A 144,179-nucleotide genomic window follows, 5' to 3' on the forward strand; every position below is an offset into this window, starting at 1 on the left:
GGCTCAGCGCACGAGCGAGATGCCAACTGCGCATGCGCGGCACGCTGGGGCCATCAGCTTTTTACGGAGCGGACCGCTCAGCCGCTGGTATCCTCTGCTCAGCGGAGCGTTGCCAGCGGACCAGCGTTGTTCCGCGAGACAAGAGGGCTACCCCCAACACAAGCGGCAGCGCATGTTGTCGGCGATACCCGCCAACATAGCGCTCGCTCTGCTCCAGGCGAAAAAGTCCCGGCGCTGATTTTCAACATAAGAAGACCTCTGAAGACGAGGGCATTTGGAGATGACCTAAAGTGGAAATGACCTAAAGCTCGTGTTGATCTTGTATTTCGAAATTGGAGACAAGAAGACACAAGAAACTTGAGAAAGTATAGGTGCTACTTTGACATCTTTTTCGTACAGATTACATTTGATCGCGTGTTCACAGACGTGCAGAGAACTGCATACATTTCGCGTTTTTCACAAGCGCGTCTTGTCGAGACGCAGTCAGCTTGGCTGCAAAACGACGGCGAAACCTAGTGGACGCACCTTCACGCTACGCTCAACTGACTCCACAGCGGAACGCGAGGTGCTTCTACGTTCAACGAGCGGGGCGACGCTAGGCCGCTTAGCTATTACTCTTCTTTCTTCTTCGCGCTCCGCTGATCTCTCCGCTCTTCCGCTGGGACCGCTGGTCCGCTGAGCCGCTTAGCTATTACTCACCAATGACAGCGACCGCAATGCGCAGCTCGCGGAACGCAGAGCGTGGATACAGTTTTAAAGACGATAGTCTTTCTTGGGGAACTTAAACGCAGAAATTTTGGTCTGTCTTGCTGTCTGTTTGTCGGCACGTCCCTCAATTCAGCCACTCGGCCAAAATTGAACCACTTGCCCAAGGGCCAGCCATCGTGAACGGCTCACTAGGTTCATACTTGTGTACATTGTTGATTAAAAAGCAAACATTACGCATATCTGAGGCGCAACATCACTAGGTAAGTATTAGGTGATGTGTTCCTTTAACAGAAAATACATAGATACGTAATTCTAGAGACCCTAGTTTCTTAAGCTGCGCTGAAAACGCGACTGCGCCGAAACTTGGCTTCCTCCGTGCCCTCTGCACGAGCTCATTGTTGTGTTTCAGATTCTGTTCAGTATTGCACTGTACGAATGCCATGGGGCGCCGCTCTGGCATTCCTGCTTTACACGTGAATATAAAAGAGTACTCGTTGAGTGCGGAGGTTTCTTCTGCTTTGGCGCTTCGCGCCAAACCGGGTGTTCGGGCTGGCTGGCGTCCCCGCCGGTCGCGTTGGTCACCGCCGGTCTTCGCCTGCTGCTGCGCCGGGTCTACCAGCCCGCAACACAGCATTCACGTTTCCTGACGTATTGCTAGATGTCGTTCATATCTCACGCAGCGCCTCTTCTATCGTCTTTAGACGACATTTGCAGCGAAGCACGCAGATACGCGGCCAATTTTTTATTGTGCGCGCAGTGTGCGCTTGCATCCAGCGGCCTACCGATGTTCGATTAATTCGCTCAATCAATTAACGATTAATAATTCGCCACCTTAGCAATTAATAAGTGAACCCTTATCGACGAAAGCTTTTACGTCGATTAATCGACATTTTTGTTGGGTGCATTCAAAAATAATCTTTAATTACTGGGGTTTTACATCCCAAAACCAGGATACGGTTAAGAGGCACGCCGTGGTAGAGGTAAGCGGACATTTCGATCACCGGTGGTTTTTTAACGGGCTTCTGACATTTTTTCCATCGAAAACGCGATCGCCGCGGACAGGATCGAACAAACGCTTCCGGGTGAGCATATGAGTACCGTAACCACGGTGGCACTGCGGCGGCTGATACTTCAGAAAGGTTTAGACAGTTTATGCTCATATGCAAGTAAATAGAGTCGGGTCTCTATTTATTTGCATGGAAGATGGAACAAAGATGAATAACGCGATTGCGCAAAAGTTTGAGCAATAATATTTGCTTTGTTATAAACTGAATATAAGTGGCGCTAATAGCGATAAACAACATATGATATAACGCACAACGAGTCACGAATTCAGAGGATGATGGAGACTTTGAGTGGGGGTGTTGCTGGAGTGCAGTGGAAATATGAGTGCCGCTACTAGATGTCGCTTATTGAGCGTATATATCGAGTTTCAAAGCCTGAATCCAAACCCATCAACACCAAGAAAATTTATTTCGTTTTGTACATTCATTTCTTTATAGCGATGATCGTCTTACGTGAAGAACGAACGGACGGACGGGCAGCTTTCTCGTTGAGTCGACATAGAAATGCGAAAGCTCCCTCCAGGACAATTTTTTAGGCTAAAGCCGACGTGGAGGATTGTACAAACGAGGAAATATTATACCCTGCGAAAATTTACTGCCAAAAATTTACGGCCAAACTCGCGATTCAGTGGTCGCGGGATGGGACTACTGTAGGACCGCTTAAGGCGCTCATGAATACTAGGAAGAAGGTGAATGACGAGGCGATGATAGATTGACCAAAATATTCTAACGGGCTGTAGAGGACCACGAAGAAGACAAGAAAGAAGACAACGTCGACAGACCCTGCAAGCTGGGCGCCATCTTGCCAGCCGCTAGATTTATTCTGTATATATATAGTGTAAATACATTCTCCCCGTAACATTATACACGCGCCGCTTAGGAATTCGGGTTACAATGGTAGCCCACCAATCTTGAGAAAGTGACGATGATGGAGGCGGAGGAATAAACTTTATTCAGTGGAGTGAGCTGACACCAGAGTCGTTCAAGGTGCGCGGAGTCCCTACTCTAGGATGCCGTGGGCCTGAGATGACAGCTTGGCTCTGTTCATGAGACGTCGCTGGCCTTCAAGGCTTGAGCTTGTCAGTTGGGTCTCCCACGTCTCGATGTTCGGTCCAGTGATCGGTGGTATGGCTGGATTGCGTCCACACTCCCATACCATGTGGTACGGTGTATTTGTTACAGAGCAGAATTTGCAGTCGTTTCGGCAGTTTGTGGGATACACAGCCTCCAAAAGAGTACCGTGAGGGAATGTGCTTGTCTGAAGTTTGGGTTGTGCTTGGGAGCTTGGGTTGCGGGGGTGGGTCAGTTCTTCTACCCAGCTTGTAGTAGCTAAGAATGTCTCTATATTTTCTTGGGATGCCTGGATAGCCGAGTGGTTACGATGATGAAGGACTCCCGTATGACCAGGTCACGCTTATGAGCCTTCGCTGTTAACTGGTCTGAACATGCACTATTGCAGAATGTGAAGATATTTGAACCATACGAACGCGTTGTATACTGTGCGAAACAAATGTAAAAGAACACTTTCTGTGAAGGCTTCGTTGAATTTAGTGGTAGCGGAATAACAGCCCTTTCGAAGACAAAATATAAAGCAGACACGGAGGATTTTACACAGAAGGAAGATATAGACGTTGCGAAAATTTGATGTCATAGTTGCGACGGTCGCGGGATCCGGCTGCCCATTCCAGACGCTGGCGAACGCTAGAAAGAAGGTGAAGGACGCCATGATGATACTGCCAGTAAAGAACGTTCTAGGGAAAGCTGCAACCTACAATAAAGCTCTGCTCTTGCGCATAGACAACGCCAAGGTGGTTAAATAAGGCTTCTTGAACAGCTCCCAAAAGAGATCCTGCGGGGGGTTTTCATTCATTCATTCATTCATTCATTCATTCATTCATTCATTCATTCATTCATTCATTCATTCATTCATTCATTCATTCATTGCTATGGCTATCGCTATCAGTGCTTCTTTTGGTAAGATCCTGCCAGTTGTTTGGGGACGCATTCGCAACAGACATTTAACGGCACCATTCCAAGCATTTTATTTATCTTGTGGTAGCTCGCTTAAAGGATGAAATGGTTGCTTAACTTATTTTTTTGCAGTAGAGTTTACTGTGCATATTATAAGTAAACATACCTTGGATAAGCAGCCGAACTCTGAAATGTAAGCAGACCTAGCACGAAGGGTTTTCAATGTGACTTAAGCGAGATGTTTCCTTCCTCATTTGGTTCGGTTGACATTCATCATAACAGCGGTTTCCTGTGCTGCCTATTGAAATGTACCCTTACCTGGCCCGTATGAGGAAAGATCATAAGCTATCTTGAAGCCGTGTGTGTACGAACTAGAGCACTGCACGGGCCGTGATTCTCGGCCCGGGCCCGGCCCAGTGACTCAAAGCGAGACCCAGGCCCGGCCCGAACCCGAGAAAATATTTCGCTTACCCGGCCCGGCCCGACCCGACCGCAAATCGGGCCCGACAGGGGCCCGAGCGAATAATCTAGGCGGTGTTGCCCGTACATGGAATCGACAGCGATGTGTTTTAAGGGGCAAATGTCTACGCTTTGTTGGTGCATGCTTCGCTAACAATTATGCTTTAACCTACGGTAACTTCTTGTAAAAAAGGGCTCATGGTGGAAACATGTAGTTGAGCGGGGGTATTCTTTCTGCACATACAATGGGGATCATCAAGAGCATTTTGTAGCAGATATTGTAGTAAGGAAATTGATTTACAGCATGGGTTAAATTTTGATAGGGATGGCAATAAAAACAGTGGAGACAGAGAATGTAGCAGATATTGTAGTAAGGAAAGTAATTTACAGCATGGGTTAAAGTTTGATAGGGATGGCAATAAAAACAGTGGAGACAGAGAACAGTACGCTGTCTTCACTTTGTTTTTATTGAACTCTGCATTGAAATTTAAAGCATACTCTAACGACAAAGTAAATTGTGCACCCTTCTGGATAAGTAGCACCTGTCTTCAGCATAGTAGCGCCTTGCCACAGCAAGAGAATTAGACGAAAAAAAAGCCATATTTATTACCTTTGATGTAAATAGGCTAACCTAGATGAAAATTTTAATGAACCGTTTGCACCGCGTGTACTGTTTGAAATTCGTATATAAGCAGCCCAAACGAAGAAAAAAAATTATTTGTCAAAGCAGATTTTTCATATATATCACGCAACTGCTAGTGCAGTTATCTGTGGCATAGTTTGTAGTTCATTTTTTCATATGTTATTGTCCCAAAAATTATATCAAGAGATTCCGACTTGAAGCACGTCATGCGCTGTTGCATCCCATATCCAGCCGCGCAAAAGTTTCTTGCACTGCTTGCGCTAGCCGCAGTGGCGCACATCTGCCTTGCGGATTGTGAAGGAGTCAGCAGTCGTTGTTCTTATCTTCCACCTCTGGAGCAAATTTAGAATGTATTTGTGGATCTCTGCAGAATGAACTCAGCAGCTGTACCTCATCCCCTCATTTCTCTCATTCCCAGACATCGTGCCACTCTTCAACATCATCTGTAAAACTCCTCTTTCGGGGCTTCTCCTTGCAGTTTTCAGCAGTGTATGTTATGCCCGGTTTGTACCGTGCTCGTTTTTTTTTTTTCATATTATAATGGTGTATGCCTTCCTAACGGTGTTGTACCAGTAGAAGGTGGCCATTGCGCTACGCGGGTACGACTGGCAGGATGTGGACGAAGCGATTTCGGATTAATTTCGGGGTTTGTTCCAGTTTGGTTATGAAGGCGCGAATAAGCTTCTCGACGTTTACTCGTTGTATGCATATGATTCGACGTAAGGGGGACATCACCCGGTACGGTGGACCTATGCTATTCCTGCACATTCAAACCCTGTTGCGGCAGTATCATGTAGCTCTCGCACTATATAGCGCAGGGGTCTCAAACACGTGGCCCTCGGCTGCACGCGGCCCGTGGATCTCTCGCTAGCGGCCCGTGGCCAGCACATCGACGGTCTTCGTCCAATTTTTTTTCTTTATAAGTACGTTCCTGAGCTACATGGACATGACAGGTGAGAAAGCATTGTTTTCGTGAGGCACCCCCTGCAGTCACCATGTAATAATACATAACCGTGAAACAATTTAGGCATTTTGGAGATAGGGATCGATATGTTGTTGGAATCCTGCCGCCAATTAATCCCCTTCAGATATGACCTATATAAGAAGTATGGGAAATGTCCTTTTTCAAATGGCAACGTGAGCTGACATTTGTACAACATACCCTCCCCCCTCCCTCCCGGATCCTCGCTCCTACCTTTGTCACTGTCCTGGCCCTGGAGGGAGTAAATTTTCGTGAATACTGTCCGTTAGCTGAGGTGGGTTCGATAACCCTGATATAGCATAACTAGACGAAAGCTCAGACGTTAACAATGTGGGCACACAAAGCAGGCTGTGCATGTCCATCTCGCGTTACATGAACACTGGTAGCCGTGACGGAAAAAGAATGTGTGTTTATAGGGATTCTATGTAACAATACCCCGCGGAGTTCTTGCATGCGTTTTAGTGACAGGCTGGAACTTTCAAGAACGCTTCCCTGCTTTGGAGCTCTGTGATCGTTCTTGAGATTATAAGTTAGAGGTACAAACTTATTGTTGCGATAGCAGTTATATGGACAGTCTTGGCTGGATTTTGCCGTCGCCGTCGCCATGCACCGTATATATATATATATATATATATATATATATATATATATATATATATATATATATATATATATAAGCCCCAAGGAAAAATAGGTCAGAAAAATGCTTCCGAAGCGCGGAATCGAACCAGGGACATCTTGCTCCGTAGCCAGTGGCGCTAACCACTACGCCACGAAACGCAGATCCTTCACGTAGCTAACGGCGAGCGTTATATACACACCCTTTTCCGCTGGACGGACTCAGAGACGGCAGGCGATAATAAGCGTTTCTTCATTACAAGCGAGATGGCGCTAGGAGCGCGACGGGCGCATTTAAAGTCATCGGCGAGCTCGCTCGCTTCTTCTTATATTTGCGCAGGGAGGACCTTGCCCTTCCGCTGTCTGCTCGCGCTGTTTTCTCGTGGTGAGGGGAAGAGGAATGTTTCAAGTTTTCACCGTGATGTCCGCGCTCATGTTACGGAGCGTACGAAAGTCACTCGAGCTCAAGGGACGCCGCTAAACGAACAGAAGATGAGCGCGAACTATCAAGTGTCACAGCTCGACACTTGAAGCACGCTAGTTTCCTTCGCTGCTTCGGCCGCCTCGCTGTTCACACTGAGAGTATCCATCGGCGAGCCTCACTTCGTATAGCATTAGTTTCTTGCTATCGCATTCATTGCTTCGCCCTTGCGGCGAAACTGTGACTTTTTTATATTACATTTTATTACTTCGATTACAAAATAACAAATGACATATAAAATAATAGCGAATGCAGTTAATAAACCACCGAACAGTGATATGTTCACTATGTCAGCGCCTGGTCTATTTACTCGTTTCAGATAAATGAGGTAGCCTTTATGCAAGAAGCAAAAGTAGTTCAGTATTTGACCCTCATAAAACTTCTCCAAATGGCCTGCCCCAGATGATAAAAGCTTTTCTTTTTCGAGATAAAATGTGGAACATATATATGCACAACGTATGTGTAACGCACTTAAAGGGACACCAGGGATGTAGGCAAAATTTTTTTTTTCGGGTGGCGGCACCTCCTTGATCTGAAGTGGGGGCCGGGCAGGCAGATGTGGTCGAATCTCATTTTCTGTTCTGTATGCCATGGCAAAAAAAATTTCGGGGGGGGGGGGGGGGCTCGGTCCTGGTGTTCCACCTCTTTGCTACACCACTGATGAAGACTAAAGAGAAAAGCGATTTTATTATTATAAGAAAAGTACCCTTTTAAAATTTCAAAATGACCACGCTCGCCGCGACAAGACTGTTGATGAGCGAGAAAACGCGCGAAAAGAAAATGCTGGTAGCGACGCTACCTTGAAATTCGTGCAGCAAGTGCCGTGACGTCACAGATTCCGACGGCGTCCACTGGGGCCTACGTAGTTCCTAATTGGTAAAAATGAAGTACATTGACCTCAGAGGGGGGTCGTAGATTTAATATACTAAGTTTCAGAAAATTTCGTTAAGCGAATGTCGTCAAAATACGACCAATACAGTTTGAAATCCGTGACGTTCCGCCCGGATATTTCGTCGCGAAATTTAAAAACGGAACTTTGACCTAGATTTTCTCCGCTATAAATAAACTTATGATAATGAAATTAATGACATTCGAGTTCTCAGAGTACACTTTATCAGTCTAAACCGATTCAGTGCTTCACTTTAGTGCCCCCTTAAGAACTGAGCAAAGTCCAAGCCCGGCCCGACCCGAGCCCGCCACCTCAAGCCCGGGCCGGCCCTAAGCCCGGAGCTCCAAGCCCGAGCCCGGCCCGGGCCCGCAGTGAAAACTGCTTTACCCGGTCCAGCCCGGCCCGTGGGCCGGGACGGGCTCGGGTTTTCGGGTAGGCCGGAGCCCGTGCAGTGCTCTAAGCGCGACACCGACGATCTCGATGTGCCTTTTCGTGTATTGGCCACATTGGTTACACTGAAGGCTTGGAAAGCTGTGCCTCAAGCCCCTTTATAAGCTAATGTACGTGCTTCATTTTTACCGGTCAAGAATAAAGCGACAGTCGTCAAAATCTCTGACGTCACGGTCGGTTGGTGCGGGAACATTTAAGTGGAGTCGCCACCTGCACGCATAAAATGGAATCAGCTTGCGCAGGACACGCTAACTGGAAGATCACCGGCGGGAAACACCGTTGATGTTGATGAGGGGCGTAGCCAGAAATGCTCTTTTTAGGAAGCGGGAGGGAGGGTTGCCACCCTTATGTATGTTCATGCGTGTGTTGGTATCCGCGCGTGTATATATACACATGCAAAATTGAAAATGTACTAGTAAATTAGTAAAGGAAGTAAACAGCAAGAGTGGGGGACAAGGGGGGCTGCCCCCCTGCCCCCACTCCTTGCGCACGCCTATGGTGATGGCACAATGCATCGCATCAAAACCATTCCCATCGATTCTTTTGGCTAGTCTCTTTTAACTGCTCCGTTGTTCTCGCGCTGCACTGACAGAGTAACAAGTTCGACCCACGGCGACCGATGTTAACGCCCTACTTGCGCCACGCACGTGTTAAATCATTGAAGCCGCATAGAGATGTTGCGTGCGGAGACAAGTGAGGCGAGCACCGACGTTTCTTACATAGCATATCCGTCCGTCCAGTGCACCCTTCGTGGACCGAGAGGCGCGGTCGCCTGCAGCGCGGGTCGGCGGCGCCTGAATCATGAATGAACGGAGGGAAGATCGAGGCGGCGCGACGCTTGTCATCATGTCGGAACGAGAGAGGAAAGGGCCGACTGCCGAGGACATTGCACCCGCCTGCTGCCGCTTGACGGTTGCGCCGTAGCCCTTGCGCTTCTCCGCGGATGCTGCAGCCGCCCGGCTGCGCGGCTGCCCGTATACAGCTGTCGCGGACGTTTACGTCGTGTACAATAGAGGGAGAGTACTGGCAGAACATCTTTACGAGTTACAGATTTCGGCGGCGGCATCACGGCACGTGAAAAAACCCGGCGCCGGCGCATGTGTACGGAAAATGCGGGAGTACAGAAACGCGGTCCTCGGAGGAGCGCCGGTCACATGATGCGTATTTGTGTGCGCCGCGTTTTCCGACAATTGATGCTCTCTCGATTGTGGGCTTGTCGGCGATCAGCCGTGTCCGATAGGGAAAACTGATCTTTTATCAAGGTCACTTATTGTCATTTGACGCTGCCACATTTCATTGCTGCATGGATATATGAAACTAATGAGTGTCTTTCAGGGGCGTAGCCAAGGGGGGGGGGGGGGTTGGGGGGGTTCAACCCCCCCCCCCCCCCCGAAATTTTTCAGTTTTGCTTGCGTATATAGGCACGCACACATACATACACACGCACGAACATACAAAAGTATGGTTGAACCCCCCCCCCCCCCGAAAAAAATTTCTGGCTACGCCCCTGGTGTCTTTGTTGCCTGTAGCAACTGAAGTGTTGCGCTGCTAAGGACGTGGATGACGGTGTAGGAGGGAGCATTGCGCACTGTGAAAGAAAGAAAGAAAGAAAGAAAGAAAGAAAGAAAGAAAGAAAGAAAGAAAGAAAGGTAGTACGTGAGGCATTTGCACGCGCCTTCACTTGTCACCATTTTCCCGATAGTGCGAGGGCTTCTGAATTTTTTTTTAGTTTTTTTATCGCGCACTTTGTTCTACTGGATAACCTATTTGTCAGACGGTATACGGAGGCCAAAATGCCTGGTGGAAAGCGGTTGTTCACAATGACGACTCAAAACACAAACGTGGGAAACACACACACACATGCGCAGCCACATTGTTGTTTTCTGGAGGAGCCCGACATGTATGTTCGTGTGTGTGTTTGTATGCGTGCGCGAGTTTGAACCCCCCAAACCACACCCTGGCTACACCATACACACATGCACACAGAGTTTCAGAAGACGCTTCCTGGCTATTCGCTTAGCAATATGAATAAAATGTCACGGTGAAAAATATAACATTTATTATGACGCTGCGTCGACCGGGGATCGGTCGTTATCAAAGGTGATAAAGGGTAAAGGATGGTTGCCGGTCGAAACGTCAGACTAAATGTTATGCTTTTTGTTTTTGTACGCGCGCCTGCACTTCTTACACACACACACACACACACACACACACACACACACACACACACACACACACACACACACACACACACACACACACGCACACACACACGCACACACACGCACACACACGCGCGCACACACACACACACACACACACACACACACACACACACACACACACACACACACACAGGGGCGTAGCCAAGGGGGGGGTCGAACCCCCCCCCGAAATTTTTCAGTTTTGCTTGCGTATATATACACGCGCACATACAAACGCACGCACGAGCATACATAAAGTATTAGCAAGGACAGTTGGGCGAGTTGGTTGAAGTTCATCTTTAAAAGGCGCGAAAAAAACCACAACGTCCTGTCGTGCTGTCTCCTTCCTACCTGTCCGTTGTGGTTTTTTTCGCGCCTTTTAAAGATACATAAAGTATGGTTGAACCCCCCCCCCCCCGAAAAGAATTTCTGCATGGCTACGCCCCTGCACACACACACACACACACACACACACGTGTGTGTGTGTGTGTGCTTGCTTGTGAGCCTGCTCTAAGGCATCTGATAAGGAGTATTGCGTGAAGTCTGCTTACACAGTATCACCGCGGCAACTCGTGATCCCCACGTCAGAACAGTTCCGTGCAGTGCAAGCCTCAAAATAAGCGTTCTCGGCCAGTATACGCTATCCCTCAGACCATTGGCGTAGCTAGCCAGGAGGGGGTGGGGTGGGGGGGGGGGGTTCGTGGGGTTTTACGAACTTTTTCCATTTTTGCATGGGATTAGCCGACAAGCCAGGGGTCCTCTCTAGGACTGCACTGGCTGGCTCCTCAGGACCTTAATAAAGTTCCTTGTCTGTCTGTCTGACCCTCAACCCGAAAAAAAATTTCTGGCTATGCCCCTGCCTCAGACGTAGCGCGTAGGGCCGAGCGGAGGATGAAAACAAACGTCTCAGACAACGCCAAGGACGCAGAAAGTTCTCTGGTTCCTGCGTGCAAGCCAGCGCGGGCAGACGCTTGGTCGCCAAAGGCGCGTGCAAGCACTATAATTATACGCAATAGGAAAAGCGGCAAAGCGCCTCATCTTGCAACGAGCGGCGCATTGCTTCGCGTTTTCTAAAGGCCAACTACACAAGCTGTTGGGTTTGCCATCTTATTCTGTTTCTTCGTACGGCCATGTAGAGCCTCTAGCCTAATTTGTCTGGAGCCAAGATGGATTTTGTAGGACATACAGAAAGCTAACTGCAAGGTTCACGTAGACGAAGATGAAGGCGGATGTCGCTAATTACGTTGAGACATGCCACGAATGTCAGGTCTTCAAAGCGATGTTTAGGCCACGAGGAAATAAAATGGTAATGCCGGAATACTCTGAAGTACATTTTGAATTACTGCAGTAATACAATCTGGCGGCCTAGTTGGTTCATTGCTGTTAGACGTTTTTCAACTGAGCGAAATGACCAGGACACCAGCAAGAAAACACAAACACGAGCGCAGAACTGCCAACTGTTTATTTCTGGTAAGCATTTCTGGGGTCATTTCGCGCAGTTTGAGAACGTCTAATGCACCTGGAAGAGAGGTGAGGGCATGCGGAAAATGCAAGCGTTTTTGGTTGCTGTCGATGAGTGCACGCGCTTTGTTGTTGCTTGGGCCGGCTGTGAACATGCAAACTCAGTAGTTTCACTCCTCGAGAGGGAGGTGTTTTAGATGTTAAAGTAATAGTTGCCGACAATGGACCAGCTTTCCGAAGTCTTAACCTTCGACGACGGGCAGAAGAAAGAGACATCAAATTGCGTTTCCCAGCACCATATCACTTTGAAGCTAATTCCCTTGCAGAGAGGGCGATGTGAAGATGTTCCTTTCTTTATACCCAGACTTCAAATGCAGGTGGAAGTGCGCTCTGGAGGCGGCCGTATCCCATCACAATCGCTCCTATACTGCAGGTCTTGATTGCAGCCACAACTTTGCCGCTTTCGGAAAATCAAGCTGGTTGCCCGCCGATGTAGAGCTTGGTTTAGTTGACAAGACCATTCTCAAGGAAAAACCTATGGCAGAAGAGCAGAAGCAACGATATCGCCAAACAATGAGAAGGAACTTCATAATCATAAGCGTCATCGATCAGAAACCTGGCAGCATGGTTCTTGTGCGCAAGGCACTCGACTCGAAGTCTCCATTCACGGGTCCCTACTTCGTCACGAAGATCGCGAAACAACAAGGCAAGACAGTATATTAGGGGCGAAGCTCCTTAAAGCGGCACCCGTTCGTCCCCGTCGTAGAGCGCGTATTAAAGGGGTCATGAACCACTTTTCCAAGTAATGATCTAATGGCCTCAGTATCGGAGTGTACTGCCTCCCGAATCGATTGCCGCAAAAATTTCTCGAATCCGTCAAGAATCAGCGGAGTTACGGCGGTTTGGCGCACGCTCCCAGCGCCTTCTCTCTTTTCTCGTGCCGGCGAGCGCACTGGAAGCTAGACAGGGAGGGATGGCATGGGGGAAAGAAGTTACGCCAGCGCGCGTCATGAAACGCGATCGCTCTCTCGCTGTGATTCGCTTGCGCGAGTGCGGCTACCGTGTACTGAGGAGTGCGGCGTCGGCAAGTGGCGGCACCCCGCGGCAAGAAGCGCATCTGATCCGAACGCCGCTCTCGATTTACGTGGGCTATCGGCCAATAAGCATGCTATGTCTCTTGCGACGTACAGCGGACAGACGCCCCGCCCACCGACGAGAGTGAGAACCGGCCTCTGTTTGAAAAGAGGGTGCGTGGGGAAACGGCAACTTCGCGCTCCGCTTGTGGCCATTACGCGGCGCGCACGACTGTAATATTTGGCAGAGCAGTTCATAGCCGTGTCAGCTTTCCGCAGGATGTGTTTTTTCAATCAGCCCAAGGGGTGCTTCATGACCCCTTTAAGCTCCACCTTTCGTGATCCTCCACTAGCGCAGCACAGACCTGCGCAGCACAGAAATCTGTGGAGGGCATGCGTCGCTGAAGGCAGATAGTTGACTACTCAAAAACTACAGTAAAACAATGCGAACTTGTAATTTTGCGACGGCAGCTGATCGCGACACGATCACGAGGATCATGCAGAAACAACCTCCGGATGAGAATAGCGATGCGGGCAAGTTCATGCTGATGATGAGGAGCGCGAAGCACTGAAGGGCGGAAATGCAGGACTTAGATACAGATATAGCGCCAAAAGAAAGCACACTGTCACACGTGATGTGTGGGTGCACGTCTCCTCGGTTATTTTGTCCGCGCGCCTTTTTAGCGTCGTAAATTATATTCCAAGTTAGGTTCATGTGTTGGTACTGGAATAACACATTCATATGCTTCAATGACATACCCGATTTTTCAATATAACCAGACCAGATTATGCAGGCTCGAAATCAAAAAGTTTGGTGCACCAGAATCGAGCATTCAACGAGCGCACCGTTTTTGACAAGTAGCATGCCCCAGTTCTTTGCATCCACGGCAAAGAAAACAAACGGTCGTGCGTTACCTTCGCAGTACGGAAATTATTCACGAAGTACGTCCACCACTGACACCACAACACCGTCGATGCACTTACGTCTTTGTCCGTACGTACGACCACTGGTACGACGCGTCCATTGCGTGCGTTTGACATACGGCAACTGTCGCGACCGCGGTTGCCACTCACGCTTAAAATTATCGCGTCGCAGATTAGTCCAGCGACGCATGCACATCTTCGGAATGTACTAACGTCAAAACATAACGGACATTATGTCATTGAGCGAGCTCGTAAATGAAAGTGGCGCGCCCGCGTACACATCGAGACCGCGCCAGGCTAGTGAAAGAAACCCTCGTGACCGGTATGGCAAATTGAGGCGCCATCCATTGACTGGGATCAGAGTTAAAATCTGCGTTCCGTCTCTTTCCTCCCAACTCTCTTCAACTCTTCAACCCCCTCTCTGGTGGGATCAACTCCCTTTCCTGCGGGAGGCGCGCTTTCCGCCACTTTCCGCCGCCTTGCTGGCGCCGCCGACTTTGAAATCCGTTAGAGAGTTTCGTGTCTGGCGTTGGTAAGGCATACGCTCCCAGCGCTTTCTCTCTTTTCTCGTGCCGGCGAGCGCACTGGAAGCCAGACTGGCCAGACAGGGACGGATGGCATGGGGGAAAGAAGTTACGCCAGCGCGCGTCATGAAACGCGATCGCTCTCCCGCTGTGATTCGCTTGCGCGAGTGCGGCTACCGTGTACTGAGGAGTGCGGCGCCGGCAAGTGGCGGCACGCCGCGGCAAGAAGCGCATCTGATCCGAACGCCGCCATGGCCTCCACGCCGCTCTCGATTTACGTCGGCTATCGGCCAATAAGCACGCTATGTCTCTTGCGACGTACAGCGGACAGACGCCCCGCCCACCGACGAGAGTGAGAACCGGCCATTCTCTGACCGGCCTCTGTTTGAAAAGAGGGTGCCTGGGGAAACGGCAACTTCGCGCTCCGCTTGTGGCCATTACGCGGCGCGCACGACTGTAATATTTGGCAGAGCAGTTCATAGCCGTGTCAGCTTTCCGCAGGATGTGTTTTTTCAATCAGCCCAAGGGGTGCTTCATGACCCCTTTAACGCTAGTACCAGATCTTGACCTCCAAGGTGGTGCCGGTGGGATATTTCTCCTGTGCGTTGTTGAACAATAAAAAATTCGCAGCGTGCGCGTTAACTAAGAGCCGACTTCTTCTGTCTCTCATTCCCCATTAGCAGCCATTGTTTACCTCCAAGGTAGTGGCTGGTGAGATTTCTCCTGTGCGTGATTGAACAATAAATTCACAGCGTACATGTAAAATTAAAGTGAGCTGCAGGTCGCCATGACTCTCATCGACCCTTTAGTATAAACCGGCCCGATCTCCCGTCGTTGATGATGTACTGGGCGTGAAGCTGCGCGACGCCGCCGCCAAGATCCTGCCGTACGAGAGCTTCGCCCCACTCATCATCATTCATACCGTGGATATGCTGTGGAATTTTTTACCAGGGACCTCGCGGCAAGGTGGAAGAGGCGTCTCTCTGTTCTCTCAAATACACTTCCATACCATCTCCGGAGAGATGGAAACAGGAGCCCGGGAGGCAGGGGCGTAGCCAGAAATTTTTTTCGGGGGGGGGGGGGGGGGGTTCAACCATACTTTATGTATGTTCGTGCGTGCGTTTTTAGATGTGAAGCATCTTATAGCGGAGTTCAATCCGGTGGTGGTGGTGGTGGTGGTGTGCGGCGTGACCACCCTTACTGCGCATGCGCATACCCTCTCCACTCCGCCTCTACACTCCCCCTTACCCTTCCCCTCTCCAATCCCCCTTACCCTTCCCCTCTCCACTCCCCCTCTCCACTTTCCCTCTCCACTCCTTCTCTCCCCACCTCCACTCCCCCTCTCCCGTTTCCCCTCTCCCCTCTTACTCTGAAACGCAGGCTAGACATGCCGAAATTCTCTCCCGCGCAACGCCGCGATGAGCACCAAGGCATGCGCGTCCCCTCCCTCTCTCTCTCCTCTCCTACGCTGCCGCCCTCTAGCGCGCCTGTCGACCGCGTTCCCCGCTCGCCCTGTGAGAATTAATGGCCAGGCTAGAGAGAAGACAAGACGCGCGTAGCGTTCCTCTTCGCGTTGCACGACGCGAGGTCGGTAGCATGCCCAACGAACGCCAACGGAACGCGATCGTGCAAGTGCTCCGGCTTCGCATCGTCTCATGGTCCCCGTTAGCGGGAAACGGTGCAATTTTTTATGTGCGTGCTTGAAATTTTCGGGGGGGGGGGGGTGGACCCCCCCCTTGTCTATGCCCCTGCCGGGAGGATATAGCTCGATTGCTGACGCGAAGGTTGCGGGATCGAATCTCGGCCGCGTTTAATTTCGATGGAGGCGAAAATGCTTGAGGACCGTGTACCTAGATTTAGGAGCACGCTGAAGAACCCCAGGGGATCAAAATTCCCGGAGGCCTCCACTACTACGTCCCTCATGATCATATCGTGGTTTTTGGACGTTAAACCCCAACAATTATTATTATTCATTCATTCAGAACGTTTTATATGCGGATAAAAATACACAAAGGGTAAGCTTCAAATTTTATCTACTTAATTCCTCTAGGGGACCCTGAAGTGAAACAGAGAAATTAGTTTGCATTGATGACGCAATCTTTGAGCACTTTAAATATTGCAGTTAATTCCGCGATTCATTATTAAAAGACAAAATAAAGATCAATGTTTCATCCTTAAATTTCGCGCCGAAATCTCTGCCCATGAAAAAGGGACCCCATCCCCGAAACTGTTCATTTTTGCAAGCGTATACATACATTACATACACGCACACACACAAACGCACGTAAGAACATACAACAATATGTTAAAAGAATATCAACCTGAACTTGTTGGCATGGATTCGGAGGGGAGGGTAACCATACTTTTGTAAACTATACAAAATCCCCCCCCGGAAAAATTGTCTGGCTACGCCCCAGCCTCCCCTCCCCCCAACCCTCAGTTCGCACACGTATTAGAGAGTATCGTATTTACACGATTGTAAGTCGACTCGAATGTAGGTCGACCACCTTAACATAACATGTGAAAAAAAGAAAAGCGCATTTTATAAACAAAATTTATTTACGATGTCGTTGAAAAAAAACTTGAATTCCGGTGTGCAAAGGTATCTTCACGACAGTGCTTCGAAGCTATGCAGAAAAGCTAGCTTCACGGCAATCAATTTTAGATAATTTTTGCGAACCGTTGCTGAGGGTCATGGGCGTAGGTAGAAATTTTTTTCGGGGGGGGGGGTGACGACCTTGATCTGAAGGGGGGGCTGGGCAGGCCGACGTGGTCGAGTGTCATTTTGTGTTATGTGTGCCACGGCAAAAAAAAGGGGGGGGAGGGGGAGGGGCAAGGGCCTGGTGTGCCCCCCTGGCTGCGCCACTGCTGAGGATGCGGGTCATACACGAGAAAATACGGTATATGTTGCAGGCAGAGCCGGAACGTAAATATACTATCTTAACCATGCCACAGCGTGCCTGATTTTTCGTTTCGGTTGTAAGTCGACCTTTCACATTTAGATCACATGGGTCGACCTACAATCGTTTAAATACGGTACCTTTGAATGTTCTTTAGCTGGCATACAACTTTTTCTCCTATCAATTCGAATGCCTTTTTTCTTTTGGCAAACAAAACAAACAACCCAAAAACCCACTACATAAACGGTTAAATGCGAAACGACCGCGGTCCAGACCCTGCAGGAACAATGCGCGTCGCGCTGTCGTGACCACCGGCCACCGATCGGTCGCGGCTGTGGTCATCGCGTGATAGCACCATATGCTAGGGTTTTCGAGGACAGTGGCCGAAAGTACCGAGAGGCTAGCCAGTGCGGAGACGCCAACAAATAAAAACAAAAGGAGATGCCATAGCGTGACCCGTTTGAAGGTTCTCCGCGCTGCGGGGTCTTGCCCATGCAAAAGAGAAAGTGCCTCCAAGCACGCCTTTCGGCGTTACCGCTTCTTCACGAGATATCTATCTATCTATCTATCTATCTATCTATCTATCTATCTATCTATCTATCTATCTATCTATCTATCTATCTATCTATCTATCTACATAATAGTGTTTTAATTTTTGCTCGACCAGAAAGTACACCTGACAAGTGAAAGCTTAATTACTGCGTCCTTCGCTCATTCAAGCATATAAAACAAAGCTTTTGTCAACCCTGTGTTTATAATTTCGCACTATTTATTGCTGTACAAATGCACGACTTCGACAATGCTTCTCGCAAAGAATCTGTCGCCTCCGTGGATTCAATTATGCATCGGACTCCCCACCCGCCGGAATAAAATTCCGAAATCCTGGCATCGCCTCTGCTCACAAATGAGAGGGGCGTGGATTGAAACTTTTTGGCGATATTTTACGAACACATTTTAGCTTGTAGCGTGAGTTAATTCCTTCGGGAGTTCAGATCATTAACAGGCTCATTTAATTAAGCAGTCCAAGTGAAGGATTTAAACATGCGCACCGCGCACCGATTTTAGGGGCGTAGCTCCTCTTAGTCTAACCTTGTCTCGTCTCCGTTGTCCGGCGTATCTCCCGGCAGCCGGCAGTATCTGCCCGGTGGTGGTGGTGTGCGGCGTGACCACCCTTACTGCGCATACCCTCTCCACACACCTCCTCTCCATTCCCCATGTCCTCTACCCCTCTCCACTCACTCTCTCCCATAACCAGTCTTAAAAACGGAGGGGGCGTGCACACATGAAGGCTCCCTAAGGACAATGCGCTGAGACAGTACGTGATATGTATCGCACTCTCCTCTCCTACGCTTCCCGCTCTTTCTCCTCTCCTACGCCCCCCACCCTATCTTGCCTCGCGGCGCCGACGCAGGCAGCGTCTTGATTGAAAAACCGACCGCTCGCGCTGCACAACCGTTCACTAACCACCCCGTATATATAGGCACTGGATTTTGACCTCCAAGGTAGTGCGTGTGTGCGATTTCTCCTGTGCGTGATTAAACAATGAAAATTCACAGCGTACATGTAAAATTAAAGCGAGCTGCAAGACGTCATAACTCTCATCGAACCTTTAGTATAAACGCGCCCGATCTCACGTCGGTGATGATGTACTGGGCAGAATTCACGGAAGATTCACGGTTTACCGATGAACCTCCGCAGCTTCGCCCACTCATCATCATTCACTCCGTGGATATGCTGTGATTTTTTTCAGGCGCCCCTGTTTTGAGAGGTCACTCTTGTAATCGACTGCTTGTAGCGGACGGCCTAGGGAGCCGGCATGTGCGCGCCTCCGCCTAACCGAGGCGCGCACATGCAGACTCCCTAGCACGGCCTAAGCACGGCCGCGTTTGTGGCGGCATCTGGTTGTGCAGCGATCGAACAGACAAACACGGAGCGTGGCTTCCGAGGTCTACGGCGCACCAATGGACAATCGCACTCCTTCAAACAACATTTGGAATCGCCCGTTGCTGAGTAGCTAAACGTACCTCTTTTGCTACAGGATGCCATGCGGCCTTCTGTTGCACGAAAGCGTTTCTTATGACTAGGTTGTTGTTACGGAGGGTTGCTGCAGCATACTGCAGCGATTCCTTTCTTCTAAGCAGCGACTGCATCTCAGTGTGCGCTTTCGCCAACCTAGCCAACGCCGCCGCGGCTGCAAGAGGTTGCTGCGGCAGTTGTTTGCGCCGCCGTCACTTCCGGCGAGAGGTCACGTGCTTTCGGGACGCGGCTTTTGCGAACGCCAGCTAGGTCACGCTTCCGCAAACCTTGCCAAGAAACGCTTTCGCGCCGAGTACAAATTGGTCACGATTCATTACTGCAGCCAATTAGACACATATCACGCCCCTTTCGATACACAACAGTTGAATCACCGGCGCGTTTTGTTCCCATTTTGGACAGAAGCATCGTGTGCTGCCACGGTAGGCTGCGTTTCCTTTGTCAGTGCATCCAATATTGTCAAATTGTTGACGTACCGCGAAAATTTTTCACGTGTAAATCGCCCTCTTCCCTCCCGTGGTCAAAAGATGTCGACATCACCTCACAATTTTCTGGCGAGAGCTGCACTAAAGCCAAAGTGAAGTATTCAAGTTATGCAGCTGGCCATCCGAGACACGTGATCTCTAGAAAGCTCCTTGTGTGAGAAATGAGCAGAAAAAAAAAAAAACTATTCGCTTAAAACCACATTTCGACTAATTTGCAAATGGCTATTACTAATGGCATTCTTTGCAAAAGCAGTGATTTCTCGCCACTGCTGTTCTTTTCAAATAAGACTCTCAAGAGGAGGAACACAAATGAAACCTTGTTTTTATTGTACATTAGAGAAGTCAACTTGCGATCGCACATAGCAACGAGTTTAGAAACATGTAGAAACGCGACCTTTATTAAAGCAACCTAAAGTGAGTGGCTGCATGGGCCACACTTTCAATCTTTGTTGTTTTCCTTGTGGCCACCATGTGGCGACCCGAGGCCTAGCTGTACATCTGATTGCATCGGCGGCACCGGACTGGGGCGTCACTTCAAGCGCTGCACGATGACTGCGTTCAGCAGGTTTGCGTCTTTCAGCGTTGCATTCTCGTCCATTAGCTCCTTGTGCGGAAACGTTGTCAACAGCATGAAGGTTGCTGCCTCGTACTCGGGCCGAGCGCTGGGTTGCAATCGCTTGGTCAAGGAGAAATGGCTCGTGACATAACGGCACCCCTTTAAAAAAAAAAAAAAAAACCTACCAATCCAATGTGAAACCTGTACAAAGAGCGGAGCTGCAGTTCTGTTTCCCTGGCGATTTTGTGTGGGTGTCTGTGATTACATTTATTTGTAGAGTAGAGATGCACGGGAAAGGACGTGCGGCAGCCCCTGCCACACACTCTCTGCTACGGCAACTTTAGGCACTATTCACACTCGAGCCGCCCTTCGACGTTTTACCGTGCAGCTACCACTTTGTCTGCAACCGAGGTAGTTATGCCATCTTTGGGTGTATCTGGGGACCGGAGCGTGACACGTGGTGTGGACACTTATGTGTCGTCAGGCCTAGCCCTAGAGCAGCTGTGCTGTTAAAAGAATGTGGAAGCAATCTATGGCATGGTGTCCAGGGAAAAGCCTAGTTGGGTACATGTCACTGCGACAGTGTGACAACCTAAGAAAAAAAAAACACAGGTCAATGCATTCCCTTGGCTGGAAGCATCCTTTACAATAAATAAAATATTAAAAGACACAGTAACAGTGCATCTACGAACAGAAAAGCTGGTTTACTTGCAAAGGCAATGGTTTTGCTGTTTCAAAGATTCAATCTTTTTCTGCACCATAGTGACCTGAAGCCGTGTGTCTTCCATCAGTTTTTGCTTCTTACAATTCAAGCTCTTTCACAAGAGCCAGTTATCTTCTTTCTTTCAACATCCGATAAGTCCAACCGTCCCTTCTATTTCCTCTCCAACGTGCACAAATTTAATTGGCGTGAGTAATGTCGTGCTTGGGATTTGAGATATGCCGTGTGATCTGTGGAAGCCACAGTTATGCACTGATGCTTCTGCTTAGGCGTTCACTGTCATTGCAGCCAAAGGAGAGACTTCTCAAGCTCTGATCAAAGGTAAAGATTATATCTGTGACGGTCGCACAGACTGCTGTCAGTTTCCATGACCTGGCCAGGTTTTTTCAGAAATTCCATGACTATTCCCAGACTTTTCCAGACGTGTCCGAATTCCCCGACTTTTCCAGGTTTTACAGGCTGGTAAACACCCTGTATAATAATGTATGGCTTACCGTATTTACTCGATTCTACCGCGCCCTCGATTGTAACGCGCACCCGTTTTCCGCGACCAAAAAAAAAAAAAAAAGTAATACATCGATTGTAACGCGCACCCATTTTTCGTGAGAGAAAAGAACAAAAAAAGACCGTAGGAGTCAAACTTCGCACATTCAGAAGAACAAGTATTTGGGTTTTAAAGAACTGAAGTTTCAAAAAAGTAAAACACAAAGTCAAAAAGCGGGCCTTGCCGCTAAAACTGTCACCACTACGGCGGCGATACGAGTCGCGTAATGGATCAGTCCTCGTCGCTGTCGGACAACTCCTTGTCGCTGTCAACACTCTTCGACTTCGGGAAACCGGCCCTGCTTTGGTCCACTGAAACCTTTTCGTGAAGCTTTGCTGTAAAAAATCTGCTGCTTCTGTTTGCGCCAGTCTCGCACACACGTTTCGGGAACTCCGAACTATATCCGAACGACCGCGATGCGGCCCGATTTCCGTCCGTCTCTCTGCACATGTAATAACTATTCTTTTAAATGCGGCATCGTGGTACACTCGTCGAGTATTTGGAGTCGGCACTTCGATGCCGTCGATGCGAACGCAGAACGGGATGACAATCTCCTCGGCACACGTACGAACTGAAAAAATGGCAGAAATGACCAAGGCGCGTAGAGGCGGCCATTTTGAAATGTCGATGGCAATACGATAACCGAGTTTCTTTTTTTTTTCGGTACTCGATTCTAACGCGCATGCGATTTTTGGACTCGTTTTTCCGGAAAAAAGGTGCGCGTTAGATTCAAGTAAATACGGTAAGATGGTAACACCATGATACTGGAGTGCTACCATCACTGGCAGCACTGGCACTAGAACATTACAAAACGGTTGAAGTAACATGTGCTATACAAGCTTCCAATCCACAACTTTCTACAGTGCAGACCACTCATAACGTAACCGCATATAGTGCAGGACTGGTTATAATGCGGTCTTTTTCGACTCCCGTTTACCCTCCCATAGAACCGCATGTACCGTATAAACGCGTGTAAGGGCCGCACCCGTGTAAGGGCCGCACCCAGTCTTTCTGAAGTGCATATTCTAAAAAAAAAAAAAAATCCGCGTAAGGGCCGCACCCACACTTTCCTCAACCAATACGTATTCAAAATACGCGCGCGCGTAAGCTTCTAGGCGTAGTCAATAGATGGCGCAAGGAAGCGCAACCATCATCATCGTCACCAGAGTAAATATATACATTTTTGGATTTTATTCGTGTTAAGATGTTCGTGAAGTGGGCTAAAAATGTTAACTTTTTTATTAGTATTCATAAACCCGCCAACTAAAGGTTAAAGCAGGATTTTATCTTTAGCTTCTCACATCTCTTACAAACGCGCTATCGGCACTATCCATATCGGCATTAGCATCACCAACTTTGGCATGGCGTTCGCGTTGTTCGGTTTGTGCAGTTCAGCTATGGTCCCTTGAATACTGGCTAGTCTACCGTCCGCATGGCGCACCGTATGGGGAGAGGTTGACGCTTTCTAAATGACCCCGCAGGGGGCGCTGCGCGCTTTCGGAATGTCACCCGCTCATTGCTCTCGCCTGCTTGTTCGTTGTGTTGTGTTGTAGTGCTGCGGATTGTCCGTTGTGTCACTACGACCACAACTGCAACGGCGTGTTTGCTGGACTACGTGGACCTCACCTGATCAATCTGGGGCCGGGAACGAATGACAATCCGACTGCAGCAGCATTTTTAGTGATAGTTCGCTAGCATTTTATAACATTGCAAAACCACATAAATCAGGAAATTGTGCCCCAGAAGTTATCACTGCTCCGGCTTCTCTTCCTGAGGTACAAACGGAAAGCAAGATTGCTGTACTGGATTGATGGAGGAATGTTTGGTGATGCTCAACATGCACTGCAAGCGCTTTGCGCAATATCAGTTCGTCGGACCACGCGTCTTCTGTGACGGCAAAAAGCCATGAAATGCTTATTTATGGTGTGGCAGGGTACACAGTAAGAAAGATCCTGAGGAAGACTTCCTGTAATGAGTGTACATTGCTGCTCTCTGTGGAAAAGCGCGGTGCTGTGGATCATTCTTCTGAATCCACACCAAATTTCCACAATTGAGGTTTGATGTACCCTTCGGGCTCTCTTAAGGATATTATAACCGCCCTTGAGAACAGCTTCACGACATTTTTCAGCGTAAATAAGCTACACGAGCAAAGAAGATGACTCGATCTTAGGGGCTCGTTTTTTTTTGTGTGTGTGTGAAACACACTATTTAATGAGAATTCTAACAGACAATAATGCCATGGAAAGTGTGCGGGATGTTATTTGTAGTAATTAGGATATAAATGTGAAGAAAGTAAAGTGGACGAAAAGATAACTTGCCGCCGGCAGGGACTTTTCTTCACATTTATATCCTAATTACTGCAAATAACATCCCGTATAGTTTCCCCGGCATTATTGTCTGCTAGTTCTCATTAAATAGTGTGCTAGACGAGCAAAGCATTCTCGACTTTGCCGATTTCATTACGTGGGTACAACTGCCTGCACTAACATGCACAGAGCATGCACAGCAAACTACTTGCCAAATAGTGAAGTTTTACATTCTTCTACGGCTGCGGTTTTTTGTGAAGGCCCACTAACAATGAGAGAACAAAAAAAGAGCAGCTGAATCATTTGAAAATGAGAAGATGTAAATAATTTCCCTACCTGTGCAACTCTTCATATTTATTTGCTTTCATTACCACTTTCGTTTCCCTGTTTTAGTTTTGTTTTTTTGATGCTCATGCCAATAAAATATTTGAAAAAAAAGTAAACTGGTTCTTTCAATGTCAGTTGGTGCCGTTCCACCTGAGAAACAACCTACACACGTACTACCATGCATTCCATTGATACATGTGCCTCGGCAAAGCAAGCCTTTGCGCACGAAGGCACGTGAGAACTTGTTAATCGAACCGGTTAGTATTTGCCATGGGCACAATTACGCTGCAGCAAAAAAAAATATTGCAAGAAATGGTCTAGCTGAACTATGCTGAACGTGCGCCCGCGCTTCGGCGACACGCAGCTGGTCGGCGGAGCGCCGCTCCCCAGCATGAGGACTGCTCGAAGCGCCACCACCCGCATCATTCGGTAAGCGTGCTCGCTCTCCTCCGCGGACGGCAGACTAGCCAATATTCTAGGGACCCTAGTTCAGCCAGCCATTTGCTGTAGTTCTCTGCACTGTTCGATGACCTTCGTGCTAGCTTGTTTTCTACACGGCGTTCACGTTTCGGCAAGATGGGCAAGTACCTGAATAGCTACACTGCTGGCTATAAGTTGAAGGTGATCGAGTATGCTCTCGAGCATGGGAAACGTGCCGCCGGCAGAAAATTCAACGTTGACGAGAAGTATGTTCGACGTTGGTGTGCTCAAAAAGAAGCCTTGCGAAACACCAACAGCACTAAGCGCGCTTTCCGAGGAGAGCAGTGCAAGTTTCCCGATTTGGAAGACTTGCTCCGCTATGTGACTGAAGTGTGGAATGATGGTCTTGCACTCACAACGGACATGCTGCGTGTGAAGGGACTAGCCTTGGTGACTGTACTTGGGTGGATCCTATATGCGTGGAGCTCGGTGTCGACGGACATTGTGTCCCGAAGTTTTAAAGTCGCCGGGATATCTAACAGCTTGGATGGAACGGAAGATGACTGCTTGTAGGGTGACGGCGCTTCGCAGCACACCATCTCATCTCGGACTCCAAGTCTGAGGACTCGCGGAGTGACGACGATTGAGCACGTATGTCGCAAGAAATGTTGTATATACTGCAATAAACGCTCTTCGTTCACTAACTGGTGCGTTTTTACTTAAAAAAAAAATGTCGCGTGTATGGGCCGCACCCTGAAAATTGGCCCTCATTTCTTAAAAAAAAAGGTGCGGCCCTTACACGCGTTTATACGGTATACGCATACCGCTTATTGTGCAGTCCCCCAAGATGAAATACCGTTTATAATGCTGTTGCGGGAAAATATTTCTGACAAACGCGGTAGCGAGTGCCGTTCTCAAAGGAGGTATGCCGCTGGGGAGGGAGCGACGAGGTCGTTATGAAGGGCAAGGGCACGCACAGTGAACGAACGAGGGGCGGAGGGAGGAAAAAGACTGCGGCAGCGCTGTGCGGGCTCGCCGAGTGGGGAAGGATGGTGGTTGCCTAGGCGACAGAGTAGTCTTTGCACCGGCGGCGGCAAAGCTACGCGGCCGCTTGCCGGCAGCGCGTTCCGTGTGGAATGTACGATCGCGTCCTCATCATGTGCGCTTTAAAGTAAGTTTCCTGTCGGGAAAAGCGTCGTCATTATCACACTTGCTACAGAGATCGCGTTTGCTACCTTGTCCGCAAATTGAAAAGTTTTGCGGCTTCATTACGCGAGCTGTCGCCTTTTCCGCCAGTGCGCGGACTTAAACGAGTCCTGACACAAAAATTTTCGCCCCGCGTTTTTTTTTTTGCTGCAATGTGTTGCTGGGGGCCTGTTAGTCATAACACGGCACATCGTTTGCTGCAGCGCGCGACAGATAATTAATTACAAGCTCCTCATTACCGACACAGCCTCAGTTTCGGTTTGACAGAGCTCCAAAAATGACGAGCCGCCGGGTGCAACTATCGCCACCTAGCGAGTGAAACGCTCGGTCACGTGAGCACACAGAACAGTGACGCATTTCCGCGCGGTCTGTCGTCGTCGGGCTCATCGTCGTCTGATGGCGACGATTTTCTTGCGGCGGGGATGGAAGGAATTTTCTACGTCGCGAATCACTTCAGGTTTGACCCGCTAGCGAGGAGCGATTCGTCGGGAAGCGCGTCAAAACAGAAATGGCGGCTACGACGTCATCATAACTTGTATCGGCTGCAACAATTACGTAGGGGAAGTAGTGGGGTCACCTCGGGTCACCTCCGAGGGTGTCAATGCACCAGGTGCGGCCTATAATGCTGGATCGCGCTTGCGAACTTCAAAATTCATATAAAATACCTTCCAAGCTTTATTCGCTGTCAATACTTTGCAGATGGTACACGCACGTACACGGGAATCGATCCAGCAGGCTATCTCGGCCGCGAAATTTTGTCAGTACCCCTTTAAACGAGCTTGGCGGCTTTTGTCGCCGTTGATCTCCCGGCCGCGAACACAAGCTTCGTTTCACACGCGCTGTTCTTGGGTTAGTGCTTGAGTGCAATCTTTTCGACGTCCGACCTTCATGTTATCTTGGACAAACTTCCCGCGACAACATGCTAAACCGCAGGCTAGGCCTAATCAGCGTCGGTTGCTTTTCGGTAGCGGTCGCGGGCGATAAAAGTTGCAGTTTGGTGCGGAATTAACGAAACTTTTTGCGATAGCTGCACTTGAAGGGAAGGGAATCATATCGTTAATGAAAACGAGGGCATGGTTGCCACAAGCAACTCTCGAATGGTGGTTTCGGATTCGATTGCAATGTCTTGGACATCGCGTGTGCGCCCGTGAAATCGAACGATCGGTACCGCGCTCAGCACGTGAAATTTCGGTCGCGATTCGGCATGGTTTCTGTGTAATCAGTGATGCTACCGAGGACTTCTGATTTGGAGCAATTTTTGGAGCAGCAATATTTCCGTTTTGGAGCACTTTGGAGCAGCAAAATTTTCATCTTAAAGCACTTTGGAGCAGATAATTTTGCATCTCGGAGCACACTGGAGCAGCGAATTTTACATCCTGGCCTGAGTGCACTACAGAAGCATATTGCAATAACATTCAAGCACCGGAATATTACTATGGGGCTCTTATGAAGGCTAGAAATATTTCGATTCATTGCAAATCTCATGGAAAAAATCATCTCAGGAGTACTCCATATTTCACTCGCTAATGAAAAATAAAGGCTCATGCAGTTGAGTGTTCTGGATTAACCTCTTCGGCGATTATTTTCGACACTAGCAAATAAACAGAATACCAGATCAATAAAATTGCACTTTATGAAATAACTCTAAATGCATCTATGTGGTTATCAGCAGACATTGTAGACAAACACCGTGATGTACAACAGTGCCTCAATGCCAAAGAGCCAAACTATCCCTAATGCATTCCCCTAAGAAAACTCCAAGGCGAAAGCCTGATTATTTTTCTTCTCGATCGACGGGTTGATCCTCCCCCTCCTTCTTTGCATGCTTTCTGCACCTCACCTGGTTTTGCGCTAGCTCCATGATCGGCGCACCGATTACGGAAGCATTGTAAAGCGACGATGTCATGTGATGGCCTCATCACGTGACATCACGATATATGACGCCATGATGACGTCACAAGTTTTGACGATCTACGACGTGATGATGACGGCATCACATGATGATTATTTTTTGCATCAATCGATTCACGCCGCCGACGGTCAATTTTCGTGTTTGATAAAGCATCTGAGGCTTTCGCATTAATATTGCGTATTGAACGTTAACAACCTGGCCTTACATACCAAACTGTCCTCCACCATGTCACCTCTTTGCCATGCGCGAAACAGCTTCGCTTATCATCCACTTCACAGAGTGAAATGGCTCCTCAACTTTTTTAAAATGTTTATTGTGATAATTATATGGACACTCGCCGCGGATTTTCGCCGTCGCTATTGCCGTAATTTTCTGTATAAAGACCAAATTAATAACATCACCACGCGCATTCTAGCCGCGGGTAAAAGCTCGCGAGCGGTGGCGACGAACGCGGCTGAAGCGGAGATTAAACTAGCCGGCCGTCTGTCTCCGTCGCACGGACAGCGCATGAGATAACATCTTCCCGTGTGCGGGCCTGCCGTCGATTGCTCATCAAACAGAGAGGAAACGCCCCACCCGTCTTTCGTAAGGAGCATGAAAGGACGCCAGGGGAGCGGAGGGGGGGGGGGGGGGGGGAGGGAGGGGACCGCATCGTTCGAAGGGCGCAGTCGCTTGCGCGCGCGCTATCTCGAGGCGTGAGGAGACGGCTCGTAAATTTGCTGTGCTCTCAACGCTTACTTCGTGTTTAGAGAACTCAGAGCAAGAAAATGCTTCGGTTCCTGGAGCGGCCATATTCCCTTAAACCAGTGTTTTGTTGAGCTACGCGAGATCGGATCCAAAATAGTTAGCTGCTAGCCTTACTTCATTTAACAATACAATTTGTTGGTATCGCATTCATTGCTTCGCCCTTAAGCGAAACTGAGTTTTTTTAACCGTCAGCTATTCGCCCTCGAAAGCGAGGGGCGGACGTGTAACATGGGGTAGCCGCTTCAGTGTGGGCCGTCAGCAACGGGCCCGCTACTGACAGCTACGCACTTGCGGCTGCTCCGACCAGGAGATATGCTTTTATTAATGAGACGACATTTTTAAAAAGCAAGCACAAAATTCGAATTGGAACCCTAGCACGTGAGCTCGAAAGGGCAGGGCCTTTTAGGGGGTATTTACCGTAGAGTGATTACAAACTCGGACGTGCTGGTATAAGCAATTACGAAAAAGCTCTTCCGAATAAAGATCCATGGATGAAGTATATCTGAGGAAAAGTGTGAACGCGTTTCCACCGTTCGCGTACTCTTCCATAAACGCGAAGCAAGGAAAATTCGATATTGTCCCATATATCTACTGCTAGCGATCCCAGATTTCATTCCGCGATGTCCGGAAACAGAATTGACAGACATTTTAGCAGCACACATGTAGTTATAACTGAACATTGCGTTCCTTACGTGCCGTACGACGCTTGAAACGAGCTATCAGCAGCGTTTCTAGAACAGACGACGTCCGCCGATGAACCGCCGTCGCACTTTCCCGCTACCGATAGGCCTAGACGTCACGAGCCTGTGCGGAGAGCGCGTTTTGCTGTCGAGCCGACTTGCAGAACAGAAGCTGCGTCGGCACCGTGCATGGCATCGTGGCTTACTCGGGACGCACGCGCGAGCGCTATTTATTCAGCGGAATAATTCTTGGTCCATGGTTGCGACTTTGGCAGCCCCAAGATCAAACTGCACATGTTCTGACGCGCCGGCCGTGCGATTGCCGGTGATAGACGCCCCCAAACCCGAGACTTTGGGGGGGGATCGGAGATCTCTGTTCGTTCCGCGTTCGTTCTGGCGGTGTTACGTCACAAAAGTGGGCGGTCCGCAGCTCTCTTCCGCCAAGAGGAAGAGGACAGCCAATCGTCAAGCGGTGAGCGGCGAGCTTTCCGGAAGTAGACGCGCATCGTTTGTCCTCGGCAAGGGGACCGTATATTTCGAAACGAAGTGTTTCTCGCCTTCTAATAAATACAGTTGTTATACGAAAAGATATTGTTTTTCTTTTCAAGCTCAAACAGTTTCTGAAACAGCAATAGGTTTGAGCGCTGATATTTATTGGTGTTAGTTTTTCCAACGTGTTCGCTATGTGAAGTCGCGCACGCGGAAAAAAAAAAAGAGAAAAGTAGCGGTTGGCGCAGTTTTTCAAGATGTCGTCCCACCGGATTGTCTGGCTTAGCTCCCGGGTGTCGAATCGTCAAAAGGAGCTTCTCCTGGCTTTTATAAAAGAGCACCCACAGATACCTACGCCGTCGTGCCCACTGGGGCCGTCGTTCACGAGTGAGGACAGGGATGACACGTGGCAGTAGCTGGTAGCGCTTTTGAACTAAGAAGTCCCTGCGCGTAAGACCACAGCCCAGTGGCAGGCCCGTTCATTTTGTTCGCACTGTTCGTTTCGAGAACAGAAAGCGACGCCGCACTCGCATGTCTTCAAACGCATCTCGCAGCTCCAGCCGCAAGAGAAGCACACGTCGCAAGCGCCATTTTCTCAAAATCAGCTGTTGCGGCAGCCGCAACCGCCGCATCATGCCGTGCGAAGCCGTTTGTTTGTTCTAGAGAGCGCGTGCGAACGGTCTCGCGCTCCGTTCGTTTGTAGCAGACGACATGCTCGTTATGACGCGGTATGACGTCACCAAAAAATTAAAGATCAAGCAAAAAGAAAAATGGCTATGCCCCTCAGAGACGTGGTTTTTTTCGGCTTCGGCCAATCGCGTACGCCGCCAGAATGGGTACAGAACGAACGGCGGAGAACAGAGATCTCCGATCACTCCACTCGTTATGCCGCGATATGACGACACCAAAAAATAAAAGATCAAGCAAAAAAAAAAAAGAATTGGCGACACCCCCCGGCCTTGAGTGGCATCTCCTGCTTCAGCCAATCAGCGCGCTTGTTCTTCCCCAGGAGAACGAACAAGCGGAACGAACAGATCTCCGATCGCCCCCTTTGGCGCAGTTTGGCGCAATTTTCGTCGATATCATCAGGATGGCGTAGTAAATACAATTTGGCGCACTTTGGCGCAGTTGGCGCAGGAGTGGAATCACTGTGTGTAATGCGCATACCTCGAGGTGGCCTGAAACGTAGTCGGCGAATTTCCACGATGGCACTTTGTTTTCTTCGCTTTTTTCCCCTGTGTTCATTTTTGTTGGCAATGCGGGTCTTTGGCGGTTAATTTTTGAACATTCGGAGATTTAAGTGGTTGTAAGCGCCCCAAATCGCATATGTCGATTATCGGACACGCGAGGCTACATGCTCAACACGTTTTGCGCAAGTGCAGCCTTTGAAGAAGGTTGTTTTGGTTACAGTGCGGTACCGCTTATAGTGTGGATATTCGCGACTCCGGCGACTTACGTTGTAGGCGGTCTATACTGTATTCTGTCCAGCTACCATCACAACGAATGTTAAAAGCTTCTTTTTTTCTGCACTGATCGAAGCTTGTTACATCCGGTACCATTACAAGTAAGCCTGAATGTGTACTGCTCACATATTGTATAAGTGTTAGGTACAAATCATGAAATTTTTTTTATTTGCTTATGTAAGGTGCTGAAAGGCTTTGTATTTACCCTTTAGCATTTCAGCATCCCCATGCTTACTGCCGATATTCAATACAACCTTACATGAACTATGGCAAATGACTGCTTGTATAGTGAACCCAAAATGTCTTTGCACCGACTCAACAAATAGCCTCAGGTCTGCCATTTTGGTTTCAAGGCAAAACTAGGTTTACCGAGGCTCCACACACTATCTATTCAAAGCGCACGTCAATCATCGAGTGCTTCTGGTCTAGACAAGGCCAGTTAACGAGGAAGGATACACCACAATGTATTTGTAGATGTCCCCAACAGTGTTGGTGTGGTTCATCTGGGCCACCAACCTGCAAGGATGATAAGGCAAAAGCAACGACTGAGATTTACACATCACAATGTAGACCACTCAGCCATCAACGAGAACAGTAAAAAAGGTTGAAACAGCACCCCGTCGTAGTTTCTGTACCAGAGGGCGCTGAAAAAGGCGGGACTACAAATGTTTCATCAAGCACAGCTTGCCACGAGACCACATAAAACACTGATGCGCATGCCATGTGTGGCACGTTGATGTCGACGTTACGAGGTGCTCCATTTTGTGCTTACCTGTGCAGCATGCACTTAAATAAAATTGATCTGAAATATGTTCTAGGCTATATTTGCTTTTCATATTTTGTAGATTACGAGTGCATGTCCACACACATCTAGCTCACACGTTATCTTGTCTTTGACATTATGAGTCAGCACCCCTTCAATTTATCCTTGCCCCCACAATAGCAAGGACAACATGATCGCTGCAACGACAACACCAGAAGGCATGTGACAAGGCAGACTCGACCAGGAAGCAAGCACTGAAGGAGTCATGAAAAAACAGAAGAGTGTGTCTTAACCTCCTCACAAGCTGCGTCCATGTTCGTGGACACGACTTCTTGAGCAAACTACACAACAGCAAACTGCTCAGTGTCGCTCATAGCAAGCTCGCCTCTTTGTCGCCCAGCGTGTCCTCTGCCCAAACTCCAAGAATGAGCAGTAGAAGTCAACCTTAGCGGATGGTGTGCAAACAAAACAAAGACAAAACAGCATTGGGAAGGCCGCACAGTGTGTGGCTGTTTAGGCCTAACTGCTCCAAGTATTGCAATTCATCTTTTTTATTTTCGCATACAAAGTACGATGACCAAAAGTTATGCTTTTGGTCTTAGGAAGCAATTAAAAAAATATCTGAAGCACTGAGAGCCAGAATTCGCGCTTACGAGCAGTGTTTTTGCCATATTTGTAACTGAAGTCCCCATTTGCGGACACCCATTTTTACCCTTGCAAAACCACGTGAAATAATATTTTGCAAGCTGCATCTCTTTTTTTTTTGCCTACAACTCTGTTCAATAATGAAGAGGCTAATGTCTTAAAGAACTTAGCCTAGAAGTGAAGTGACCTGAGCTTCCACTTGCCAGCTGAAAGCCTCAGCATTGCTAATTAAGAAAAAATTGTCAATGATGCTGACGCCAACATCCCGATCAACTACGGGAGTGCTTCTGCTTCTGGCAGCCCAACATGTAAATACTACAATGCTGTAACAATGCAACGCAAGTTGAGGAACATCTGCTGTCAGTCTAGTTGAAACATGAATAGGAACAGTTCAAGTGCAAAATACCAACAGCAAGCACCCATGTAAAGTACTCAAGGGTTGAAACGGGACATCATTTTTCTTTATCATGATGACTGCTATTTATTTATTTTGTAGAGAAGCCTTGGGACATGGTAATGGGTTACCTTTCCAGCGCCTTCTAGTGGGTCGTCTTCTTTGGTTGCTTGAAAAAGAACGCCGCTCACGCAGGGAGTTCGTGCCTTGCCGTGACTGTCGCCATTACTCATTGTCGTTGAGTGCTGTCTATTAAACACCTTAACAATTTGGTGGAGAGTGCTCTGCTCCCATTCAATGCCCCTGGAGCTCCGATCCCGTACCTTGCCATCTACCATGCCTCAAGACGCCGCCCAGCAAATGCCTCCTCTCGCAACGAGCACATGTCCCGGTGTCCCCCGTATACGCGACCCACCTATCTTCACTGGCGCCGATAGCACCGACGTGGAGGACTGGCTCGCAATTTACGAGCGCGTCAGCATCCCCAACAAATGGGATGAAGAAGGCAAGTTAAGCAACTTGGTGTTCTACCTCGCGGGCGTAGCAAGCTTGTGGTACAACAACCACGCGTCCGATTTTGCGACTTGGGCCGATTTCAGACTTGGGCCGATTTCAAGAGCGCCGTCATCAGCGTTTTTGGCCGCCCAGCAGTTCGTAAACGGGACCATGTCTGAGTCTGACAAGATCCGGAACGTAATGAAAAGCATTGACGACGATGCCTTCACCATGCTGCTTGCCAAAAACCCTGGCACAGTGGCCGAGGTCATAACGCTGTGCCAGAGCTACGAGGAGCTCCGCCGGCAGCGTTCGATGACCCGTTGATCCCCATCACGCGACGCAGAGCTTGCTGGCTTGGCGGCAATAGCTGACCAGGCCGCGTTGCTGGCAGAAGTCAAGTCATTCGTGCGCGAGGAAATTGCACGCCAGGTCTCCCTCCTCGCCTTTGCCCACCCGCAGCACGTTCAACAGTCGTCGACCACCCTTCTTCCTCCACTCCGCCGAGCGACTGAGCAGGAAATTGCGGAGGTCATGCCTGAGTACCACCCGCAACCTCCGGCTCCTGCGCCCCAGAGTTACGCTCAAGTTGTCGCCAGGACGCCCCAAGTAATTCCTGCGGCTGCCCCAATGAGTTACGCCGAAGCCGCCGCTAGACCTCCGTTCTTTGAGGCGGGTGGCCCGGCTACATATGCTGACGCCATCCCTCGGCCCCGACGGCAGTCCACCATACAGTCATTTCAGCAGCCGACCAGTCAATAGCGTCCTGCGACATGGGCGGGACCTACCCCGGCGAACCGATGGCGCACCCCCGACAACCGGCCCATCTGCTTTGCTTGCGGTTACGCCGGTCACATGGCACGTTACTGTCAACGTGTGCAGCCGCCTCGAGTCGCGTCACCTGTCACCAGCCAGTCAAGCCGTGCATTCTACGACCCACCTCCACCTATGTCGCCGACGTCACGCCCACCTCCCGCTACTCGCCGCTCTCCGTCTCCCCGACGTCGGTCACTGTCACCCATGCGGCCTCGTTCGGTCGCACGAGAGCAGGAAAACTAGTCGTCGCAGTCCAGGAGGCAAGGGCTGTGACGCTATCGAACTGTGAAAGCCCTCAGCGAAGTCCATCTAATGTAATCGACGTGCTTGTGGACGGTGTTCGCGCATCGGCCCTTATCGATACTGGAGCCGCTGTATCCGTTATGGACGCAAAACTTTGCCGCTTACTTCGAAAAGTGATGACGCCACTTTCTGGGATGTCCCTCCGTACCGCCAGCTCCCAGAGTATTCATCCTACAGCAGTATGCACTGCTCGCGTCGTCATTCAGGACGTTCTGTACGACGTCGAGTTCATCATAATTGCGGCATGCTCTCACGACGTCATCCTGGGATGGGATTTCCTCTCCCGCCACGACGCCGTAATTCGTTGCGCACCAGCCGAAATCGAACTCTCACCGTTCTCACATTTGACGCCGACAGACAGTCCATCGGCAGTGAGCAAGATCCTCGTCCAAGACGATACGAAAGTGCCTCCAAACTCGTCAATGGCTGTGTCGGTCTACTGCGCCGGTCTCTCCGACACCATTGCACTCCTTTTGCCATCTGCCCGCATCTGCACTAGGAAAGGGTTGCTGGTACCTTTTGCGACCGTGCGAGTCACTCAGGGCAGCACCGCTATTTCTGTTACCAACCCATCCCCACGCATTGTTACGTTGGTTCGAGGGGAATGTCTCGGCAAAGTGGAACCCGTTGAAGACGCACAAGTTCTGGACGCACCCGATGACTCGCACTGTACCAGTTCCCGCAACATCAGTGCTGTTTCCACGTCTGATTCGTCACCTACTGATGTATTTGGTCCCTCCATTGCTGACAACCTTACGTCGGTCCAGCGTTCGCAGCTTCTGTGCTTGTTGGATGAATTTCGTCATTCTTTCGATGTCGGGCAAACATCCCTCGGCCGCACGTCCGCTGTTACGCATCGCATCGACACTGGCGCCCATCCACCACTGCGGCAACGTCCATATCGCGTGTCTCCCACAGAACGCCGGGTAATTAACGAGCAAGTGGACGATATGCTTCGACGCGATGTAATTCGGCCCTCCGACAGCCCATGGGCGTCTCCTGTTGTTCTCGTTGCGAAGAAGGATGGTTCTGTGCGGTTCTGTGTGGACTATCGACGGCTCAACAAGGTCACCCGCAAGGATGTTTATCCACTGCCGCGAATCGACGACGCGATTGACAGCCTCCAAGGAGCAGAATTCTTTTCATCTCTCGATTTACGCTCGGGGTACTGGCAAGTACCCATGGCCGATGACGCTCGACCAAAGACAGCCTTTGTCACGCCCGACGGCTTGTACGAGTTCAACGTCATGCCGTTCAGTCTGTGTAATGCGCCCGCGACCTTCGAGCGCATGATGGACACCGTTCTGCGTAACTTGAAATGGCACACGTGCCTGTGTTACCTGGACGACGTCGTCGTCTTCGCTCCGGACTTCTCCATGCATCTCCAACGTCTGCAGCATGTCTTGACACGTTTGAGCAACGCCGGCCTCCAACTGAATCTGAAGAAGTGCCGAATTGCGGCACGGCAGCTGACAATCCTCGGCTACGTCGTGTCCAAAGACGGAATCCTTCCCAATCCGGCCAAGCTTCGGGCCGTGGCCGAATTTCCCAAACCTACGTCCGTCAAAGAACTGCGCAGTTTCGTCGGACTGTGTTCATACTTTCGACGCTTCATATGAAACTTTGCCACCATCACATCGCCGCTGACGAAGCTCCCTGGAAGTAACGGACCCCTAAATTCGTGGTCGTCCGAGTGTGACGACGCGTTCGCAAAGCTCCGTCGTTTGTTGACGTCTCCTCCCATACTACGCCACTACGACCCTACGGTCCCAACGGAGGTACACACGGACGCCAGCGGTGTAGGCCTCGGCGCTGTCCTTGCGCAACGCAAACCAGGGTTCCCCTAATATGTCGTGGCATACGCAAGCCGTACGCTTACCAGAGCCGAGACCAATTACTCAGTCACGGAAAAAGAGTGCCTAGCGATCATATGGGCCCTTACAAAGTTTCGACCTTATTTGTATGGTCGCCCATTTGATGTCATCACCGACCATCATGCACTATGCTGGCTGTCGTCATTGAAGGATCCCTCAGGCCGTCTCGCCCGCTGCGCACTTCGCCTGCAGGACTACGACATCCGCGTGCTGTACCGCGACGGACGCCAGCATGCTGACGCCGACGCCCTCTCGCGCTCTCCCTTGCCTGACGACAATGCCCCCTGCTCAGTATCTCACATAGCTGTTGCTTCAATCAGCGTTCACACCATCGCTACCGAACAGCGCAAGGATAAATGGATCACCTCGCTGATCGACTTGCTCACTGATCCGACGGCAACACCATCCACTCGCGCGTTGCGTCGTCAAGCCCACCATTTCGCCGTTCGTGACGACCTCCTGCACCGACGCAATTACAACGCCGACGGCCGCCAGTGGCTACTAGTGATACCCCGCACTCCGCGTTCTGAAATATGCGAGGCCTTTCACTCTGACCCGCAATGTGCGCACTCTGGGGCATCCAAAACTTACCACCGCATTCGACAACGATACTTCTGGCGTGGGATGTATCGCTACGTGCAGAAGTTCGTTCGCTCCTGCCTCGATTGCCAACGCCGAAAACCTGCAACGCACGTGTCGCCAGCAGGTCTACAACCATTACCTTGCCCTAACCGTCCGTTCGGGCGCGTGGGCATCGATTTGTATGGACCACTTCCTCTGACTTCGGCTGGTAACCGCTGGGCCATCGTCGCTGTTGACCATCTAACGCGATACGCCGAAACCGCCGCCCTCCCAGCGGCTACAGCGCGCGATGTTGCCTCCTTCCTACTACACCGATTCATACTGCGTCACGGTCCACCCCAGGAGCTTCTCAGCGATCGAGGCCGTGTCTTCTTATCGGAAGTCGTGGAAGCCATTCTGAAAGAGTGCCATGCTGTTCACCGCAAAACTACTGCTTACCACCCGCAGACGAATGGCCTAAGGGACTATACACGCGCTATCCGCACACACGCTCCGCACGTGGCGGGTCACCTGCCGCCCGCAAACGGAGGAGGAAAAACCGGTACCCCGTGTGCGACGATTGGCGTCGTTCCGGTTTTTCCTCCTCCGTTTGCGGGCGGCAGGTGACCCGCCACATGCGGAGCGGGTGTGCGGATAGTGCGTGTATAGTCCCTAACCGAACGCTTTAACCGAACGCTCGGCGACATGCTGTCAATGTACGTCGCCGCCGATCACACCAATTGGGATGCCATTCTGCCCTTTGTCACCTACGCCTATAACACCGCCCCTCAGAGCACTACTTGTTTTTCACCGTTCTTCTTACTGTACGGAAGGCACCCGTCGCACACCATCGACACGATACTTCCATACAAGCCGGATCCATCTGAGTGCGCGCCTATTTCTGACACAACCAGGCTCGCTGAAGAGTGTCGCGAGCTTGCCAAGACATTTACGACGCAAGAACAAGAGCTGCAGAAGAGCATTCGCGATGGCACCACTACTTCTGAACCCACGTTCCTCCCTGGAGCACTCGTATGGCTCTCGGTCCCTACCGCTGCAAGTGGCCTTTCTTCAAAACTGCTGCCGAAATACGAAGGCCCATACCGGGTCGTCGAGCGCACATCCCCGGTCAACTACTTGATTGAACCCATCGAACCAGCTTCGGACATGCGCCGTCGAGGGCGCGACATTGTCAACGTGGAGCGCCTCAAGGCCTACTATGACCCACTCATAGTGACGAGCTGTTAGGTCGCCGGACGGCTCCCTTTTCGTACCCGGGGTAATTGTAGAGAAGCCTTGGGACATGGTAATGGGTTACCCTCTCCAGCGCCTTCTAGTGGGTCGTCTTCTTTGGTTGCTTGAAAAAGAACGCCGCTCGCGCAGGGAGTTCGTGCCTTGCCGTGACTGTCGCCATTACTCATTGTCGTTGAGTGCTGTCTATTAAACACCTTAACAATTTATTCAAAATACCCCTAAAGGCCCTCAACGAGGGTATTACATAGGGGGACATTTTACAATAAATTGTGAAAAATAACAGAGTGAGAAAAACGGTAAAAAGTACAATCTTGACAATTGGCTGGTATACATTCAGTCAGAAAACAACAACAACGACAAAGATATAAATGCAAATTACAACATACTGAAATAACTAATGAAATAAATGAGGAAATGTTCATGATAACCACATCATGTCGCTACAAATCTGGCCACTAAAGGTAATGTTGGCTCAGAATAAAGTGCTTGAGTCACAATTACGCCAATATGACACAAACAGTAGATGCTGGAAATGAAAGTATGTGCATTATTCGGCCCTAAATTTTCACGTTTCAATCCATGAGTACTGTTCGTAAATATATGCGCTTGTTCATGTCAACCTTTTATGCAAGATTTACTGTGCACATGAACCCCTTCAACTCACACATGCTATGGAAGAGGACCATGTGCGAAACTCCCTATCTATGAACGGGAATGCCTGTCAACGAGCTTGAACAAACTAAGGCTTCGCAGTGTGCCCAGCACGGCTTGAGCAAAATGGAAACAAAGACTTCCTGTGCAACGTACCTTGAGCCGTCTGAGAGACGAATCTGGATGTTGGTAGTGGGCTTGGATTCATCCAGATTGATCGCCGCCTTTGCATTTGCCTCTGCGCGTTCTGGCGGCAGGTCTGAATTTGCCGGACGGGTCAACGTTGGTGTCACACTGCATGAAAGCGCGCAAAATCGTTGTGCCTTAAAGGATTGCTGATGCATTCGGAGCTTGTGCTTCTCACACATGAAAGGATGACACTTAGGTGGTGTTAAGGTTGGGAAGTAAAAACACTCGCATTTTCTGCCATATAACCTGCGCCCTCAACAATGATTCGTGCAAAATTATCTAAAAATGATCTCCCCCATATTGCCGCAAGCTAGCTTCTTTGCATGGCTGTCAAGCACTGCTGTGAAGCCACCATAGCAAACCAAAAGCTGCGTTTTAGAGTGCAGGTCTTAGGCACCCGTTCCTGCGTTGAGCGGCTTCGCCGTTGCCGTCAGTGGCGTAACCGATAGACACGAAAAAATAAAATGACAAAAAAATACCCAGGATCGAATGGGATTTGAATGCGGGCCCTCTGCATGGTGGTCGAGTATTCTACCACAGAGCCACGATGGTGCTTGAAACACATTTGCAAAAAAGACCCTATACAGGCGTCATATCGGGCAAGGAATCGCGTTAACATACGTGATCTAGCGTGGCAGGAGAGTGAAATAACAACCAGTCATCACACAACGTTAATTGCATGAGTGTGTGGTTTCATGCTTCCCACCCATTGCAAAGTGCTCAGCCATAATTCTTCATTGTCACAGCCACATGCAGCGCCAACAAAGTGCCTACCTTACAGATGCGCAGTGGGTACCTCGCTTATCTGCAGAAAGACAAATAATGGCATAGTGGGTGCTGTCCTACTTCACAAAAATTATGATTTACGGCGTAGTCGATACCTTGCGGAAAGCCAAAACTTCAAACGCAGTTGGCCTTGCCCCAACACAAAGCTGCGCTCAGCATTTGCATTAGGAAGTGTCGTAATCGTTGGTGAATATTTTTTTTTTGTCTTGACTTTAGCTAAAAATTTTTTAAATTTTTAGTGTGGGTTATGTGCAAGCAAATACAGATTCTGCTTAAGTTCACCTAGAAATCTGAGACTTGGTGTCAAAGATGCCATCCTGATGACAAGACACAGAGCAAGATATGCTAACATCGTTTTGCGATAAGGCTCCCTATGCAATAGTTCTCGCAAAAAAGTATATATGAAATACTGCATGTAATCATTCCTGGTGGTCTCGCATTTTTTTGATCATATTGATTCACAGGAACAATGTAATGTGAAACCACGATGTACATAGCTCCCAGGAAACCAAATTAGAGCTGCTTTGCAGGAGCACGCATTAACAAGTTATCTACAGCAGACGGGCACCTAATATAATAACGCCACCCATGGTCGTCTAGTATCTTGACTGTCACCATGCATGGTTGTTACAGACAGGCAAAAGTATCGCTGATACATGCACTGAATCACAATCCCCTGGTAACCTAAAATGCAATGACCAAGTCAATCAATCAATCAATCAATCAATCAATCAATCAATCAATCAATCAATCAATCAATCAATCAATCAAAACGTCTATTTCACCAGAAAATTCGGAATGAGCCCTGCCTCCTTCGAGATGACCATCATTATCGGCGCACATATTAGGGGTGGATTGGCTCTGTTTCAAGCTGGTCCCTGATATCGAGTGACAAGAGCTACTGTAATTACTGTAATTTTTCTTTTTGAAGGAAACTGATGCAAATTTAGAGATTCATCAATAAAAATAATTTTTACATTATGTGGGTGCTACACGAATTACACACTGCCCTTTAATTTTCTCTCAATCTACGGCCCCTCACTTTTAATCAGAGTCCGAGTCTTCACTGCCATCACCGTAAGAGTCGTTTTCGGGACCGGCAGTGTCGTCGCTGGGGACACCATTGCAGTCCCACAGAAACTTGAGGGAAAACCGTGCAGCATTGCCTGGTGCATTTTAGGCACACCTGATCAGCACGAATGCATTTTTTGAGCACCTGCAGTGCCATAACTTCTTTATATAGTGCTGCTACGATTGATGAGGGCGTTGGCTATCACGCCTAGCAAGCCTTTGCCGATATTTTCGCGAGATTGTCACCGGATGCGTCGGCATCACCAGGCGATAACGCTAAGCGCTTGTTCTACGTGTATGTCTGCTTCATCCCCATGTTTCTTGCGCTTCGTAAGTATGAATGCTCCCCGCCTGCTGTGTAAGCACGGTTGGCAAAATGTGAGACCACCGTGGCCCGTAGACAGCCGAACACCTGGCAAAAGTGCCTCCAAAAACGACTGTCCGAAAATGCGGCCCTTGCTTCCCCTGCTCCTAAACTGCACACTGCAACATACTCGGCCATGATCTCGTTGCACCAACAGTACAAAACATGCGATGCACACTTGCATGATGATTCACAAACACAAGAAACCCAAAGGAAACTCCAGTAACATGCTCCGCATCAGACCGCGGAAAGCGTGGAAGCACAACCTCCAATGATGAGCCCAGGCTGACGCGACAGATCTAGTAGAGAAACACATATCTCGAAGGCCTTACTTTTGCTAACTGCGTGCACCAAAATTGATTTCGAAGGTACTTCATAAATACAATTTTTGATACAGATCACGGAGGCCATGCTTTCGCTCACAGGAATATGGAAGCTTCAGGGATGTTCCATGCCAAGTTTGGAGTGCTATCTTGTATGGCAAAAAAAAAATAATAATAAAAAAACGGATAAAAAAAATGTGACAACAAATGATCATTATGCACGTAAGTATGGCAGCAATAGCGACAAATGAATTAGAGATTATGTCGCTAATTGAAAGGAAATGAACGAATACCAGATGCGCAGAACTCACAATCAGCAAGACATAATGTGAATGCAACTACTAATGGCTTGGCTTTTTCTGCACTTTGGGCATTGCCAGCGACAAGTGGGTTGACTGAGCTTCGTTAAAGACCTTTTCGACATCGAAAGTAGTCGAATGACGTTATGCTTCTGGCCTGTGCCATTGTCTAGTCATTGGCAATTTGTAGTTACTTAGTGTGAATGTTAATGAGATGGCTGTAGGTTTCGTGCGGCCCCACATGTGAGTAATTAGATTTCTCCATTTGCAGGTGCTGAAGTTTAGTGTTGGGAAACGACGCGGGATGACAGAAGCTGCAAGGACACAATACAGTCGAACCCGACTATATCGAACCCGTTTACATCGAATTATCCTGTATATCGAACAACGTCTGAACACGGTATAGTTACAGTGAGAATTTATAGCGAAAATTACGGTTACACCAAAAAAGAATAGCAGCGACTCCAGATATATCGAATGTCAAGCGGGGCAAAAGTGCCTCCGGAAGTTGGCTTTCCCTCGTAGCGGTGGGGAAACTGGCGCTTTTCCCCACCGCTCACTCCAAAAGTGGTTTAACCCGGTGGTGCGTGACCCGCTCTCCCTACTGTGACCGCACCGCGTCAGTCGAGCCGCCATCACCCCCCCTGCAAGAAATGATCCTGACCCGCCCGCAGCGCTTGCTGAGACAGCCAATCAAGGCCTCTTGTACTCTCGTCGTGAGGGCGCGCGGGGTCGTGCGAGTTATCTTCCTGCATTTCTCGTTCGTTGTGCTTCGCACCATGCGCCTGTGCCGTGATGGCTAGCGTGAAGCGGCAGAATTTGCCTTTCGCTGTGAAGCTCCAAATTATAAATTGAGTCGAACGTGGTGAGAAGAAGTCTGACGTCGCGGCAGCGTGCAAGATTCCGAGGAGCACTCTCAGCATGATATTGAAGAATAAGGCGGAGATTAGGGATAAAGCGGACAAAAGACCCGGTGCCCATGGCGCCTGACGCGTACGCATGGCCGTGTATGAAGACGTCGAGGCAGCCGTGTACAAGTGGTTCGTCGACGTTCGGCTTGCGCAACCTCCCCGTGTCCGGCCCCATGATCGAACAAAAAGCAAAGGATATGGCTTTTCTCCTTGGCAGGGAGGATTTTCAAGGTGGCTCCGGTTGGCTACAGCGGTTCAAAGAAAGGCACGAGAAACGACGATCCTTTGCCCACATCCTCAGAGGTGATTGGTGCTCTCGCACCAGTCCACCGCTTCGGCGCCAATGTGGAAAGTTGCAGCCTCGCCTGCTCCAACTCTTTAGACCATGCTGAGAAATGTGTGCTGTTGCAGGCAGCGAAGTTGCTCAAACAGAAAAAAATGGAAGACTATTTCAAGCGCAACTAAGCTAGCTTCGTCAATAAAGTGCTTTTATGAATGGTGTGTGAATTTATGACGTCCAATTCTTTAGCAGGATAAAGAGTGCTTAACAGCGCAAATGACAGGAGGGGATAGGAGAGAGGAAACAGAGCATCCCCTCTTGTAGTTTGCGCTGTTAAGCACTCTTTATCATGTTGTACCAACACTCCCAATCCTACTGTCTCTCTAGCAGGCTTATATTGAATTATGCCCTATATCGAACTGACAGGTGTCTTTTTGTGAGTTCGATATATCCGGGCTTAACTGTATTGCTAACAACCGATAGCTCATTGCACGTGGCCACAGCATAAGCACTACAGTGCAGCAGCAGCAAGGAAACGAGATGTCGAACTCACTATCGCAACATTCTCGGTGCCAAACCTCAAGACGTGCGGCCCGCTAAGTACCGTATAAACTCGCATAATGATCGCACTTTTTTTTTCAAAAAAAAAAAAATTCACGCCAACTTCGGGGTGCGATCATTACGCGGGGTAAATTTTCCGTGAAACAATATTCTGAGCACCGAAAACGCAAAGAAGTCGTCGCTAATCTGAATTCTTACGATAGCTATCATGAACATAACCAAAAATAAAAGTAGAGTAAGGCTTACCTTTGTAATAAAATGCACGCATTACGCAGGAGCTACATGCATGGAACACTGCCCTTTTATTTTTGAACTCTCTGACCCCCTAACGTTCATTCTGAGTCCGAAGCGTCACTGGCGTCAGTGTCGTCGCCGCACGATTCCCTGTCGGAATCGGCAGTGTCTTCACTGTCCAACAGACGGTCATCTTCTGTCCCGTCGAGTGCATTGGAAATGCCAGTTTTCTTAAAGCTCTTGACGACCACCTCGTCGGAAATGGTACTCCACGCTTTGAGAATCCATGAGCAGAGGACTTCCACGGAGGGTCTCCTGATTTTGCCACTTGGCGTGAAATCGTGGTCGCCCGCCGCCATCCACTCTGCATACAGCCTCCGGACGTTGTTCTTGAACGGTTTGTTCAGTGACACATCCAGAGGCTGTAGCAGCAAAGTTAGACCCCCAGGGATCACTGCGATTTCCGTGCGCCGCTCCTTCAGCTCGGTACGGACACTGTCAACGAGATGGCCCTGAAAGCTGTCCAGCACAAGAAGTGAAGGAAGCAGAAGCGCTCCTGCTCTTCGCCCCCAAACCGTCTTGATCCAATCGACCATGAGGTCTGCCGTCATCCACCCTTTTGCTTGAGCGCGGATGTGGATGCCACGGGGAAAGTTTCCCTTCGGAATTGTTTTCCGCTTCAGAATCACGTACGGCGGCAGCTTCCGCCCGTCTGCCGTCACTGCGAGCATCACGGTGCACCGCTGCTTCTCCGCACCACACGTTTTCACGAGCACACTTCGAGCGCCTTTCTCGTTCACAGTAGTGCTTCGAGGCATGTCAAACGTCAACGGCGTTTGGTCGGCGTTGCCTATCTGTGACAGCAGGAAACCGTTCTTCTGGCGTATCCTCGTGACGAACCTGTGAAAATCGATCACTTTGTCTTCGTACGCGGATGGAAGTCACTGGCACAATGACGTCCGCCGCCTCAGCGACAGTCCATTCCGCCGCATGAAGCGTGTCGTCCAGCCGGAACTGGTGCGGAAGTCCTTTGTGGCTATTCCCAGCCTCCGGGAAACTGTGCGCGCCTGCGTCCGTACCCTGTCTAACGACACGGCACAACCGTCTTTGCGCATGTCCCTCACGTATTCGAGGACTGCCTTTTCGATGTCAGGGAACTTGCCCGTTTTGGGTCCGCGGAAAGCCCGGCGCGTGCTGTTCGTAGCCATGAGCTCCTCGCGCTGTTTTTTCCAATATCGGATCCGGATTTCGTCGACGCTGAAATGTCTGCCGGCAGCGCGGTTTCCGTGCTCTAGCGCGTAATCAAGCGCCTTCAGCTTGAACGCGGCAGTAAAGCTCGCATATCACCCCATGGTGAAACGGCGCTTCAACAGACGATCACAAAGCACAGCCAAAAAAACGTGGTGTCAGGTGACGCCGTGACGGGCGGCTGGGATTGCGGCGACACGGCTTTTTCAGGAATTATGGGAATGCGTCGGCAGCTTGTTGCTGCGGGATGACAACAGGTCGACCAACAGGCGGCCGCCGCTGTAACACTGCGGGATAGCAAAACAAACATGGCGGCCCACAGAGCGAAGCGACCGCATTTTTTTTTCTTCTTTTCGTCAGTCACGGTGGTTGTGAGTACGTCACGCGCGTCAAAACAGTCTCTTCTGTCTAAATAAGGTATGCTTTCATTTAAATCAGTAAATTTACGGCATTAGCGTAGTGATGCCTGCTTTCAGATCACAGAAACAAAGATGGGTGCGTTCAGCTGCCACAGACATAAAACACATGGCGGGCATTCAGTGAAAACTGCGGCATTTGCCTTTACTGCAATCCTAAATGGCACGTTTCCGCCAACGGTGGGCAAAAATTACGAATATGTTTGGTGCGTGCAGTTCACTTGGCGAGTTTGGAAGAGTTATTAACGCAACATTCGACAGATGATAAACGCGATGATCATCGGCTAGACTTGGCACACGACATATCGATGCGGCAAGTTCGGGGTGCGATCATTACGCGGGGAAAAAGAAAAATCGAATTTAGACGACAAAATTTAGGGGTGCGTTCATTACGCGAGTGCGATCATTACGCGAGTAAATACGGTATGTTTTGTAGATTTTCAGTCGCTTTCTGTTTCCACATTATGTCAGATTCATGATCGACAGTCAACATCTACAGCGCAACCTTGCACACGTTCTGTCACAGACTGTTATATCGCGGCGCACGGGATCGGTCGAGGCTCGTCTGATGGTCAGACGTGAGGACAGCAACCAGAAAAGGCAGTGCTGTCAATCATTTTGTCATCTGCTAGGCAAAGAATGAGCACAGAACGGACGCAGACAGCATTCCGTCCGATAGAACAGATATAGAACAGTCTCCGGACGGACTTGGCTTGGATGGCTTAATCCTGTCCCATGCCGATAGTTTGCAAAAAATTGGGGAACGCTTAAGCTTCGTCTTTTAAGAGTTGAACAGGACATCCTGCCCTTAGTGCGTACTTCAGCCACTTAGTGCATACTTCTTATGGTATGTTGTTACTCGAGAAATTATAATTGTGCATTACTGCAATGTAATTGACAAAGTACAAAGCGGTCGCATAGCCGCAGCACACCGAGCTTTGGTGCCCGCCTTCTCTTAAAGTCATTGCGCGCTTTCAAGCTTTGAAAAACAGCGCCTGCCAATATTGATTGATGTTCAGTTATATGAATTCTATATTTCTTTATGCGTCGAAAACATTTCTGAATTCCCTTGGCTTGCCCATTGGCTGTTTGCTCCCTCTCATTTTCCTGTGATGTCGCATTCCTTTCTGTCTCAGAACATGCACAAGATTGCACCCCTAAGCTACCATTTACGTGATCTACACGCAACATACTGTTCTTGCAAGACTCACGTGCCAAGACGGTGTCCCGTGCCCTCGAAGGCCGTCACCTTGGGGCGAGGAGGCCCCACATACTGTTCGAGCCGGTGGTCCTCCATGTTCAGGTTCACCTCGGCACCATTGGCTTCCTGCAGCAGCTCCCTCGGGATCTCTCTGCGTTCAAAGTTTGGAAAATGTCTACAAGCCTTCGAGCGCTGGTGGATCGAAAGCTCCTCCGAAGCAAAGGTCATGACCATGGCAGGTGTGGTACCATGACATAGCACACGAGGGTTCATTGGTCAGGTGCCAGCTCACGAAAGAGATCATGCGCAACGTGACAACATCTGGCAAGAAAGGACGTTCCCCACTCGCTTCGGTGGCCACAAGTGGTGCTCGAGGGTTAGCATTCCCGGAATCACTCGTGCAAAAAATACCGTGTCTAATGACCATCGTAACAAAGCCCTGCCTTTCCATAACTGATGCCTCTAAACTGCAGCGAATCACGGAAATTCCTAATGACAATTATGCTAGCTTGTCACTTTTGCACTGGCATCTTGCCAGAGATGGCAATATTACTCTGAAAAAAGTAATTAAATTACATTACAAATTACAGCTGGCCGGAAGTAATGACACAGCATTACTATAACTTCTGAGAAGTAATTAGTTCATTCGGTTTTTTATAGCGCAAAAGCAGATGAGGCTATGCTGCGTGATTACATCTGTTTCAGTGTGGCGCTAAATTACACAAATGACGCCGCCGTGATTGTGTTTCCCGTTTTGGGAACTTAGAAAAACTAACCCCTTCTCGTTTTCGATAAAACGAACGATTACTATAGCTTTTTCACTCGTTTTGCTTCCCAGACAGGCGCACAACCATAGAGATTTCTTCTGTGTGCTCACTCACGCAGTTCGCTTATGCTATGGAAGCACGCGCCAGTTGCTTTGCTGCCGCTGAGTCGAGCGGCGATTCTTCTGATGCAGACTATTCCCCAAGTTCAGAATCTGAATCTGATTCATTGGATTTCAGTTCGTCAGACGAGGATTTTCTGACGAGTTCAGACTCCAATGATGATCACTTTGTGTGGAGCGATGCTTCAAAGACTATCACACGCTGAAAAGTTTTTGTGTCAGAGCACGAACATGTTTTACCGGAAAAGTACTCTGGTGCACTTTTTTTTGTATGTTGTGAGCTATGTTTAATAGAATGCATAATTTTTATTTAAAGAAAATCGTATAAGTGTTTTCCTTTGGATTATGCATGATGTTACTACTAATAAACCATGTGTATGTAACAACAACAATGATTTTTTTGTCACTTCACGGCCAGGCAAAAAATTTTAGATGATTTTTTTCTTAGACAGAATCGTCTGAAGAATTTATTTCAGCAATAAAATATTCCAAATTTTTTAATGCATTTTACAAAAAAATTCTACCCTAAAGGGTTAAGGCCGATACCGAAACTGACCGTGCCCGGAAGCACAAAAAACGCAACCCCTCTTATGTCAGACCGGAAGTACATGTGACAAGAAAGTGATGAAATTTTAATGAAGGTGCGTCGCGGCTGTATCTTTTCGTGAAAAGCGGCAAGTCATCTCACTTGTGCCAGTTGGTCACCTTACCTTTGTGTGTAGTTTGGTGCTTATCTGTTTCTTTCGAGCAGCACGCAAGAAAACCGCAATATCAACAGGCGAAATAGTTTTTTGCGCCTGTTTATAGTTTACAAAAGAAACAGACAAGCACTACACATCACACACAAACAATAAACTGTCTACTCATGTACAGTCGCCAACCATTTATTCGGACATGCTCGTTTATTCGGACACCTTCACGGCACCACCATTTGTCCCATTGCAGTAATGTAAACTCACGACCAAAAATTTGGATGCCCCAGACAGCGCCGTTCGATTTTTCGGAATCCGGCTGGCTGATCGAGTGCAATGCTGAATGAACACCATGACAAGCTGTCAGCAATGTTTACAATATTTTTGCTAGGTTACCAGCACTGAAATGTTGCACTGGCTGCAGCTGTAGATTGTGCCAGTGTCAGAAATCCACATAGAATTTACCGATCTCAAAGGCTGTGTTTGTTGGCTACATGTAACGGTTGCCTTTTGGCTTTAGCCAGACAAGTATCCACTGAACAGCTACCACGGCCAAGCAGTAGGCCAAGCCAAGCAAAGATGGGAATCAGCTTGGTGCGGTGTTTGAGGTGAATGACAGTGCGTACGAGTACGATGCGGATCCCAACTCGGAAAAAGAGAGTACAACAGCAACACAAGCGCTGCAACATCAACTAGCCCAACGTCGTTCCCTTTTGGCATTTGAGGGTTTGCGTTGTCGGATGTCTCTTGTCGCTAGGCGTGATCTCTGTCTCGAGCTTTGTGTCTCGCTCCCTTGTTTGTTTCTTAGCGTGCGAGGCCTGATCTGCTGAAATTGGTATGACGGCGCACATGGAACGGGTGCCGTCGGAAATAAAGAAACGCGGCAACCACAAGGCCCTGACGATGGCGAAAAAAGCCGCGATTATTTGCCAGGTGGAAGGTGGTCGACCTCAATCTGAAGTTGCTTGGGAGTTTTCACTGAGTTGGCCAATGAGATCATCCATCAGCTACCCGAACCAGCGCATGCGGACAGTGACTGCTGTGATGACACGCATCCGACACCACAGCCATCAAATGCAGATTTAGCTTAGGCCGTTGCAGTGCTATTGCAGACCCACAGGGATGGCCAAACATTGTCTGAAATACAAGCCAACTTGGTCGCGCGTAAGCGTGCAGGTGTACAGACACGCACTGACAAGTTTTTTCCGGCCGCTGGGCCAATAAAGGTGCTTTTTTCTGGTGAATCCTTTTTTTCAGACTCCTGATTATCCATTTACCAGCAGCTGCCTGCTAGTAAATGGATCACATGCTACGTGATCCAATGAACTGTTAGTTCTCATTAATATCATGCTTCAAGTTTGGCACTCAGATTAAATTGTCTTTGTAATTTGTCTTTCCATTTCCGGTAAACTCGTTATGCCATAAGGAATGCAGACATGCTATATTTTAGTCAAAAGTAATTGGGAAAATTATCCCTAGTAGCGCGCAATATTGCCACAACGTTGAAGCAACTTTCTAATGTTGGGGCAACGTTGTATCAACGTTTGGTGCTACTAGGGTACTGAATTGCAAGCCCACGAAATTAATCCATTACGTTACTCATTTAGAGCAAAAATAATTTAATTACTGCAATTCCATTACTTGCAAGTCTGGATCTTATCACGCATCATTTTCTAGAAAATGTTTTGTGAATGGAACGTGGAAAGAACTAATTTAAAGAAACGAGGCAGCTTTGCACTAGTGGTGCCAAGCCTGAAGGAACAGCGTACCTGGGCGGCTTTCATTACTTTTCATTTTTCTCTTTCTCTCTTTTCTGTCTCTGGTTATTTCTATTCCTTTCCTCTCTCTTTCTGTCTTGCTCTTTGTTTCTTTCCATCTTTCTTTTTGTGTTCATTTCTATCTCCTTCTCTCTGTGTCTTTCTCCGTCTTTCTTGCCTTTCTTTCTCTCTCGCTCTCTCTGTCTTTCTATCACTTTGTAGCTCATTCTCTTTCCCATACGAGAATAATTGTTTTTTGCTTTAGTGTCCCTTCAATACAGAATCACCCAACACATCCAGACTATCTGAACAAGCAAAACATGCACCCCTCGCAGACAGATCATTTATGCGACATTTTGCTCCGTAGTGAACTTCAGTAACTGCGCCTCCTGAATTCTCACCCTTGGCGAATTGCCTGTAGAAACGCCTGGCTGCCCGGGTCGTCGTAAGCGTGCAGCGGCCCATCGTCGATGCTGAAGCCGTCCTGCCACATCTTCAGTACCCGCGAGACGGACGGCCGGCGGCGCAGCATCCCCGTCGGGCCCACGGGCTCACTGGCCGTCGAGGTATCACCCAACCGGTGGCCGATGCCCTGGAATACACTGGCGCCTGCGCCCCGATCCTGACGTGCCCCGTCGTCCATTGCCGGATCCATCACCTGGGCACCGTGCCTACAGAACGCCGACAAGAGCATGTTTAGCGCAGCGCAGAACGATGAGGACAGAGGAAAACAGAAGGCTAGTTAGTTATGTTCGGTATTGTGGCGCGAAAGCAATGAAGACTATGCTGTGCCAGACACAAGGTAAAAAAGAATTTATAAAGTGAACTACACTACTGCCACGACCATAAAGGTTCCTACTATTGCCGAGAGGCAATACTGGCGCTGCGACGCTGTTGTATGCAGGAGAATGCTGGCATTTCCGATTCCGATTGGCATCGTTCACAAAGAGCACGGACACCTCTGGCTACATGGCATTTTTTGCATCAAAATGGTTAATTTCATACTAAAGCAGCACGTAGTAAGCCATTTCTTTTTTAGCATTACAGAGAAACGAGTTTCATTTACCTTTGGAAACTTCTGCGTCGAAGAACAATTTAACGAAACGTAAAAAGTGATGAGCGCCCGCTAAAGTTGGAAGGCGGACGACAAGGTCAGCGTTCACCCTGTGACCGTTCGTCGTCTGTTTCTTTCTTTCACCGTTCGTTTATGCCGTACAGGTGTGTGGACTTTTATTCTAGAATATAATACACGTGAATGAGATTCGTTTATAAAAGTTTTGTTTTAGAGAAGCCTTATTTGAGCTGTATGTACGCTTGAAGCCAAGCCTCACTCAACCAGCCAACACAAGCCTCGCAGACACATATCTCGTCATTCCCTTGACGGCACAGTGCCCCTTAAGAAATTCGCGTAGATGGTGGAGCCAGATTTCCCTCTAAGTATTATTGTGAAAAGCTATATGGCCACAACTATGAAATGTGTGGTCGGCGATGGCAAATGGGATAAAATGAATGGTGTAGCGTGGCTGTAGAGAGGCCTGAACAGAACGCACACAGATGAGCGCTGACTCACAACTGAGCATTTTATTTGAAAAATTACGTGGAGGCAAAAAAAAAAAGCACTCCGAAACTGCACAGATGAACCTATGCTGTTCTTTCACTCTGCACTAAACATGCTATCTTGCCAACTAGCCCAACTTTCGATCCTATTACAGACAAGAGTGCCCGGAGTGTGCAGGTACCCCGTGCTGCCAGCCGTCGAAGCCAATTTTTCCCCTGCTGTAGGCAGCTTCACTAAGAACACGTTGCACGATTGGAACCACCTTCCTGTTAATCTTGTTTGTACTATGGATCATGCTTTACTCAGACAACATCTACTTCTTTTTATGCATGTTAACCAATTGTACCATATGAGCAGGTCCTCAAATTGGACAACGTGACTGGAGAAGCGGGCTTTTCTTCATTTTTCTAAAGCTCATGTCTTTATTTACCAGTGTGCAAGCTTGAATACCATGAAAAAGGCCCAAGAACACGTTACACGGCCACTGCTGTGCAGATTCTGCAGCAGCAGTGTGCAGAAATCTTGTGGCGTGAAGCATGTGGGACTGCATGCGCATCCAATTATTTCAATCGGGCGCACCTTGGCTCCAGGAAATGTTTGCATGCGCAGCAGCGAGAGGGCTTGCGCGGGTGAGGGCACTGTGTCGCTCCCGTAGCCCTTTGCATCCTGCTCCCTGGTTGAACCTGAGACGCCCCATTTATTTATCCTTATGCTTTTCTGGAGATGCTATGAGAGTCATGCGACCATTTTGTACGCTTCATGCTTTTTAAGTGACAAGCTCTTCTTGCACAGGGCAACCACATGCATCTTACAACTGGCAAGTCCTTAGCAAACCGCATGCAGCTCAGAGGGGCGCACACCGAGGCAAGCGTGCCATACTAACATCTTCGCCGCCTTGAACATCTCGGCCACAAAGTTCTCCTTGTTGTCCGGTTTCTTGCCAGGCCCCAGCACCTGCTGGCCACTGTGGGCGAGAAGAACAAGACAGTCAGTTGCACTAGTTGGTTGGTGCTCACGTTCAAGGATTCTTGGAGCACACTAGCATGTAGATTAGAGAATGAACGCCCCATAAAGCTGATGTCATCAGATGCATTAAGAACTGCAAAAGTACGCAAAACACGTTATCAAGGTCGAGGGATAGTAGCTTGGTGACATCTCGTGCAGTACAACTACCCTACTAATTCCCATGGGACAGTTCTTCCGCTACCTATACTATTTGCCTGGTCAGCATGTTTGAACGAATGGTGATGTTTTAATATTGTTTAAGCTTAAATGTGTTAATGCTAAAATGACAACATAGCATATTTTTATGCTGACAAAAGTAGTGTTCAGGAAGACGAAGCAGTTTTGCCACGCGTGTGGAACGGTCGTGAATATGGAGAAAACTAAGATTTAGTTAATGGGGAACAAAACCCTCTAGACCTACTTGTATTAGTTGGAACAGTGCACAGCTCGGGCACCTTGTGCCTTTGCATCAAATACGGGACACTGGGCCACACTGCTCGTCACCACTCATGCTTGTCAAGCGTGCCTCTCTCTCTCTGTATGGAGGGGGAGGGCACACAGTTCATCGTGTACGACTGTGTGCTGTGCTGACCTACAGGCCTTCGCCAACAGAGTTTCGGGCAAAGGCGCTGTGTCTAGACAGGGGGGACAGTATTGTAAAACGTTGGGGGGTGGGAGCATGAGGTGAGATGGCGCACAAGCTGGCATACGAAAGCTTGCAGTGAACACAAGCATTGCGCCAGCGTCAATACGCATCACAACTTAGAGAAGCGCTTTTTCGAATATGCATTCGAGTCGCCAATGGCGACAGAAGCAAAAACAAAGAAGTGAAGGTTGGGGAGACAGCAGGCGCCGAGGGGAAAAAAATCACAAAGCGCAAGGGGGGGGGGGGGTATATGCCGCCGCCGTAGTTCCGCACGACGGATACCAACGGCATAGAAATGCAGTTACACGAAGAATAGACAAACTCTTCGGAGCAACACAGTCTATATAAGGACACAATTCTAGTAGGCGCGTTGCTCATAAATGTACCGTGCTTGTAATTAGCAAATACATTTTAAAAATACTGCTTTATTGCTGAATTCGAGGCTCTGACTTACTAATGTTTGAAGTTTGAAAAACAGCGCATAGATGAAAACAGGCTCTATTTTTGGAAAAAGACGTAATTCCATTCCCATTCCAGTCCGGGCAAAAGGCGCTTAATTCCATTCCCATTTCATTCCTCCAAGCGTTGTCCTCATCCCATTCCGGGGTCGCAAAAATGTGGAATAATTCCGGAGTCATTCCAATTCCGGAGTGGCAACTCTGCAACACTGGACTATATCGTCAACGGTCACGAAAGGGTTAACATGTCAGAAGCGCCAACTGCTTTAAGCTTTCAAATAAAAGTGGTGCATTATATTGCCTGAAGCGCAAATACGTGTGTATGATTTTCCATCAAACTTACAGCAATGATGATCTATATTTTGTGTTTAGATGTGATAGTGTTTAAAATTTCCTAGTTTCTGTGCTGGCACATCAAAGCAGTTCGCAGGGGCACAGCCAGATTTTTATTTTGGGAGGTGTCTGACCCCCATATATTTGCACATGTGTGTGTGTATATGTGCACACATATATATGTATGCATACAAAGAAAGTCTTGAGGAGGAGGTTTTAACCCCCCCCCCCCCGCCCATGCACGCACAAGGCAATTCGCCACTGTCTTTCTCAGCAGAGACATTTCTGAGGTTACTTCCGGAAGCGCATTAAAGTTCATGTTTACTTTGTAGATGAAGATACTAGCCAGTTTCCCTCTTCTATGACACAAGCATTCGATGCAATCGTACAGTGGCTGCAACTTTGACTACTGCCACTAGCGATGTAGCTTTTCTTTTCTTCTTTACAGAGCCAAGAGCCAGAAGAGCTAGGCTGCCCACCCACCTGTGCTCCGAACCCCCTGCATAGAACGCCTGGCCCTCTTCTTCATTCGCGCTGTCATCGTTGGCAAGGTCCGCTAAGCCCCGAATCCTGCAAAGATGGCGCACAAAAAAAAAAGAGATGACGAAGCACAACCCGCTACTGAGGGCGTCTACCACAATGGCACTGTGAAACTGCCAGGATTTTCGTAGGCTTTACTGCGACCATATTCATAAAAATTCCCCTCACAGTTTACAGCAATGAAAATTCATGTGTTAACGACAACTTCATGGTTCCTAGCTTGCTTAGGTAGCGCACTGGCCCTCAGTATGCAACAACCGCAAGTACCAGTAAGCTGTTATAGAGGCAAATGCACCCACCAGATTTTCACCAAATCCCATATTTGGCAATGATCCCAACTGCCAATTACTGCCCTCCTGGCTTGGGCAAACAAAGTGGCTTGGACGAACCTTCATTCCCGACACGGCACTCAGAAGTGAAGGCCCCAAAGTGCATCTAAATGAGCAAATAATGTCGCGATACTGTTGCATAGCAAGTTGAACACCACCATTTTCGTGCCTTGCTGAGAACTAATTCTCACGTGGGCTTCAGGTAGCTGGCATTGTTTCTGCGCTCGCGGTGCATATTTCCAGCAAATATGGCATCTTCTGATTTGCAAGGTAACATCTAAACATTGTAACGAACCGTCGGAAGAGATCTCGTGTGTAAATTTCAAACCTTTCCCATGAAGCCTAAAAAAGGTTTAGAATATTGCTGACTGAATCTGTGTAAGTCCGGGCACTCTGTCATGATAAAAGTATCAGTTGATAGTTTGCACTCCTTCTGTCTGCACCGTTTTTCCTGTGTTCGTCCGAGCTTTGCGCACATGTCCTACAATAAAACCGAAGGCGAGTGTCACGACCACTCGGCTATCCAGGCACGTTAGCAGAGCATAGCATAGTCCTGTATACTACAGTATAGCAATGTGGGAAAGGGAGAGGAGGAGGGAAATGAGGGGAGAAGGGGAGGAGAGAAAGAGAAAGGAGTAAATAGAGAGAGAAAGATAAAGAAAGAGGGAAAGAAAGACAGAAAAAGATAGAAAGACAGAGAGAAATAAACACAAAAAATAGAGATAGAGAAAACAGACAGCAAGATAGAAAGAGAAAGAAAGAGTGGAGAGAGAATCAAAGAAAGAGAAAGATATAGCGAGAAAGGGAAACAAATAGAGAGCGAAAAAAATAGAAATAGACAGAGACAAAAAGAATATAGCAAGAAGAGACAGAAAAACAAAGAGAATGAAACAGGGGAAGAAAGATAGAAAGAAGTAAAGAGAAGCAAGGTAGGCTGCCCAGCTCTGCACTTCCATCAGGCTTGGCACCACTAATGCGAAGCTACCTTAAAGTAATTTTTTTTTGTAACTGTTCCCGCAGGTACTTATATGACGCAGATGATTCATGTCAGTAAAATTCAGCTGGAAGTCTGTGCGTGTCCTGTGTGCTTACTTTTCTTAGCCGTGCTTTACTGTGCTGTTTATCTTCAGGAAGTACTAAGGAATTAAATGCTTCTTACCTAATAGAATCCAGCATGTAACAGCTAACGTTCCTAACTCGCGCAATTGTTCTGTCACATCAGGTGTACCACAAGGCTCCATTCTTGGACCCTTACTCTTTCTAATTTACGTTATTGTCCTTCCAGCCTGCATTACGTCAACAATCGGGTTATTTGCTGATGATTACATTGCCTACCACGTAATGACTAACCTTCATGATTCATCTCAACCTCAATCTGCTAGCACTACTTCTTGGTGTTCGCTCTTGTCCATGAAATTTAATGTCAACAAATGCAAAATAACGAGGATCTCCCAAGGAAGTACTGAATGTACCAGCCCTGCTTATTCAACTACTAATTTTCAGTTTTCATCTGTCAATCCTTATAATTACTTAGGTGTTCATATGAATAATTTATTATGGAATACTCTTATTAACTATGTGATTAACAATGCAAACCACACTCTCAGTTACTTGTGTTGTAACTTTGGTTCCTGTCTCCTTAAAGCTTCTTTATTAAAACATTAGTCAGGCCTAAACTCGAGTACGCCTCTTCAATCTGGGATACTCACTCAGTACACTTATAAACCATTTAAAATCGTCCAAATCGGTTCATTGTTGCTAATTATTCTTGTACTGCCAGTACCACTTCAATAAAAACTTCTCTAGAGCTCTAACCTTTCTAATCGAAGGAAGCAGGCCCGTCTGTGCCTCTCTTACAACATCTTTACGAATCCTGCACTAAAACACACTGTTCTTGCCACCTTCTTCCAGGCCAACATATACTTCTACTCCTACGGGCTGAAGACATATTCTGAATGGAATCACCTCCCTGCCACTATCGCCAGAAACCCTGATCATGCATCGTTCAAGACCGTCATTTTGGATTTGTCACACTACCGTATTGCCACGTCCGCTTCTTGTTTAATTTTTATGTATTCGAGTTTCACCCACAAAAGCTGTCAGCACTGCTCGGCACAGACCGTGTGACAATGTTCGTGAAGCTTCACGATTGCCTGAGATCATTCTGTCAAGATTACGGGCAGGACGCGAACAGCCAATAAATTTTCATGAATTGCTGAGCCACTCACGCACCTCATGAAGGCCGACGTGCCATTTAAGTGGGAAACGGCACAAATCGAAGCATTTCAAGAACTGAAAAGACGCCTTCAGATGCCTCCGATACTAGCGCATTTCGGCGAATACGCCGATGTGGAAATCCACACCGACGCAAAGCAGCGTAGGACTAGGCGCCGCCCTTGTGCAGAAGACTGAAGAGCTGGAAAGGGTCATCAGTTATGCTGGCCGGTCGCTACTGAAGGCAGAAACCAACTACAGTAAAACCTCGGTGATACGAATCTCGCGGGGTTACAAAAATATACGTATCATCCGAAATTCGTATCACCAGAAAACAGGGAAATTTAATATGCAACAAAAGAATGCTTGCAGGTGTTTTCATTTATTGTTTCTCAGGGACGCAGCAACGTCATGAACAGTTCTGAATGATTGCCAGTATTGTTTTTAGATGTCAACGATCATACTTGTACTTGTAAATATGCGGCGCGTGCGCGCGTGTGTAAGTAATTAACCAGGTGTGCTGTGACCCATGACAGCTAGTATAGCCCCTTCCAAATCTTAGTACGCTTTTTCGCATGACATCAAAGTGCTGCGTCGAAAATGACTTATGGATCGCTTTACACGCTGATTGAACGGCAGAAAATTTTAGGACCGCTGTCCTCTGTTGTAATTGATTTCTTATGGCAGCGCTGTTTTGGATGTTTTTCGAGAGAGTTACGGCCGTGCCCGCACAATCGGGAGGTTCGCTCAAAATTCGTGAATCTCCTGTGGAAATCGGAGTGTTGGCAGGTGTGTTGCTAGGCCTAGCTCCTTCGCGAAGACATGGCTTGCATCCACGTGGCAGGCACGTGTAAACAAAGTACAGCGACGCCACCTTGAGCACAACAGCACGCGTCGACACGTTAAAAAAAGAAAGAGAGAGACAGCGCGCTACTTTAGCGTCATCTGTAATCTGAACGTGAAGGTACATGAAGGAGGATTGAGGCTTCCAATATTCGCGCGCAGTCTCGGAGGTTACGACGCGCCGCTCATGGCCTGTTCTGACAAATTGGCGGCGCAGCGCGCATGACTGCACATGATTGCCTTGCCTCCCGCGACAGCACGGGGAGCACCCGTTCGTACCTGCGCGGTAGCGTACGTTCGTATCAAACGGCACCGGGTGAAAATTGGTTCGTAACAACCGTACTTCATTACATTGCAGGCTAATGGCCTTGGCCGGGACCACAGAAAAATTCGTATCACCCCGAAATTCGTACGAGCCGTGATCGTATCACCGAGGTTTTACTGTATTCCACAATAGAAAAGGAGTGCCTGGCCATTATCTGGGCTACATTTAAGTTTCGCCCCTACCTTTACGGTAGGCCCTTCAAAGTTGTGAGCGACCACCACTCCTTGTGTTGGCTAGAAGAACCCTTCATGTCGCCTTGCACGGTGGAGCCTAAGACTTCAAGAATTCGACATTACCGTCGTTTACAAGTCCGGAAGAAAACACTCCGACGCTGACTGCCTGTCTCGTGCCCCGTCGACCCATCGCCGCAGGACTGACCAGGACGATGACTGCTTTTTGGGAACCGTAAGTGGGTCATTCCAAGTGAAACGTCCCAGCCCAAAATTCGACCACCAGTGATTCTATCTGTGCGAGAGTGATTTTAGTAAAGTATTTTCGTTCAGAAAAATTATCTGGTCACGTGACGGCCCTTTGAATATTCTGGCGAGAAGGAAAAGTTGGGTGGGAATATATTATGTGTATTCACCCTTGAAACTGGGTACAATGACACATTGTGTTTTAAACCATTCTATTGTCATTGTTCTTTCACGTGACGTCACAAGTAAAACTATATATTAATTTTCTGGCTTAAATAGGCTAAGCAAAGAAGCAAGAAAACGTGCAAATTCAGACAATTTTCGTAAAACCAGTGGCAACGTTTCAGCGACAAAAATTTTTTAGCGATTTTACAAGTCAACGTAGTATCTGCTAAAAATATTTTCAACCTTTGTAAACAAGTGTTTACTGAGAAATGTGCTTGCAAAGTTGACAAAAAATGACTTTTCGGGGAGATTCACTCGTAAATTAAGCATTGAGGCCCTCGCGATAAAAATATGTGAGAGGATTGTTTATATGCTCCAACGTCTTCTCTTGTGATGTGTAAATTTTTGTTCCTGCAAATTTTGTTTACAGGAACAAAAACACTCTGCAGTCGCTAGTTCATGCTTGTAACACTCTGCAGTAACACTCTGCAGACGCTAGTTCATGCTTTGCGGTATCGCAAGGATTTCCAAATCGCCAACACTTCGCGAGATAGTGTCGCTAAAATTCTGCATTCACACCTTGACATTTAGTACCTTTTTTTTTCGTTTAGGACGACGCCGAATGCACTATGTGATGTGCTTGAACGACAAAGTGGTACCCACATTGAAATGATTTTGGCGAATGGACGGTACGATGGTTAGACCTAGCGCCATACCAACACAGGCGTGTACTCACTTATTAGAGTGCATACAAGTCTCGTAAGGCAAAATACTTATGTATATCGTATAGGCATACGTACAAGCATTTGATACTGTGCTAGCACAACGGAATAAGCCGTAATCTGAGGACGTGCATGACGTACGCACACATGCGAACACGTTGTGGCTAGCAGACGACGCAAGGAGCCATCCACACCACGGGGTTTCGTCTGTTCGCCGCTAGGTGCCGACTCTGCTCGATCTCGCAGCCAATACAAGTGCACTTGTGGGGAACCCACTACGCTATAAATCAACGTGATTTTTGTGAAGTCGTGAAGCAGCCACTATGTCATGTTTCGTCATTCAACGGAGAACCGTGGCGCCCACTAAACCCCTGTAAGGCATTATATGCACTTTGTTGATGCTGTGCCTGATGACGAAGAATTGTGGCATAGCGCTTTGTAATGGCTTGGAAGCATTCAACAACCCACGCGTTGCGCAATTCGCATCGTGTGACACCTGGTTGTTATTTTACTCTTCTACCACGCTATATTACGTATGCTAATGCGGTTAACATGAAGCCTGTATAGTGTCTCTTTGCAAAGGAGTTTCAAGCACCGGCGGTAGAATACTGGGCTCCCATGTAGAAAGCCCAGGTTCAAACCCCGTTCCATCCTGGATAGTTTTTCTTATTTTGCGCGATAGCGATTATGGACACCGGAGGTGGCAGCGGCGGACAAACACGGCTCCAAAAACAGCTCTTGTGATTTCATAACAGCTTTCGTTGTAAAAAAATCCACGATCGAGCAGGATTCGAACCCGGACCTCTGCATGGCAGTTGAGCATTCTACCACAGAGCCACGCCGGTGCTTGAAACTCCTTCACAAGAGAGCCTATACATGCGTCATATCGAGCAAGGAATCTTATTAACAGATGTAACAAAGCGTTGTAGACAAGTAAACTAACATCAGACGTCGCACTATGCAAAGTGCTTAACGAGTAGATGGTTTAAAGCTTCCTGCCCATTACAAAAGGTTCAGTCATAATTCATCATCATCAGCCACAGCATCAACAAAGCGCACATAATGTCTTACAGACGCGTAGTGGGTATCTTGATTCTTTGCAGAATGATGAATAATGCCATAATGGGTACTTTCCTACTTCGCAATATTATGATGATATAAGGCATAAGTGGTACCTTGCAACCATACTTGAAGTAGTCGCCCCAAGAGAGTTCACAAGGGGCTCTAGAAATCCTCCAGCTTTTGCTGTGCGTTCCATGCAAGCCTGGTGTTTTATGCACACCCTTGAGGTCCTCTGAGGTGCTCACAATAAAAGAGCGAGACCTTTAACTAAGTTGGACACTTCAGCAATGCGTCCAAATTAGCGGTGTGCTCACCTGGCAGATGGCCTCGTTGGTGGCTTGCTGGCTGGGACGGGACTTTTGGGCTGCTCAGGTGGCAGCTCTGGGGAGCTCTGCTGGTCCCTGCCATCGTCGGGATCTTCGTAGAACGATGCAAGCGCCAGCTGCAGGGGTAGCATTATGGTTCTTTGGTAAGTAATTGATTAATTTGGCAATTAAATGGTCATTTCAGACCCACCATGGTAGCTTAGCTGCTAAATTGCTGTGCTGCTGACCTCAAGCATGCGGGTTCTCAACTCCCCATCACATTTCTGTGGCAATCAAAACACGAATATATGTGTATTACATAGATTTAGGAGCACATCAAAGAACCCCAGGTGGTTCAAATTAAACTGGAGTGCCCATTATGGCTTGCCTCATAATCAAATCATGTTTCTGGCACGTAAAACGCCAACATTTTTTTTTTTACATATATTAAGAAGCTGAGATAAGTTCAGTTTTTTTTTTTTTTTGGCAAGCCTTGGCAGTCTGCATACTTTTGCTCATGAACGTAAACTCAGTTTGCGATATATACGTTCTGTTGATTAGAACCTGTTTGGAGAAAACCACTACAACCACATACTTACCTGCTTTTGTGCTACACTAATGTAACTGAAATGAGAGCACCAGCATTCCCCTGTCACTCAGTGGTAGCAAAGCACCAACATTACAGGCTGGCGTGTTTTGCTGTTTCAGTAGATTGCATCATAAATAAATTAAGCAAATTGCAACCACAGAGTTTGACTTTTTCCTTTTTGACCTATACATCATTTTAAAATCAGAACAATGGATCCAGGTACATGAACGAACAAAATGAACCGCTGCTAGCAACTGCTTATTTTCGCGTACACCATTTATACCTGTAAAGGGCTGGACGTTACAAACGTGATAAAGCCATAGCGACATCGTACTGTAGAAGGGTACGCATTTGGGCTGGTTGGTTCATGATTACGGGTGAAAAACAGCGCTAAAAAGACGGGACAAGAAAGGACAAGAAAGCGCCGTGGTCTCGTGTCCTTTCTTGTCCCGTCTTTTTAGCGCTGTTTTTCATCCGACATCGTACTTTCGAGCGCCGGCAACCAAATCAATTTCTCGGGACAACAAACTGATGATGTTTCGACCTCAGTTCTTCCGGTGATGATGTCAAAGCGGCGCGTACTCAAAAATCAAGAATAACCAACTAGTCCGATTTATTGGTCTACTTTACTGATCCCTGCTTCACATAAATCGCGAAGCACTCGTGATGGCTAGAATTTCTTTTAGTTGCCGGCTGGCGGCAAAACCAGCCCACGTCTAGCAGCCCGACTATTCTCATACATCGGCTAATTAGATGGTGGCCCTTTTTCTTTTTTTTTACTGGCCGAGACAGTCAAAGTCAGTTATGCTGATATAGGCGGGCAAAAATGAAAAAAAAAAAGTGCGGCCGCAAAGCACAGTGAATTAATTATCAGGGCGTACAAAACAACAGCAAGCGGCGGCTAATATCAAGACGTCAGCTTCGCTGCTCCAAAATATCTACGCTTTCTGCCAGCCCCACAACGAACGCGTAAAAAAGCACGCAAAAACAAAACCAAGCACTGGACGGAACGGTGGCTTCGCGCGATAGAAAACGCAAAGTCACTGTTAATACTTCCGTAAACAAAATGAATGACACTAGGCAGAGGCTACCAGTGACGCAAAATGCACCCGTCATGTCAGCAACGTAGTGTTTTTATTCTTTTCTGAACGTAGTATTAGGGCAGCGGCGGCAAACCTACCTCTCGAAATCGGAGGACATTTAAGCCAGAATCAGCCCTCGATTGGCAGTCAGCGAAAGTTTAATTCCTGTGTTATCCAAAACTGTCACGAAATGGCTGGGTTGCACCGGCGTACGAATGCAACGCGAAACCACAAGCCGTGTAGGACTGCGAGAACGGCAAGATCGCGACGTTTCGTCTTCGCTTTTGAGGGAACTGTGTTCTCACCTGAAGATTCCACGATGCTGACTCCAGGAAAAGCTTGGCCCGAGAGCTGTCGGCGCCGGTGACGCCACAAAATTGGGCGATTAGATCCGAATGCTCATTGCTGTCCGCCATGCCGATGCCAATTTTGACGATGACGAGAATACGCAACTAACCAAACACAGTTTGTTTATTTACGAAACTATCTCGAGCGGTAGTGCAAATTAAGCGCTCGCGTCGCTAGAGATGCTGCGGTGCGACTTGAAAATTAAAAATGCGTGTGAAAATGAAACTATTCTACCTAGGTGTTCTACAGATGCCCTTTATTACCTCGTGTTAGACAATTTATTTGACTTAGTGGTAGATAACTGAAACTGCAGAGTGGGAAAATGCAAATTCCGCAGTGTAGCCGAAAGCTCCTGCGCGAGCCTGCGATGAACTCTGCATTATTTAATAAAGAGAATAATTTGTCACTGATAAACATAGAATCAGTAGGGCGCTATGTTATTACTGCATGCCGCTTGGTTCGGGTGGCTCAACTGAAAAAAAAAGGGGGGGGGGGGTGCTTTCAGTTCTATTTTCGAACATGTAAGCACGTGGTCGTAGTGACAGGCTGAGGTCATCCTTCATCCATGGTGCACATAACCACGGAGGTTCAACAGTTCAAATTGAAACAGCCAGCGTGCGCACGAGCAAGATTTTTAGAACAATCAAACGACTCCATTCGATGCCCTGTACAGAACATTGCAGTATCAGACCCGCGAAGGTAACTCGTTCTTGCCAAGTAAAGGCGCTGAAAAAGAACTTTCCGAGGGCTCGAGTTCTTTAGGCTCGTTTGCCAGCAAGAATCTGTAGGTGTTCTGTGGCAAGAATGTCACGCGATAACCCGGATCAAATGAAACCCGCGCGCTCCCAATTGCACACCCATATCGTACACCAACCTTCGCTCTCTCTCTTTCCACCACGCCTGTTTCCTCCTCGCCCACTCGTCACTCCGACGACGTCGTCGGTGTGGCGGGCGTCGCGGTGGGTTACAGCACGCGGTCTCTGGGTTTTGCGCTACGGAAGGTCAGCGCTGAAAATCTCCCGATGTCGTAAAACTGCGACGTTACACTTGTGACGCACCCAACAATTGTGAACGGGCCTCTTCTCGTGTGAAGAACAACCAACAAACACCGTCGTAGGCTCACCGCGAACGACGACCGGCCGTCAACCTATCGTCAAAGGAGAAAACGTCCCACGGGCTAACCTCGAAGAAATCTGATAGAATGGCCGTGGCAGCGGTGTCTTGGGAACTTTACGAAATGTTCGAAGCGTTCCTACGGGTAAGTGAAAACCGCAAGACCAGCGCCAGTGTTTTTGCATGCTGTTGTCCCGTCTCTTGCGCTCGCATCAACGAAAAACGTGCTCGTCTCTGCATCGCTACCTCGCGATCTCTGACGTCGTCTTATGTGCGATCAAGGTGTCGGTGGTGAGGGGAAAAGAATTATAATGAATCGGCGGCGCTCGTGTTTAAAAACACGTGCGGCTCACGCATTCAGCGTGGTAAGCGCAGATAAGACGTGATGTGTGTGATCCGTGGTTAAAACGATCCCTAAAACGAAAGCCGTGATCATCCGTCAATCTCTATTTGAGCAGTGAATCACTTCGTATGAGCGACAGTCCATGTATAGTGCGGCTAGTAGGCGATGTTTGTAACAATTGTTGGAATTTAACGTCCCAAAACCAGGATACGATTATCGCCGTAGTGGAGGGTTCCGGAAATTTTCGACCACACGGGGTTCTCTAAGTACACGAGCCTCGCCTTCATCGAAAATGCGTGCGGGATTCGGTCCCGGTACCTGCGGGGCAGCATGCGATGTTTGTGGAAAACGAAAGCTACAGAGTTTTACGTTGATTCAGCGGATGTTACGGCGCGTGACTACTTGCTCCGTGGATCTCTGATCGGTGAATCACTCTGTTGATAGTCGACACTGTTTGTGGTTTGGGATTGAAACCTTGCGTGTTTCTTTCCTTTTTTTTTTTTTTTTTGTTCTCAGGCTCCCGCATATCATCTGGCGCTGGAAGCTCTCTTGTTCGTGTGGGTCCTCTGGTTGCTGCTTCGTAAAAGTACGCCCGCTGATGCCGGCAAATCGAAACTCACTGAAAAGGTAAGCGTACTCGCGATATGCCGGCACTGAACCACGAGGCAGCAACTATCTTACGTACTGGACCGTCTGTTCGACGTACACCCCCGATAGGGACCCCCGATCGGCTTTACAAAACGGGAACGCGCTACAGCGAATGTTCCAGCGAAGCTGCATTCTACACCATGATCGGACGCGTGCGGCCGTGGCCGCATCGCTGCGCACTTCGTGCGTGACCCGATTATGTTTGTTTTTTTCTCTTTCGTGGCGTACGTAACGCGACAGAAAGTTAAAGGTCACTGCCTTCAAAATGTCCGAGCGAACAGCGCCGCTCCACATTGCAAAGTGTGTTGCCGGCCCAGATCTGTCACGGCCGAGCAATGTGATTTGTGGGCCGCAGATTCTACGTGGTGATGTCGAGACTTATCTGGCCTTTGTTTTAGGTAGCACACCGAAGTGTCGAAGCTGTGTGATAGTCTAGCAGTTGTCGAAAAGCATTGCAGAAAAACAGATAGGTGGGCAGGTTGGTTTGGTTTCCTAATGATGTAAAAGGCAGCACTGGAACGAACACAGAAGACTAGAAGAAGACAGGGCAACGCATGTCCTGTCTTCTTCTAGTCTTTTGTATTTGTTCTAGCGCTGCCTTTTACGTCATTATGAAAGTTGTAGAAAACATGGGTATGTAGTTGGTTAGCAATCTCCAGGAATTCGAGGCAGGAATACTCATGATACGTGAAAAGTTGAATTAAATGTGGGGGTGCTGGGTTGGATGTCCACGAAGGCACAGATTTTTTAGGCTGCGGAAACTTTCTGAGGACACGGTGCGGCTTTCTTTGTAGGTTTGTGCCAGGTTCAGGTCGATCCCAAGCTTTTGAGCTGTTCGCTTTCTCTCTGTGTCATTTTTGTCACGCTGTGCTTTAGTAACAACAATTTGAGAGATACAATAAGTTCATTTCAGTGCAGTGAAATCAAAAGTAGACAACTGTGTTTTTGTACTCAGTGTCACGGAATAGTGGGTTTACTTTTATTCTTTCTAGCATTGTTTTACGACGAGCATACCATTCATTGTGATGGACAGGTGCTTTAAAAGTACACTAGACATGACATACTTTGCGTTCTCATATCCAACATTCCTGTGAGCAGTCGTCGTATATGAAGCCTTCAAATGTTTTGAAATCCGTGACAGAATTGAAAATTCTTAATCCAATCTGCAAAGAGACACTTCAGGGTCATAACGGTGCGAGAAATTTTATTTAAGTGAATACCTAGCGCAGAAGCAACACAAAGGATGACAAGATGTACTTTTCGGCTCGTTGGTTCATATTCACAGTAAAACAACGCCGGCGAAAACAACAGACCAGACAAGGAGAACGACACGTAACACTAGGCACACTAACACCTGAAAGTTTATTCAGTATCTGCACAGAATAAATACCGCCTTCACATGAATAAACGGAAGAAAGAAGGTTACAAGAGATATGACAGTGCATCACGTGGTCACTCCTACTGCGCGTACAACACGATTCCTGCAAGAAATCTGACATCCTTCTTCAAAAGCAAAACAGAAGGCATGTTGACACAAGATTCTCCGAGTTTCTTCATCTCCAGGGCTTCAATAACCTCCCTTGTTAATCTGTCAGCTGATTTGTACATGACGGCAGTGCTTTCAAATCGAGGTGCGCAACCGTAGTCTCTGCAATGGATACCTAGATGTCCTGATACCACTTTCATTGTGTTGTACTTGTGCTCTTTTAATCTATCATTTAGGCATCCTCCTGTTTGGCCTATGTTGATGCACTGCTTCAGACAATCCCTTTGTCTTGCAGTGCGTCAAAAATACCTCTCGCCTTCCTAACATTTAGTGGAGATGCAAGGCAAGATACCTCCATCAGCACTCCTTTGACAGAATCCGCCCCTTTCATTTTCCTGTGCTGCCCTCTGCTGTTTCGGTAGGGGTTTCGTAGGGGCCGGTAGGGGCTTTGTAGGCCTTCGATATGAAGAGACATTTTGTGACTTTTCCACTAGGGGAAGGGTGCATGCGCCGGGGCATCGTGAAAAAGGCGAATTGTGTGTCCAACTGTGTTTTTAAATTGAAGTGGTGCATAAAACATTGCAGTCATATTTCTAGTCATGCACTCAAGTATTCATGGAACTTTTTTCAGTTATTTATAATGATGCAGGTCGTGACATCAATGAGTATATGAGTCTTTAGTTTAAAGAGTTTTTTGCAAATGAAGGACAGCTTGATGTTTTTATTTCTTAGCTCCAACCATAGACTTCTACATCCACAGCTTGAAGGAGTGTCTTGCAAAACTTCAAGGGTGACTGTAATGAGATTTCACATGAACTAACTTTGTTTTAATTTCGTTCTTTGTATGTACACCTAAACTGACAAATATGCATGGCTTGGTGATGGCGTAGTTTACTTGTTAGCAGCGTTTAAATAGTCCTTATGTAGATGATGCATGGTATTGGTGTTTAGCGGATACAGACTTAGTAGCCGAGTTTTTACAATGTACTGTGACCACAGCCTTTTCTGCACTTTCATGCCAAGAAACTGCACATTCTCAATCATGTTTCACTTCCAAAAATTCCAGAAACCAAAACAGTGGATTTATTAATTTATTTTATTGGCATCAGAAGCACTTGTTTCCGCCAGCTTTTAGGGGCAAAGCACCTTAGGGTCTTGGCGTGTCGGCGTGCATCGTCGTCTGCTGTCATGACAGTATATTTGCTTGAGCGCAAGGGAGGGTGCCACCGCCTCAGTGCTCGCCGTGTGGCAAGAGAGAGCAAACGGCGCGTTGACTGTGGGAACGCTCTTTCTGTGATGAACGCTGAACTACCAGCTCGCAAGGAATGAGAACATGCCCTCACCCTCAAGAGACAACGCCGACGCAGTCAGCGTCTGCTAGCGAGTTTCTTGATTGAAAAAAACGACTGCTCGCGCTGCACTGCTGTTCACTGGCCACCCGATATATATTGGCACTGGATCTTCACCTGCATGTAGTGCCGGTGGGAGATTTCTCTTGTGCGTAGTTGAACAATAGATTCACAGCGTGCACGTTAACTAAAAACGGACTGTGGGTCTCTGTGTTTAATCTTTCTTCTGTCTCTCATGGCCCATTAGAAGTGATTTTGCTGTGGGAAACACCAGCTCACACTGCATGCTTCGCCCTTCCACAGGTTTCACGTTAGTGGAGCTGAAACACCCTTCCCTACTTGCTTTTTATTGTGCATTCATTTGTAAAACGGAAAACCTTATGCAGAGGCTACCGTTTCTCTGCAATACATCAAGAGCGGCATTTCACACAGCTCAACATCTATTTTTCCTTTTCCTTTGGGTCCTCACATCTGTGCAAATTTAAGAAAAAAAAACACTTTGTTGGAAATGCCTAAAGACTAACTGCACAACATCATTTTCCGAACAGCTTTAATTGAGTTCTCGATTCTGTTGCATGAACACTTCTGTGTGTAACATATAAACGGTTGAAACATGTGAAAATTTAAGAATTCAGGCACACAAACCCAGGGTTCCTGGAAATTAAACTTTTTCTGCAAGTTTTGCGTTCCGTAAGCTTTTTGGCCAACTGTGTTCAACTTCTGAGGGGCACAGAAGTACACAACAGCTACACAAAATTATATTTGAGCAGTGATGCCAGCAGATGATGCTACGGTTAGGTGCACTAATTAGTTCTTGCACAAAGGAATGCGGCATGTCTACCAGTGACTCGTGCACCTGCTGCAAATAAGTGACAAGCGAAGTCAGTCATACAGTGTAATTGGTATTTCTCCTTTCAATGTTGCGCAAAAGTTCAGGGAACTTAGGAATAGCTAGTAACATTATGTCTATCCTACCAGGAATTGCAGCTTCTTTCTGGAACACATAAACAAGTACAGTAAACGCTCGTTATTTCGAATTCGAAGGGGACTATAAAATTGTTCGAATTAAGTGGAGTTCGAATTGGAGGGCGGTCACTAGAATGAACAGACATCGCACCACACTGTGCGGGCAGAGCCCAGAGAAGCCACCTCTGGACTCGTTATCGCGAATTAGGCGCTACTACATGTTTATGGCAGGTCATTTCATAAACTAGGTTCGTGAAGCTCTCACAGCAAACAGAAATTAATTGATAAGTCAGTGATGTGCCAGAAAGAAGTACTGACAAGCACTCATGTGGAGCTGTGAGCCTTAATGTCGAAATATATGATGCTATTTATGCTCCAAAACACGCTTATTTGAATACATGGCAGAGATAATGCAATCAAAATTAAAAGTAATCAGTAATTTGCATTTGCTTGCGTTTCTTTTGTCGCGACTCCATGAGCATCGTTTGCAGATTGTGCAAGAGCTCCAGCACATCGTCCGAATTCTTATCTGCTAAAAAATGCTGCTGTTTCTTTGTTTTGCATCTCTAGTAAATTTGGTTTCTTTTGGTTTTGCAAGACATTGTGATCACTCAGGCTGACTTCTGCAAGGAGCGATGAAAACCCAGTTTGAATTAACTGTTGAGAATACTGACGCATTCGAATTATCAGGAGTTACACAAGGCGGTGCCGGGACCAGTGCGTCAGTTCGAATTAATGAGCTTTTGCTGTATTATAATTGCTCTATATTTTTTACAGCAAAATTTATCCGGCGAAGTTATTAGTTATTTGAAATGTTTCTTGAAGATGCAGCCAAGTTTCTCACATTCTCCAATCTAAACCTCTCTGACTTCTTGGCCAGCATGCGGGCCCATGTACGCCAGCTGTTAGGCTGTTTTTCATGGCCACGAGAGCTCCCGAGTGATAGCTTCTGCACATGTGCACAGCCTTTCAATTTCGGTACACAATAGAGAGTGGTGGTGGTTAATGAATCTCGACGCTTGTTCTTTGAACACTCCTTTGTTGCAATAGGGCAACTTTGATAGATGCAACTAACAAAGGTTCATTGTCCCAATGTGCTGTGGAGTGAAGAACATAAAGAGGGAACGAGTTTATTGAGAAAAGGTGAAGAGTTTGGCCTTATCTGCTGTACTCTTCAGGGAAAAAAGGAAAGGGAGGGAAAGAGTGTTGAAGGACTGTGATGAAGACAAAAGAAGTGGTACATATACGGTGTGTCCCAGCTAACTCGGGCCAAGCTAATTAAAAAAATTACACCATTTCCCGCTAAAGGGGACCATGAGGCGATGCGAAGCTGGAGCACTTGCACGATTGCGTTCCGTTAGCGTTTGTTGGGCATGCTACCGATCTCGCGTCGTGGAACACTAAGAGGAACGCTACGAGCATCGTGTCTTCCCTCTAGCCTGGCCGTTAATTCTCACAGGGCGTACGGGGAACGCGGTCGACAGGCGCGCGAGGCCGGAGTATAGGAGAGGAGAGAGAGGGGGAGGGGACACGCATGCGCTGGAGCTTATCGAGGTGTGCGCAGCGGACGGGGAGTGGAGAGGAGGTGTGTGGAGAGGGTTTGCGCATGCGCAGTAAGGGTGGTCACGGCGCACACCACCACCGGATTGAACTCCGCTTACTACCCAATGTTTGTACAGCTTCCCGTTTACCACTCTCCTCTGTAATGCCCTCGGATCTTGAGGGCGCAATAAATAAATAAATAAATAAATAAGATGCTTCGCATCTAAAATAATTTGGCAATGCTTGCGCTAAGTCACGCAAGACTTGAAACAGTGAAACTGGACGATTCTGAAGGCTAATCTGGTGGCTTCTAGGTTGTTGGTAGGCTTTAGCTAGGTTAGTCACTACACAAGTGTGCAAACTCCAGAACCAACAGTGCCTTGGAAGGATTGAATGGGTGAGAGTGCTTGATTTGTAACAGATTGTGAACTAGAGCTTGCCTCTTCCAAGCAGCAACCTGCGCTTGTTGTTCTTGTCATGTCAACAGGAAAAGGAGGAGCTCATTGCTGAATGGCGGCCAGAGCCACTGGTATCAAGCACCCCGCCCAGCGATTATGTGGTTAATCCGAGGATAATTTCCAGGTAAGTCGCACAGTGACTCCTCAAGAGGATGTGGTGCCACATTTTCTCGTTTCAATCGTGCACATTGTGTGTTGAAAACGTGTGCATCCAACGGCTTTGAAAGCACTCAACCTGTCGGAAAATTTGTGCCTGATTATTTTTATGTCGTACTTTAATTGTACAGCAGTCTGGCTACCAGGTGTTGGAAATGTGCAGTTCAGATCGTGGACCCTTCACTTGAAATCTTTTTACATCATTTGTGTGCATATACGTGTTGTTTCAAATAAAGTCCCTAGATTTTGAATTTTTGCTTAAGTAGCGACATCTGCCTCTTGGTGGTAATCGCGTTTTTTTAACATACAAGAACTGACTGAATACACTACATACACACGCGCTCTGTGACTGAATACACCACAAACACAGGCACCCCAAGATGTACAACCAACTAGCCCCTATAGCTGCTCTTGTGACGTCTGCCTCTTCTGCTGACCCCTTCTCACAAGCAGCCGGCATCTGCTTGCACGTTCTTCCTCAGCTAGAACATTTACAAAGCCACGCATGGTTAAGTACATTCGCCACATACCTTTTATCAAACAAGATGTGAATGCCATGTGCCGTCATTAGCGAGTGGGGAACGTGTTTCATGACGGTGCATCTGCGACTCTACGGGCTGATCAGCTAAAACAGGAAGCACCTCTAGCATGGTGGCCTCTAGAGGAGGTGCAGGAAAAGCATTAGGAATAACTTGGCTACCAGAAACGAGCGTCTCCTAATGAGATTCAGCGGTGGTGCCTCAATGGTTGTCGCCACCTAAAGAAAAGCAGAAAGAAATCTGGGGACTTTAGTTTCAAATAACACATGGGCAGGCTCACATGTTCGACGCTGATAACTAGAGCTGTGCGGATAGCAAAATTTTGGGTGCGAAGCGAATTCGAACAATAAAGATTGAGTGCGAATCGTATAATTTTGGAATAATTTTCTAATATTTCTCAAATATTTACTTCGAAGTGAAATTACAGAAAAAAGTTGCGGAGAATCCCTAAGTATGTTCTTACGAGACAGGAACAGTTACAAGTCACAAGCGTGGTTAAAGAACAATTTATTCCTTAGAGAGGATGCGGCTTTTGTATCGCAAAAAATTTAAAAAAGCGATTTTCGAAAAGTGCATTTTCAGTTTCTGTAGACCTTTTTCTGATTCCAAGATATCGTCACTGAAAACTACGTACAGGTGCGGTAAAAATTTGTTGTGCTTGTCGAGGTGGCAAGAATTGTTGTGAAAATCGCAAAAAAAATTTCGTTTCAAAGAAAATTATAGCTCCGCAATGGCGCAACTGGGCGCCGCCATCTTGGGCTCGTCGGAAAGAGCATTTCTCCGTCTTCAAATTTCCCGCTTCAACTAGGTCTTCCATTAAGAAAGAAGCATACGAAAAGCAAATGTTTGAAGTTCGTTCCGAGGCCTTCGATTGGCTGTGTCCGCCATGTTGCTCCAGCATGCCTCGCCATTGGTCCGATCCTCGCTCCAGGAGAACGTCGTCTGCTGCTGGCACGTCGCGAGGTCATGGCTGTCTAAAATCGCGCTACTTAGCGATGCGTTCGCACACATTCTATGTTCACAGGTCGACGATCATTTAGAATATAATTACGTGTTAGTCTGGCAGCTGCAAGCTGAAGCTCAAGCATCAGATTACGATAGTGTGCCGCGCTCGTCGCGAACATTGAAGACGTGCATTTCGGACTGACTGTTCTGCTTATCAGCATTTCGCACCTCATGACGAAGACCATGCATCGCGAGACGACTCTTCGTACTCACGATCGAGCATGACGTACTTTGAAACATCGGGCACCGCAGCCACGCACATCGCAACTGAGCTTACTGCTCGGATTCGTGGCTAGGCCTAACTCCGCTCACGGCGCCGATGTATGAGACGAATCTGAACTTCGCAGGCAAGAACATCGCGGTAGCGGACAAGCGAAAGCGAAGAAGCCGCAATGTGTTTCGTCGCAAACAACGAATTGAATCGCCTGCTGGCTCCTCGGAACAGTGGATGGGCATTTTACGCATCGGTAGCGGATCCCCCGGCAATCTCGTCGCGCATCGACCGCTCGGAGCACCGGCGGAAGCAGCTAGCAGTTTCGCATGTCGGTGCCCCAAAACTCAAGACCAAGCACACTGCACGCCGATTTATCGTCCTTATATTTATTTTCCGTTATTATAAACCGTTATATTTATTTTCTGGAAGTTCGAATACTTCGAATAGTAAAGTTTCAATGCGGATCGAATCGAATAGCAAATGCTATTCGCAGAATATTCAGAAGTTTGAATATTCGCACACCCCTACCGATAACACCTTCCTCACTCTTCCTTTTCCTCCTGTAATCCCTTTCTGTGAGGGCAGGGTGGCAAACCAGACGTAATATAATAATAATTGTGGGTGTTTTACATCCCGAAACCACGATATGATTAGTAGAGACACCGCAGTGGAGGGCTCCGGAAATTTCGACCACCTGAGGTTCTTTAACGTGCACCTTAATCTAAGTACACGGGCCTCACGCATTTTGCCTCTATCGAAATGGGGCTGCTGCAACCAGGATTCAATCCCGCGACCTCCGGGTCAGCAGTCAAGCACCATAGCCACTAGACCACCGCAGGTGGTGCTGACCAGACGTGTCAGGTTCATTCATGGGCATGTTACCAGTAAAAAGTAACAGTGTTACAGTTACAGTTACTATGAAAAAGTAACGTCATTACTTTTGCATTACTGTATAAAATAAGTAATAGATCACAAACCAAATGATAGCATTTATTTAATAAAAACATACGAAGGCATGTGGGTAGTGGAAATTGCTCGTGGTAGGATCTTAGAGAAGAAAAACTAAATTGGGGGCCCAACACAAGCATTTGTTGTGTAAGCCTCATTTTGTATCACCAATTTTTAAAGGCGAAGACGTTTAAGCCAGCCATAAAAACTTTGGGGTGTAGAAATGTGTACAAAAAGCTGTCATCATGAACGGGTATGTACCACCAAATTGGGCAAATCCCATTACTCATCGCTGGTTTACTAAAAATGAAGAAGGCAACAGACGGGTGGCAAACACCACTTAAGATTTCTAGACATACGTAACCAGTAATTGAGAAAAGCTCCAATAAACCGTCAGGATTAACACAATGATAAACACCGTGGCCGCACGTTTCAGCTTCTCTCAAGCATCTGTACTGAGTCCTTCAGCGGTACATATCAATGAGAGAATACTAGGGAACGATAAAGGCAGCGGCGGTTGCGAGAAGGAAACCCGTTGATGGTGCCTGTAGATCTATGGGAGATGTGAACGCTCGGTTTCAGCGCAAGTTTCTTTCTCTGGAGTTTGGACGTCCATGTAATGTCATGACTGTCTGTGGTTTAATTCAAACCTCACTGCGCTGAAAAGCAACCTAGAAACAACCTAGCATGACCTAGCTAAAGCCTAGCAACAACCTAGAATCAACCAGATTAGACTTCAGCATCGTCCAGCTTCGCTGTTTCAAGCCTTGCACGGCTTAGAGCAAGCTTCGCAATATTTCTTTTGTTGATGTACCGTTGGTGAAAACGGAATTTATTTGCAAAACACGTTACACATTAGAATTAGTTGTTTCTCAAAGTTGGCATCTGAGAACTTCCCTCTCTTGATGAAGAGTACATCGCGTCCTTTACTGAACAAACGTTCAGCCAGCGCGCTGGACAGAATTCCCGAATTTCATTGGATAACAAAAATCTTCTTGATCTTGGGGTACTTCACCAGCTCGATGTCATTTTGTTAATAATTGTTGTGTTAAGTCAGGGACAATCAGTTTCAAAGTGATTGTAAAAAATCGCTTCGCCAGTTCACAGTATTTCTAGCTCTCAACTGTTTCGCGCTCTGCTGCTTTCTAGCCGCCTGTCAAGGACAATTAGCTCGGAGCCTCGAACAGAGGAGACTGTAAACTTCACGTCCTATAGCTCCACCACTACACCAAGAACCGAGCTAGAAGCTCAAGTGACAAAAAGGATATATATGCAAAAAAAAAAATAATGATAAATGGATGTGAACTGAGCAAGCTGTTCTCTGGAAACATGATTGATTTACGACATGTAGTTTGCAAGTAAACTTGAAGTCGTGTTAAAGACCAACCACCAACCTCGGTCTTCTGCGGGGAAGATAATCCTCTTAGCGACCTCTTCTCCTGTATTTCCCATGACAGTTACTGTGTAAAAAGTAACAGTGTTACAGTTACAGGTTCCCCTAACTTAAAAGTAACTAGTTACAGTACTGTGTAAAAAGTAACAGTGTTACAGTTACAGGTTCCTCTAACTTAAAAGTAACTAGTTACAGTACTGTGCAAAAAGTAACAGTGTTACAGTTACAGGTTCTCCTAAGTTAAAAGTAACTAGTTACAGTACTGTGCAAAAAGCAACAGTGTTACAGTTACAGGTTCTCCTAACTTAAAAGTAACTAGTTACAGCTACTGTGTAGAAAGTAACAGTGTTAGTTACAGGTTCCTCTAACTTAAAAGTAACTAGTTACAGTTAATGTGTAAAAAGTAACAGTGTTGCAGTTACAGGTCCCTCTAACTTAAAAGTAACTAGTTACAGTTACTGTGTAAAAAGTAACAGTGTTGCAGTTACAGGTTCCTCTAACTTAAAAGTAACTAGTTACAGTTACAAGTTACCGGTAACACATTACTAGTAACTAGTTACTGCCCAAGACTGGTCGGGTTGACCTCCTGGCCAGTCCTTCCTTTCGTCCTCCCTTTCCTCTCCTTGGCAGAATTCTTGAACAGGGTTTGTGAAGAAAAAAAGAAAAACTGCCAGGTGAATGGATCTCCATAAATGTTAGAATCACCGTGATTCATAGTTAATAAAGTAGAAATCTGTAATTAACTAATTGAATTATGAATCTTGATTAATCAACAGTAAGTTAGCCTAATATTAACATTTATATGTGTCCATTGCACCTGACTGTTTGCCTTAAAGAAATTTCTTTCTTTGCTCGGGAACCTTACATTTAAGAAATTTTTTTTGAAGTTTTATGCGAAACACCCAGCCTTAGCTAAAAGGGGCATTAGCACGAAAATTTTCAGTTGTTTTTTTGCATCAAATGAAAGGCCAAGCCCTCAAGAGCCCCAGTAAATGTACTGGTAAGCATGAGTGCACCCTGAAATGTTAATTACAACATGTTTTTAAAACCTAGTTTCGGTTCCTACTGCACCTCGCCATCACGACTTGGTCTGAGCTTCTAGTCATGTGCTCACGCAAGATATCGTGATGTTTTCACATCCACTTCACTGCGTCGGTGATGAGCAAGCGGTTATTATGCATGTTTTGGTACCTGATGTCATCTGAACTAGCCGTACTGGCGCTTGAAGTCGCCAGAATTGATACTAAAAAAAAAAGACGGCAGGAAGGAAGCTTGCGATGAAAAAAATCCATGGTCAGGGGTTGTGTGCTCGAGCTGACGTGTCGACAAGTGGACTTAGCTTCCTCAAGGCTGAAGACAGCCACCTTGGTGATTTCAATGAGTAGTCGAAATCTGAGTTCACAGTCAAGTTCTTCAGCTATTTATCAGCGTACACGCTAGACTAATTTTTTATTTTTTTATTGCTGGTGCTTGCGCATGCATTCGAGAATGCACAACACTGTTTGCATGGTGCACATAAAAATATGATTGCACAAAATTCCTTTTTATCAAAGAATTGGCCACCACCTTGAAAAAATCTCAGTGGTGTGTGTCTTGAGCTGAGTGGTTGAGTGGTTCCCTTATTTGCTTTGTCACAGTACATTGCAACAGCAGACAGAGAAAAAATGTAGTTCAGTGACAGTTCCAGGGGTCTTTCTGGCCCCTTTGTGAACAGAGACAGCAACGGAAAGACAACACAATACCACAGCGTTCGATCGTCTCAAACTCTGTATTGTCTTGAACAATGGTCAAGCCGGAAAAAGAAAGCAGGAAAACTCGGCTTGTGCGACAAAGGAAGCTGCTGCAATCTGTTATACTAATTGTGAGAGCCGAGATATTCAGTGAAAATCAGCCACGAGCCAGTCAAGTAAAATGACGTATGCACTGCAATATTTACATGTTGTCAACTGATGTCTTGGATACACGCATCCATACATACTTCTGTTCACAATTTTCGAAACAGATATTAAACCACAAAAAAAAAGGGTGTCATCAAGGCTTGGTCCTGCTGGTGTTTGTAAAATCAAACCGTGCTTGTTGTTGTGACTAGACATTTGGAGTGTTTATAAGAAAGTGTATGTCTATAACTGTTAACTGTTGCAATTTTATCAGAAAATGCTCGCTCGCTTTTGAGATAATGTTTTTGATTGTTGCATCGACACTTATTGAGCCCATAGAAAAATTTGCATGGTGCAGCCCCAGCTACGAAAGCCAGTTAGCGAATTTTGCAGGTGACATAACCCCCGATCCCTTATTGTGTTGTAGTTTCCGCATGACTTTTACGAACAGTGTTCAGGGGTTAGCAGTTTTACTGTTCGCCAAGTGGATGACGTAGAAGCGTCTTGGCACAGTTTGGATACACTTTTGGGTGCTGATGTTGTTTGTGCGATCACACGTTCTGCAGCAAAGTTGGCCGGACTGTGGTCGTGGATGGCCGGTCGTGCCTGAACCTGGCCAGTCACAACTACCTGGGCCTAACTGAGCTGGAGGGAACCCAGGAGGCTGCCATTGGAGGCCTGCGGCGTTACGGTGTTGGCTCGTGTGGGCCCCGGGGATTCTTTGGAACCGTTGGTGAGTTGACAGTGCTTTGGTACACAGCAAAGTCCCCAGCAAAAAGCTGACAGCCATGATTGTGAGCCGCAATTTCTTGGGGTGTCGAATACTAAAAAAGTATGCCTCATAGTACATTCGGCTCATTTTCGAGTGCTACAGCTAAATCATGATGTGAGCTGGTTCAAATGGAGGGCTCGGAACACATTTGGCCAAGCCATTCCGAACACCATGCTCCAGCTCAGGGCGTTCTGAGGTGCCCTCACTTTCAACCTCGAGTCATGACTGTGATCTCGTGAAGGTGTGGTTATGTGACTCCCGCAGTTACTGTTGTTGGCGAAACGTCGGCCATGACGGCAGGCACCATGGTTCGGTGGCATATGCATTTGTTGGCACCGTTTGTTTCCAGCGCTTTGTTGCCACACAAAGAGGCTGTGGCACTGCTTTGCCCTATGAGTGGGCAGACAATGCATTCAAGTATTTGTTGTCTGATTTGCAGCAACCAGATAATATAGTGACTAACAGTTCAGGAAATTTTGTTCGTGTGGAATTTTAGTGCCATGATGTTTCTTTGTTGAGAGATACGAAATTCATTGGATTCTATCATGAATGTCAGCAGGATATTGTCTTGGGGGGTGCAAACCCACATTGCATCGCGGCTGGGGGAGCGGGAGAGCGCTGGAGTAGCTTGGGTGTGGCTTGAGGGGGGCAAGTGCCCCTTTTGCACCCCCTCCCCCTGCCGACGCCTTTGGATTCTATTTGTGTTTGCAGGGAGTAAGAAAATATTTAGCTGTGAGAATTTCGTACCAAGCTTCTGTTGTTGTGGTGGGGCAGAAGTGTATTACATTTCAACCTCTCATTTCTTTTTAGCGCCTGTTTAAAAGTTAGGTGCTCTCGGGATTTGGTGAGTGCACATCCTGCTTGATCGTCAAGGTTTAGGCTCTGTCTTTGCTGTGCAGACATTCACCTGGAGCTCGAGAGCCGCTTGGCCGAGTTCATGGGTGTCGAGGAGGCGTGCCTCTACTCGTACGGCTTTTCAACCATCTCGAGTGCCATTCCCTCCTACGCCAAGCAGGGAGACGTCATATTTGCGTGAGTCTCATTTCGTGGAAATACCATGTTTGCCCCCCTATTACGCGTTAACTTTTTGACTTTGTGCACGATTCGTGGGATGTATGACGACCACATTGATTGCCGTGCATCGTTAACGCAGGTTGGTGCATTGAGGTTGTGTGACGCTAGATGGGGTACACGTGCTGTGGCTCATATGCCATGCTTTTATTCCATTGCACTTTTTCCTCGTTGGCTTCTACCGGCCATCCCTGCATGCCTGATTACGTCACATGCTCATTCACCAATACGTTTTTTGGGCATAAATGTTCCTTATTTTGTAATTTAGATGTATATGTGAACAATAATAAAAAGGGAAATGAAAGTGTATGAAGAACAGACAACAGACGGGAACAGAACCTGTGTATTCAATGCTGTACCACTGATCATAGAGGCACGGTCATGGAGTAACACGCTGTGCGCATGCCTGTGCCAAAATCTCTACCATGAAATATCTAGCACAAATCAACACTTCACAAAACCCACACAGCCAGCCCCCCGCGACATGGTCAAAGGCATGCCCCGTCCTAAAGAGCCACTGACTGACTGATTGTAGCAGCTATCATACCCTGCACTTTCTTGGTACGTGCACTAGGCATAACCTTGGGAAAATTGATGCTGTTTTAGTGCAGGCTACGCTTGACAAACAGAGCGTCATGAAGAACACCTGATGGGGCTTCATGGTGACCTAGCTCTCTGTGAACAATGTTTCTTTAACCCTTTCTCTACCAAAGACGAGCCGAGCTGGGCTCGTCCACCCTGGAACAAGCATTCGAGGGTGCCACATTAAGCAACCCTGATTCATTTTGCTGTCTTCTCCTAGGCTTTAACAGATGGCACAGTAAAAAAAATTTTAAAAACTCGCTCAAAGCAGGCATTTTGATCTAGAAAGGACTTGATTCTGGTAACTGGGATTAGAAAATGGCGTCTTCCTCTGTTTGCGAGCAGCGCATGGATGCCGGCAACAGCTCCATTCAGAATAAAAAGAACAAAAATGCGCTTGTTTGTCGAAGTTTTGTGAAATGAAGAAGAATTTCAGTTCTCCTGCAAGTGCGGCAGTGACTACACATAGCAGCATAGTTTCTCTAAATCATCGGATTCGTATGACGACCGTGTCTTGACATGTCTGCAGTGGACGCCACTAGATGTCAGCAAACCCCACCCGCACGTCCAAGGTTTGTTTTCACGGACTTGCTTGTCCCCGCACATTATTTTTTAAAATTCAAGGAGTCATTTTCTGCACCGAAGACTGGAGAGGTTAGGGCACTTTCTGTGGTGCAGTTCAGTGAAGCCATTCCTCTGCATATTTTCAAATTTAGGTGTATCTCGGGAATAAAGTGCCTTTGTATATTGTTTTAGTTGTTTCAAGACGTGCAAACAAATAGGCAAATAAAGAAATTCAGTATTTTTGTATCATTTTCAGCCAAAACTCTCGGTAGGGAAAGGGTTAAAGAATGCTACCCCGCGATCTTCTATCTTCGGCATTCCCGAGCATACATATTATAGCTCCACAGAGCCACTTTTTCTCTCTAGATAATTGTTAGGAGCTCTGTGGATGCACAAACGTGGGTTTTGCCTGCCACAGGGACGAGGAGGTGAACTACGCCATCCAGATGGGCCTTCTGGCGTCACGCAGCAAGATCTACTACTTCCGGCACAACGACATGGGCGACCTGGAGCGTCTGCTTCTGGAGCAGCAGGAGCGGGATGTGGCCGACCCCAAGAAGTGAGTGGGGATTGGTGTGCTTGCTGCGAGACGCTTTGTTGCAAACCCCATCTTGAGAGGCTGTTTTCATTGTCCACTGGAGGGTGTCAATGCAGGGGGTCTCAAACTGTTTTCCTCTATTGGTAGTGCATGTCGAATACAACTTTAAAGTTTGCAGCATTTTCTCCTCAAAGGCGGATGCACACACACCTGCACCAAGGGGCACGCACTCCAGACTGACGTCATGACTCCACCTTCAGAGAACATTGCCAAGTGCATGAGCGGGACTTTTTCTTTAGTCGCAGAGGTAATCGGCTACCACGCTTCGGTCATCTGGGCGGGGCCTCTCCTGACCTCTTAAAGGGACACTAAAGGCAAATAACAATTTATGTCAGAGTGAAAGCCCAATGTATGACAACTTCTAAAACGGCAATATTATCAACAGCAGTGCCCTACTTACCGAGAAATTAAGCTAAATGTATCACATGATGAGCGCCACGAGTGGGACATTTTCGAAGTGATCCCGATGACGTAGGGAAGTCGGCCTACAATAAATCACTAGTAATCAAACTAGCAGCAGTAAAAAAAGAACATTCCGAGCATCAAAAGACGTAATAAAATGCTGTTTGTTCATTTCCGCTTGATTCATGGAAAACAAAACCTCTGTGGCGTTGCCATGGGGAACGGCGCGCGTGGTTCAAAGGTTCCGTTTTCGCCGAACTGTGCCTCGCCCGTGTCAGTGGTAGTTTCGGGATCGCGTACTACCGTGCATGTTTTGCGCGCTCGTGAAAGTCGCTCTGACAGAAAGTTCGACAAAATGCCGCATGCGTGTGATATTGCCGGATGCCCGAATGGTGCACAACGCCAGTGCTGCAGCAAGGAAACCGGTGTGTCTTTTCACTGGGTGCCGCGGAATGAACCCTTACGCTCGAAGTGGCGTAGTGTCATGCCATTGCGCCCGTGTGCTAAACAGTCTGCGTGTGTGCTCGCTGCACTTTCGTACTGAGGATTACGAGACCAACCGCAACTTGGTGACGGCTTTGAATGTGCCCATCCGAGCAAGTCTTTGCCGCAGCGCCGTTGTTGCTACTGTGGGTCCCGCTACTTCCGCTCGGCTGCTACTAGTGTCGGCGGCCGCACAGTAAAAGCGGGCAACGTTGGGCACGGCAGCAGTGACGCATGAGAGTCGTATTTTCAGGCGGGAGGTTTGAAGCGCGCTAACGCGATGCGGACCACTAAAAACGTGATTTTATTTCAAAATAAGCACTTCCTTGGCACAAAAGCAGCGCTACGAGGTTTCTGGACCGCTATTTCAGCAATCAACGTCGACTTAATATTTGCCTTTAGTGTCCCTTTAAGTGGTGTCAGACAATAATTGGCTGCTCATCTTCAGTTCAACAATGGTGTTCTTGTCATGACTGTGGGGTCTGGAGAGCGCTGCTCTTGGAACAGAGAGACACAGTCACACCATGGTACATTGAACACGTGGACATTTATTAACAGCGTTTACAACGGTGAGCTCGCCAGCTGAATCTTATAAATATTAGTAACATGACCAATAATCCGATATAATGCCAATGAATCACACAGAGAACATAACACACAACACTTACAATGTACCGTGAATGCAAATGTGGTGTTGCCGATGTCCGGCTTGCCATGGGAGTCTGTGAGCCTGAGCCGTGGTATCTCACCCACGGACCTCCCCGAGGGCAGTCCATCGCCGACCATGCCAAGCCACAAAAGAGAGCGAGCGCTCATCCTCAAGCTCCTGCAGGGTAAGCTCGCTCCCGCAAGGTGGGGCTACTGGCGTCACCGTGCTAACCCCACACTGCGCGGGCATGCGCCACCTCTTGCTCGGCAGCTGTTTAAGGGGGGATGCGGGGCTGAATGTCAACTTTTGAACTGCTGCACTAGTATTGATGAAAGTTTCAGGGATGGCTCATCTTCTTGATATTAGGGCACATTCCAATTTTCAGCACATTAGCATGAATACAAAAAAACTCTACAGCTGTTATAATGATCAATCATGTACGCTAACTGAGGAAAAGCATCATTTTGGAAATAATTAAAATGTACGAGTTATTTATCACTTTAAGTCCTCCAGAAGGTTTGTAGTGCAGGAAATAGGTCGGCAAAAAAATTGGAGCTCACTCAGATTCACTCCTGATATATAGGGATGGGCGAATATTCGGGCGTTTCGAATATTTGAACGAATATTAAAGTATTCGAATTCGCTTCGATACGAATTTATATTATTCGCAATTTCGAAGCATTCGAAATGAACGAATATATGTATGTTTGGCTGCACATAACCCCCTGTAAAGGTGGTTTCACTGCGGCGTCGGGTTGCTGTGCCGTGAAACTACCCATCTAGGAGAAATCTGCACTGCCGTGAAGCCACACTTCAAGGTTAAGTGTACATATTTTTTTTAAGTTTAAAAGCGTATTATATGGGCTTATATGCTCTAAGGATAGTAATTTTTAAATTGCAACGTATTGCACCACTTATAACTTGCACCCTACTGCTTTTCAAATCTTGATACTATTCAAGGCTGCTTCCACTTCATTTCAAACCAAAAAAGTGACATTCACTCACACCTAGTTCCAATCCTTAAAAATATTGTGCAAGGGTCACGACAAAAATGCTCATTTCTCATAATAACATGCAGTACATGCTATTCGAACTATTCGATTCGAAATTATACGACCAAATCACTACAGTCGACGTCCGATTTCCCGGACCCTCAAGGGACCGCAAAAACGTCCGGAAAATTGGGCAGTCCAATTTTCCGGATGCACCTTTTTGGTAGGGTTTTTTCGCTGATGGAGTGGGTCACGGCCGGAGTACAAGATTCCCATTGCAATTCAGCCAATGCATCGTTTAGGTGGCTCTGAAAAGAGCAGTATATATAAAAAAAAGTACGACGTGACCGGCGCTACCTCATAGGTCAGCACTTGGGCGCAAAGAAGTCGCTTATTTTCTTTTGCGCGGTCCGCTTGCCCGCGATCTTGTCTGCCTCAATTTCAGTCAACGTCATGTTGCCGCTGTACACCGATGACAGTGTCATCAGTGCTCGCGTCAACTCCGAGCTCGTTGGCTGTGTAGGAGCTGGCTCTTCGTTCTCGGTGTCGGAGTCGTCGGAATCCTCCTTAACTTGACGAATGATTTCGTCATCGGTCAACTCCGCACATAGCTCGAGGTCTTTGTCAGCATCGGCGAAGCCCTCAGAGGTTATCCCGGCTGGAATCGACACGCCGGCAGCGCACAGATCGACGAAGGCAACGTCCGCGGATGGCAGTTCGTCACACACGCTGTCCACTTGGGGCGAGATGGCCGTCACGGCGTCTAGTATGAAGCCCGCGTGGCGAAAATAGTTCCGCAGAGTCTCTTGCGTAACCGCCTTCCACGATTCCGCTAGCATGCCGACGGCAGACCTGAGGTCAACAGCGTAGCTTTTCCCGCTGTCGGAGCAGAGCACCATGCGGCTGAGCACGCGTGATTTGTAATGATGCTTCAAGTTACGAATCACGCCTTGGTCCATCGGCTGCAGGATTGCTGTGGTGTTCGGCAGCAGAAATTCAATCTGTACAGCCTTTACGTCCTTGATGTGGCCATGCGCGGCGCAGTTATTCACAAACAGCAGAACTCTTCGATTTTGCTGCTCGAACCTTCTGTCCAGCTTGCGCACGTACGCTTCGAATAGCTGCTGCATTACCCACGCCTTCTCGTTAGCTTCATAGAGAACAGGCAGAGTTACTGCCCCCTTGAAACATCTTGGATGCTTCGACTTGCCTATTACAAGTAACGGAAGCTTCTCGCTGCCCGACACGTTGCTGCCAACGAGGACAGTGAGCCGCTCCTTGCTGTGCTTGCCGCCGTGGCAGGGGTCACCAGCAAATGCAAGCGTTTTCTCTGGCAGCAGCTTGTAAAACAGTCCAGTTTCGTCGCAGTTGAAAATATCATTAGGTGGAAACTGCTGAAGCAAGGACTGCAGCTTTCCATCCCGATATTCGGTGACAACGGAATCGTCGACGGCGCCGCTTTCTCCGCACATCTTCTTGAACTTCAAGTCATTGCAGCTCTTGAAATTGCGAAGCCATCCATCACTGAACTGGAAGTCCTTCACGTTCATCTGAAGCGCGAAAGCCTCCGCCTTCTGCTTCAGGATGTCGCCTGACACCGGGATTTTCTTAGCGATCATGGCGCTGAGCCACACGAGGAGCGCTTCCTCGAGCTGCGGGTAAACACCCTGACTCGCATTCTTCTTTTCAGCCCCGGTTGATTTGGCAGCCACTTCCAAGATCTTCGCCTTGTTTTTGATGAAGTCCGAAACAGTTTGCTTCGAAATTTCGAACTCCCTCCCCACCTCTGTCTGCAACCGACCACTTTGGACTTGTTCAATGATGGCAGCTTTCTTCTCCATCGTGAGCCTACGAGGGGGCTTTGTGCACTTCGAAGGCGCGGACGAAGACGAAGGAGCAGTCGGTGCCATCGCTGTAAACGGCGAATCCGCTCGACGAAAAGCGCAGCACGAAACAGCTAGGAACTCGGTGGATGCTGAAGGTCGGGAAACGTGATCACTGATGATAGCGCGGACACGACCGCAGAGCTCAACTGCAGACATGACCGCAGAGCTGGCAGAGCTGACAAAACAACACGTGAACGAACACAGTGAGGTTTGGCTTGGCTAAGCTACGGCTGGCAACGGATTGACACGTGCGGTTTCGAGGTTACAGCAGCCGTGGCGCGGTGCGGCGGTGCTGCTGGCCACACCTGCGATGCAAGTGTGGTGGGTTCGAGGATATCAAAACAACCAAAATGGTGGTGTCGGTGGTGACTTTGGGTCGGCGGTTAACAGTAAAAAGTCCGGGAAATCGGATGGCGAAGGCTATAAGCGTCCGGAATTTCGGACTTTTTAATACATTGACTCTATGGGGAACTTGACGGTGCCACAGATGAGTCCGGGAAATCGGGCATGTCCGGAATTTCGGGCGTCCGGAAAATCGGACGTCAACTGTATTCGCTTCGGATTCGCTTTGAACCTCAAATTCACTATTTGCCCATCCCTACAGATATATGTTTTGCTATGCGGGCACGAGAGATGGCAAAGGTCCGCGGCTACCTGGAATAAGGAGGCTGCCCACCTTGGGCGCACAGTGCGCTTGCTCAAAATAAACGTTTATTCTCTCTCTCTCTCTCTGAAGGCTCATTTGGACTCCGACTCACCAAAATTTTCCTCAAGCGCACTCACTCAGACTCAGACTCAGTAAACTTTTTCTCAACCGGGCTCACTCGAACTCAAGCTCATCAACATATTGCTCAGCCGGACTCACTCAGACTCAGACTCAGCTTGATCAGAGTCTGACTGAGCCTGAGTGAGTCGACTCATGAGTCCGTCATAGTAAAATCGGCTTTTTCATCATGGTGTAAATGCTTTTTAACGCCAATATCTCACATAATCGGTGCTCTATGATATGCCCTTTGATCTTGTACCTTCAAGTACGAGTTATCAGAGTTTCAATGTAGTCGGGACATTTTTATGAAGCACGCGACTCACACGAGATATTTTTATCAAGAACTTGCCGTGAAAGAGTTTATGGGAGGAGGCCATGGCAAACCCCTGCCCTAACTCATGCCTCAGATCAGTAAATATCAAGGTGGCACATGACTGCCAGTGCATTGAGACATCTGTGAATACACTTGACTGCACGTAAGCCAATATAAGGCTAATAATAATGCTGAAGGTGAGTAGATAGGACCATAGGTCGGCAATAAAAGGTGGAGCTCACTCAGACTCGCTCAAGAAATATATTTCGCGCTTAGGGCTCACTCGGACTCATTCACCAAAATATTACTCACTTGGACTCGCTCATACTCAGACTCGCAGCCTGATCTGAGTCTGAGTGAGTCTGGCTGAGTTGACTCATGAGTGAGTTTGCCAACCTATGGTGCAGGATAAGGCCAGTCGCATATTTATATGACGTTTCTGTAAAAATTCCATCGCTCTAAAAGCGAAGATTATTTTTTTCTTTGTCACTGCATTTCAGACTAGTGAATTTTTTTTGGTGTTAGAAACTACTTAGGGATCAGAAAAGTACCTTATCTTGTTCCCGATGAAATTTCAGTCAAGAAAAAAACCTTGTAAGCAGCTTTTGGCAAAGCAGTTCGGAAATGATAGTTTTCCTAAGAGGCTCGTTTCATCCAAAAATACGAACTGAGAAAAATTATAAAAAAAAGTTTATCAAAGTGACCTCCTGCATAAATACGGCCTTCCTCAACAACATAACACTATTCTGTGACAATTTCATGCAGTCGTCTTCAATTTTTCGCAGCTTTCGAGCTGTGAATGTCGCTCACAACATGTGTTGGTCACAAAACGGACCACGTGCTGATCGCAATGAACTCCCAGGAAAACGACCCTATAGGCCGAGTGGCATACAAACACAGCAGGAGGGAAGGAAGTGTTGATTTTAAGGGCTCGTTTTCTTTGTTATACACAATATTAATGAGCACTAACAGACAATCAAGCCAAGGAAAGTATAGGGGATGTTTTTTCTAGTAAATGTAAGGTAAATGTGAAGAAAGAAAAGTGGACGAAAAGATAGCTTGCCGCGGGCAGGGACCGAACCTGCGACCTTCGAATAGAGCATCGGACGCGTTATTCGAAGGTCGCAGGTTCATTCCCTACCCGCGGCAAGCTATCTTTTCGTCCACTTTTCTTTCTTCACATTTACCTTACATTTACTATTAAAAACATCCCCTATACTTTCCTTGGCATGATTGCCTGTTAGTGCTCATTAAACACAGCAGGAGTAACTCAGAATTGGTGCGAAAGCAGCTGCGGATGGTCACGTGATACGTTTCTGCCAATTTGAGCCTCAATTCCAGTTTTCCAGCGACTCTGCTGTCGGCACGTGGCTCAGAATGAGCCTTTTCAATTTATTTGTTTGTCCTCTGATGAACTTTCGACCGAAAGTCTTCTGTGACAAAAAAGCGCGAAGAACAAAACAATCTAACACGGCCATTCGCTTTGCGTCCGGGTTCTTGCCCACTTTGCAGCCACGTCTTGAAAGGGGCGTTTCACAGACTCTCTCCCCAGCAAATTCGCGCCACCCTCTCGTGACAAAAATTTTTAAATTCTTTTCTGCTGTACAGATGACCCCCAAACTTGGTGAGCATGGTCTTTAATGAACCATCTACCCAAAACAACTCACATTTGAAAATGCATATTTTTTTCAAAAATCGTGTTTTTAGCCCCACATCCCCCCTTAGTTACAACCAGTGTTGTAGGTGTTACTGAAAAAAAGTAACTAAATACGTTACTCGTTACACTATAAAAAAAGGAACGCGTTACCGCCCTACGTTACCTACAAAAAAATGTAACGCGTTACCGTTACCGAAAAAAAGTAACGGACGTTACCTCTGCCGTTACTCCGTCGTAATCATAAATTTTAATCAATGTGTCTTTGCTGCAGGAACCCGCAATAAGGATTTTTTTTAAATCTCAAATTTACGTTTCACGTAAAAAGTTGGTGAGCGCGGCTTCCGCATCGTCGTCATCCTTTACTATAATACGTACCGACTCCACATCAGCCATAAAGGAGCTCCGCAAGGTATATAACGCGCACACTTTCGCAGGCGATATACAGCGTATAACTGCACAGATGCCTGGCCAGATAAGGATACAGTGGATACCACGGGACGCAATTTCTGCTCACATACAAGCTGACACCGCCACCCACAGTGAGCTGCCACGTACTCTAGAAGTGCCTTTCCCGAGTGATCCCCGGTGTGAGTTACTCCACCGCAGGGAGATTCTCCGCCGCAGGGAGATTCTCCGCCGCACCACACGAGATTTAATTCCACCGTGTGGTTCAAACCTCCCAGGCGGGCTTACCCACCAGGAGGAGGTGGTGTTGCGGAGACTTCGTGTGGGGGCGGCACTTACTCCGTCGGTCACATATGCCTGGCCACAACATCTGCATGGACCATTTGGGGATACTTGCCCATTCTGTACCACTGAAGCGTCCGCGGTTACAATCAAGCACCTGTTGTAGACATGCCCTGGCCTCAATCAGACACGGCGGCGCTACCTGAGAACAGTGGGCCTATATCCGACAAGACCACCGGATTATGATTTGTGGCTCTATGGGCCCCACCATAGAGCATTGTTGATGTATATAGCGGAAGCTGGCCTCTACCTGTATATTTAACTACTATGTATGCCGTTGGGCAAACTCTCGAAATTAAAAAAAAGTAAAAAAAAAGAACCCAAACAACGATTATACCCAAAATGCTGCTTTAACGAGAATTATTTGCACAAATCTAAATTGCATGTGATGGCTTCTGACTCTGGCACATGGTGAAGCCATTTTTCTCAATGTGACATTATACACACTATAAGATTCAATTATTAAAGCTATCCGCAAAGAAAGCATCACTGCACTTTGAATAAGTTTACAGTAATTCTGACGGCGTGCTTCTACTAGCAAAATAGATGCGCAAATTTTGTAGTAATAAAGGAATGATTTAATGGCCTAGTCACGGAAAAAAAATATCTGTGAATATACATTTTTTTGTTCACTTTAACCTATATAACCTGTTAACCTGTATAGAGTGTTCAAGATCAGCCTCGTTCGCTCAGGAGTTCAATAACCAGAAACTTAACTGTAGTTGCAGATAGAAAGAAGCAATATTCATTTTCAAAACAAAATTGATAAGCCTTATCAACGTTGTAGCAACTATTATGTAGCAACTATAAAAAATGTCACATATTTAGACACTTTTCAAAAATAGTTTCCTTCACTCTACAAGTCCCAAACAATGTTACTTTACTCTTTGTTGCGCATACATGTCATACACAAAATGTCTTTGTAACGGTAATATTTGCGTTTTTCATCACTGTGAACGTTCGAGAACGACAGGTAATAAAATCGGTCCCTATGTATTGAATATGTTCGCTATTTTTTGCTCGTAAATTATGCAGCAAATAATAAAACTAGGTTCCTCTTCAGGCTACTGGGTGGCATGTGCATAAAATACAAAATACTCAATTAAATCTAAAACATCCATTTTCGGATCCGTGACGATCTCTCGTGGAATCACCCGTTTGCGATAAACACCTGCCGTGTAGCTATCTGTAACCGTGGTTAGCCGTAACCGTAGTTAGCTTAACCGCGATTAAAGCTGTTCGTGTGACAGTGGTATTCATGGGTTTTGGTTGAAACAGAGCGACGCCAACCAAGGTAGTGAGTAAGTTTTTTTTTTCGTTACAAGAAAAAGTAAGACGTTTCGCGTCCCACTCGTTTTCTTTTTGAGGGTCTTCTTCCTGCCGTGGGGTCACGCCTATTCTCCATGATGCGCAGAATTCCGTTGAGGCAGACTCGATCGGCAGAGCACCTGTAGAGTGGTTGACATTACCGGCTGTCGCCTGGATGGGTCAGGATTCCACAAAAAGCCGCTTATAGTAATTGGCTTCTAATTCAACGAAGCGGGACTTGTTAAATTTGATGCGCTGGTCTTTCAACACGTTGTGCCCAGCGAGAGTACTACTTTGTCACCCGGACTTGCGGACGTCCTATTTATGTTGCCTCTCGGGGAAGTTCTTTGTTTCCCCCGCGTACGAAGCCTCACGATCAGCACACGGTATGGAGTAAACTAGCCCTCGCGCTTTTTTCTTCGGGCGGCCTGTCTCTTGGGCACGAAAAGGCGCAGGTGCCCGCAATCCACCTGCTACAATCCACTTCCACGAAAAACATGTCCGTACAGTTTCTCATGGCGGATTCCGCGGCGTTTTTTCAAGCTTTGTGTGGCGATGGCCCAACTTTTTCCAAAGGTAGTCGGCGCGTCTTAGGAATTGGTCCCCGCATTTTCCTATTAACAAAAGTGATTCCGCCCGCACTTTCTTTGTTAATGCCTGGCAGGCCGACAGCATTCCGAGGCTGCGACAAAAGAATTCGTCGTGGCGAGCTCTGGGAAAAAGGCACCTACAGGATGAAAAAGTAACGAGTAACGTGACACCTCACGTTACCGAAAAATGTTAACGTAAGTACGTTACCCGTTACAGTTCCGAAATAGTAACGAGTACGTTACTAAGTTACCGAAAAAAGTAACGCGTTACCGGTAACGCCGTTACTTGTAACGCGTTACCGACAACACTGGTTAAAACTAATGCGTAGGAGGCGCGTGCACCATGAGGTGGAAACAACTTCACAGGGGCGATTGCACCCTCGACATGACATAGACTAACATGAAATAGCACAAACCACAAACACATGAGAGCGGCCCTTGTTTGGGATTTGTATTACCGTGCTTGCTCAAGTACTGAATGCACATTTTTTATGAGAGTGTATGTTAAAGGTTATGGCAAGGGAAGGAAGATGCATTAATTGAGTGTGGTAATATTTTGTGTGATTTTTCTTTCATGATGCTGTCGTGGCCAGCAGCAGCAGCAGTTTATAAAAGGGGACCCTGCTTTAGAAACATATTTCTTTATTCTTGATCAGATTTTTACGAAACTTTCCCAGGTTATATGTGTTTGTGTGCTGATTTCATATATGGAATTATTTTTCTAGTATAGCGTGCAGTTTTTAATGTACAGGTAAAACTCGATCTAACGAAACCCGATTTTATGAAGTTCCCAATCTAACGAAATTTTCGTTCCCTGGCAGTGACCCATTGGTTTCAATGTCGTATCATCCCGAATTAATGAATGAACTTGACCACCAAACCTGATTTAATGAAGTTTTTTCCTCAAATAAGGCGGTAAAAAAGTGGCGATTTCTTTCTAGTTTTGGCCAGACAGGTTTTTCTTCGAGCTTCCGCTCTAACCATAGGCATGCGCAGGGTTCCCCTTCAGGGCGGGGGGGGGGGGGGGGTTGTCGCAGTGCCCCCCCCCCTCCCAATTATGTTAATGTATGGCGCTGACATTGCCCCCCCCCCTCCCGCCCTTGTGCACACGCCTATGGCTCTAACGCTTATGCACGCTCTGCATGTGCACACACGGAGCATACATATCAACGTATGGCAGCTGATAAAAATTGATCAAATATGTCACCTTGCAAAAATTTACCTTCAGAGGTGATCAAGGCAACAATTTAGGGGTCTGGCAGTCCTTATGTGAGAAAAAGGAAAAAGGCAGAAACGTGAATTAGAGGGGTGCGTTTCTTACACAAGTGCATTGAATGTGGGTATAAACATGGTGTTTCCATGTTTGTCTGTTCGTTAAAAAGAGAGCTGTCACTGAAGGGGCTTGTAATTTCAGCCCCTGGTCTGAGGCATGCTCGTTTTTTGTCTTTGTCAGGGCAAGTGTGACACGCCGCTTCCTCGTTGCCGAGGGCATCTACGCCAGCACGGGTGACATCTGCCCTCTGCCAGAACTGGTGAAGCTGCGCAGGCGCTTCGAGCTGCGGCTATTCCTCGACGAGACCTGCTCGTTTGCCGTGCTGGGCCGTACGGGGCGCGGCCTACGCGAGCACTTTGACATTCCCGTGAGTAGGCGCCACTGCATGGTGTGTTGTTCTCATTTGTATTTTTCCCTGCCCTCGTCTGTGCATACGGGACCAAAATTGTGAGGCATATAAAGGAAACTCTCAGACTTATTCATTCGTGCAAAAATGTGCAGTCCATTGAAAAGCCGAGGAAGTGGGTGAAAGTTTTTATCCCTACATGCGGCAGAAGACTGCAACTAGAAAACTGGCACGTTTCACTGTCGATGCAAGGGCACTGTTGGAGAAGTACGCATGCCCCGGTGCGACTGTTCCAGAGCATGTTCATCACCAAACATCAGTCACTGTATCTCCTTAAGGTGCATGTGTAAATGTCACTTGAGAGCTTTGGCAGCATCTGGAGGTTTAGACACTTTTGTGGAGCACTCTGAAAGGACAGCCCTCATGTTCTACCACTGCCCTTTTTTTCCTCTGGCAGCTGCAGAAATAGTCTGTAGCAAGCTGCATGTACATTGGTGTGCATGAACTGCCATGTTCTCGCTAACTCTGATTAAGATAGTATTGTCACTGGTTGATGTTCACGTGTCATTATCTTTGACTGGTTACAGAGCAACGAGGTCGACCTGATGTGCGCCACCCTTGAGCATGCCGTGGGCTCGTATGGGGGCTTCTGCTGCGGCACTAGCTTTGTTGTCGATCATCAGGTGAGAAATTTGCCAGTGCTTGGCTTGTCTGCCAAACCTCCTTAATTAGCTTACACTGCATGGATTTTGACTGTTTATGTGTGGCTGTACGGGTGAAGAAAGTATACATCTCCTGGATATTACAATCATCAACCTGACTATGCCTACCGTAGGGCAAAAGCCTGTCCCATGTTTGGCTATTTAAACCGGTCTTGTGCTTGCTGGGGCCACATTATCCTGGCAAACTTCTTGATCTGATCTGCCCACCTAACATTCTGCCTCCTCCTTGCATGCTTGCCTTCTCTTGGAATCCAGTCTGTTACTTCAATAACCAGTGGTTATCCTGCCTATGCGCTACATGCCCTGGGGCTCATGCCCACTTCTTGATTTTGGCTGAGATGCCCTTAACACACATTCGTTTCTTGACCCACTCTGCTCTCTTCTTGTGCCTTAATCCTTTTCATGACTCGCTGCATCATCCTAAATTTAAGTTTAATCTTTTTCGCAAGCCTCCAGGTTTCTGTCTGGATATCGAACATTCTAATTTTTATGTGCAAATACTGGCATTGGGGGGGGGGGGGGGGGAGCTCAGAATCAATTCGTCTGACATTTTCCTCTTACATGAGCAGTTGAAATTTAGTGCCAGATGCGTTGCTTCCTGCTTGCTCTCTTCTTTCTATATCCTTGTTTTCATGCCATGCTTGCCTTGAATCCCTTAGTCTTCGACCAATTAAACCACCAAATAATCTTCCACTTTTATTTTTTGTTTTGGCAATTAAGAAAACTGCACACATTGCAGGATGAACTGGCTAAATTATCTGCCAAGGTGCGAGCCACCGTACCACGTTCCATTGTTGTGGAGTCATTTGATGAATGCAGAAATATTGAATATGCACTAGACTGTACAGAGGATGATGCCACATTCCATGCCTTACCTTTCTCTATCCAATGCACTAGCGACTGTCTGGCCTGGGCTACTGTTTCTCAGCATCTCTGCCGCCCCTGCAAGCGTCTGTGTCTCTACAGGCCATCAACCACCTGGCATCCCATCCAGGTGAGAGCCCCAGTGGGGCATTTGTGACGGTTTTTAAGAACACCTCTGTGGGGCATCTTATCGGGCCCCCAATTTACACACTTGGCGACTCCCTGATGGGTCACTTGTAGGGATGGGCGAGTAGCAAATTTTAGGTTCGTAGCGAATAGTGATTTTGTCGAATAATTTTGAATCAACTAGTTCAAATACTCATATATATCACATATTTTAAAGGAAAATGAGCATATTTGTCGTGACCCAGCTAACTAACCTGCACAATATTTCTTTAAAAATTGGAACAATGCATGTGTGAATGTCATTCTGTTTGGTCTGAAGTGAAGTGGAAGCAACTTTGAATAGTAACAGGATTTGAATTTCAGTTGGATGCAAGTGATAACCGGTATAATATGTTAAATTTTAAAATTTGCTCTACTTAAAGCATATAAGCCCGTATAACAAGCTTCTAAACTTAAAAACATTATTAATCGATGTGAGGGTAATATGTTTATTTAACCTTACAGTGGGGCTTCGTGGCAGTGCAGATTTTTCCTGCATAGGTGTTTTCACAGCACAGCACTCCTAATCTGAAGTGAAACCACCTTTACAGAGTGGTTACATGCAGCCTAATATACACCTTTTCTATTCATTTTAAATACTTCGAAATTTCGAATAATTTAAATTCGTTTTGAAGCGAATCCGAATACTGTAACATTCGTTCGAATATTCGGAGTGCTCGAATATTTCCACATGCCTGGTCACTTGCATGCAGACCATGACCCACCGGTGGTTGACACACTGGACCCATTTTTTTGGTAACTGTATGCTTCTTTGTTTTGCGTTCCACAGAGCTGTTGAGCCAGCTGAGGCAGAACTGCCTCCGAGTTCACGAAAAACTGCAAAGGTGAGTGAGTGTTTGCATACGAAGTGTCCGCATTTGTACTGCTGCTTGCACATTCGTCCATGTTCATTGACGGCAATGCTGCCAGCGTTCAACTTGGATTTTGTGTCTACAGAACCCTTCTTGTACCAAACACATAGTGTACAGTGGGGTTGCCATAGTGGCTTGCTCTTCAAGGTGCCTTCACATCATGCCATTGTTGGCATCATGAGGCATTGCCAGATCAAGCTGCTTGACTGGCACAAACTTTACTGCTATTCCATGTGGTTTGCTGCTATTCCATGTAATTCAATTTTGAAAGAGCTGCAAGCTCAGGTAAGTTTTCGAATTTCATGTTGTTAATTCTGTTAAGAGAAAAACATCCTTATTGTTTTACACTTTTTCACACTGTATGTGTGGATCATAATGGATCTGTAAGGATCCAAGCACATACAGATTCATGCGTGTGGATCGTTATAACTAGAGACCGGAACTTCAGGCAAAATGCCTATTTTTTCGTGGAGTTCGGTTCGAGCCTATTTCACATATAAGCAGGAGCTAAGTGAAGGGAAACGTTTTAATCAAACATTTATTGTGCCTATAAGTGCCTATTTCGAGGTTCATGCCTATATCAGCTTGTCAGTGCCTAAAGATGCCTTTTCGCGTTCGTCGAGTAAACGTTTTGCTTAAAGGGCCCCTCACCAGGTTTGACAATTTTGAGCTGACGAGCACAATGCATGCACTGGGCGTTCACGATTACGTCTGCCAAAATTTGCAACACTGCGCGCCGCGTAAATGGGTTAAATTTCAAGCTGAACGCTGCTTGCCCTTCTTCTCGCGTCCGCGCACCCAGAGAATGAGGGGATGACGTACATGAGAAAGTGGCCCTACGTGGATGGTAGTGCTGTGACGTCGCTCCTCTACGTAGACGACTGTGCTCTGACGTCGCCAACAGTAGCACGTGACATTGCGATAATTATTTGACACGACGTGTAGTTTGTGTAATTTGTTGCTTGAATGAATGAATAAAACTTGAGAGCAATAATAAAACACACAAACGAAATGTGAGCGTTTTCTTTTTTTTAATTTTTACTGCGAATCGCAGCGAGATTCGAGACTAATCTACCTCCGTTTCGCATGCGTTCGTGTTCTCGCGCTTTGCGCATCGTGCAGACGCCACCCTTTGCAAAGAAACTAATTTTCTACCGCGTTCCAGTGCTCATTAGGCTCATTTATCCTCCCGCGTCTAAGTAGATGTTCATGTGGCACACCGCTATCTCGCGTCCGTACAAATGTTGCAACTTTCGTGCTCAGTAATAGGTTAAAAGCCAAGTGATGTGCGAGGGCGCATTCGGCATAACTTGCAGAGATGAAGCGCAAAGAACGCCGCCACAACACCGCTCGCGTCTCGGGGGCTCGGGCTGGTTCGGGCACGTCATGCGCTCGTGACATTTTGTGCGCATGACGTGTTCATGCGTATGCGTTATGTGATCCTTCTGCTCGCGTGCCAAAGAGGGCAGGGAAGGGATTTGGCTTGCGAAGGCTACACGGAGCGAGCGGCAAGGGTTTGCAGCTCGCCTCCTCGCATCATGGTTTCGCGCCGCTACAAATTATTGTTTTTCTCAGCTTCTAACCGACCGATTAGAAAAATTCTTGTCGGCAAAATGCTCTTTATTGGGCTCGCAACAACTTGCAATGTCTAACTAAAATTCGTTAGGTCACCTGGTGAGGGGCCCTTTAAATGAGCTGTTCATATGGAGGAAAAGAAGAAGCACTTAGTGTGGCGGTATTAACTAGAACACGCCCTAGTTATGTTTATTTCGTTCACGTTTTTAGCTCCTGTTAAGGCGCGATTAGAGTTCGACATAGGGTAGACGCGCGCATGCGCTGCGCCACGTCGGCGAAAACAGACCATAGTTCGACGCAGTGCCACAGCCAACGTATAACTGGACTCGGCCGATGTGCTCCACGCATGTGACGCTCGCCAACGCGCCAATAACGTCGGACTATAAACGCGCTTTTACGTGAGTAAGGCTAGGGCGTACCTCAGGGAGGCAAAGCGAGGCTAGCCTAGCGCTAGTGGGCCCCCCTGAAAGATTTCCGTCGCTTGGTTCGACAGTAGTGCAGCACGGCGGTTGCGTGAGCGAGGCTAGGCTGTACTCTAGCGAGGGGAAGCGAGGCTAGGCTAGCGCTAGTACCATCAGAGTCCACTGTTCCCAAGTAGTACCTGCGGCCCATGTACGTGAACACGTTAGCAAAAATCAGACGAGAACTCGGTGAATCATACATATGGTTTTCAGTGGGCGAGACAACAGATGCGACCGGACGATTACTTGGACATTTTGTAGCTGGAAAGCTGGATGCAAAAGAGAAAACAACGCCTTTCTTGGTATGCTCGAAACAACTAGAAAAAAACGGGCGGTGATACCATCGCCTACTTTGTGAACTCGTCCTTGAGGGTACTGTACCCCTCCGGATCCCACGACGACCGAGTACTGCTGCTCTACACAGATGCAGCAGCTTATATGCACAAGGCTGATGCACTTCTCAATGTCTTTTGTCCAGAATTATTGCATGTCACTTGTCTGCCCCATGGTATTCATCGGGTCTGTGAAGAGCTGAGAAAGTCGTTCAGTTCTGTTAACGAACTTTAAGGCGCCTTCGCACGTTCATGCCTTTAAAGAGCAGTTGCCGGATGTGCCTCTTCCACCAGAGCCCGTTGTTACCCGCTGGGGAACTTGGCTAAAGGCTGTGGTCTACTACAACAGACACTTTGCTGCTGTTAAGGCTGTTATTAACAGCTTTGCAGCGGACGAGAGCATTACACCACGATACACTTAAATCTGACTTGGCATATTTGTGTGCTCATTTTACTTTCCTTGCAGAAAGCGTACAGAAACTTGAAAGTTCGGGCACCACTCTGACTCGGAGTGTTGAGATAATTTTGGACGCGCAAGAAAGGTTCACCACCGTCCCCAATGAACCTGTCGCTGACAGGGTCACCATGAAGCTTTAATCTGTCTTGGACAGGAATCCCGGATTTTGTGTGCTAAAACGAGTGTCTAAAGTTCTGAGCGGTGCAGATTCGGATATTCCAGATGCAATTAGAGCATCGAAAGTGTCGGACTACAAGTACGTTCCACTAACTTCAGTGAATATCGGGCGTTCTTTTTCCGCATACAAACAAATACGGACCGAAAGAAGGCACAACCGAAAACCTTGAGATGGTGCTGGTTTGCCACTGCTTTCGTAGCCTTTCTCACAGTGTTCAATCACCCTAGCTTTGACCTAAATCTGTTCAAATGGTTATTCTTCTCCTAATCATTTTTATGAAAAAAAAATAAAATTGACTTCCTCAGAGCACAGGATTTGTCTGCTGTATTTGTTAGAAGTCGAAGATTTGTCCTGAAACACGCTGCTGAAGTCATTATGAATTGTGCCTATATATGCCTAAACGATAGTCTTTAACGCCTATATATGCCTAAATAACAGTTTTTAGGACCTATTATAGGTGCCTAAAACATTGTTTTTGCGTGCCTGAACTTCCGGTCTCTAGTTATAACATCCTGATAATTGAACTTCAAAAGAGCTGTAAGCTCAGGTAGGTTTTCTGATTTCATATGCTGTCAGGTCTGTTGTAGAAAAACATGCTTGTTGTTCTACACCTTTCACACAGAATGTGTGGTCTGTAAGGATCCTTGCATATATGGATCCATGCGCGTGGATCTGCATGGGTACGGATTTGTACAGATACGAGTCCATACAGAGAGAAAGATCCGTAGTTGACAAAAAATTCGTTCTGGTCCGAAATTTGAACTCGGGTCCATTGCCTTTACGAGAAGGCCACTCTGCCTCATATGAGCTGATCGGGAGTCCAGCAGAAACAAGAGAGAAGTTTAAAGTTATCGATGAAGTTCCTGAAAGCAGAGTTTACTCAGCTAGAAAGATGTACAGGGCATTTGGTGCCATGTCTGGTGCTACCAATCTGCGATCTAATACATTGGCACCATTTCACAATAGATACCGACCATGCAACTCAACACTGTGCACTCAACGCCGCGAATGGTACGACCACCAGTAGGTGGTGATGGCAGCAATCCATGGTACTAGTATTTAGTTCCAGAACCCTTGCCTCCGTATTTCGACCTAGTCGATATTGCTTGTTTATATTTTCGCCTGTCTTTTTTTTTTTCTTTGCAAACAGGATCGCGCAGTTGCGTGTAGGTGGTGATGCTGAGTCACCTGTCAAGCACCTGTACGTTGCTGGCAGTCGCCCAAAGGACGAATGTGCGAAGCTTCTCGATGATATCGTTCATAAGGTGAGTGTTGAGAGTCGCCCTGTTCACCTGTCTGACCTTTTGTGTCCATGTCTTTACCCTTATGCTCAGATACTTAGATGCAACAAGTTGCATGTAGTTGAAAATACACGTCTCTATATCCTTGTAAATGCCTATATTGAAAAGTTGTAACTATAAATAACGAGGACCCGTGGTCGTAGATGTCGTTACTGTGCAAGGGCTAGCTCCGAATCCCACTTCGTTCTCTTCCCTCCTTTTTGTCTCTCGCGCCTCTCCCCGAGCCCATGCCCCACTTCTTTATTTTCAACATCCTCCGAGGGGGACTGGACGAACGTGACATAGGTCGTTTCGTTTCTGTCAACATGCAGAACCTATGTACAGCGCTTCAGAACGTGGTCCGGTTCAACACGATCAAAAAGAGCTCTGTCCATTGTGTCTCACCTGGAACTTAGCGATGCCACTCAAAGATATGTTTTCTTCTTGCACCATTCCGGCGTATCCAACATGAATCTGCGTTGAAGCCTGGTCCGGGTGGTATAGCACGCTGATGTAGCATGAATATGATGATGTGTGCGTTTCCATCTCCGCCGTTTCCATCCTGGCACGGCACTGATGGTGTGCTCCACATTCAGGTACTCCTGCCCACGCGTTACCGCAGCGTAATGGCGTTGTGTCCTCCATGAAGAGCCTAGACATCTGCAGCGATCTTTGTTTCTGTGGCACGAACTGTGCGGCATCCCGAATTCAGAGATGGATGCCATGGACGCATATCCTTCCGATAGGCTCATCACATCAGTGGCGAGTTTCTGTGCCTGGCTCTCCTTCTGCTGCCTGGAAACAAGCCGGTTGATGTGCTTGCACACTTGGCTCGCGCGGTGATGGATTTGCTTCGGCGACGTCCGCAGGGCGTTGCACTTCACTTCCGGAGGCAGAAGCAGCGCATTCACTTCTTTTTCTAGGCAAACATCCTCTTGTTTGGTCACAACCTTGTGCTGTACCTCGAAGTTGAGCGAAACAATTTCCTGACGTCCAGGCTGTGCATCCAACGACGAAGACACCACAGGAAACGCAGTAGGACTGCTAGCTTCCTTGCCAAGGAGATCGAAGGAGCCATCATTGCTGGTGGGAAGGCGGTCGGCAGGTTCTTCATTTGCAAGCTTCCTGAGGTGGTCGCTGACAGAATCCTGTTCATCTTCGTCCTTGACCTTCACGGCACTGCTTCCAGCATTTGTTTGATTTACCACTGGGCTGCCTTCGACATTAGTCATCGGTTGATCTTCTCGTGGTTCTACAATGCACTTCAAGATGCTGCCAAAATGTTCAACTTCTTCGGACACATCTGTCCAGTAGTCTAACAGCTGTGCTGGATCAACAGAGCCAAGTGATTGTTCAAGAAGTTCATCTTTCACGCACGTCGTCGCTGCTTCACCACCGCCAAAAGAGACCTCTATCATTAGATCCTGGTTCGATTGCTCAATGTTTCTGCACGGCATCACCACCGATTCGGTGTTATTCGCTTCCACTTCGAGCGAAATGCTCTCACCTGTTTCTGGACTCGCAGACATAATAATAATAATAATATCTGGGGCTTAACGTCCCAAAACCACGATATGATTATGAGAGACCCCGTAGTGGAGGGCTCCGGAAATTTCGACCACCTGGGGTTCTTTAACGTGCACCTAAATCTAAGTACACGGGCCTCAAACATTTTCGCCTCCATCGAAAATGCAGCCGCCGCGGCCGGGATTTGATCCCGCGACCTTCAGGTCAGCAGTCGAGCGCCATAACCACTAGACCACCGTGGCGGGGCGACTCGCAGACAATCCGCTTTCGTGGTTGGACTCCGAGCCTTTGCAACTTGTCATGTCTCTTTCCATGCTTTCGGAGATACTGTCACAGTCGTCGACGATTCTACACAAACCAGCTCTGTTGTAGTTTCCGCTGTCATGTCTGATGTTAGCAAAAGGCAGATAACACGTGCCACGCAGGTGAACATCCTGTTCGCGTTTAGACAGGAAATGCTGCCCATCAGCAATTGCGTACAAGACCTTCTCATGGTAGTCTGCAGCATCTTATTAGAGTTCTTTTTCAACTGCCTCGTCAAGAATAACGTCGATGGTCTTATGTAACTGGCGGAGCTCAGCTTCCTTGCTCTTCAAAACGGCGACTTGCCTGTTGACTACGCGCGCCTCGGTGTCGGAGTCCTGCAGTAGTCCTGTCAGGAGCGTAACGTTTCATGAGACGCTGGCCCTGACAGTCCCACGCACCTTCCGAAGACGCTCAGCCGAAGTCATGGTAGTCCCGAAATGACCACTCCCGGGTTTCACGGCACCAAATATAAATAACGAGGACGCGTGGTCGTAGATGTCTTTACTGTGTAAGGGCTAGCTCCGAATCCCACTTCGTTCTCTTCCCTCCTTTTTGTCTCTCGCGTCTCTCCCCGAGCTCATGCCCCACTTCTTTATTTTCAACACTAACATCCCCTTCGAAATCCCATGCAGAAGTATAACAGTGGTCGATCATCAAAATCTGGTCTATGGGTGAAATGCATTGGCTTTTTATACATGAGCAAACCGACATTCCAACGTAATTGCTGGTTGTCATGTCAGTTTGAGAATGTACATTGCTATTTGTCTCATGCATGCAAATAGGTTGGAATTCGCGATAACATTCGAGGAGCTTCTGATACATGATGATGTGCGTCTCACATAAAGCAATAGCTCTGTAACAATTGTTAGCAGGTGAAAAATTGTCACTTGAAGAACATAAGCAAGCACGCATGTCAATACGGCGGGGACATTTCGTGCTGCTAGCGCAATACTGACAAGATGGAAAATGGTGACGTTAAAAGTATAAAAACATGCAGTAATCCCTCGTTATAATGAAATGGCTTGACTCGAAATATCGCTTTATTCAAAATTTCTTCCGGTCCCGACCCAAATGCATGCATATTAAGCCACGTTACTCAAAGCGCACGAAGAGCTCGACCTGCTTAGAATGAAGTGGCAAGCAGAGGCGTCATTGAGCAGCGACAACCCCTTCGCACATGCAGTGTCAAATTAATGACGCCAATGAACTAGTCTCATGCAGGCACAGAACAGGCCACAAAAGTACCAAACCCACGACCAATGACCGCCTAGTAACAGGTGCCTATCAATTGCCAAGTGCTCCCAGCTGTTTACTGTGGAGTGAACGGGAGCTGTGAAATGCCATGGTGCAGCGCACCCGGAATGTTAATCTTGGTCGTAATCACATCACTGGTGTCCCCCGTGATTTAATATACAAAAAAATAAGGTTTTCCCTGACGCTTTACGACACCAGAAAACCGCGGTCACTTGGATGCCGAAAAGTGGCCAAAAGACCGTGGGCTGACTTGTGCCGTAGCATTCCATGGGGTGCGCTCGAGCAAAATTTTAGCTCCTTAAAGAGCACTTCTGGTGCCGAAACGCACCATCCGACTTCAGACAAACGGTCCAAATGTGTGCTAGGATCATTGAAATTTGTTCCTAGACATTTGTCAATGGCGTGGATGCGACGGTGCGTGAACACTGAAACTCGAACCATAGAATTAAGTTTTGTTGACAACGTTGTTCTAAAGAACTCTTGTTTTGCAAACTTCATGGCTGGACGCCTCGGGAAAAAATCACCCAGTAATCATGCAAAGCCCCTACTGCAAAATGGGTTTGTTTTCACGATTTCACTGTGTACCACAACGAGTGGTGCATTGTTTTTTGAGCACTACAAACACCACTTCAGACTCGAGCCACGGCATTTGCAGTGCTTTCCAGTGCGAAACTCTTGTAGCATTTCGCGGCGTCCAACCACCCCCCCTATAAAAGCTGCTGCCAGTTTCGACGTCACCGCTCCTCCAAAGCTGCCCTCCTGAGCACAAGCTTCCGTCAGCGGGTGCCCTTCTCTACAACACGTGAAGCTGAAGCCAAGCGTGCCATTGCACTCGTCACCATCACCAGTGCGCACGAGGAAAGCAGGATGCCTTGACGACATTTTGAAGCTTCTGCATCGCCTGCCACGTTCAGTCACTTTGGTGCCAATGGTGCATGCTTTTGGATCCGTGCTGCAGGCCACGTGGTTGTGTTATACAGAGTGCTTCATTAGGCATGCTTCGCATGTGTGTTTTTGTGGTCTACGGTGATAAATGACTCCACCAGGCTCTGGGCGAAAAATCAGACTTCGGAGCAGAAAGTTCTGCTGATAAAAGAAGTGGAAAAAGGGAGGCAGCAGAAAACTGACATCACGAAGTAATTTGGTGTACTGTCGTCTACTTTGTGAGCTGTACTGAAAAACAACAAAGTTGTGCTAGATGACTTTGAAAAGAGCTTCTCCGCGAAGAGAAAGAGTCACGATTCAAAATACCCCGAAGTGGAAGGTGCACCTTTACAGTGACTGAAGAACGCCAGGAGTGCAAATCTCTCTGTGCATGGACCTGAACTTACTGCAAAAGCCAAAGCTGTTGCCTTCCAAATGGGGCCATAAAGATTTCTAGTGCAGTAATGGCTGGCTTGAGGGGTTCAACAAATGACACGGCATGATCTTGAAGTCTATCGTTGACGAAAGCGCAGCTGTGAATGCGACACTGTAGACGTATGGTGCCAACATCGACTCCAAGCTCTACTTCAAGAGCATGCAGACAAAGACATCTACAACCTAGATGAGGCTGCATTTTTCTACAAGATGCTACCGAATTGCACATTCGCTACTGCTGGCAGATCCTCGGCAAGGAGCATGTCACGGTGCTGTTTGGTGCCAATGCAACAAGCGAGGGCATGCTTCCCTGGTTGATAAAGGGGAAGGCGGAGAAGCCGCAGTGTTTCCGAAATGCAACTATTCCCAAAGAATGCATCTACAGAAGTAACAAGCGAGCATGGTTGACTGCTGCTATTTTGGAAGCCTATGTGTGCCTTATGGATAGACGGTTTGACACAAAGAGTCGGCAAGTGCTTTTCATAATTGACAGTTGTCCGAGCCATGGGAAGATCGACAACATCAAGGCGATCGCTTTGGAATTTTTGCCTGAAAACACAACCGTGGATTAGGGCATCGTTGAGACCACCTGGAAGCTGTATTGCAAGGCTCTTTTGCAGCGCATGCTCACAGCATATGACGCCAGCAAGAGGTACAGCATTGATTTGCTTGGTGCGATCCATTTGCTGAACTTTTCATGGAAAGAACTCGCACCTTCGAAGGTCGCTCTGCGCACCACTGGCTTTTTCCGAGCTGTCGTCGGCGACCCTGACGATGACTGGGCTTGCAGCACTCTGTGCGAGGCTGTTCATAAAATTGCTGGCAAAGAGGTGGAAGGCGACTTCGAGACGTCCACGTTGGCTGATGCTGCTGCTCCCGTGGTCACCCCAGCGACGGATGTGGAAATAATTGACACTGTTGATGGCCCCGACAAGGACGAAGAGCCACTTGAAGTGCCAACTATGGCGCAGACATGGGAGCACCTACGTCTGCTGCGAAATAAAGTTGAATGCATGGGCAGGGACCACGGCCTCATGCAATGCTTGGTCCAATAGGAGCAGGGGTTGCTCGCACCTGGCAAGAACTTGAAACAGCCAGAGCTTACTACTGCCTTTTTTGCACCTTAATAAAGCTTAGCTTCACTGAATACATTGTATTTTGACTTTCTCACAGTTGTGGCACAATTAAAGCTCGGCTGCTTTAGCTTTTCTCGAATGGTCACTTGTATCGAAATACCGCTAATAACGAATTTTTTTGCCTTCCCGCTGACTTTGTTATAACGAGGAATTACTGTACCTCGTCATCCGTATCTGTGTTGTGTTCGTGTTACTCGTCTTGTCTGTACAGTTCTGGCTGAACACGCAGGTTTGCTTTCAAAATGGTCAGTTGTTGGACTAGTTGGTTCGACATCTTGCATAGGGGAGCGCGGATTTGGTTAGAAAGAAAGACACGACAGAAAGGTCGCTTGAGCGTCCTTTCTGTCGTGTTGTCTTTCTTTCTAACCAAATCCGCGCTCCCCTATGCAAGAAGTTCGCTTTACCCACTTCATCAAAGCGAAATATTGTCTTTAACTCGTTGCGTCGCCTCTGTTCTCTCGACCTGTCTGCAGGCATGGGAGGCAGGTGTAGCACTGACCCGTGCCCGGTACCTCGAAGACCGCGAGCACAACCCCAAAGAAGCGAGCATTCGCATTGCAGTTTCGGCCTCTCTGACCGAAGAGGACATCGAGCATGCCTACACCGTCATCCGACAAGCGGCCGAAGCTGTGCTGGTGTGACGACAAAAAGGGCCGAAGCTAATTGTTTCTTCGTTAGCTCTGGTTTCCGTTTCCTTCTTCGAGGTTTACGTTTCCCCATTCTGTATCAGACTGGCCAGCTTCCAGTACTGCTGCCACCGTGCGACCCAGTCTGCAGGTTCGGCAACTGCGAATTCGAAGCACGTATGGCGACGACATTTTGTGCGTGCTGGAGCCAGTGGCTTACTGAATGAATTCCGTCACATGGACATTGTGCAATGTTCTGCTGTTTTGAGGACAGTTGCGTGACTGCTATTTTTTTTAATGACGTGGCCAGTCATATAGTGTTTGAATTGCGGGACCTTGCTTGTGGCAGCCCTGCGTTACGGTATGTAGAGAGAGCTTTGCCGCGAAGCTGCCACCTCGTGGGGTAGAAGTGTTGGAGCACTCATGCCTTGCATCTGCTGCGCTGTTGTTTCGCTAAATTGATATAAATTGACGCAAGTAATAATGTTCTTGAAACGTTCAGAAGACCTTCAAGGTATTTTCTTTGACAAGCTCGTTAAAAGTGGCGAGACAGCACAAGATTAAACATTTTCTGATATCGTCGTTAGAGTTTTGTATTGCTGTGGCATGAATGCTTTTTATTCTCTTCGTTTCTTCATTTTCTTTTTAATCCGAGACGTAGTTTCTGCAAAAGAAGTATCAGTGTCTTTGGCATAGTGCGTATGGGTGTCATTTAACCTCATCAGGCATGAGTATGTTTGGAAGGTGGTCTTCCATTTAGGTTGCTGTTGGCACGGTCAAGATGACTGACATTGCGTATTCAGCACAGGCAGCTGCTTGGCATGTGGGCTGGTGCAACCGTTTCTTTTTTTTCTGTTGTGCTTGTTGCTGGGCCTTTAGCTGCAACAGTGCCTTGAGGAGAAGCTTGTTATATTATCTGTTCTTATGCTAGCGCACGACGATACATGTCTTGTAGGATGCCTCTCGGTGCCCCTTTGTACACTAGAAGGCATGGGCCTGCTTTTTTGTTTCCTATCCCAGACATTTTGCTTCCCATCAGCCCGAGAGTGCTTGCTGATGGAGCACTACAGTCTTTGCATATGTAAATAGGAGCATGAAATGTGTGAACGTCTCGCACCCGATGCTAATGGCACTCAGTTGGTGTAGACGGTTTTTATTCTTTCGTGGCAGTTTGCGACGGTTGACGGTGCATTAATGCTAGCACAATGGCTGAGCCAGCATTGAAAAGGTGGTGATACGAGAGCTCTCGTTTGGGCACGTCTCCAAAGAACGGTCAGTGCGGAAAAAGCGCCTAAAAAGACATCAGTGCGAGTTCGGACATAACCCCTGTTGACGCGAAATTCGCATAGTCAGAAATTCCTTGCATGGAATGTGTCTGTTTTTATGTCCGACGGTTCACAGAGTGCCTAGGACACAAACTTTGGGAAAGTTGGCATGACCGCCATTATCACAACCAGTAAATAATGAGATTTATGAACTTTATTTTCAACTAACCCTAGCAACTTAATTGGTGCAGGCATAGCCATGTGCATTTAGTAATAAAACGATGGCTTTATCATATATAAGCCAAGCTAGTTAATATCGATACGTTTTCTTGCCAGACTCGTAGTTGCTGTTGTGACTCCATGATGACCTCCAGACATGTTTGTTTCAAGTTATGTGCAGCATGGTAAATGAATGAAACAAAAGGGGGGTTTTGAGGGCTTGTTTCTTTGTTTGACACAGCTGGTCATGGTTTGTCAGTGGTTTTCATTAAGGTTGTGCAGCACGGTACTAACTGTCATCTGAGGAAGGGGCCACTTGGTGTTGCTCCTTCATTCTTGCAGATAAAGTCAGCAAGCATAAAGAGAGACCCAACCAACTCTTCAATAACCATGGGACTAATTGTTGTGGTTCCATGCATTTTTCTCGTGTTAGTATGGATCCTCTGAAGGGACAAAAGAAGGGGGATTTTAAGGGCTTGTTTTCCTTTGCTAGACACAACATCAATCAGAACTAACAGACAACAAAGCCAAGGAAAGTATAGTGGATGTTATTTGTAGTAATTATGATGTAAATGTGAAGAAAGTAATGAGGACGAATAACTTACTGCCGGCAGGGACCGGATCCTCTTAGGTAGAGAGAAGCTCGTATCACAGTACACTCAGACCTCATTATAACAAAGTCACATCTGCCACGAAAATAACTTTGTTATATCCGAAAATTCGTTATAAACGATTATTTGTAACATTGTATCTATGACAAGACTATTCTTCATTTACTTCGTTATAACCGATAATTCGTTATTTCCATGTTCGTTATATCGAGGTTTGAGTGTAGTAGGTGTAGTCCGTTTTACATTTCAACGGCCTTGGCTTTATTGTTCTGAAACAAAAGAAAGAAAAAAAGTGCTGCACAGAACAGACTACAAAGAATTGCTGGGATGAAATCTTCAAGAATGAAAGAACATAAAGGAGTCAACGTCAAACAATTCTAACAGATATGGGTGTGTAAGGAACATATAGTTGCAACAGGCATCACTTGTGACAGAGGTAGTTGTATATCGTACGCAACTTCCTTCGGAAAAGGTACAACAGTGGCTACAGGTTTGCAACGCTATAGCCATAAAAAGACTTCTTTAAAAAAAGAACTATTAGTCTAATCTTAACAAGTGTATTTTCGCCGTCATCTATCTAAACTTGCCTTCCATATAATTTTCCACAATTTCGGGACGTATTTGATTCTTGTTAATGTTGTGCTTCATTTTGTGGCCAAGTGATTGTCCACTACTTCTTGCTTTCAGCTTGCTCTTGCAATCGACCAATTGTTTTGCTGGCTAAGTCCATTTATTGCTTAAATCCTTTCCTATTTTTTGGTTACTTCGCCAGCGTATTGAGGCGCCACAGTGAATGCGTACTTTCACTTCAGCATTCCTTACAGCACTCTTACTTTTCTTTCTGTCTCTCTTTTCGGGAGTTCATTGTTTAGTTCAAAGTTGCAGATGTGGTTGGGGCTTTGTCCGACCAGACGTTGCATTAATTTCTCGACCGTGTTTTTACTTACAGCGGTGTGGGAACTGTTTGAATGCTGTGTGACGTAGCACCATCTGTTTTCAAGGAAACCCACGTCAGCCATTGTTTAGCGTAAAAGAACAATACACCGTGTCTGTGAGTGTATAGGGCAAAATTGTGTGTCTCTGTGTGTGAAAGCGCTCGGTCAACCAATTGTGTAACGACATTTTAGGAACAGTGCTATGAATATGAAGAAATTTCTGCTTTTTTGCAATTCAATAAAAAGCAAGCGTGACCGCCGCATGACATCACTGCGCAGGAAAGCAAGCCTTAGTGTCATAGTTTCAGTTTAGACAAGAATCCACAGAAATGGAGCTAGCTTAGTAGGAGTTATGAAATTCTAAGAAGTGCATCGCTTAACACATTACAAGCAATGAACGCATTGCTTGAGTGGCTCATGCCCTGTTAATATGTTCCACCTGGTGATTGTGATTTATATACACCAGTTGTTTTTTTTTTTCTGTGAGACTAAAAAGTTTTCAAAAAGTCGCCCGTACAGACGGCACAATCCTGATTGTTAGAGCTGATTGCTTGAAAGAGCGAGCGCACAAAGTAAGCTGAAACCCATAATTATGCTAATTACATTTCGACTAATTAGTGCGGCATGTATAGCCACTGAGTTTGCAAGTCACATCCACTTGAAATAGATGCCAGGGGTTACATCAGTTTCGAGATACATGCTGTCAAACAGCAGGAACGCATGGTTACACTAAATTTCTTAGTACACGTCAGTGATAATCCCGACACTGAGGACCTCTGCAGATTTCGGTCCAACAGAGTATGACTTGGCTAGTGTTCCCAGTTTGGAGCATTCACTTTAAAGTACTTACAAGTGTAATCAGTGAAGATTCGTTCATTAGTGACTTATGCATTTCCATTTCTCAAGCAAGCAGTTTTCGCCTCTAAGTGCTACAGCTGAAGGAGCAAAATTTTGCCACCTGTTGCAGCCAACATGCAAGTCTCTGTTCCACCTAATAAAAGGAAAAGTGTCGACTATAGTCCCAGGGTCAAAAGTCTGACCTCGTAGCTGCATTGTATCTGGCTGAAACATTGTATAAACATTATATCTGGCGCATATATTCCCGACGTACATTGTGAGGAGCTGAACAGTAACATGTTTCGCACATTTTCAGATATCGCTGTCAGCCATGTTGATGTGTGTGCTCATAATAGTAGGCACTCTTAGAAACAGGCGTGGCTTACGTCTTGCGTTTGTCTCATTAGCAGATGGTGCAACTTTTTTCTCCGACCAAAAATGTTTTTACTAGTCCTCTGCATAGGACGGACACGTATGTTGATTAAAGGGCACAGCAGTGTTAAAGTGACATTGTGGAGTGAAGATTGTTTGAGCTCTGCTAGTAAGTTAGCCTTGTACATAGTCAGAAAAAGGCCACTTGCATCTTGAAAAGAGGCTCGTTAAGCCATAAGCCATAAAAGACGCAGAGGTGAAAAGTGGATGGCCCTGCTGCCTTGAAGCTACTGCACCGTGACGTCATGAATTTTGGAGACATGAGGGGGCACCCACGACAAGTGAGTTCCTTCTGGGGGGCAGGGAGGATGGGCGCTTTATGCACTGTGTCTTGAACATCTTTGCTCTTAAGGGGCAGGCAGAAATTTTAGGAGGGCAGCTACCGCTCTGCGCTGCCCCTGTAACCAAGAGATTGGTTCCTTTAGTAGTACGTGGATCATATCGACTTTAGTGCACATTTGTGACAGGAAAGCGAAGTAGTGTTGAGCACACTGCAAAAGGAAGCATGAAACATCTTTGAAAAAAAAAAGAAAAATTCGTCACAGCTTGATTTTTAGCTATGTGTCCGTCTGTTCTGTGTCCCGCCTTGATCTGTCGCCGTCCGTGTTCTTCTTTGCGCTACCGTTCAGAATTGGCTGTAAAAGCTTTCTTAGTGGGTTAGCGTCGTTAATTTTGATGTAGACAGGAGGAGCTATAGTGTTCTGGTTTCTTTTTCTTTTTCTAAGATTTTCATGAATCTAAGGCTTTTGTAATTCAAGGTGGTCACATTTTACCGTTTGAAGAAAAAAAAAACAATATAGGGCTAGGATAACTCATGAAAAAACGGTGGACGTCCTGTCACAAGATGTAAAGCAGATGGTGTTTTGTTTGTTTCCTTCTTACCTGTGTTTAAAGAGCGTTAACTGGCTGTCTCACAGGTGAAAGAGTTTAGGTAGAACGAGTGAAAGTTTTATGCCTGCTAGACAAAAATTGAGTGTCCTCGGCGAATACATTTGGTAGCGTACATTTCTGTTTGTGATTGGTCACATTTTCGGCAAGTTGTCATATCTGCTGGACTTTGCTGGGCTACCACACGCAAACCTCATCATAACGATGTCACGTCTGACGCAAAATTAACTTCATTATAACCGAAAATTCGTTATAATCATATATTCATACCAATGTATCTATGACAAGACTATTCTTCATTTACATCATTATAACCGACAATTCGTTACATTTATGTTTGTTATATTGAGGTTTGAGCATACTCTTGAACTTAAGTGTGGTAGCTTTCTATGAGAAACTCAGCGAAACAGTGTTCCTCTGCATTGTAGTTTAATGCCGACATGTATTCACTTGTTGCGTGTGTCTGACTTGAGTGGTTTTCCTTTTGCGGCAACAGCCAAAGGATTGTTCGACTTGTGCGACATTGTAACGAGGACCTTCGCAAGTTTTCGAGTTGCTTCCACTTGGGATCATTCCTGGCACCTTTGTTTGAGAACATTCGCATTTTATTCTGCAGGCTCATCAGGTGCACGGGGACCACGCTTTTATTTTTTTCTGTCTTTGATGAAACGTTTTTCTTGCAGTACATCCTTCTACTTTTAAAGGAGGAAGTACTAACAAATGTTCCAACAGCAGGAGAAAACATTGTCATGGCCATCGACATAAAAGGCGCATTTGACAACGTAAGCCATAAGGCCATACTAGATGGGCTAGCAGAAACGAACTGCGGTCAAAGGACGTACCAATACGTCCAAAACTTCCTTACTAAAAGAACCGCTGTCATCAAAGTAGGAGAAGACGAATCTAAAGTCTTCCACCCACCGAGCAAAGGCACACCTCAAGGCGCTGTGATCTCGCCTACGCTTTTCAATATAGCTATGATTGGTCTAGCCAGAAAACTCGAAGATATTCCAGACATCCGACACTCCTTCTATGCGGATGACATCACTATATGGACAACCAAGGGTAGCCTGGCAGAAAAAGAAGAACGGCTCCAATTTGCAGCTAAAACAATCGAAGAGTACACTAGAGAAAGGGGACTTCAGTGCTCAGCAGACAAATCGGAACTCATTCGATTCTCCAAAAGTAAAAAACAAAGGACAGACCCGAGCCTTCGCCTTGAGGTCAAGTTAGAAGGCAATATTATTCCAGAGAAAACGACCGTTCGAATCCTAGGGATGTGGCTACAGTCCAATCAGCGATGTCTCCACACACTGAACATGATTAAACGAACAGCTCAACAAATTGTTCGTATGATAGTCCGAATAACGAACAATCGTGCTGGACTGAAAGAGCAAGACGCGCTTCGTTTGGTAAAGAGCTTAGTCATCAGCAGACTAACGTACAGTCAACTGCCGATTTTTCGGACTCCCTAGGGACCGCGAAATCGTCCGAAAAATCGGGCAGTCCGAAAAAACAAATTCATGCTTTTTTATTCTGCTCAAGTGGTCAAATCGCCACAGCCACGTCCGAAATAGCTTTAATGCCTCCCAGTGCAATTATCAGGCATTTTGGTGCGCGCCCAGGCTCTCGCAAATACATTCGGTACCTGCCGCGAACCCCGCTTAACTACGTACGTGCCAACCGCCGCTTTTGCACCTCGTGATGAGCGCCGCTGATAACAGCAAAGCGCGGAATAGATTACGGCTATCTCGCATGAAGCGTTTGTAAACGATGACGCGGAACACAATGACTAGCGGAAGAGCGGACGACTCGTCCGGCTTTCCCCGATGCGTGTGCGCAGGCGCGCACACATCGCCGAATCGCCGCCGATACGCAGCGTTTGCTGCCGTGTCAAGCCGATCGTTTCTAGTTGTGTGCAGTACATCGCCAACTAAGCTGACGCCGTCACTTTACTGTTGCTGTATCGTACACACGCATTTATCATGAAAGGGTTCGTGATGCGCACTTAGTTCTTCACCGCACACGGGCGCGGCAATGGCGAGCTGGTTTCGTCCGCGAAGGCAACGCGTCTATGCGGCGCACTTAGCGGTCTCGCGCAAAGAGGCAGCAGGAATGGCGGCGCGGCGCATTTGGGTTCTCGCCTATTAAATGCGTGCAGTACGCATGCAACTGCGCTAGGCCACGTGCACTACCGAGCAGTTAACTGAAGATGCTTATCGTAAGAGTTGTCAGCGATTAAGTCGTACTGGCGCGTTTGCCAGCTGCCGCCATCACGCCTCCGTGCATTTCTTATCCGTAACATCGCCGCACGGCGCCGCGATAGCGGCCCCTTTGAATTTCTGGTCTGCTTCACCCCATAACGCTTCGGCATTGCGGCAAAGCTGACTTTCGGACTCTGCTACTATCTCAAACAGATCGACTCGCGAAAGCGCTGGTTCGAACCTACGAGATGATAGATGCGGCAGAGGTGGGGGCTTCAAATAATGCCTTTCGGACCTGCAATTTGGGCAGAAAGTCCGAAAAATCGGACGCGGAATAGCCTCAGCGTCCGAAATTTTGGACGTTCTAATATATTGAAGTCTATGGGGCTGGTGACGGTGCCGCGAAAGCGTCCGAATTTTCGAGCATGTCCGGAAAATCGGGCGTCCGAAAAATCGGCAGTCGACTGTACTCGCTACCCTACCACAACATGAACAAAGAGGAGAAAGAAAAAGCCGACAAAATAATAAGGATGGCGTATAAAGCGGCTCTGCGACTACCACAAAGCACTTCAACTGCGAAGCTGTTAGCGCTTGGACTCCACAATACCTTTGATGAGTTGGCTGAAGCGCAAGTGACCACACAGATTAACCGCCTGCTACAGACGCCAACCGGCAGAGAACTTCTTCAGAGGATCGGTCTCGGTGGACAAGTACAGGCACATGGAAGAGCTAAGGAATTGTCGTGCTTAGTCAGAGCCTGGTACAAGATATGTCCCCTACCGAAGAACATGGATCCAATTCTACATGCTGGAAGGCGTAAAGCAAGAGCAGCTTACATAGATAAAAAGACAAAATATTTGAATACGGCAAGATTTACAGACGCAGCACCATATCAGACTAATGCAAAAAATATGGTGGCTGTGGTCACAGACCGAAAAGGAAACATTACAAGTTGTGCCTCCATAGCCCAAGCCTCCATTACAGAAGCGGAGGAGATAGCGCTAGCACTGGCAATCAAGGAGGGCAGGGAGCGAAAAGCCCCACTGACAATAATCACGGATTCGAAGGCTGCATGTAGGAACTACGAAAGGGGTAGAATATGTACGAAGGCCTTCCAAATTCTAACCAAAGCTCCTAGAGATTTTCCAATTGAATACACCCAAACGATTATCTGGGCGCCAGGGCATGCGGGCGTCACCGGGAACCAGTTTGCGGATGAGGCGGCTCGAGGCTTCACAAATCACCGAGCTTCCTTGCACACTGCAATAGAGGACCCAACGCCCCTAGACCCTAATTTTGCTACAATTCTTCAGTATTACAGGGAGAATAGAAAACTCTATCCAGCACCGCATAAGAACCTCACAGCAATGGAATCTGCGGCGTTACGCAGACTCCAGACAAACACATACACGAACTTACACAGGCTACATGTATTCTACCCCACAGCATACAGAGATATATGTCCGTGGTGCGGGGCCCCACCAACTCTGTTTCACATTACATGGGAGTGTACACTTCACAACGAAGAACACCACAACATGAATAACACAGAGGAAAAATGGGAGGCACTGCTGTCCAGCTCGGCCTTTGATGATCAGCTTTGTCTGATCCAACGGGCAGAGAAGATGGCAAGGGCCAGCGGAGCCCTGGAATAGGGGCCCGACCATTTGCTTTGCTCCGCGTTATACGCAAATAAAGTTTCTCTCTCTCTCTCTCTCTCTATGTGCAAATTTGTTTTGCTTCCGAAAGCAGGGATCTTTCTTGTACACAGTATTGCCATGTTCCTTTTCTTATGTAGAAATGACTTTGAATCATTCATTTTCGCAAGACCACAGAACAATGTTATTCTCTTCCACAACAGTCGTTTGGTCATGTGACGTTAGGACTAGCCTCGCAAGACTGGCTTGTTTGCTTGCAGTGTTGAAGGTTTCATGGCTTCTGTTACTGCTGCAACCTTCTAGATTTTTGATTTTAGAGTAAAAGCGTAGTGGGAGATGTGTATGTACTGTGTGATTCATTGCGTGCATGTGTGTGTGTGTGTGTTTATTTTCCTTGGAGTTTATGAGTTTGATGAGGAAGTGTTACTTTTTCTCTCAGATCAAGCCCGTTTGTGTTTGTGCCTATGCAGGGTCCGTGCAACACTTAATTTGAGCATCGTAAATGAAGCTGGTTATTTGCCAAAAGGTGCTGTCATGAATGTCTTGAGTACGAATTTCACTCCTGTACGCACTGCAGTGAGAAGCTGCGACTTCTTCTCGTGTGTGCATTGACGTGTGTTCTCCATTTCACTTGTTTTTACAACTTCTTGAAGATATTCTACACTCCCTGCTGCCTTGTTCCCGAGACAAACTTCACTACGAGATCGTATGTTGTAGTTAAATAAATCACTTGGCGTAGTCACACTTACCTCTTTCTGAAAGAAAAAAATGATTGCGAAACTGCTTCTGTATGTTTTCAGTGTGACATCCACGATACACAAGTCTCCTCATCCGGCAAATGAGAGAAATGTCTCCAAGGCCGCACTTTGTAGTATGGCAAATTAAGTTACCAGTTTGAATTTTATTTCAATAACTAAGTAAATGCAAAACATGTGCAAACACTGTATGGCCCCTTAGCTGAAGGCTAGTTGTTTGGCTATTTACAAATATATACAATATATACAAATACAAATGCTGGAACCAACCAAGTAATGTTGCCACATTTCAAACACTGCTGATGACGGGGAGTTAACGAATGCAACTAAGGGATTTTTTTTTTCTTTACACATTCGATACCAAAAATGATGCCAAGTGGTACGTTGAACAAAATGGTCAATGAAAGATGACCTCACTGCAGAGTTTGAACAATTGGTAAGTGTAAAGTGCTTCTTTTACAGTTTGTTTTGAGAAAAGCTCTGACATCAAAACGCCTAGTAGTACTTTTGTCAAAAATGACAAATATAATAGAACCAAGATAACTATATAGTACATCTACGGGTATCATGACCGGTATAAAAGGTTTAGATTCCCTGGTAATCCCTGGTAATCACCTGAAAGTTGGGCTAGTTGGTATCGAGCGTATCTAGCGTGGTCCCATGTTCCTTCTTCTTGTACCTGTCCCCTTTTACGCTAGTAATCACAATTTATGCTATTATGCACAATACCAGAGTGCTCTCACTATCTGTGTTTAGCAGTGCCTTCCTCTGCCATCTCAAGGTTGTGTCAATGTCAAACTTGAAGTAGTGAAGAGGACCATAGCAAGGTGCCATAATTTCTGCAAAGTTTTCTGTTAACTTCGTAATACAGCTGACATGATGCCAATGCTCAGCTAAGAGCTCCAGCAGCTCTAATGCAATCACTACAGAAACACAATTTTAAAACATTATAAAACTGTAGAAATATTATTCTACATCAATACATTTAATAAGTACTTCTCAAGGCATTTTTGTTATATTTAAAGGCAATAGCATGGAAACACGTTCCGACGAGTCACAGACATCTTCGAGTTAGCCCACCTAAAATTAAAAAGTGAAAAAATCAAAAGCTTGTGCATAGTGCTACGTGTTTGCATAGCATACCCCTAATCGATCAATCCATAAATATTCAGTGTCAACTTTATGTATGCAAGTATGACAAGTGGCATCAAATTGAGAATGGAACTTTAATAGTGTGAAAAAAATGCAGAGACACGAGTACATCTTCTAACCGCATCCTGTTTTTAAAGGGTCCCATTTCCAGAAGTGCCGTATTAACCAGTTGAAGTCGCAAAACCCCTAAAGATGTTATATTTCTTATGTTTTTCACATAATACTGCTCATTACGATCAGTTCTTGTGGCATAAGGTCAAAGCTGATAAAACGATAAACGTAATGAGTCAGAGATTGATGTAACGATAAACGATAATCGTAATTACTCAAACGTAATCAGTTGTCATAGCAGCAGATAGTAATCAGTATGCTATCGAACTAATCTCACTGAGAAGAGGTTTATTGATGGTGCGTTCCTGTGGTGACGCTCTGACAAGTGACACATTTTACCGAAATAGTCTGCTTTTCAGGTAAAAAGATACAGCTAAATCAGATATAGAACGCCAGTACTTGTGGCATTGTCAGTATGTTAGTATGGGGCTAGTATACAAGCTGCGTACTAGCATATTAGGATGATAGTATGCAACTTGCTTTTGAAAGTTCATTGTTTTCAGTTTCCCAGCGTCGTTTTGGAGCAGTTACTGCCAAAAACTGCAGTTTGGAGCAGCATGTAGCAGCATTTCTATTTTAGGGCAGTTTTGAGCAATTTAAACAGCTCTTCCAACACTGTCTAAGTTATGCTCTGCTTTATGACATTTTGTGATTGTCAGTCATATTTTACACTAACTTTGTACAAAAGTAATGCCAACATCTCCCATGCGCTGCAGATCCACGCACAACTTCAATGTTAAGGGTAGACGTGATCTAACTGTACTTGTGTGGTACATGTTTAGAAAACTTGAATCCAGTCACAAAACATCGCGTCTAAGCGCAAGTGTAAATGTATTTTATTGATTGAAAAAAAGAAAAAGAATGTACACAAAAACCTGTAAAGGCATTTGCAAGTGTACATTTTATTTGCCTCTTTGGCACCTTCTTTGGCATGTCCGATTCGATCGCCTAATTTCTGAGGTGCAAGCTGCACCGATCTTCTCAATTTTATTGTCTTGGCATGCATGAAACATTTGGCAGAAGTTGTTGACCGCTTTAGTTTCTGGGCGATGACACGACTGTGCGGTACCAGCCTGCAGGCCGGAATCCTGGCCAGCCATACCTCATCGTGTCCGACCTCAGCTAGACCATGGCACACACCGTACACAATGATGAATTGATTATGATGATGGTCCTCAGAATACTGACACCTATGCAGCCATGCACATGTGCTCTTCGTCTTCCTTAACCTCTAACACCACTGGACTAATCACTGAAGCAATGGCAGTTCCTGCGGCGTCGGTGGCATTTGGAATGCCACTCGCCGTTCGGAGGACTTCAATATGGTGGCGGCTGGAATGTGACAGCAGTGACATCACATGACTGCTTCCTATAGCCCTTACTTTCACATCATCAGACAAATCTCGCTTATGAACTGAGCGACTACTACCCAAGGCAGGAGTTAAAGAAAAAGTAACTCACACGTAGATGGGGGGGGGGGGGGTCAAGGGGTGGCACTAGCTCCCCCCCCCCCCCCACTTTCGATAAGGGTCATTGTCAGCTGCACCCTGGGAAACCAACAACTGAGGCCAAGATTTCCTTCAACAGAACAATCGTGTAAATATATATAACGAAATTTTATAAAATATCTGTTACGCTTCTGCTGTGAAAGAAACTGTTGTTGGAATAGTGTTGCTAGTTCATTTGCTCATGAAATTAATCAACATATTTTGGTTGTGCAAATGTGTGCGTATGTGTGTGCATGAACGTACCATTGTTGAGCTGGATTAGTTTTATTCAAAATTTATGCTGTGAAGATTGTCTTCCGTGTCTCGCGGGCGTGCACTGTATTCTCTCTGTGGTGTGGGCCGCCTATGTGATGCTTTTGTGCGCTCCAGCATTACAGAGGAGGCTATCGCTGAGCAGGGGCTTTCCGACGTTAGAGCAGTCTGTCATGCTTTTATTCCGTTCTGCCTGACCTGAAGAGTACATCGCCGGCGACGTAAATTTGAACGAGAACCAGCAAATGTTTTATGGATCATATTCATAAACGTTCTTCCTGTTGAGGAAATTCATTTTTCTCCTTCGAAAACGAATAGTACCGAGTTGGAACGTGTAAACGAGTGTGCATTAGTGTTGAGTGTTTTAGCTGGGCCTAGCCGCAAGAGCTAAAAAATGCATTTCCGCTTTAGTCTCCGAGTAGTCTGCTTCTCCTTGCTTATCATATGGTAGCCTGCAGCGGTCACGGCGGTTTGTAATAGGGCAGTGGACTCGAGCACATTGAGAAGCTCAGCTTTCAAGTTTGCCCCGTAACTTGATCTACCTCACCAGGGAGATGATCAGCGTCCACGGTTTTCTGGACCAAGAAGGCTGTCCACCTGCAAAGGATTGTGTGTTCCGTATATTTATTTCTCTCTCTACCACTCTGTCAGCAACGATGAGTTCACAGAGAGTTGTATACGCGTAAAAACAACTCAGTATAGTTATACTACAACTGAAAGTATATATTACATCAGGGGCGTAGCCAGAAATTTTTTTCGGGGGGGGGGGGGGGGGGGGGTCAACCATACTTTATGTATGTTCGTGCGTGTGCACATGTTTGTATGTGTGTGTGTATATATAAACATGCAAAATTGAAAAATTTCGGGGGGGCTTGAACCCCCCAACCCCCCCCCCCCCCTTGGCTACGCCCCTGTATTACATACATATGAATCCATCTCGCCCGCTGCTATATAAGTAGCCGCTGCCAATGTGATTGGCGGGCAGCCTTCTTGCATTACGTTCAGAAAGAGACGCTCTCTGGCTATTCCAAAATAAATTAGTTATTGTTCAGCACAGTAATGCGCTGCTTATTGTGCACACTTCATTTTAACGCCGCAAGTTTTTGCAGACTTGTGAAGTCACGTGACAAGGAGGCGATTTTATGACACACCGAAAATTTTTGACGAATAGCGAAGGAACCAATGACCAGCACCACGCCGTATACACCATTTTCCGGACGCGCTTAAGCGCCGCCATCTTGGACTGATAACGTTGCAGTTTTGTATCCGTATCAAATAAACAAACAGTGCTACGGTGAACTAGCACCCACGAAAACGCTTGGGCGGGTACATTCAACGTTTCATGACCATGCATGATCACTTTATATTACGATCGACGTAGAAAACCGGCAAAACAATCGCTTATCAGTCCAAGATGGCGGCGCCCACGAACCGAAAATTATTATTTTTTTACGTAGTCATGCTTAAGTGGTAATTATGCGGTGGATCACTTATGCGTCATTTGTTGCATCGTTTTACGAGCAGGTGCTGTGATCATGACCCAGAAAATTTCGACCAATCATTAGCAGCTAACGACCTATATGGAAGGAAACAATGTGGGGTAGTTTAACGTTGTGATCGCCGACATTTTTTCAAAGAAAATTTGAGTTTACACAATTTGCGTAGGCTATTCATTTGGGAGGAGCCGGAGGGAAGGAGTACCACTACACCGCTTTCACGCGTCCACCCCCAACCCAAGCTGGGAAAAATAGGAGGGCAAGGAACGACACCTAGTATACAAACCCGTAGTCATTTATAATCTTATAACTAGTATACACAGCCAGCTCAATGCGGTTTCCACAAATATAATCAACTGACCTCGGTCTTCTTCTTTAGAAAGACTTTATATTAGAGGGCTCAATTCAGTAAAGAACTTGGCACTCAGCTTATCCTGAAGACTTCTGTGAAGTGCCTTGCTTTGTCAGCCGCATGTTTTGTTCAATAAGTGAGAATTTAAGGCACTAGAGTCCATAGCAGGTTCTTCATACTCATCGTATTTACAACGCCAAACTGAGACTGAAATTGGCAGATTGAATGCTTAGATGAAGAACAGGTTAAATATGGCTGTACTTTTCAAACTTCACGGTAATGTTTCCAAAATTTTATTAAACACTGCCGTGTTGTCACGGTATAGGGCGGCCCAGCCTGCACAATCTGTTTGTGCAGATTCTTCCTTGATTTAAAAGAAACAGTTTTGAAAAGCAAATCATCTAATCATCTCTAGGAATATAACAAATCACGTCAAATTCAGAGGAAATGTAGTTCTCTCTCTCCCTCTCTCTCTCTATATCAGGGGCGTAGCCAAGGGGGGGGGGGGTTGGGGGCAATTTTGCTTGCGTATATATACACACACACACATACAAACGCACGCACGAACGTACATAAAGTATGGTTGAACACCCCCCCCCCCCCCCGCGAAAAAATTTCTGGCTGCGCCCCTGCTCTCTCTCTCTCTCTCTCTCTCTCTCTCTCTCTCTCTATATATATATATATATATATATATATATATATATATATATATATATATATATATGGGTATAACACATCTGAGGCGTTGCCAACAGTATAAATATTTATTTCCCAACAGTTTCGGGAGGGGACTTCCCTTCCTCAGGGGATGAGTTAAAAAGTGATGAGTCAGGGGATGAGTTAAAAACTCATCTCCTGAGGAAGGGAGGTCCCCTCCCGAAACTGTTGGGAAATAAATATTTATATCACTGTTGACAACGCCTCCGATGTGGTATACCCATTACTCGAAAAGAACTGGCCCATTGAACCATTAATCTACACTTATAAATTGTTGCTTGCGTACACTGTTACATGTATAACACGCATACGCATGCTTGTCCCAATCAGTAGCGCAGCCAGGAATTCTCTCAGGGGGGGGGGGGTTGAAATTCTGAGAAGCCTACAGGAGTGTGGGATGGGGGGGGGGGTTGCGGGCACATTGCATAATACGCCATTTCGTTGCTTAGGCTGGAGGATTGCAACGACAAAGAAAATATGAGATACCAAATAGTAATAACAATACTACTACTACTGCTAATAATAATAATAATAATAATAATAATAATAATAATAATATCAAATGTGATGATGATGATGATCTTTCAGCATTTTACAGCAAGATCTTGAAAAACTTGAGAGGGCCAAGAAACTGTTCAGTGAAGCAGCGCACGGAGAAAATAAATGGCAAATTGAATAAACCAACGCGTAATATAGTTCCAACAAAGATGCCTGGCAAATACTTATTTTTGCTAGTTCTTCAGCTCCAGGTAGTGATAAGGGTGCTGACGTGCCGGCCTGCTGGCGGTCGCGCATTGCTGTTAAAAAAATTATTACTATGTTAGCGCAAACAAATGGGACGCAAGAAAGGCACACGAGGACACCCAGCGCCGTGTGCCTTTCTTGTGTCCCATTTATTGTGTCTTGTGCCTGATTACCACAGTAATCAGGAAATGTCATACAAACAAGCCCCATTGGCAACTTTAGCAGTTAAAGAACTCTGCAACTGAGAATTTTGTGCACAATGTGAGCAGAACATCCTATATTATACTTCCTTCAGGCTTCGCCAAACTACAAATCTGGAAGTACATCGTAAATATTTGCTATAAGCTTTGTGACATTGATTATATTTGCTATAAGCTTTGTGACATTGATTATAAACATTATATACGTACAGCTCAATGCAGCACACGTACAGTACAATTCTCAGCTCACGGATAAACTGCACTGTAGCCACGCTTACCGATTTGCCATGTCATTCGGGTGCACAGGTTCGGCGACTGAAGTATCCTCGGTGATAAGTGACTGATCGATTGACGCATCTGAAGGCGATAAGTGCTGAGTCATCGCTTCCTTTTTGGCCGCAATCGGGCATTCCGGTGCTGTCGCTGCATCTCTTGAATCTGAACACGGAATCTTTTTCGGGAAGTAGTTGAGGATCGTGTTCGACTGGCGCTTCAGCGAAATCCCTGTGATGTGGTAGCTCATTCGACGCAGATTCGCGCAGCAGACACAGAAGCAAGTACTAGCGAGCGAACTGAACGTGTGCATGGGGGCACATCAAACTTCGTAGCTTCCGTCCGATGTAGAACATACAAAAAAGAAGTGGTGAAAAGAGAGAGAGCGAGAGTTGTCTGAAAAAAAGAGAAAGAAAACGTGGCACCCCAATATAACTCTCGCACTTTCCAAAGCCCTTTTTTCTTGTCACGCGTCCTTGAAAACAATTACTCATTCTGCCCCGTCGTCTTACTCCTCCCATCTTCGCAACGTATGGATTTTCGCATAGCATTCGTGCCGTTGTCAGATGGGAGGAGACGCGGTGCCCGGAGGCACTTTGTCCCAGAGTTCTACGATACTCATCAACCCATCATCATCCATACGTCTATCCCGGCACGACCTCCCCCCCGGGTTGAGGAGGGGAGGATTTGTTTCGGAAAGACGGTCCCTGCCCGGACAAGGGGGCTACCGCTCGGCGCAAAGCGCCAAACAGACGTAGCCAGTCTCACGGCCCCACGCCAGAGAGACTCGGCCATGGGGCTACAGTTTGGTGCGGCAACTTTAGTCGCCGCACACAAAACAGACGTACCCAGGAAATACCGCGCGGCTGGAAGCCGGCGGGGTCCTACCCGGACGGGGGGGCCACAGTTCGGCTCGACGAGTCCAATCGTCGGGCACTGAACTGCGACCGCATTGGGGCTACCGTTTGGCGCGGCAACCTTGGTCGCCGCACCCAAACTAGACGTACCCAGGAAGTACCGCGTGGCCGAAGGCCAACGGTGTCCTACCCGGACAAGGGGGCCGCCGTCCGTCGCGGCGAACAGAGTCACCGAGCACAGAACGGAAACGACCGACATGGACCTCGTGGGTGGAGCCCAACAAGGCGACTGGATTACCCGGGCGCATGCAAGGCACGGGTAAGCAACAGCGGAGACCTCGACCGTCATCACCGCGGTGTAGCAACGGATGTCGCATGCACCCAGACCGGCTCGGGCTGTTGGTTCCGCAAACACAAGTGACCGGCACGCTAGGCCAGTTCGGTGTACCTTAAAAGGAGCCATCATTAAAAGGTGATGGTGATCTGCCCTCCTGACTCACTAAAGATCACTGCCGGACGGTGCCAGGTCTCGAGAAACTTCTTCACGCCCAGGCGCTGCCGTTCCCGGTGGAGGACAAACCAGATCTCCTTCCGCACTTTTGCAAGTACTTCATGAAGACCCGGCCGCCTCCCATCGAAAACGGCAGCGCACCGTGCCACCCAAACTTGGTAAGAACACTCGACGAGAAGAAGCACGTACTGGTTAACCGCCTGCGCAGGCAGGGGATTCAAGAACCGAACGGTTTCGAATGGAACTCCGGGGTGACCATACAAGCTAGCTATCCTTTGAAGGAGGGCTGCTGGGAGTGCACACTGAGAGAAGATGTGAACCAAATCCTCCCTACTGCCACAAAACGGACACTTTCCTCTGGTAGGGATTTTTGTGAAGGGCCTGAATGTTATGGGCAGGCACCCTCTTGCCATGCGGTACATGAATGTAGCGCGCTTGGCGTCCAGAAAACTGGCAGTGATTAACTTCCAGTTAGGACTGTGGCGGGACAGGTCATATCTCACACAGTGGGCCGGGAGGTCCGGCGTGAGTAAGTCGACTAGATCATGGAGCTCGAGAGAATCTAGCTCTATCCCTGGATTGGCGTCACGGAGACGAGCCAGAGTGGAGGCGGCCCCCGCATAGAAGGGTGAAGGAGTTCCCGCCCGAGGCACCGAGTTAGAAAATGCCTCAGGTGAGAACAGCCGCAGTCGTGTGCTTAGGAAAAACGACGCAAAGCTTCGAGTTAGGAGCATATCCGATTCAAGAGCTACCCGTGTCCATCTAAGATGCAGCGCAGTGGCCACGATGCCCAGGTCGGGAATTCCGAGTCCTCCCTTATTCCTGGGCAACTTGATCACAGGACGCGCCACATACATAGAGGAGCCACTCCATAGAAAACGAAAGAGGAGCCCCTCCAAGACTAGCTTGGTTCGGGTTGCAACCGGCATAACGGAAGCTACATAGGTCAGAAAAGAAAAGAGCAGCGATCGAATGATCGTTACTCTGGCCGTCAATGGGCATCCCAAGGCACCGATTTCCTGAATCCTGTCGGTCAGCTTTTGCTTAGCCAGCCTCCAGTTTTCAGTAGTCAGGCCATCCGGTTCGAAATGGAAACCCAGAATACGTAGGCGTTGTTGCACGGGCAGGCCGTGAACAGGACGCGGACTGGAAGGAGCGGAGTTCAGATACATGACTACACTCTTGGACCTGTTTATCCTGGCTCCGCTCGCCGAGCAGTACCCCTCCATGACGTCCAGGACGGTGCAAACTGTGGCCTCGTCAGGGACAACAATGGAGAGGTCATCTGCGTAGGCAAACAGTGCGACAGGAGGGAAACCTGGTGGAAGGGGAAATCGACCGATGCTGTTGTCACTGGAAAGCCTCTGCAGAAGCGGCTCGAACGCAAGCACATAGAGGGCAGGCGAGAGCGGGTCCCCCTGCCTAACTCCACGACCTACGTCGAAAGGCTCCGAGATGCGATCCTGTATTACAACAGCCGAGCTGGGACGAGAATAGAGAGCCCTAACCATACTGATAAACTGGCCGCTGAAGCCGGCCTCTTTTAAAACCTTGAAGAGGTACCTGTGACTGATAACGTCAAACGCCTTTTCTTGATCGAATGAGCAGAGAATGCCGCTGAGATTCCGTGCATTCGCCCATTCGATCAGGTCCCTGATAGCAAAGCCATGAAGCTGGCAGGACCGCCCTGGAACACAACATGCCTGGTACGGACCCAAAACCGTGCTTAGCACTGGAGTGAGTCGTACGGACAGGCACTTGGCTATGAGCTTGTAATCGCAGTTCAGAAGGGTGATGGGCCGCCAGGCTCTCAGGTCAGTGCGTCTCGACTCGTCCTTGCACAGGAGAGTGATGAGCCCTTCCCTTTGAGTTGCTGACAGGGTCCCCTCACGAAGAAGCCTGTTTACAAGAGTGGTAAAAGGCTTCCCCAAAACCTTCCAAAACTTGACGTAAAATTCAACGGTCAAGCCATCCGAGCCTGGGCTGCGATTGCGCTTCATAGATTTGAGGGCTGCAAGAAGCTCCTCCTCAACAAGTGGGGAGTCGCAGATATCGACCTGTTCATAGGACTTGACGAAGGGAAACGAGTACGGGGAGGAAGGTGGTTTGGCATAAAGGTTCTTGTAGAACTGCCTCGCCAGCTCCAAAACTCCGTCCTGCGTTTCAACAAGATTGCCAGTACTTGGATCTGTGAGAGAGGTCATAACCGCTCTCTTTCGAGCTAAGTGTCTACGAAGGACGTTCCTGCTACACCATGCCTCCATTTCCCACTGCTCAGCACGCGCTGTGGCTCGCAAGCGGTCCCAGCGTCGCTGAAGCAGGACTCTAAGTTCTTTGCGAAGCGAAGTCAGAGCCGCGGTTACTCCGGGGCCACCGGACAGCGGCTTTGAGAGCAGGAGGATAGCGTCTGAGACGATTTTGATCTCAGCACGCTCCTCGCGTGCCCGCCGCTTGCCCCACTCCTGAAAACACTCCGCGACACTGGCCTTCACTGCATCCCATTCGCTGCCGCCTAAGTCCTGTCCGCCAAGCAGCGAACGGCAAAGAAGCCCAGCAACATCTTTAGCGGCTTCTTCATCCTTTAAGAGCCGTGCGTTCAGACGCCACGGTCTCTTGCCCTGTGCTACGAGGTTGGAATCGGCGAATCTCAAAGCAAGGAGGCAATGGTCACTCAAAGCGGAAGAACACAACCAGGAGGAGTGCATGCTGGGAACGAGGGATGGCGAGACATAAAAGCGGTCGTGCTTGCTTGGTGTCCCTGCGTGCGCGCGGTACTGTGGCATGGCTGTCGACGCACACACTATACTCCGCGACAACTTTTCTTGGCACCACTGTGGAAGCTACGGAGGCAAAGTGCCTGCATGCGCGCGCGCCAAGAAATAGCACCTATATTTATTTTCTAATTCGAAAAGTTACCTAGCTCAAATAAATGAAGATTTGTTCATTATAAAAAGAGAACGAGTATGGGAAGCCGTTCGTAAAAAAAAGTTATTGTAAACTTAAATTTTGTTTCTGTCTTTTTTATTTCTTGGACAGCACCGCGTTTTCCTCACGCCTGCTCTCTGAGTAAACATGGCGTCCGTGATGCCGGCTGAAGCGTGTGCGGCTGCAAACTCGCCGTTTCGTTCTCCGAAGAAGCTGTACACTAAATGTGACAAAAAGTGGCTATCAAAACAGACCAAGCAAGTTATCTGCAACGTCTACGCTGGAGTGAGGCGCCGTCAGCCTGACTTGTCTACAAATGCAGTGTGCCAGACTGTCGCCGAGCTCACCGGAGTGAGCGAGCGAACAGTTAAGCGGAGAATAACAGAGAGCTGAGCTAGCGGGTCAAGGCTGAAGCTCTGCGGGCCCCACTTGCCTCCCCAAAGCGCAAGAAATTGACTTTCTCGGGCCAAGCTGAGAAGCGCATCACTGGAAAGACGCGGCTCCTACGCTATGACACGTTTGCGTTGGCAGCACTGCGTCGCAAAGTGCACAGCTACTTCATGCGCAATGAAATACCTACGGCAGAGAAGCTACGCAACGACGTGATCAGCGACCCTGACATGGACATGCCGACCATCAGCACTCGTACGATCCAAAGAATGCTGAACGACTTGGGGTTCGCCTTCCGGAAAAGAACAAGGAATTCCGCGTTGCTAGAGAGAGACGATATCGTTGCTTGGCGTCGAAAGTGGTCGAAAGTACCTCCGCACCATCCGAGAAATGCGGAGGCAGCGACGGTAAGTTCTTACGTTCTTTTTATTTCTGCAAAATTTCTGTTCACGACGCCTGATTGTTGGTAAAAAAGTTGACGCGAGTGGTGAGCATGCGTGTGTGCCTACTGGTTAGCGAAAACAATAGGTGTGCTTTGCATTTGTGATCGCCAAACGTGTGCTATTGACGTGAGTGATCGAAAGCCTTACATAATCCTGACTTAAGTCACAGCGAAATTCCCCATTAAGATAGGGTGGCTGTTCATGCTTGCGCTTGTACGGTAAATAATAGTATTCGCCGAGGATTCCGTTGCATGTGGTGTAGATTTAACTCAGCGTTGTGTATTGCAGCATTTCCCGTAGCATCGTTTGAGAAGACTTACTGCCGTTTTTTCCGCGTAGGGGCAAGGAATCTCAATGGCTTGGAGAAAGGAATAGCTAGTGATGGTTCTCGGAATTGTAGATGTTATTGAGCGAATACGCTACGCACGTAATTGGGGATTGGGGACGTGGTAGCATCAGCTTTGATGTACAGCCTGCAGGGGCGTAGGCAGAAATTTTTTACGGGGGGGAGGGGCACCACTTTCGTCTGAGCTGGGGGTCGGGCCGGACTATGTGGTCGAGTGTCATTTTGTGCTCTGTATTACGTGGAAGAAAAAAAATTAGGAGGGGAAGGGGGGCACAGGCCCGGAGTGCTGCCCTCTGGCTACGCTTCTGGCAGCCTGAAACAAGTTTCCTAAACATTGGTTTCAGTCTTTCACAGAAAGAGTTTTGCCAGCTTATCTATGTTATATGTATTCACATAGGTTTTGTCAGTGCACATTTTTTTGCCCTTAAACAAAGGCATAACCTCGGATGAAGGCTGCCTGCTTTGTTAATGGGCTCCTTGTAGTGAAAGTGCGCTGTTAACAATAAGACTGCTTTCTCTTTTACAGGACCATCTACTACCTTGATGAGACCTGGGTAAATGCCGGCCATACAAAGGGGAGAGTTTGGACAGACACCAGCGTGATGACTCGGCAAGACGCATTTCGTCAAGGGCTCTCAACTGGCCTCCGTGCACCGAGCGGTAAAGGAGGACGCCTAATCGTTTTGCATGCTGGAAGTGCAGAAGGCTTTGTTGATGGAGCCGCCCTAGTTTTCCGTGCCAAGAAGGGCGCTGGTGATTACCACACAGAAATGGATGCTTCGCGTTTCCAGAAATGGTTTGTTGAACAGCTGCTACCTAACATCAAGCCACACAGTGTGATCGTGATGGATAATGCGCCATATCACAGTGCTCAGGTTGAAAAGCTACCAAGCTCATCATCCAGAAAAGCGGAAATCCAGTCCTGGTTGATATCGAAAAATATTCCTTTTTCGGATGACCAACTGAAAAGTGAACTGCTGCAGCTCGTTGAGCAGAATAAGCATCTTTTCCTTGCTTACCAGGTTGACAAACTTGCCAGTGCTGCCGGGCATGAGGTTGTGCGCTTGCCTCCTTACCACTGTGAGCTAAATCCTATAGATCTTGTATGGAGCCAAGTCAAAGGCTATGTTGCTTCAAGGAACACAGACTTCAAGATTGAATCTGTCGAGAAGCTGCTGCAGGAAGGAATCGCAAGTGTGACCCAACAGAACTGGCTCCATGACTGCACTCACGTGATGAGGCTTGAGGATGAGGCATGGGAGCGTGATGGCATTATAGACAGCCAAACAGACAGTCTCATCATATCTTTGTGCACAGACTCAAGTTCTTCAGATGAGTCGAGCAGCTCCGACATGAGTGGAATTGATGAACTGCCGTGACATCTCTATGTGTGCCTTGCAAATGCTTCGAGCAAATGATTGCACATGTACCTAACCAGAAACTGCGATATTGTTTTCGAGGACTACCGGTCACTGCTGTTTCTTTACATTTTTATCGCTTATTCAATTCATTGTGATTTTATCTGCTGATCTCTTTTGTTGCACTTCGTGCATGTTCTGGTTACGTTATCGTGATGTGATAATGACTGTGGGGATTTTGTGTGCCAAAACTACGTTGTGATTATGAGGCATGCTGTGCTTGATGTTGTTCTACAGATCTCGACCTCTGAGTTTGTTTAATGTGCACCCAAATATAAGTACACGGGCATCTGGCATTTCCCGTTCACTGAAATGCAACACACTCAAACATGAGCCTTTTGTGTCAGCGGCCAGGTAATGTAAGCACAGTACCGTCACGGTGGCTGGGATGTGATTATCTTGGTCGTGAATGTTAATGTTATATGCTGCATCAGCGAGATCTACATTGCTTAGTTGAGACTTGAAATGTTCGAAGTAAGGCTCCGTTTTCTTTTTGATCTCATGTCAATGGCGCCTGCTGCCTTGTTTCATTTCTGTCACAATGGGACCTGAAATTGTGATACCACTAGGCATTTTTGTGTTTTATTTACTCTTTTACTGAGTTTTCTACCCTGGCTTTCCATGTTATCAATGTGTTCCTACTCTTGCGTATTTATTTGTTTATTAGAAGTGGTTATTCTGCCGAGCAATACCGGTGACCATTGTGATAATTTTGATGCATCAGTGGAGCATCTCCGTATAGAATGCCCGAAATATGCAGAACAGCATTTTCGACTTAGTGATCAACTCAAGAGACTTGACAAACGACCACTCTCAATTTGCAAGGTTTGGAGTATCGCCAAATCCTGGCAATCAAAGACGGGCTATGAGTGCTCTTTGGGATTTTTGAATTGATACAGACCTAATGAACTGCTTACGATTGTCGTGGTTCTTTACTATCATAGCATTGTATTATTGATAATACTTTCTAGTCATGTCATATGTCCTTGTATGGGAGACTGGCTGTGTGGACTGCATGCGAGGTGTTATGTGACACAACCGTCTATGTGCTAGACTCTGCAAGTGCGAAGTTGTATGACGCATGTTGCATATCTGCATAGTTCAGCTGATTGTTTTTCTTTTTCTATTTTTTATTTGTTTCCATTTTTCTTGTGATGGCCTCTTTCTTCTTGTTGGTGAGATAGCCGGCTCTAATGTAGCCTACCTTCTGATGTTATTTTTTTTTTCTATTTAAATAAAAAAAGTTTGAGCTCGAGTGAGTCTGGTCGGAAAAGGTTTAGGTAGTCCGGATGAGGGAAATTTGGGGAGCCTGAGTCACAGTGAGCTCTCGGAGCAAAATATTTTTCTTGAGTAAGTGAGCTCCAGCTTTTTTTTTTGCCGACCTATGGTCACAAGCGCAAAATCTCAGTTGCCATGGATTTCCAGCTGAACGTTGTTATGGTTATGTTTTGTGTCGTGACTCACACGTGTAAAATGTCATGTTGACATCGAGTGCCAGCAAAAGATTGTAATGGTTATCATGTTCTATGTCACAAGTGCACTAGTGTTATCAGTGTCCGCAAAAAGTTGGTATGGTTATCACGTTCTGTGCCATAAGTGCAAAACAATATGTTGACACAGAGTGCCCAAAATATTGTATTCTCCACCGCGGAAAAGCTTTCTTATTTGCGCTTGAAAGCCTATGTGGAAATGCTTTTGTTGTCGGATATAATGATTAATTTGAAAAAAATGTAAAGCGATTTGTGAATTAGAAAAGACTGATTTGTTAACGAAGGTTCTGGAAAATCCTGATTTAGAGCAACAAGAACTTTTGGTCTTTTTGTCCCCGATGTACCTTCTTGTGCCGTAAAATATATTACTTGCCTTTTGCTTTCGCGCTCTTTCATATGACGCCTGGATGCAATGCAATAAAAGATAATAACGGTTTTTTATGCTTTATTTTTTTTCTACCAGTGACAATCGAAATTATGGACAATACCTGTTACATACTGCATATACAGATGGAAAAATATCGGTGGCCGTTATGCTCTGTGAAGGTGTGTGACCAGCGAAGCTTGAAAAAATAATCTGCGTCACTCTCTTTTTAATTAAGCGTGAGCTCTCTTTAAATCTAAACTCAATTCAGCGGCATCATGGTACTTGCATTCCATATTTATTCGAATGCAATGCGAGCTTTTTTTCCAAATTTCTGCTACTAAAGTCGCCCTCGCGTTACAATCGAGCAAACACCGTATTCAGGCTGCGGTGTGCGCTTGGCGGCGTTCATCATATTGCCATGTGTCCTATTTTGTTGTCTTCGGGCTTCACCCGCAAAGACTGTTTGGAATGCTCCGCGCAGACCGCGATGCGATGTTCCAGAAGCGCCACGATTGTTTTAGATCTTTCCGTTAAGATTGCGCGCGGTACGCGAATAGTCTAGAGTTTACGTGGCCACCAGCGATAACGCTGGAACATTCGATAGAACATGTATAAAAGCCGACACGCTTTACCACTTGTCAAAATTATTGACGGACGACGCTCTGACTGACTCGTTTCCCGCCCACAAGTTCGGCCAAATAAAGAGTTTCATCTTCGACACGCCCACTGCTGCCTTCGTTAATGTAACAAACCCGTGACAATATACAGTACAGTAGGTAGGTTCATCTACGCACACTGATCACAATTTCACTATGGCCCCATTCTGCATGTATACGTGCTGCTAAACGCTCTAGCGATGCGAGCAAGCGAAACCGAAACTGGAACTGGAACCGGCTGCAAGATGCCGAACTACTTGCGTAGTAACATAAATGTGCGGATGCCCCGCCTCCGTAGCCTTCGCTCCAATGCCAAGATAAGTTGTCGCCGAGTATAGTTGCGCCAAGGCTTGCTCATAAATGCAGGAACCACAGTGTATGTGCTTAAACGAATATCGCCATGTGCTCGAGCTGTACGGCCTCCCGGGTTTGCTGTCGCTTTGACGAACGAGCCGCGTACGAGGTCGCCTTTCTTCTCGCCGCTCCAATACAGCTCGTCCGTCCTCTGTCAACAAAGTTAAAAAAATAAAGTGCGCGGCCACCCCGCTGGCGACACCATTTGCCTGTAGAAAACGCAAGCCCCGAAAAAAACAAAAAAACACTCTTTTCGAAGCGCCGCCGACGCCCTCTTATCTTTGGAACTTTGAGTGAACATTTTTCCCTACTTTTCGGAATACATACGGTTCCTTCTTGAGCGGTCGAGGGAGGGATGAACAGGGCTTCTTTTCTTGTTTGGTGGGTATGAAAGGGTGAGGCAGGCGGCGGCAGTGCTCTTCGGTCAAAGAACAGAGGAGTGCGAGGGATTGACCGGCGGGAATGAGTTGAAGAGTAAAAAGTGGTGGGGAGCACCTTTGCCGTGTGGATGTGTCGAGGTGCACTGTTAGATGAGAGACAGGGAAAGGGGGATACTTGGAGTGCCGGACTGTGAGGCTGTACGCGTACATCTTTTTTTCCTTTTCTTTTTCTTGCGCTTTGCTCGGGGAAAAGCGAAGTCCTGCCAGCATTCATTTCCGGTAATTGGCTTCAGCTGCGATGGATTGGGGACGTCTTTTCCGTCTCTCTCAGTTCCGCTGATGCAGCTCGCGTCGCAGCCAGTACAATCAGTTTTGTTGAAGATGGCTTGGGTACGCTCTTCCGGTGGCCGGTTTTTGGGAGAAGGCATAGAACGCGCTATTGTGTTCGTAATGCTGCAAACATTTTCACGAACCGCCGGTCCCCATCGTCGGCTATGGGCCACGCGCTCGGAGGAGTGGGGTGTCAACAAGACCGTTTTTTTTTCCTTCTTTTTTCGGCAGCCTAGTACGCCGGCGGCTTTTCGAACATGTGGTTTCGCTTTGAAGTCGCGCGCGCCACCGTTAGCGGTTTCGAACTGGCTTCGGTCAGGTCTTTATCCCTCCCATTTCGGACTGCACGTGTGTATGGCACAAAGGCGGCAAAGCGCAAGAGCCGACGGGCCATTCGCGTTCTTACTGTCACGTTACTCAGCCGGCCGCGGAAACGGGCGATGGTTTTGCTGGCGTCACGGATAGCGGAGATATGTATTTCTGTCGTGATGTTGATTGGGGGACACCTGTTACTGGATTTCTCAGCTTGCGTCGTTGTGTTTTTGGAAGCGAAATGCTTCCTGAATAAAAGATTTTGGGTAGCCGTTCCTGGCACGTTTCCTGAATATATCGCGTTTTTCTTGTTTTTTTTTCTAAAGTTGTGTGCTGCAGTGCGTTCCGGCTCTTCTTTACTACTGATGTATTGCGGATTTTTGTGGGGTTCTAAAGTGAACTGAAAATATCGACTTGTGTAGGTGTGTTTGCACAGTTTCATTTGCAAGTTACAAGGGCATCTAAAAACGACAGGGAGTCTTCTGTTTCAAGGGTGAACTGAATACTCGTTGGATAAATTTAGATGAGAGAATAATTGTGACTTATGACCTCTTGACACTCGAATGACAGTCGTTGAGACGTATCTGTGAAAGATTTTTGACTGCGGCTGCAATGAATTAAGAGCTTGTTCCTCGATGTGTTTCATTGTTATATTTGCTATGGCGACAGACATGGGCACAGGGTTCCAAATAGTGAAACGTTTATGAGAAAGTTTGCATATTTAGCAAAATTAATGCATTGTGATAAGGCAGAAAAAGAAGATTCGCACCATATGTCTCTGGAAGGGCCCAAGTGCTTCAAATGCTTTTCTCCTTTTTTTTTCGTTTTGGAGGATCGATAGTTACCTTGGTTCGGTCCTGCCAATTAGAATTACGTTAGAGCTCGTCTGCACGTAAAAAGTGGCGCTAATTGGTAACACCGTGAATATAAAGGGCATTTTAGCGGTGACACGTGGCTATATACTTTAGAGCTTGCCGTTGAATGAGTGCCTTCATTTTCATTTTGTGTTTTGTCACGGCCGCTAGATGAAAAAGCTTCATCCAGAGGGCGTGGTTTTGTAGAGCCCATCTATATGATGAAAAAAGAATGTTTGTCGGGAAGGAGAGCGTACATTATTGACTATTTAAAGGAAAACAAAGGTGCTCCGTGACGGACACAATTCGTGTTCACTATAATATCAAGCATTTAAGAAAAAGTAACGAGAATGCCACCGGCATCGCAACAGGAAATGTTCATCACGCTTAAGCGAGTTTCGTTTCCATAGCGAGTAAGGCATTGGATGTACATGAAAGCGCTTGTTATTTCTATAAAATGAGTTTTATGACGTAGAATTTGAAAGAAGTTGCACATTCAAGACAAAACCAGCATATATTCATTGCGCAATTTCGTCGTCGCGCCATTAGTGCCAATAAATCAAGCCATGTGACACCGACAATTTAATGGTATTTAGGCACTTGATATCTTAATCTCTAATTACATTAGAAGCGTCCCAGTGAACCAGGTATAATTTGCATGTGCGCAGGTAAGTGCATTAGATTTGCCCGTGTGAACCGGATAATAACGTTACAAACGGTAAACAACACTGCGAACTCTTGTTCTGGACAAACATGCATGTAGCACTGCGTACACAGCTGGATGAGCTGCTATACGTAATATTTTTCATGTCACATGCACTCTGCACCGACGTCTGTGGTCAAGTCACGCGGCGCATTGTCATTGTACACAGCCCCTTTTAGACTTCCCCCGAGAATCAAACAAATAAAAAAAAACAATAGCTTGTTTTGAAGATTCCGAAATATCTCCTTGCTCTATTGCAATAATCAGAGGGGGCAAGAAAAGAAGAGGGGTCAAACTGACGACCCGTGAAAGCATCTTTTCTTTCGTCCAAAGCCGCTTCACTGGAAGTGAACGCAGAGCCACAGAGCACGCGGTTTGCGCTCTTTCAGTTTAGGAGTAGATGGGTGAATACCACGTATTTCTGGAGTAAATGAGAGAAAATCGACCTCAGACCACCTCTTGAATTGAAATAACAACGTCTGAAAGGCCCGTGAACGTGTACGCTGGATTCTCGGCGACAATGACCGTGAAGCAGTTACGGGGGGGGGGGGGGTCAGGTCGGCCTCAGGGGGGGGTTACAACCCCCAAAACCCCCCCCGTCGGTGCGCCACTGGTCCCAATGTATGCTACGTAAAACATACTGTGCTCTCCAGCTGTTAGCTTCTTCATTGACCTCAGACATTAATTCGACCTCTCTCTCTCTCTCTCTCACACACACACACACACACACACACACACACACACACACACATATATATATATATATATATATATATATATATATATATATATATATATATATATATATATATATATATACACGCACACACCCGGAGGGGGCGGGGAGGCTTGACACCCCACTCGCGAATGAGTTGGTACGCCACTGAACTCACAGGGTCTCTTATGCCAGGTGAAAATGATTCCCATTCCCAGCTGGGTTATGAAACCTGGAAATCTTTCCAGGCTGGAAAATTTCCCAGCTGGAAATGGGAAAATTTCCAGCCTGGAAAAATTTCCAGGTTCCATAACCCAGCTGGGAATGGAAATATTTCCAGTTGGGAATGGAAATATTTCCAGCAAATATTTCCAGCAGGAAATGGCAAAATTTCTAGTTGGAATCCTTCATTTCCAGCTGGAAATGGAAGAGTTTCCAGATTTGACCTCGCGGCTATCGCATGCGTCTTAGAATGGTTCCTACAGGACCTGTTCGTCCAGTGAACTGCACACAGTCAAAGAACATGGTGGTGAAATTTAACAGCATTTATTTGAACGCTTGTAGCAAGTGTTAACATATCTCGAGATGTAGAATGAGTTTGCTCATATCCTCGTACACCACCTGAAAAAAAAAATATTTATACATAATGAGCAAACATCAAAACACAATGACCCATAAAACGCAATTCTAGCAAAAGTATAGTTTTACCAAATCACATGAACAGCATCAATAGAGCTTTGAAAAGCAGTACCACAACACAAAGTCAATGCAGTGCAAAGCAAAGGTGAGCAAGATCTGATGAGCACTGCGGTTCACACTGTAGGTGCTATGTGACGATTATTAACACGAAAGTGTTTTATGCCGGGGTCCACCAAGACTTCAGTGACGTATTTCCGTCACGGAAATGACGTCGAAAAAATATACCTAATCAGATGGCAAAAAAAAAGGTATTGTCAACGGGAATCGAACCCACGACCGCTCGGACCGCAACAACAGATGCCGGGCACGCTATCCACTGCGCCACGATCACAGACTCTGGAGGCTTTACGAACGCGCCTTTTATATCTACCACTCTCCCGGTCGGCTGGGTGGTGTTGACCTCTGGGAGTGGTAAGGCAAAGTAATTCGTCATCGCTGTGGCCTCCGCGACTAGCACCTGCAACGCGTTACGCGTCCGTCCCATTCGGCGCGTTTTCAATAGAAGTTGAATTTTGTCACTGCCTTAACACACCGCGAGATGGCGACCTTTGCCCAAGCGTCGTAAAGCGTCGGCCTCGCTCAGTATCACGCTAATACAAACTAAAAATAGCTCTGCGACGCGCGCCTGCCTCACTTGGCTGTAACCCCGCGTTCCCCGTTGTCGCGCTCGCCCTGGGCGACACGACGCGCTTTGCGTTTCCCTCTAGTGCGGCCGTGGGTGTTCAATCACATAACACCACGGTACGGCGAACAAGCTCTGCGACGCTCTTCTGGCTATCACACCTCGTTCACTGATTACGCTTTCACCGTTAACTACTACAGCTACCACAAGGGTTTGTTTAGTCATTTAACATGGACGTTATTCGTCGGGATGGAGATTTACCACCAATCATCAAAGTGGGTGCATACACGTTAAACGGCGCCATTAGCTGCCAGACATCAAAATATACATTTTACAAGCTCCCCTTATATCAATGTACAGTAAGCATTCAGTTACTTCTGTAAGGGCACGCTTTACTTTCGTGTTATTCCGATTCCTATGACGGAGGGATCAACCGTGTTTTTTTTTTTTTTATATCGACCTTAAACTACTCCGAATAGGCGTCCAATGAGTTCACTCGAACATACGTAATTACTCGCGTTTGTTGCATAGACGCATGCGCACCAGTAGGCACAAGCATTGCACGGCACAGGGCTACTGGAGACAAAGGCTGCTACACAAACCGGCCTGTAGTGTACTTTGCGCATATGTAAACATTGCACGCAGCCAGGTAACATGACATCGTGATAACGAAGCCCACAAACATTCGAGACAAGCGTTCATTTATACTTGAAATATATAAGTGCAACTTACCTCCAAAATGGAACAATTAGAGCTGAGAAAATCGCTGTCCATTGATCGGCGCTGGTGTATCCAAGACATCGCACACAGTACAGCAATAAAAACCGCTCGAACATGCTGGTCATCACTCGTAACACTTTCCAGAGATAAACCTGACCACAAAGAACTATTCCATGTAACTGTCGCACAGATATTCATCAAGGAAACTCCCTAGAGTAGCGAACACCGAGCACACACACGCACAGATATCACCAATATCACCACGACTAGCCGCCATGTGCTGTACGAAACTGTGGCTGACTGCGGCGACATAATAATTTATGCGGTCTATCGGACCGCTGTCTTTAATGGTGTTAACCTTAAAAAAAGAAACATAACTTCTGTACGCTGTATTTATATTACAGACTAGGTTATTATTTAGCATTAACGTCATAAGTCACCGAGAAATGATACGAGAATAGAGCTACTGAGACGCCAACAAACATCGCGGCAGTGCGGCGTTTTTCATGGCCGCGGCGTCGGAGGGAGCAAGTTAGCAAAGTTCACTGCTATTCGATCGTGGCAGTCAATGGCGAATGCTGAAAATAATGCCCCTTTTCACAAGGGAGTAACTACTATTGTTTAAACACTAGCTATTGGCGCAACGGCTCAATGATGAACTGAGCAAGCACCTGGTTTTGTAATGCCGTGTCGACCGGGCGCACGTCTACTGAAAAGGTCAAATAAAAGTGCGTGTTACCCCAGCCGTATTTTTCAATTTTTTTGCAACCCAGCCGTACGGGGCGCGGAAGATACAATGTATCCTATGTGCCATATGTGATGAATATTCAATGTGGTTCTCAGACATGGATGTTTCAGGGGGACCCCTTGCAGTCAGAGGAAGAGGGGGTGGGTGGGTTATACGCAATATGCAGCGTGTGAAATAGGTGCCTTTTAGGGGCGAAGCTCCTTAAGGCGGCACCCGTTCGTCCCTCGTAGTCGTCATCGTCGTAGTAGTCCGTAACAAGTCTTACGCTTTGACCTCCAAGGTGGTGCCGGTGGGAGATTTCTCCTGTGCGTTGTTGAACAATAAAAAATTCGCAGCGTGCGCGTTAACTAAAAGCCGAATTCTTCTGTCTCTCATTCCCTATTAGCAGCCATTGGCATGTTCCAGTAGGAAACGTTAGTAGAAGTAGAAGTGTAAGTGTTAGCTAAAAGCCGACTTCTTCTGTCTCTCATTCCCATTAGCAGCCATTGTTTACCTCCAAGGTAGTGCCTGGTGAGATTTCTCCTGTGCGTGACTAAACAATAAAAATTTTGTTCAAAACGCCGTTGATTGATGAAATAAACCAACGAAAGACGCCAGATGTTTTGTAAAAGCAGAACGAAAGAACGCCAGATGTTTTTCTTAAAGTGTAGTAGTAGTAGTTGTATGTAACCACCTCGCCCGATCGTCAACGGGCGAGGTGGACCGGCAACGGCGCGAGGACCCTGCCGTACGAGAGTTAAATCACACTAAAAGACATACTTTGCGGGCGATACACTCTAGTGAGCTTTCAACTTTTCGTCTTAATGTACATGATAAAGAAATTATTTCTACGAAAAACGCAAGGCACACCTTGAGCAATATATTTGGTTTTGGGACGCTAAATGGAACCATGAGGCGATGCGAAGCCGGAGCACTTGCACGATCGCGTTCCGTTGGCTTTCGTTGGGCATGCTACCGACCTCGCGTCGTGGAACGCGCGTCCTGTCTTCCCTCTAGCCTTGCCTTTAATTCGCACAGGGCGAGCGGGGAATGCGGTCGCTCTTGGCGCTCTTTCGCTCGGGAGCGGACTTCTTCCTTGCATTTCACCGATCACAAGTGATAATGAAGGGACCACGTAAACCAACAGTACAATAAAAGTTTGATGTTTAATATATACACGATGTTTCACACTCTTTATATTATGTACTGGGCGCATTTCACGGAAGAGTTTCACGGTTTACAGATGATTCCCTCCGTAGCTTCGCCCCACTCATCATCATTCACCCCGTGGATATGCTGTGATTTTTTGTTCGCATCCCGGGACCCTTCCGCCGTCCAGGGGCGCCGCATCTCTCTTTCCTGAAGTTCGAAGGAGGTGTGTTTACTTTTCGTTTAATGGGTGGAGATGAATCCAACGTGTTGATTAGACTGTCCTGGACTTTATTGTTTTCTCCAGCAGGGAATTCTGAGAAGACCCAAGCTTTATAACGCGAGCGTCGAGACGCTCCAACAAGCGTCCACAAGCTACCACGAGACTTCGACAGGCCACGTCGAGGATTCGTCGACGCGACGCAGCGTCGATAGACGACGCTACGACACGCTATGAAATCGTCATGTAAAATAAACGTTCCTGTTATCAACTCCGGCTCCTGAGCTCTACTTATCCCTGAGGCCAGGCTGCTCCCCGGTCCTATAGGCAGACCCCCGATCACATCACCGTCTTCGTGCCCCTACTGCGCTGCTACTCGCGCGAACGTCGCAGACGCAGTGGACGCGTAGCACGCGGTGACTTGTTTTAAAGCTTTTCCACCAGAGCCGGTATTGTTTTCGCTATGCCGTTCGCATAAGCTATCATCATCACGAATGGCATCTGCCTTTCTTGCGCTTGTAACGCAATGTGCGCCTGGCGCGCGCTCTCCAGCTGCCCCGCAATGTCCTTGGATGAACGGGAAGACTAGTACACAGAGAGAGAGAAAGAGAGAGAGTGAAAGAAAGAGATAGAAATGAATAGAAAGATAGAAATAGAAAGAACTGGAAGAAACATAGAAGGAGATAGAAAGAAACAGACTGAAAAAAAAGAGATGGAGAAAGCAGAGAGCAAGATGGAAAGAGAAAGAGAGCAAGAGATAGAAAGAGGAAGCGAGAGATAGAGAGAGCGAGGGAGAGAAAGAGGGAAGAAAGAGAAGAAAGAAAAAGCAAGAAAGAATAGAAAGCAAAAATGAACCGAAAGACGGAAGGCCGCCCAGCGCCGTTGTCATTCACGCTTGTCACCTCTCGTGCGAAGCTGCCTTAATTTTTTGAAGCTCACGCGACGCGAGACAGCCGAAGCACACATGCAGCGGGTGCGTTCAGTTTTTGTAGCGTTAGCTACACTTGCCTAGCCGCAGCCGATTTCGCGTGGATCCTGATGAGCCGTGCTGCGCATGCGCGAGGATCAGTGATGTCACACAGCTGGCTCACCGGAGCCGGCATCTCACGCGCTCTCCGCCACCGCTGCGCGCGGCACGCCGCTGCTGGTTTGCGCGTTCGGGAGGAGCGGCGTCGTAGCCGCTGCAGACACACTGGTTCCGGCGAGTGCACAGCGAAGGCGAATAGCTGCGCGCGCGCCGTCTGACACTGCGCTGGAGTCGCTTGATAGCGCCTCTGACTGGCGTTTGCAGGTGGGTAACGACATGGAGAAGGAGAGCGCAAATGCTGCTCAACGGCGTAGAAGAGCCGAGAAGCTTATCTCATCGTATCCCGAAGTAGTTGCCTGGTAATTAGCGGTTCAGCGTACGAAGAATGAACAAAAGAAGGCTAATAATCCTAGACAATCTGGAGAGCTAAGAATAATCTGTGGGATCTTTGCCAACACTACGTATATCCTGGCATAACCGAGCTAAGCCACTGCAAGTTTTTATTTCTACGTGGCCAAGAATGGTCAGGCAAAAGTGCCACGTCCATTCGATCTGAACAACTTGTCAATAAGTTCTCTAGCCTGCAGCCACATTCAACCTCTTTATCGCGATGATTGTTTTTCAAATATTCAAGCCTGGAAAAAGCATGCTCGCATATGTCGTAGAAAACTGCAACAGAAACTTTACAGCCACCTCATGAAGGAGAAACATAAGTCAGCTCCGTCGCACTGCACAAATGTAATGCAGTGAAGCATACCAAAAACCAGAAGGGGCCGCTGTCACGGGACATAGTGGGCCTTCAAAAAACTCTCTCTTTTTTTGCAAGCTTAATTGGGTGTTGCAGACCCCGAAGAATGACCTCGCGGACCCCCATTTGAGAACCACTGTTCTAAGTCATGTCTAAATGCACGGTCTGCATTATACACTTAATTCAATCTTTGGGCAGCTGGAATTCCTTTTGTCAACTACACCACTTCCTCGCTCAAACAAGAAAATTTAATGCTGAGCAAATTATTTCCCAACTGAAGCTGGAAAAATTTCCAGTTGGAAATATAACTTCCCAACTGGAACTGGAAACGTCAAGCTGGAAATGGCTTTCCAGTCGGGAACTATTTCCATATCCATGCTGGAAATACCATTTCCAGCCTGGAATGGGTTTCATTCCCAGCTGGAAATTGCATTTCCAGCTGGGAATGGAAAATTTCCAGCCTGAAGAGCCATTTCCAGCTGAAAACCAGGCTGGAAACCCGATTTCCAGCTGGGAATTCACATCCCATTTTCACGTGGGTATGCAACAGCTGCGCCAATTGCGCCAATTTGATATAATTCCTTATTTGTGCGCCAAGCTGAGCCAAAACCGTGAAATTTGTAAAAATTGCGCCAAGCTGCGCCAAAATGCCCGACCAGCTTAAATGTTTCTCAGTTGCGCAAATTTGAGCGAGAAATGGAGGCCGCGTTGGTCATCTGCAGTGTGGGCATCGTCATCCAATACAGACGCACAGACCCTAACCCTAACCCCCCGCGAAAGAAAAGAAAAAAGTCAGTTTCACCGGAAGGACGAAGCAATGAATGCGATAGCAACAAATTGTAATGCTATACGAAGTGAGGCTGGCAGCAAACTCTTTTGTATCCGATCTCACTTAACTCTACAAAACGTTGATGTAAGAGCATACGGCGTTTCCAGGGAAAGATGGTCTTTCTGCAGTGTCTTCGCATTGAGAGCGCAGCACGTAGCAGGATATACGAGCCGCCCGCTGATGGCTGCCGAGTTAGCGCGCGCGCCAGCGATCGCGACCGTGCCCATGGAATCAAAGTTCAGAAGTTGCTGCTCGAGCGACAGCCCCCCCCCCCCAGGCACGTAGGCAAGGGGGGGGCCCGGGGGGCCCGGGCCCCCCCGAAATTTTTCTAGCCCTCTATATATCCAGGCAACTTTTTTTTTGTTTTTGCCATGGAAAGACTGTCTTTCGAACAATTAGGCGTTGGGCCCCCCCCCCGAAAAAAAATCCTGGCTACGTGCCTGCCCCCCCCCCCCCACCCGCCCCCCTCTCGCGTCTTTTCATGCTCGTTCAAGACGGGCGGGGCGTTTCCTCTATGCTTCGATGGCAGGCTTCCCGAGCGGAGTGGTGTTATCGCATGCGCCCTCCGAGCGACGGAGATGGGCTGCCTCATTTGATATCTGCTTCAGCAACGTTCGTCGCACGCACTCGCGCGCTTTTGCCCAGGGTAAAACATACTATGCACAGAGATATCCTATCAATTTGTACTTTATACGGGAGATGACGGCAAAAACTCGTCGAGAGTGTCCATATAGTTGCTATCGCAGTAGAAAAGGACAGTAGTTCTCAAATTTCCTGATGCTTGTTTTATTGCGTGCAGAACGCTTTTTAAGACACTTTTGCCGCACTACACTGGTGTCCTGCGGAAAAGCACACTGAGATTTAGAAGGGGCTATATAGTACTAGCTGTCAGGGACACAGCACATTTTGTCCCTTAATTACTCATTCGTGCACGGGCCATGTAATTACGAGTACTAGTATGATCGCTGACGTCTAAAAAATTATTGGCAATCATTTGGAGCTGCTGTGTATGGCGTTTCTGCGGCCTTGAGAAACAACAGACAAAAGCGTATGTCAGTTTTCTTTTTTCGCTACCCCCAGTTGCTCCTGCTTTACAAATCTCCCAAATTTCCAGGTTGCCAGGTTCGCAGGTCCACATTAGAATTTCCAGTGCCTGTCAAATTATTTGACAGGTCCTGCAAATGCTAATGTGGACTTAGTCATTGTTCGCACCGACTTATCATTGTTCGCACTTTGGGGTGGCTCAACACACTGCTTTTATTGAAATAGCAGTGTTCACGTGCACTGTGCACGAATTAGCTGATGTTGAATGGTTTTTACGTATTTTTGTTTTCTTTTCTAAAAGTAAGCCTTCTTTGTTATACTGCTACAAATTTGGGATTTCGGGCTAAAAAATTCAGGTTTTTTTTCGCAACCTGCTCCAAAGTGGATTCTTGTGCTCCAAAAGCAACATCTCGCTGCTCCAAATCCTATTTCCGCTGTTGCACCCCTGCTTATGCAATCACCTAAGACGTCTTGAAGGTGAAAGCAATGCACTGTGGTTTTCTGGTCATCATCAAGTCGTTCGTCATTATCGCTGGCGTAACTAGGCGGGGGGAAGGGGGTATGGTTGGGGGTTCAACCCCCCCCCCAAAAAAATTGTTGAATTTTGCATGTGTATATTATATACACGCACACATACACGCACACACGCACACATACACGCACACATACACGCACGCGCGAACATACATGAAGTATGGTTGGTGGCCATCTTTGATTATGATGGTGATTTCGGTACCATTCGTGTTGAGGACGGCTACGCTGATGCTCACTTTTACCGTTTGATGAGGCATACATATAGGGCTTTCGCCTCAATAACCCTGCGTCGAAAGTTAGTGAACTAACTTCCATCATTCTGTTTGTCACATAGACGCGTAGAGCCACCTCACTTCACGTCCGGGACCGAGTTGAGTCCTTTGTCACGCACGTTGCTCGTAAATCAGGTGGCATGATGGTAGTAATTAAGCAGGCTTAATTTTCCTGCACGAGTCAGCGCTGCAATGCACAACTGCATAATATATTGCCGACTTCTATATCCGCCCTCATACAACTGTTTACCGTAAAATCACGAGCAAGCGCCCCTACCCGAGCAAGTGCCCCCTTCACCTTTTCGGGAAGTTTGAAATATGCGCCCATGACCGAGCAGGCGCCCCTCCCCTACACTCCTGCCATTTTTAGATGCGAAGCAGCTTTTGCTCGGGGCTGTGTCCGGCAATGGCGTCCGCGCTCCACTGCGCATGCGCCTACTCTCCTGCGCTCCCCCCCCCCCCTCTCGCGCGCCTGATTCTCTCCTGTGCAACGCCGCGATGAGCGCCCTCCTACACCCCCCCCCCCTCTCGTGCGCCTCATTCTCTCCTGCGCAACGCCGCGATGAGCGCCAGCGCAAGCGCGTCCCCTCCCCCTCTCTTTCCTCTCCTAAGCTCCTCCTCCC

General features: G+C 47.2%; 2 protein-coding genes across 2 annotated transcripts; one reads left to right on the forward strand and one right to left on the reverse strand.

Moving 5' to 3' along the window:
• Positions 1–20,169: 20,169 nt before the first annotated feature.
• On the reverse strand, positions 20,170–63,271 carry LOC119406012 (NSFL1 cofactor p47). Its single transcript, XM_037672861.2, has 9 exons — positions 63,113–63,271; positions 61,146–61,273; positions 54,699–54,785; positions 52,657–52,737; positions 50,617–50,886; positions 46,891–47,031; positions 39,154–39,291; positions 31,698–31,757; positions 20,170–20,532 (listed from the first exon to the last, which is right to left on the reverse strand). The coding sequence occupies exons 1-9, from the start codon at positions 63,221–63,223 to the stop codon at positions 20,400–20,402; spliced, it is 1,149 nt and encodes a 382-aa protein (XP_037528789.1). The 5' UTR covers positions 63,224–63,271; the 3' UTR covers positions 20,170–20,399.
• Positions 63,272–64,090: 819 nt separating this feature from the next.
• Positions 64,091–107,915, forward strand: LOC119406014 (serine palmitoyltransferase 1). Its single transcript, XM_037672862.2, has 12 exons — positions 64,091–64,413; positions 65,128–65,238; positions 71,090–71,184; positions 77,759–77,925; positions 78,864–78,996; positions 80,600–80,740; positions 92,026–92,212; positions 92,779–92,874; positions 93,811–93,907; positions 94,733–94,787; positions 98,968–99,082; positions 105,153–107,915. The coding sequence occupies exons 1-12, from the start codon at positions 64,357–64,359 to the stop codon at positions 105,318–105,320; spliced, it is 1,422 nt and encodes a 473-aa protein (XP_037528790.1). The 5' UTR covers positions 64,091–64,356; the 3' UTR covers positions 105,321–107,915.
• Positions 107,916–144,179: the final 36,264 nt, after the last annotated feature.

Source organism: Rhipicephalus sanguineus, chromosome 9 (genome assembly GCF_013339695.2).
Source record: "Rhipicephalus sanguineus isolate Rsan-2018 chromosome 9, BIME_Rsan_1.4, whole genome shotgun sequence".
Taxonomy (NCBI): Eukaryota; Metazoa; Arthropoda; class Arachnida; order Ixodida; family Ixodidae; genus Rhipicephalus; species Rhipicephalus sanguineus.

Excerpts from the sequence above, each read along its gene's own strand:
- LOC119406012 (XM_037672861.2), bottom strand. The coding sequence starts at position 63,223 with ATGGCGGACAGCAATGAGCATTCGGATCTAATCGCCCAATTTTGTGGC. Across the intron at positions 61,274-63,112 it reads CAGCATCGTGGAATCTTCAG|CTGGCGCTTGCATCGTTCTA; the intron begins GTGAGAACACAG and ends CTACCCCTGCAG. Across the intron at positions 50,887-52,656 it reads ATGTTCAAGGCGGCGAAGAT|GCACGGTGCCCAGGTGATGG; the intron begins GTTAGTATGGCA and ends GGCGTTCTGTAG.
- LOC119406014 (XM_037672862.2), top strand. The coding sequence starts at position 64,357 with ATGGCCGTGGCAGCGGTGTCTTGGGAACTTTACGAAATGTTCGAAGCG. Across the intron at positions 80,741-92,025 it reads GATGTGGCCGACCCCAAGAA|GGCAAGTGTGACACGCCGCT; the intron begins GTGAGTGGGGAT and ends TGTCTTTGTCAG. Across the intron at positions 92,213-92,778 it reads GCGAGCACTTTGACATTCCC|AGCAACGAGGTCGACCTGAT; the intron begins GTGAGTAGGCGC and ends GACTGGTTACAG.